Source organism: Hemiscyllium ocellatum, chromosome 1, assembly GCF_020745735.1.
Source record: "Hemiscyllium ocellatum isolate sHemOce1 chromosome 1, sHemOce1.pat.X.cur, whole genome shotgun sequence".
Classification (NCBI taxonomy): Eukaryota; Metazoa; Chordata; class Chondrichthyes; order Orectolobiformes; family Hemiscylliidae; genus Hemiscyllium; species Hemiscyllium ocellatum.
In genome coordinates this window covers 5,473,665-5,610,730 of record NC_083401.1, presented here as the reverse complement: position 1 = coordinate 5,610,730, position 137,066 = coordinate 5,473,665, and positions in this window count along the sequence as shown.

The following is a 137,066-nucleotide window of genomic DNA, read 5'->3' as shown; positions in this document are numbered from 1 at the left end:
CCCGGTGTGGTGTGGAGACAGGGCTCAGTGTGGTGTGGTGACAGGGCTCGGTGTGGTATGAAGTCAGGGCTCGGTGTGGTGTGGAGACAGGGCTCGGTGTAATGTGGAGATAGGGCTCGGTGTGGTGTGGAGACGGGCACAGTGTGATGTGGAGATAGGGATCGGTGTGGTGCGGAGTCAGGGCTCGGTGTGGTGTGGAGCCAGGGCCCGGTGTGGTGTGGAGATAGGGCTCGGTGCAATGTGGAACCAGGGCCTGGTGTGTTGTGGAGACGGGCACGGTGTGGTGTGGAGCCAGGGCTCGGTGTGGTGTGAAGCCAGGGCCCGGTGTGGTCTGGAGATAGGCCTCTGCGTGGTGTGGGATCAGGGCTCGGTGTGGTGTGGTGAGGGGTCAGTGTGGTGTGGAGTCAGGGCTCGGTGTTGTGTGGAGATAGGCCTCTGCGTGGTGTGCTGTCAGAGCCCGGTGTGGTGCAGTGTCAGGACTCATTGTGCTGTGGAGGCAGGATTTGGTGTGGTTTGGAGATAGGCCTCTGCGTGGTGTGGTATCAGGGCTCGATGTGGTGTGAGGTCAGGGTTCGGTGTGGTGTCGAGCAAGGTCCCGGTGTAGTGGGGAGCCAGGGCTCGGTGTGATGTGGAGTCCGGGTTCGGTGTGGTGTGGAGCCAGGTCTCGGTGTGGTGTGGAGTCAGGGTTCGGTGTGGTGTGGATCCAGGGCTTGGTGTGGTGTGGAGCCAGGGCCTGGTGTGGAGTGGAGCCCGGGCCCGGTGTGGTGTGGTGTCAGGTCTCGGTGTGGTGTGGAGATAGGGATCGGTGCGGTGTGGAACCAGGGCTCGGTGTGGTGTGGAGCCAGGGTTCGGTGTGTTGTGGAGCCAGGACGCGATGTGGTGTAGGGCCAGGACTCAGTGTGATGTGAAGTCAGGGCTCGGTGTGGTCTGGAGCCAGGGTTCGGTGTGATGTGGAACCAGGGCCCGGTGTGGTGTGGAGCCAGGGCTAGGCGTGGTGTGAAAATAGGGATCGGGTTGGTTTGGAGCCAGGGCTCGGTGTGGTGTGGAGCCAGGGCTCGGTGTGGTGTGGTGACAGGGCTCGGTGTGGTGTGGAAATGGGGATCGGTGCGGTGTGGAGCCAGGGCTCGGTGTGGTGTGGTGTCAGGGCTCGGTGTGGTGTGGGTACAGGGATCAGTTTGGTGTGGAGAAAGGTCCCGGTATGGTGTGGAGTCAGGGCTCTGTGTGGTGTGGTGTCTGGACGCAATGTGGCATGGAGTCAGGGCTCAGTGTAGTGTGGAGGCAGGGCCAGGTGTGGTGTGGAGCCAGGTCTCGGTGTGGTGTGGAGCCAGGGCTCGGTGTGATGTGGAGATAGGGCTCGGTGAAATGTGGAACAAGGGCCCAGTGGGGTTTAGAGCCAGGGCTCGGTGCAGTATGGAGATAGGGCTCGGTGTGGTGTGGAGCCAGGGCTCGGTGTGGTGTGGAGCCAGGGTTCGGTGTGTTGTGGAGCCAGGACGCGATGTGGTGTAGGGCCAGGACTCAGTGTGATGTGAAGTCAGGGCTCGGTGTGGTCTGGAGCCAGGGTTCGGTGTGATGTGGAACCAGGGCCCGGTGTGGTGTGGAGCCAGGGCTAGGCGTGGTGTGGAAATAGGGATCGGGGTGGTGTGGAGCCAGGGCTCGGTGTGGTGTGGAGCCAGGGCTCGGTGTGGTGTGGTGACAGGGCTCGGTGTGGTGTGGAGCCAGGGCCCGGTGTGGTGTGGAGACAGGGCTCGGTGTAATGTGGAGATAGGGCTCGGTGTGGTGTGGAGACGGGCACAGTGTGGTGTGGAGATAGGGATCAGTGTGGTGTGGAGTCAGGGCTAGGTGTGGTGTGGAGTCAGGGCCCGGTGTGGTGTGGAGCCAGGGCCCGGTGTGGTGTGGAGATAGGGCTCGGTGCAATGTGGAACCAGGGCCTGGTGTGTTGTGGAGACGGGCACGGTGTGGTGTAGAATCAGGGCTCGGTGTGGTGTGAAGCCAGGGCCCGGTGTGGTCTGGAGATAGGCCTCTGCGTGGTGTGGGATCAGGGCTCGGTGTGGTGTGAGGTCAGGGCCCGGTGTGGTGTGGAGACAGGGCTCGGTGTGATGTGGAGATAGGGCTCGGTGTGGTGTGGAGCCAGGGCTCGGTGTGGTCTGGAGCTAAGGTTCGGTGTGGTGTGGAGCTAGGGCTCGGTGTGATGTGGTGCCAGGGCTCGGTGTGATGTGGAGATAGGGCTCGGTGCAATGTGGAACCAGGGCACGGTGTGGTGTGGAGCCAAGGATCGGTATGGTGTGAAGATAGGGATCGGTGCGGTGTGGAGCCAGGGCTCGGTGTGGTGTGGAGCCAGGGCTCGGTGTGGTGAGGAAATAGGGATCGGTGCGGTGTGGAGCCAGGCCTCGGTGTGGTGTGGAGACAGGGCTCGGTGTGGTGTAGAGATAGGGCTCGGTGTGGTGTGGAGCCAGGGCCCGGTGTTGTGTGGAGCCAGGACCCGATGTGGTGTGGTGCCAGGGCTCGGTGTGATGTGGAGATAGGGCTAGGTGCAATGTGGAACCAGGGCCCGGTGTGTTGTGGTGCCGGGCACAGTGTGGTGTGGAGATAGGGATCGGTGCAGTGTGGAGCCAGGGCTCGGTGTGGTGTGGAGCCAGGGCTCGGTGTGATGTGGAGATAGGGCTTGGTGCAATGTGGAACCTGGGCCCGGTGTGTTGTGGAGCCGGGCACGGTGTGGTGTGGAGATAGGGATAGGTGTGGTGTGGAGTCGGCTTGGTGTGGTGTGGAGCCAGGGCTCGGTGTGGTGTGGAGGCAGGGCTCGGTGTGGTATGAAGTCAGGGCCCGGTGTGATGTGGAGATAGGGCTCGGTGTGGTGTGGAGCCAGGGCTCGGTGTGGTGTGGAGCTAGGGCTCGGTGTGATGTGGTGCCAGGGCTAGGCGTGGTGTGGAAATAGGGATCGGGGTGGTGTGGAGCCAGGGCTCGGTGTGGTGTGGAGCCAGGGCTCGGTGTGGTGTGGTGACAGGGCTCGGTGTGGTATGAAGTCAGGGCTCGGTGTGGTGTGGAGACAGGGCTCGGTGTAATGTGGAGATAGGGCTTGGTGTGGTGTGGAGCCGGGGCTCGGTGTGGTGTTGGGTCAGGGATCGGTGTGGTGTGGAGTCAGGGCTCGGTGTGGTGTGGAGCCAGGGTTCGGTGTGTTGTGGAGCCAGGACGCGATGTGGTGTGGGGCCAGGGCTCAGTGTGGTGTGAAGTCAGGGCTCTGTGTGGTGCGGAGCCAGGGCTCGGTGTGGTCTGGAGCCAGGGTTCGGTGTGATGTGGTGCCAGGGTTCGGTGTGATGTGGTGTCAGGGCCCGGTGTGGTGTGGAGACAGGGTTCGGTGTGGTGTGGAGCTAGGGCTCGGTGTGGTGTGGAGATAGGGCTCGGTGTGGTGTGGAGGCAGGGCTCGGTGTGGTCTGGAGCCAAGGTTCGGTGTGGTGTGGAGCTAGGGCTCGGTGTGATGTGGTGCCAGGGCTAGGCATGGTGTGGAAATAGGGATCGGGGTGGTGTGGAGCCAGGGCTCGGTGTGGTGTGGAGCCAGGGCTCGGTGTGGTGTGGTGACAGGGCTCGGTGTGGTATGAAGTCAGGGCTCGGTGTGGTGTGGAGACAGGGCTCGGTATAATGTGGAGATAGGGCTCGGTGTGGTGTGGAGACGGGCACAGTGTGATGTGGAGATAGGGATCGGTGTGGTGCGGAGTCAGGGCTCGGTGTGGTGTGGAGCCAGGGCCCGGTGTGGTGTGGAGATAGGGCTCGGTGCAATGTGGAACCAGGGCCTGGTGTGTTGTGGAGACGGGCACGGTGTGGTGTGGAGCCAGGGCTCGGTGTGGTGTGGAGTCAGGGCTCGGTGTGGTGTAGAATCAGGGCTCGGTGTGGTGTGAAGCCAGGGCCCGGTGTGGTCTGGAGATAGGCCTCTGCGTGGTGTGGGATCAGGGCTCGGTGTGGTGTGGTGAGGGGTCAGTGTGGTGTGTAGTCAGGGCTCGGTGTTGTGTGGAGATAGGCCTCTGCGTGGTGTGCTGTCAGAGCCCGGTGTGGTGCAGTGTCAGGACTCATTGTGCTGTGGAGGCAGGATTTGGTGTGGTTTGGAGATAGGCCTCTGCGTGGTGTGGTATCAGGGCTCGATGTGGTGTGAGGTCAGGGTTCGGTGTGGTGTCGAGCAAGGTCCCGGTGTAGTGGGGAGCCAGGGCTCGGTGTGATGTGGAGTCCGGGTTCGGTGTGGTGTGGAGCCAGGTCTCGGTGTGGTGTGGAGTCAGGGTTCGGTGTGGTGTGGATCCAGGGCTTGGTGTGGTGTGGAGCCAGGGCCTGGTGTGGAGTGGAGCCCGGGCCCGGTGTGGTGTGGTGTCAGGTCTCGGTGTGGTGTGGAGATAGGGATCGGTGCGGTGTGGAACCAGGGCTCGGTGTGGTGTGGAGCCAGGGTTCGGTGTGTTGTGGAGCCAGGACGCGATGTGGTGTAGGGCCAGGACTCAGTGTGATGTGAAGTCAGGGCTCGGTGTGGTCTGGAGCCAGGGTTCGGTGTGATGTGGAACCAGGGCCCGGTGTGGTGTGGAGCCAGGGCTAGGCGTGGTGTGAAAATAGGGATCGGGTTGGTTTGGAGCCAGGGCTCGGTGTGGTGTGGAGCCAGGGCTCGGTGTGGTGTGGTGACAGGGCTCGGTGTGGTGTGGAAATGGGGATCGGTGCGGTGTGGAGCCAGGGCTCGGTGTGGTGTGGTGTCAGGGCTCGGTGTGGTGTGGGTACAGGGATCAGTTTGGTGTGGAGAAAGGTCCCGGTATGGTGTGGAGTCAGTGCTCTGTGTGGTGTGGTGTCTGGACGCAATGTGGCATGGAGTCAGGGCTCAGTGTAGTGTGGAGGCAGGGCCAGGTGTGGTGTGGAGCCAGGTCTCGGTGTGGTGTGGAGCCAGGGCTCGGTGTGATGTGGAGATAGGGCTCGGTGAAATGTGGAACAAGGGCCCAGTGGGGTTTAGAGCCAGGGCTCGGTGCAGTATGGAGATAGGGCTCGGTGTGGTGTGGAGCCAGGGCTCGGTGTGGTGTGGAGCCAGGGTTCGGTGTGTTGTGGAGCCAGGACGCGATGTGGTGTAGGGCCAGGACTCAGTGTGATGTGAAGTCAGGGCTTGGTGTGGTCTGGAGCCAGGGTTCGGTGTGATGTGGAACCAGGGCCCGGTGTGGTGTGGAGCCAGGGCTAGGCGTGGTGTGGAAATAGGGATCGGGGTGGTGTGGAGCCAGGGCTCGGTGTGGTGTGGAGCCAGGGCTCGGTGTGGTGTGGTGACAGGGCTCGGTGTGGTGTGGAGCCAGGGCCCGGTGTGGTGTGGAGACAGGGCTCGGTGTAATGTGGAGATAGGGCTCGGTGTGGTGTGGAGACGGGCACAGTGTGGTGTGGAGATAGGGATCGGTGTGGTGTGGAGTCAGGGCTCGGTGTGGTGTGGAGTCAGGGCCCGGTGTGGTGTGGAGCCAGGGCCCGGTGTGGTGTGGAGATAGGGCTCGGTGCAATGTGGAACCAGGGCCTGGTGTGTTGTGGAGACGGGCACGGTGTGGTGTAGAATCAGGGCTCGGTGTGGTGTGAAGCCAGGGCCCGGTGTGGTCTGGAGATAGGCCTCTGCGTGGTGTGGGATCAGGGCTCGGTGTGGTGTGAGGTCAGGGTTCGGTGTGGTGTCGAGCAAGGTCCCGGTGTAGTGGGGAGCCAGGGCTCGGTGTGATGTGGAGTCCGGGTTCGGTATGGTGTGGAGCCAGGTCTTGGTGTGGTGTGGAGTCAGGGTTCGGTGTGGTGTGGAGATAGGGATCGGTGCGGTGTGGAGCCAGGGCTCAGTATGGTGTGGAACCAGGGCTCAGTGTGCTGTGGAGTCAGGGCTCGGTGTGGTGTGGAGATAGGGATCGGTGCGATGTGGAGCCAGGGCTCATTATGGTGTGGAACCAGGGGTCAGTGTGCTGTGGAGTCAGGGCTCGGTGTGGTGTGGTGACAGGGCTCGGTGTGGTATGAAGTCAGGGTCTGGTGTGGTGTGGTGCCAGGGCTCGGTGTGGTGTGGAGATAGGGCTCGGTGCAATGTGGAACCAGGGCCTGGTGTGTTGTGGAGACGGGCACGGTGTGGTGTGGAGATAGGGATCGGTGTGGTGTGGAGTTAGGGCCCGGTGTGGTGTGGAGCCAGGGCTCGGTGTGGTGTGGAGTCAGGGCACGGTGTGGTGTGAAGCCAGGGCCCGGTGTGGTGTGGTGAGGGGTCAGTGTGGTGTGGAGCCAGGGCTCGGTTTTTGTGTGGAGATAGGCCTCTGCGTGGTGTGCTGTCAGAGCCCGGTGTGGTGCAGTGTCAGGGCTCGTTGTGCTGTGGAGGCAGGATTTGGTGTGGTTTGGAGATAGGCTTCTGCGTGGTGTGGTATCAGGGCTCGATGTGGTGTGAGGTCAGGGTTCGGTGTGGTGTCGAGCAAGGTCCCGGTGTAGTGGGGAGCCAGGGCTCGGTGTGATGTGGAGTCCGGGTTCGGTGTGGTGTGGAGCCAGGGCTTGGTGTGGTGTGGAGCCAGTGCCTGGTGTGGAGTGGAGCCCGGGCCCGGTGTGGTGTGGTGTCAGGTCTCGGTGTGGTGTGGAGATAGGGATCGGTGCGGTGTGGAACCAGGGCTCAGTATGGTGTGGAGTCAGGGCTCGGTATGGTGTGGAACCAGGGCTCGGTGTGGTGTGGAGATAGGGATCGGTGCGGTGTGGAACCAGGGCTCAGTATGGTGTGGAGTCAGGGCTCGGTATGGTGTGGAACCAGGGCTCGGTGTGGTGTGGATATAGGGCTCGCTAGGGTGTGGAGCCAGGGCTCGGTGTGTTGTAGAATCAGGGCTCGGTGCGGTGTGGAGTCAGGGCTCAGTATGATGTGGAACCAGGGCTCAATGTGGTGTAGAATCAGGGCTCAGGATGGTATGGAGCCAGGGCCCAGTGGGTGTGGAGCCAGGAATCACTGTGGTGTGGAGATAGGGCAGTGTGGTGTGGAATCAGGCCTCGGCGTGGTGTGAAGTCAGGGCCCAGTGTGGGGTGGAGATAGGGCTCGGTGTGGTGTGGAGGCAGGGCTCGGTGTGCTGTGGGGTCAGGGCTCAGTGTGCTGTGGAGGCAGGGCTCGGTATGGTGTGGAGTGAGGGCTCTGTGTGGTTTGGAGTCAGGGCTCTGTGTGGTTTGGAGTCAGGGCTCTGTGTGGTGTGGAGTCAGGACTCGGTGTGGTGTGGAGTCAGGGCTCGGTGTGGTGCGGAGGCAGGGCTCGGTGCGGTGTGGAGCCAGGGCTCGGTGTGGTGTGGTGTCAGGGCTCGGTGTGGTGTGGGTACAGGGCTCGGTTTGGTGTGGAGAAAGGTCCCAGTGTGGCATGGAGTCAGGGCTCAGTGTAGTGTGGAGCCAGGGCTCGGCGCGGCATAGAGATAGGGATCGGTGCGGTGTGGAGCCAGGGCTCAGTGTGGTGTGGAGCCAGGGTTCGGTGTGGTGTGGAGCCAGGGTTCGGTGTGTTGTGGAGCCAGGACACGATGTGGTGTAGGGCCAGGACTCAGTGTGATGTGAAGTCAGGGCTCGGTGTGGTCTGGTGCCAGGGCTCGGTGTGATGTGGAGTTAAGGCTCGGTGCAATGTGGAACCAGGGCCCGGTGTGGTGTGGAGCCAGGGCTCGGTGTGGTCTGGAGCCAGGGTTCGGTGTGATGTGGAACCAGGGCTCGGTGTGTTGTGGAGCCAGGGTTCGGTGTGGTGTGGAAATAGGGATTGGTGCGGTGTGGAGATAGGGATCGGTGCGGCGTGGAGCCAGGGCTCGGTGTGGTGTGGAGCCAGTGCCCCGAGTGGTGTGGAGCCAGGGCTAGGCGTGGTGTAGAAATAGGGATCGGTGCGGTGTGGAGCCAGGGCTCGGTGTGGTGTGGAGACAGGGCTCGGTGTGGTGTGGAGACAGGGCCCGGTGTGGTGTGGAGCCAGGGCTCGGTGTGGTGTGGAGCCAGGGTTTGGTTTGTTGTGGAGCCAGGACGGGATGTGGTGTGAAGTCAGGGCTCTGTGTGGTCTGGAGCCAGGGTTCGGTATGGTGTGGAGCTAGGGCCCGGTGTGATGTGGTGCCAGGGCTCAGTGTGGTCTGGAGCCAGAGTTCGGTGTGGTGTGGAGCTAGGGCTCGGTGTGATGTGGTGCCAGGGCTCGGTGTGGTATGAAGTCAGGGCCCGGTGTGGTGTGGAGCTAGGGCTCGGTGTGATGTGGTGCCAGGGCTCGGTGTGGTCTGGAGCCAGAATTCGGTGTGGTGTGGAGCTAGGGCTCGGTGTGATGTGGTGCCAGGGCTCGGTGTGGTATGAAGTCAGGGCCCGGTGTGGTGTGGAGACAGGGCTCGGTGTGATGTGGAGATAGGGCTCGGTGTGGTGTGGAGCCAGGGCTCGGTGTGGTCTGGAGCCAAGGTTCGGTGTGGTGTGGAGCTAGGGCTCGGTGTGATGTGGTGCCAGGGCTCGGTGTGATGTGGAGATAGGGCTCGGTGCAATGTGGAACCAGGGCACGGTGTGGTGTGGAGCCATGGATCGGTATGGTGTGAAGATAGGGATCGGTGCGGTGTGGAGCCAGGGCTCGGTGTGGTGTGGAGCCAGGGCTCGGTGTGGTGAGGAAATAGGGATCGGTGCGGTGTGGAGCCAGGCCTCGGTGTGGTGTGGAGACAGGGCTCGGTGTGGTGTAGAGATAGGGCTCGGTGTGGTGTGGAGCCAGGGCCCGGTGTGGTGTGGAGCCAGGACCCGATGTGGTGTGGTGCCAGGGCTCGGTGTGATGTGGAGATAGGGCTAGGTGCAATGTGGAACCAGGGCCCGGTGTGTTGTGGTGCCGGGCACGGTGTGGTGTGGAGATAGGGATAGGTGTGGTGTGGAGATAGGGATCGGTGCAGTGTGGAGCCAGGGCTCGGTGTGGTGTGGAGCCAGGGCTCGGTGTGATGTGGAGATAGGGCTTGGTGCAATGTGGAACCAGGGCCCGGTGTGTTGTGGAGCCGGGCACGGTGTGGTGTGGAGATAGGGATAGGTGTGGTGTGGAGTCGGCTTGGTGTGGTGTGGAGCCAGGGCTCGGTGTGGTGTGGAGGCAGGGCTCGGTGTGGTATGAAGTCAGGGCCCGGTGTGATGTGGAGATAGGGCTCGGTGCAATGTGGAACCAGGGCCCGGTGTGGTGTGGAGCCAGGGTTCGGTGTGGTGTGGAGGCAGGGCTCGGTGTGGTATGAAGTCAGGGCTCGGTGTGATGTGGAGATAGGGCTCGGTGCAATGTGGAACCAGGGCCCGGTGTGGTGTGGAGCCAGGGCTCGGTGTGGTATGGAGTCATGGCCCGGTGTGGTGTGGAGCCAGGGCTAGGCGTGGTGTGGAAATAGGGATCGGGGTGGTGTGGAGCCAGGGCTCGGTGTGGTGTGGAGCCAGGGCTCGGTGTGGTGTGGTGACAGGGCTCGGTGTGGTATGAAGTCAGGGTCTGGTGTGGTGTGGTGCCAGGGCTCGGTGTGGTGTGGAGATAGGGCTCGGTGCAATGTGGAACCAGGGCCTGGTGTGTTGTGGAGACGGGCACGGTGTGGTGTGGAGATAGGCGTCGGTGTGGTGTGGAGTTAGGGCCCGGTGTGGTGTGGAGCCAGGGCTCGGTGTGGTGTGGAGTCAGGGCACGGTGTGGTGTGAAGCCAGGGCCCGGTGTGGTGTGGTGAGGGGTCAGTGTGGTGTGGAGCCAGGGCTCGGTTTTTGTGTGGAGATAGGCCTCCGCGTGGTGTGCTGTCAGAGCCCGGTGTGGTGCAGTGTCAGGGCTCATTGTGCTGTGGAGGCAGGATTTGGTGTGGTTTGGAGATAGGCCTCTGCGTGGTGTGGTATCAGGGCTCGATGTGGTGTGAGGTCAGGGTTCGGTGTGGTGTCGAGCAAGGTCCCGGTGTAGTGGGGAGCCAGGGCTCGGTGTGATGTGGAGTCCGGGTTCGGTGTGGTGTGGAGCCAGGGCTTGGTGTGGTGTGGAGTCAGTGCCTGGTGTGGAGTGGAGCCCGGGCCCGGTGTGGTGTGGTGTCAGGTCTCGGTGTGGTGTGGAGATAGGGATCGGTGCGGTGTGGAACCAGGGCTCAGTATGGTGTGGAGTCAGGGCTCGGTATGGTGTGGAACCAGGGCTCGGTGTGGTGTGGATATAGGGCTCGCTAGGGTGTGGAGCCAGGGCTCGGTGTGTTGTAGAATCAGGGCTCGGTGCGGTGTGGAGTCAGGGCTCAGTATGATGTGGAACCAGGGCTCAATGTGGTGTAGAATCAGGGCTCAGGATGGTATGGAGCCAGGGCCCAGTGGGTGTGGAGCCAGGAATCACTGTGGTGTGGAGATAGGGCAGTGTGGTGTGGAATCAGGCCTCGGCGTGGTGTGAAGTCAGGGCCCAGTGTGGGGTGGAGATAGGGCTCGGTGTGGTGTGGAGGCAGGGCTCGGTGTGCTGTGGGGTCAGGGCTCAGTGTGCTGTGGAGGCAGGGCTCGGTGTGGTGTGGAGTGAGGGCTCGGTGTGGTTTGGAGTCAGGGCTCTGTGTGGTTTGGAGTCAGGGCTCTGTGTGGTGTGAAGTCAGGACTCGGTGTGGTGTGGAGTCAGGGCTCGGTGTGGTGCGGAGGCAGGGCTCGGTGCGGTGTGGAGCCAGGGCTCGGTGTGGTGTGGTGTCAGGGCTCGGTGTGGTGTGGGTACAGGGATCAGTTTGGTGTGGAGAAAGGTCCCAGTGTGGCATGGAGTCAGGGCTCAGTGTAGTGTGGAGCCAGGGCTCGGCGCGGCATAGAGATAGGGATCGGTGCGGTGTGGAGCCAGGGCTCAGTGTGGTGTGGAGCCAGGGTTCGGTGTGTTGTGGAGCCAGGACACGATGTGGTGTAGGGCCAGGACTCAGTGTGATGTGAAGTCAGGGCTCGGTGTGGTCTGGTGCCAGGGCTCGGTGTGATGTGGAGTTAGGGCTCGGTGCAATGTGGAACCAGGGCCCGGTGTGGTGTGGAGCCAGGGCTCGGTGTGGTCTGGAGCCAGGGTTCGGTGTGATGTGGAACCAGGGCTCGGTGTGTTGTGGAGCCAGGGTTCGGTGTGGTGTGGAAATAGGGATTGGTGCGGTGTGGAGATAGGGATCGGTGCGGCGTGGAGCCAGGGCTCGGTGTGGTGTGGAGCCAGTGCCCCGAGTGGTGTGGAGCCAGGGCTAGGCGTGGTGTAGAAATAGGGATCGGTGCGGTGTGGAGCCAGGGCTCGGTGTGTTGTGGAGACAGGGCTCGGTGTGGTGTGGAGACAGGGCCCGGTGTGGTGTGGAGCCAGGGCTCGGTGTGGTGTGGAGCCAGGGTTTGGTTTGTTGTGGAGCCAGGACGGGATGTGGTGTGAAGTCAGGGCTCTGTGTGGTCTGGAGCCAGGGTTCGGTATGGTGTGGAGCTAGGGCCCGGTGTGATGTGGTGCCAGGGCTCAGTGTGGTCTGGAGCCAGAGTTCGGTGTGGTGTGGAGCTAGGGCTCGGTGTGATGTGGTGCCAGGGCTCGGTGTGGTATGAAGTCAGGGCCCGGTGTGGTGTGGAGCTAGGGCTCGGTGTGATGTGGTGCCAGGGCTCGGTGTGGTCTGGAGCCAGAATTCGGTGTGGTGTGGAGCTAGGGCTCGGTGTGATGTGGTGCCAGGGCTCGGTGTGGTATGAAGTCAGGGCCCGGTGTGGTGTGGAGACAGGGCTCGGTGTGATGTGGAGATAGGGCTCGGTGTGGTGTGGAGCCAGGGCTCGGTGTGGTCTGGAGCCAAGGTTCGGTGTGGTGTGGAGCTAGGGCTCGGTGTGATGTGGAGCCAGGGCTCGGTGTGATGTGGAGATAGGGCTCGGTGCAATGTGGAACCAGGGCACGGTGTGGTGTGGAGCCATGGATCGGTATGGTGTGAAGATAGGGATCGGTGCGGTGTGGAGCCAGGGCTCGGTGTGGTGTGGAGCCAGGGCTCGGTGTGGTGAGGAAATAGGGATCGGTGCGGTGTGGAGCCAGGCCTCGGTGTGGTGTGGAGACAGGGCTCGGTGTGGTGTAGAGATAGGGCTCGGTGTGGTGTGGAGCCAGGGCCCGGTGTGGTGTGGAGCCAGGACCCGATGTGGTGTGGTGCCAGGGCTCGGTGTGATGTGGAGATAGGGCTAGGTGTGGTGTGGAGATAGGGATCGGTGCAATGTGGAACCAGGGCCCGGTGTGTTGTGGAGCCGGGCACGGTGTGGTGTGGAGATAGGGATAGGTGTGGTGTGGAGTCGGCTTGGTGTGGTGTGGAGCCAGGGCTCGGTGTGGTGTGGAGGCAGGGCTCGGTGTGGTATGACGTCAGGGCCCGGTGTGATGTGGAGATAGGGCTCGGTGTGGTGTGGAGCCAGGGCTCGGTGTGGTGTGGAGGCAGGGCTCGGTGTGGTATGAAGTCAGGGCCCGGTGTGATGTGGAGATAGGGCTCGGTGTGGTGTGGAGCCAGGGCTCGGTGTGGTGTGGAGCTAGGGCTCGGTGTGATGTGGTGCCAGGGCTCAGTGTGGTATGAAGTCAGGGCTTGGTGTGGTGTGGAGCCGGGGCTCGGTGTGGTGTTGGGTCAGGGCTCGGTGTGGTGTGGAGCCAGGGTTCGGTGTGTTGTGGAGCCAGGACGCGATGTGGTGTGGGGCCAGGGCTCAGTGTGCTGTGAAGTCAGGGCTCTGTGTGGTGCGGAGCCAGGGCTCGGTGTGGTCTGGAGCCAGGGTTCGGTGTGATGTGGTGCCAGGGTTCGGTGTGATGTGGTGTCAGGGCCCGGTGTGGTGTGGAGACAGGGTTCGGTGTGGTGTGGAGCTAGGGCTCGGTGTGGTGTGGAGATAGGGCTCGGTGTGGTGTGGAGCCAGGGCTCGGTGTGGTCTGGAGCCAAGGTTCGGTGTGGTGTGGAGCTAGGGCTCGGAATGATGTGGTGCCAGGGCTCGGTGTGATATGAAGTCAGGGCCCGGTGTGGTGTGGAGACAGGGCTCGGTGTGATGTGGTGCCAGGGCTCAGTGTGGTATGAAGTCAGGGCCCGGTGTGGTGTGGAGCTAGGGCTCAGTGTGATGTGGTGCCAGGGCTCGGTGTGGTATGAAGTCAGGGCCCGGTGTGGTGTGGAGACAGGGCTCGGTGTGGTCTGGAGCCAAGGTTCGGTGTGGTGTGGAGCTAGGGCTCGGTGTGATGTGGTGCCAGGGCTCGGTGTGGTATGAAGTCAGGGCCCGGTGTGGTGTGGAGACAGGGCTCGGTGTGATGTGGAGATAGGGCTCGGTGTGGTGTGGAGCCAAGGTTCGGTGTGGTGTGGAGCTAGGGCTCGGTGTGATGTGGTGCCAGGGCTTGGTGTGGTATGAAGTCAGGGCCCGGTGTGGTGTGGAGACAGGGCCAGGTGTGGTGTGGAGCTAGGGCTCGGTGTGGTGTGGAGCCAGGGCTCGGTGTGATGTGGAGATAGGGCTCGGTGCAATGTGGAACCAGGGCACGGTGTGATGTGGTGCCAGGGCTCGGTGTGGTATGAAGTCAGGGCCCGGTGTGGTGTGGAGACAGGGCCAGGTGTGGTGTGGAGCTAGGGCTCTGTGTGATGTGGTGCCAGGGCACGGTGTGGTGTGGAGCCAAGGATTGGTGTGGTGTGAAGATAGGGATCGGTGCGGTGTGGAGCCAGGGTTCGGTGTGGTGTGGAGCTAGGGCTCGGTGTGATGTGGTGCCAGTGCTCGGTGTGGTATGAAGTCAGGGCCCGGTGTGGTGTGGAGACAGGGCTCGGTGTGATGTGGAGATAGGGCTTGGTGTGGTATGAAGTCAGGGCTCGGTGTGGTCTGGAGCCAGGGCCCGGTGTGGTGTGGAGCTAGGGCTCGGTGTGATGTGGAACCAGGGCACGGTGTGGTGTGGAGCCAAGGATCGGTATGGTGTGAAGATAGGGATCGGTGTGGTGTGGTGCCAGGGCTCGGTTTGGTCTGGAGCCAGAGTTCGGTGTGGTGTGGAGCTAGGGCTCGGTGTGATGTGGTGCCAGGGCACGGTGTGGTATGAAGTCAGGGCCCGGTGTGGTGTGGAGACAGGGCTCGGTGTGATGTGGAGATAGGGCTCGGTGTGGTGTGGAGCCAGGGCTCGGTGTGGTCTGGAGCCAAGGTTCGGTGTGGTGTGGAGCTAGGGCTCGGTGTGATGTGGTGCCAGGGCTCGGTGTGATGTGGAGATAGGGCTCGGTGCAATGTGGAACCAGGGCACGGTGTGGTGTGGAGCCAAGGATCGGTATGGTGTGAAGATAGGGATCGGTGCGGTGTGGAGCCAGGGCTCGGTGTGGTGTGGAGCCAGGGCTCGGTGTGGTGAGGAAATAGGGATCGGTGCGGTGTGGAGCCAGGCCTCGGTGTGGTGTGGAGACAGGGCTCGGTGTGGTGTAGAGATAGGGCTCGGTGTGGTGTGGAGCCAGGGCCCGGTGTGGTGTGGAGCCAGGACCCGATGTGGTGTGGTGCCAGGGCTCGGTGTGATGTGGAGATAGGGCTAGGTGCAATGTGGAACCAGGGCCCGGTGTGTTGTGGTGCCGGGCACGGTGTGGTGTGGAGATAGGGATCGGTGCAGTGTGGAGCCAGGGCTCGGTGTGGTGTGGAGCCAGGGCTCGGTGTGATGTGGAGATAGGGCTTGGTGCAATGTGGAACCAGGGCCCGGTGTGTTGTGGAGCCGGGCACGGTGTGATGTGGAGATAGGGATAGGTGTGGTGTGGAGTCGGCTTGGTGTGGTGTGGAGCCAGGGCTCGGTGTGGTGTGGAGGCAGGGCTCGGTGTGGTATGAAGTCAGGGCCCGGTGTGATGTGGAGATAGGGCTCGGTGTGGTGTGGAGCCAGGGCTCGGTGTGGTGTGGAGCTAGGGCTCGGTGTGATGTGGTGCCAGGGCTCAGTGTGGTATGAAGTCAGGGCTTGGTGTGGTGTGGAGCCGGGGCTCGGTGTGGTGTTGGGTCAGGGATCGGTGTGGTGTGGAGTCAGGGCTCGGTGTGGTGTGGAGCCAGGGTTCGGTGTGTTGTGGAGCCAGGACGCGATGTGGTGTGGGGCCAGGACTCAGTGTGCTGTGAAGTCAGGGCTCTGTGTGGTGCGGAGCCAGGGCTCGGTGTGGTCTGGAGCCAGGGTTCGGTGTGATGTGGTGCCAGGGTTCGGTGTGATGTGGTGTCAGGGCCCGGTGTGGTGTGGAGACAGGGTTCGGTGTGGTGTGGAGCTAGGGCTTGGTGTGGTGTGGAGATAGGGCTCGGTGTGGTGTGGAGCCAGGGCTCGGTGTGGTCTGGAGCCAAGGTTCGATGTGGTGTGGAGCTAGGGCTCGGTGTGATGTGGTGCCAGGGCTCGGTGTGATATGAAGTCAGGGCCCGGTGTGGTGTGGAGACAGGGCTCGGTGTGATGTGGTGCCAGGGCTCAGTGTGGTATGAAGTCAGGGCCCGGTGTGGTGTGGAGCTAGGGCTCAGTGTGATGTGGTGCCAGGGCTCGGTGTGGTATGAAGTCAGGGCCCGGTGTGGTGTGGAGACAGGGCTCGGTGTGGTCTGGAGCCAAGGTTCGGTGTGGTGTGGAGCTAGGGCTCGGTGTGATGTGGTGCCAGGGCTCGGTGTGGTATGAAGTCAGGGCCCGGTGTGGTGTGGAGACAGGGCTCGGTGTGATGTGGAGATAGGGCTCGGTGTGGTGTGGAGCCAAGGTTCGGTGTGGTGTGGAGCTAGGGCTCGGTGTGATGTGGTGCCAGGGCTTGGCGTGATGTGGAGATAGGGCTCGGTGCAATGTGGAACCAGGGCACGGTGTGATGTGGTGCCAGGGCTCGGTGTGGTATGAAGTCAGGGCCCGGTGTGGTGTGGAGACAGGGCCAGGTGTGGTGTGGAGCTAGGGCTCTGTGTGATGTGGTGCCAGGGCACGGTGTGGTGTGGAGCCAAGGATCGGTATGGTGTGAAGATAGGGATCGGTGCGGTGTGGAGCCAGGGTTCGGTGTGGTGTGGAGCTAGGGCTCGGTGTGGTCTGGTGCCAGGGCTCGGTGTGGTATGAAGTCAGGGCCCGGTGTGGTGTGGAGACAGGGCTCGGTGTGATGTGGAGATAGGGCTCGGTGTGGTGTGGAGCCAGGTCTCGGTGTGGTCTGGAGCCAAGGTTCGGTGTGGTGTGGAGCTAGGGCTCGGTGTGATGTGGTGCCAGGGCTCGGTGTGGTATGAAGTCAGGGCCCGGTGTGGTGTGGAGACAGGGCTCGGTGTGATGTGGAGATAGGGCTTGGTGTGGTATGAAGTCAGGGCTCGGTGTGGTCTGGAGCCAGGGCCCGGTGTGGTGTGGAGCTAGGGCTCGGTGTGATGTGGAATCAGGGCACGGTGTTGTGTGGAGCCAAGGATCGGTATGGTGTGAAGATAGGGATCGGTGCGGTGTGGAGCCAGGGCTCGGTGTGGTGTGGAGCCAAGGCTCGGTGTGGTGTGGAGACAGGGCTCAGCATGGTGAGGAAATAGGGATCAGTGCGGTGTGGAGCCAGGCCTCAGTGTGGTGTGGAGACAGGGCTCGGTGTGGTATGAAGTCAGGGCCAGGTGTGGTGTGGAGCCAGGGCCCGGTGTGGTGTGAAGATAGGGATCGGTGTGGTGTGGTGCCAGGGCTCGGTGTGGTGTGGAGATAGAGCTCGGTGTGATGTGGAACCAGGGCCCGGTGGCGTCTGGAGCCAGGGCTCGGCGTGGTGTGGTGATAGGGATCGGTGCGGTGTGGAGCCAGTGCTCGGTGTGTTGTGGAGCCAGAGCCCGGTGTGGTGCAGTGTCAGGGCTCATTGTGCTGTGGAGGCAGGATTTGTTGTGGTTTGGAGTCAGGGCACGGTGTGGTGTGGGGTCAAGGCTGTGTATGATGTTGTTCCAGGGCCCAGTGGGTGTGGGGCCAGGTATCACTGTGGTGTGGAGATAGGGCGGTGTGGTGTGGAATCAGGGCGCGGTGTGGTATGGAGTCAGGGCTCGGTGTGGTTTGGAGTCAGGGTTCGGTGTGGTGTGGAGTCAGGGCTCGGTGTGGTGTGGAGATGGGGCTCGGTGTGATGTGGAACCAGGGCCCGGTGGGGTCTGGAGCCAGGGCTCGGCGTGGTGTGGAGATAGGGATCGGTGTGGTGTGGAGCTAGGGCTCGGTGTGATGTGGAGCCAGTGCCTGGTGTGGTGTGGAGCCAGGGCCCGGTGTGGTGTGGAGCCAGGGCCCGGTGAGATGTGGAGCAAGGTCCCGGTGTGGTGTAGAGCCAGGGCTTGGTGTGATGAGGAGATAGGGCTCGGTGCGGTGTGGAACCAGGGCCCGGGGTGTTGTGGAGCCAGGGCACAGTGTGGTGTGGAGCCAGGGCACGGCATGGTGTGGAGCCAGGGCTCGGTGTGGTGTGGAACCAGGGCTCGGTGTGATGTGGAGCCAGTGCCTGATGTGGTGCGGAGCCAGGGCCCGGTGAGATGTGGAGCAAGGTCCCGGTGTGGTGTGGAGCCAGGGCTTGGTGTGATGAGGAGATAGGGCTCGGTGCGGTGTGGAACCAGGGCCCGGGGTGTTGTGGAGTCAGGGCTTGGTGTGGTGTGGAGATAGGACTCGATGTGATGTGGAACCAGGGCCCTGTGGGGTCTGGAGCCAGGGCTCGGCGTGGTGTGGAGATACGGATCGGTGCGGTGTGGAGCCAGGGCTCGGTGTGGTGTGGAGATATGGATCGGTGCGGTGTGGAGCCAGGGCTCGGTGTGGTGTGGAGTCAGGGCTCTGTGTGGTGTGGAGTCAGGGCTCTGTGTGGTGTTGAGTCAGGGCTCCGTGTGGTATGGAGTCAGGGCTCGGTGTGGTTTGGAGTCAGGGTTCGGTGTGGTGTGGTGTCAGGGTTCGGTATGGTGTGGTTCCAGGGCCCGGTGGGTGTGGAGCCAGGTATCACTGTGGTGGGGAGATAGGGCAGTGGTGTGGAATCAGGGCTCGGTGTGGTGTGGCGTCAGGGCTCGGTGTGGTGTGGAGTCAGGGCTCGGTGTGGTGTGGAATCAGTACTTGGCATGGTGTGGAGTCAGGACTCAGTGTGATGTGGAGTCAGGACTCGGTGTGGTGTGCAGTCAGGGCTCGGTGTGGTGCGGAGGCAGGGCTCGGTGTGGTGTGGAGGCAGGGCTCAGTGTGGTGTGCAGTCAGGGCTCGGTGTGGTGTGGTGTCAGGGTTCGGTGTGGTGTGGAGTCAGGGCACGGTATGGTGTGGAGTCAGGGCACGGTATGGTGTGGTTCCAGGGCCCGGTGGGTGTGGAGCCAGGTATCACTGTGGTGGGGAGATAGGGCGGTGTGGTGTGGAATCAGGGCGCGGTGTGGTGTGGAGTCAGGGCTCGGTGTGGTATGGAGTCAGGGCCCGGTGGGGTCTGGAGCCAGGGCTCGGCGTGGTGTGGAGCCAGGGCTCTGTGTGGTGTGGAGATAGCGATCGGTAGAGTGCGGAGCCAGTGCTCGGTGTGATGTGGAGCCAGTGCCTGGTGTGGAGTGGAGCCAGGGCCCGGTGAGATGTGGAGCAAGGTCCCGGTGTGGTGTGGAGCCAGGGCTTGGTGTGATGAGGAGATAGGGCTCGGTGCGGTGTGGAAGCAGGGCCCGGGGTGTTGTGGAGCCAGGGCACGGTGTGGTGTGGAGCCAGGGCTCGGCGTGGTGTGGAGCCAGGGCTCAGTGCGGTGTGGAGCAAGGTCCCGGTGTGGTGTGGAGCCAGGGCTCGGTGTGGTGTGGCGTCAGGGCTCCGTGTGGTGTGGAGTCAGGGCTCATTGTGCTGTGGAGGCAGGATGTGGTGTGGTTTGGAGTCAGGGCATCTTGTGGTGTGAAGTCAGGGCTCGGTGCAGTGTGGAGTCAGCGCACGGTCTGGTGTGGGGTCAGGGCCCAGGGTAGTGTGGTGTCAGGGCTCGATATGGTGTGGAGATAGAGCTCGGTGTGATGTGGAACCAGGGCCCGGTGGGGTCTGGAGCCAGGGCTCGGCGTGGTGTGGAGATAGGGATTGGTGCGGTGTGGAGTCAGGGCTCGGTGTGGTGTGGAGCCAGAGCCCGGTGTGGTGCAGTGTCAGGGCTCATTGTGCTGTGGAGGCAGGATTTGGTGTGATTTGGAGTCAGGACTCGGTGTGGTGTGGAGTCAGGGCACGGTGTGGTGTGGTGTCAGGGTTCGGTGTGGTGTGGAGTCAGGGCACGGTGTGGTGTGGTGTCAGGGTTCGGTATGGCGTGGTACCAGGGCCCGGTGGGTGTGGAGCCAGGTATCACTGTGGTGGGGAGATAGGGCAGTGGTGTGGAATCAGGGCTCGGTGTGGTGTGGAGTCAGGGCTCGGTGTGGTGTGGAGTCAGGGCTCGGTGTGGTGTGGAGTCAGGGATCGGTGTGGTGTGGTGTCTGGGCTCGGTGTGATGTGCAGTCAGGGATCAGTGTGGTGTGGAGTCAGGGATCAGTGTAGTGTGGAGTCAGGGCGTGGTGTGGCGTGGAGCCAGAGCCCGGTGTGGTGCAGTGTCAGGGCTCATTGTGCTGTGGAGGCAGGATTTGTTGTGGTTTGGAGTCAGGGCACGGTATGGTGTGGGGTCAGGGCCCAGGATGGTGTGGGGTCAGGGCTCGGTATGATGTTGTTCCAGAGCCCAGTGGGTGTGGGGCCAGGTATCACTGTGGTGTGGAGATAGGGCGGTGTGGTGTGGAATCAGGGCGCGGTGTGGTATGGAGTCAGGGCTCGGTGTGGTGTGGGGTCAGGGCACGGTGTGGTGTGGGGTCAGGGCCCAGGGTGGTGTGGGGTCAGGGCTCGGTATGATGTTGTTCCAGGGCCCAGTGTGTGTGGGGCCAGGTATCACTGTGGTGTGGAGATAGGGCGGTGTGGTGTGGAATCAGGGCGCGGTGTGGTGTGGAGGCAGGGCTCGGTGTGGTTTGGAGTCAGGGTTTGGTGTGGTGTGGAGTCAGGGCTCGGTGTGGTGTGGAACCAGGGCCCGGGGTGTTGTGGAGCCAGGGCACGGTGTGGTGTGGAGCCAGGGCTCGGTGCGGTGTGGAGCAAGGTCCCGGTGTGGTGTGGAGTCAGGGCTCGGTGTGGTATGGAGTCAGGGCTCGGTGTGGTGTGGTGTCTGGGCTCGGTGTGGTGCGGAGGCAGGGCTCGGTGTGGTGTGCAGTCAGGGCTCGGTGTGGTGTGGTGTCTGGGCTCGGTGTGTTGTGCAGTCAGGGATCAGTGTGGTGTGCAGTCAGGGATCAGTGTAGTGTGGAGTCAGGGCTCGGTGTGGTTTGGAACAGAGCACGGTGTGGTGCAGTGTCAGGGCTCATTGTGCTGTGGAGGCAGGATTTGTTGTGGTTTGGAGTCAGGGCACAGTGTGGTGTGGGGTTAGGGCCCAGGGTGGTGTGGGGTCAGGGCTCGGTATGATGTTGTTCCAGGGCCCTGTGGGTGTGGGGCCAGGTATCACTGTGGTGTGGAGATAGGGCGGTGTGGTGTGGAATCAGGGCGCGGTGTGGTATGGAGTCAGGGCTCGGTGTGGTGTGGGGTCAGGGCCCAGGGTGGTGTGGGGTCAGGGCTCGGTATGATGTTGTTCCAGGGCCCAGTGTGTGTGGGGCCAGGTATCACTGTGGTGTGGAGATAGGGCGGTGTGGTGTGGAATCAGGGCGCGGTGTGGTGTGGAGGCAGGGCTCGGTGTGGTTTGGAGTCAGGGTTTGGTGTGGTGTGGAGTCAGGGCTCGGTGTGGTGTGGAGATAGGGCTCGGTGTGATGTGGAACCAGGGCCCGGTGGGGTCTGGAGCCAGGGCTCGGCGTGGTGTGGAGATAGGGATCGGTGCGGTGTGAAACCAGGGCCCGGTGGGGTCTGGAGCCAGGGCTCGGTGTGGTGTGGAGATAGGGATCGGTGCGGTTGGAGCCAGGGCTCGGTGTGGTGTTGTTCCAGGGCCCTGTGGGTGTGGGGCCAGGTATCACTGTGGTGTGGAGATAGGGCGGTGTGGTGTGGAGTCAGGGCGCGGTGTGGTGTGGAGTCAGGGCTCGGTGTGGTGTGGAGATAGGGCTCGGTGCGGTGTGGAGATAGGTCTCGGTGTGATGTGGAACCAGGGCCCGGTGGGGTCTGGAGCCAGGGCTCGGTGTGGTGTGGAGATAGGGATCGGTGCGGTTGGAGCCAGGGCTCGGTGTGGTGTGGAGCCAGGGCTCGGCATGGTGTGTGAAGTTAGCGATCGGTACATTGCGGAGCCAGTGCTCGGTGTGATGTGGAGCCAGTGCCTGGTGTGGTGTGGAGCCAGGGCCTGGTGAGATGTGGAGCAAGGTCCCGGTGTGGTGTGGAGCCAGGGCTTGGTGTGATGAGGAGATAGGGCTCGGTGCGGTGTGGAACCAGGGCCCGGGGTGTTGTGGAGCCAGGGCACAGTGTGGTGTGGAGCCAGGGCTCGGCGTGGTGTGGAGCCAGGGCTCGGTGCGGTGTGGAGCAAGGTCCCGGTGTGGTGTGGAGCCAGGGCTCGGTGTGGTGTGGCGTCAGGGCTCCGTGTGGTGTGGAGTCAGGGCTCATTGTGCTGTGGAGGCAGGATGTGGTGTGGTTTGGAGTCAGGGCATGTTGTGGTGTGAAGTCAGGGCTCGGTGCGGTGTGGAGTCAGCGCACGGTCTGGTGTGGGGTCAGGGCCCAGGGTAGTGTGGTGTCAGGGCTCGATGTGGTGTGGAGATAGAGCTCGGTGTGATGTGGAACCAGGGCCCGGTGGGGTCTGGAGCCAGGGCTCGGCGTGGTGTGGAGATAGGGATCGGTGCGGTGTGGAGTCAGGGCTCGGTGTGGTGTGGAGCCAGAGCCGGGTGTGGTGCAGTGTCAGGGCTCATTGTGCTGTGGAGGCAGGATTTGTTGTTGTTTGGAGTCAGGGCTCGGTGTGGTTTGGAGTCATGGCTCGGTGTGGTGTGAAGTCAGGGCTCGGTGTGGTGTGGAGTCAGGGCTCGGTATGGTGTGGAGTCAGGACTCGGTGTGGTGTGAAGTCAGGGCTCGGTGTGGTGTGGAGTCAGGGATCAGTGTGGTGCGGAGGCAGGGCTCAGTGTGGTGTGCAGTCAGGGCTCGGTGTGGTGTGGTGTCTGGGCTCGGTGTGGTGTGCAGTCAGGGATCAGTGTAGTGTGGAGTCAGGGCGCGGTGTGGTGTGGAGCCAGAGCCCGGTGTGGTGCAGTGTCAGGGCTCATTGTGCTGTGGAGGCAGGATTTGTTGTGGTTTGGAGTCAGGGCACGGTGTGGTGTGGGGTCAGGGCCCAGGGTGGTGTGGGGTCAGGGTTCGGTATGATGTTGTTCCAGGGCCCAGTGGGTGTGGGGCCAGGTATCACTGTGGTGTGGAGATAGGGCGGTGTGGTGTGGAATCAGGGCGCGGTATGGTATGGAGTCAGGGCTCGGTGTGGTTTGGAGTCAGGGCACGGTGTGGTGTGGGGTCAGGGCCCAGGGTGGTGTGGGGTCAGGGCTCGGTATGATGTTGTTCCAGGGCCCAGTGGGTGTGGGGCCAGGTATCACTGTGGTGTGGAGATAGATTAGACTTACAGTGTGGAAACAGGCCCTTCGGCCCAACAAGTCCACACCGACCCGCCGAAGCGAAACCCACCCATACCCCTACATTACCCCTTACCTAACACTATGGGCAATTTAGCATGGCCAATTCACCTGACCCGCACATCTTTGGATTGTGGGAGGAAACCGGAGCACCCGGAGGAAACCCACACAGAAACGGGGAGAACGTGCAAACTCCACACAGTCAGTCGCCTGAGTCGGGAATTGAACCCGGGTCGGTGTGGAATAGGGCGGTGTGGTGTGGAACCAGGGCTCGGTGTGGTGTGGAGTCAGGGCTCGGTGTGGGTTGGAGTCAGGGTTTGGTGTGGTGTGGAGTCAGGGCTCGGTGTGGTGTGGAGATAGGTCTCGGTGTGATGTGGAACCAGGGCCCGGTGGGGTCTGGAGCCAGGGCTCGGTGTGGTATGGAGATAGGGATCGGTGCGGTTGGAGCCAGGGCTCGGTGTGGTGTGGAGATATGGATCGGTGCGGTGTGGAGCCAGGGCTCGGTGTGGTGTGGAGCCAGGGCTCGGCGTGGTGTGGAGCCAGGGCTCGGCGTGGTGTGGAGTTAGCGATCGGTACATTGCGGAGCCAGTGCTCGGTGTGATGTGGAGCCAGTGCCTGGTGTGGTGTGGAGCCAGGGCCCGGTGAGATGTGGAGCAAGGTCCCGGTGTGGTGTGGAGCCAGGGCTTGGTGTGATGAGGAGATAGGGCTCGGTGTGGTGTGGAACCAGGGCCCGGGGTGTTGTGGAGCCAGGGTACGGTGTGGTGTGGAGCCAGGGCTCGGTGCGGTGTGGAGCAAGGTCCCGGTGTGGTGTGGAGTCAGGGCTCGGTGTGGTATGGAGTCAGGACTCAGTGTGATGTGAAGTCAGGGCTCTGTGTAGTGCGGAGGCAGGGCTCGGTGTGGTGTGCAGTCAGGGCTCGGTGTGGTGTGGAGATAGGGATCGGTGCGGTGTGGAGCCAGGGCTCGGTGTGGTGTGGAGATATGGATCGGTGCGGTGTGGAGCCAGGGCTCGGTGTGGTGTGGAGCCAGGGCTCGGCGTGGTGTGGAGCCAGGGCTCGGCGTGGTGTGGAGTTAGCGATCGGTACATTGCGGAGCCAGTGCTCGGTGTGATGTGGAGCCAGTGCCTGGTGTGGTGTGGAGCCAGGGCCCGGTGAGATGTGGAGCAAGGTCCCGGTGTGGTGTGGAGCCAGGGCTTGGTGTGATGAGGAGATAGGGCTCGGTGTGGTGTGGAACCAGGGCCCGGGGTGTTGTGGAGCCAGGGCACGGTGTGGTGTGGAGCCAGGGCTCGGTGTGGTGTGGAGCAAGGCCCCGGTGTGGTGTGGAGTCAGGGCTCGGTGTGATATGGAGTCAGAACTCAGTGTGATGTGAAGTCAGGGCTCTGTGTAGTGCGGAGGCAGGGCTCGGTGTGGTGTGCAGTCAGGGCTCGGTGTGGTGTGGTGTCTGGGCTCGGTGTGTTGTGCAGTCAGGGATCAATGTGGTGTGCAGTCAGGGATCAGTGTAGTGTGGAGTCAGGGCTCGGTGTGGTTTGGAACAGAGCACGGTGTGGTGCAGTGTCAGGGCTCATTGTGCTGTGGAGGCAGGATTTGTTGTGGTTTGGAGTCAGGGCACAGTGTGGTGTGGGGTCAGGGCTCAGGGTGGTGTGGGGTCAGGGCTCGGTATGATGTTGTTCCAGGGCCCTGTGGGTGTGGGGCCAGGTATCACTGTGGTGTGGAGATAGGGCGGTGTGGTGTGGAATCAGGGCGCGGTGTGGTGTGGAGTCAGGGCTCGGTGTGGTGTGAAGTAGGGCTCTGTGTGGTATGGAGTCAGGGTTTGGTGTGGTGTGGAGTCAGGGCTCGGTGTGGTGTGGAGATAGGTCTCGGTGTGGTGTGGAGATATGGATCGGTGTGGTTTGGAGTCAGGGCTCGGTGTGGTGTGGAGGCAGGGCTCGGTGTGGTGTGGAGTCTGGGCACGGTGTGGTGTGGTGTCAGGGTTCGGTATGGCGTGGTTCCAGGTCCCGGTGGGTGTGGAGCCAGGTATCACTGTGGTGGGGAGATTGGGCAGTGGTGTGGAATCAGGGCTCGGTGTGGTGTGAAGTCAGGGCTCGGTGTGGTGTGGAGCCAGGGCTCGGTGTGGTGTGGAGATATGGATCGGTGCGGTGTGGAGCCAGGGCTCGGTGTGGTGTGGAGCCAGGGCACTGCGTGGTGTGGAGCCAGAGCCCAATGTGTTGCAGTGTCAGGGCTCATTGTGCTGTGGAGGCAGGATTTGGTGTTATTTGGAGTCAGTGCTCTGTGTGGTGTGGAGGCAGGGCTCGGTGTGGTGTGGAGTCAGGGCACGATGTGGTGTGGTGTCAGGGTTCGGTATGGCGTGGTTCCAGGTCCCGGTGGGTGTGGAGCCAGGTATCACTGTGGTGGGGAGATTGGGCAGTGGTGTGGAATCAGGGCTCGGTGTGGTGTGAAGTCAGGGCTCGGTGTGGTGTGGAGCCAGGGCTCGGTGTGGTGTGGAGATATGGATCGGTGCGGTGTGGAGCCAGGGCTCGGTGTGGTGTGGAGCCAGGCCTCGGCGTGGTGTGGAGCTAGGGCTCTGTGTAGTGCGGAGCCAAGGCTCGGTGTGATGAGGAGATAGGGCTCGGTGCGGTGTGGAAGCAGGGCCCGGGGTGTTGTGGAGCCAGGGCACAGTGTGGTGTGGAGCCAGGGCTCGGCGTGGTGTGGAGCCAGGGCTCGGTGTGGTGTGGAGCCAGGGCTCTGTGTGGTGTGGAGCCAGGCATCACTGTGGTGGGGAGATAAGGCAGTGGTGTGGAATCAGGGCTCGGTGTGGTGTGAAGTTAGGGCTTGGTGTGGAGTCAGGGCTCGGTGTGGTGTGGAGTCAGGTCTCGGTGTGGTGTGGAGTCAGGGCTGGGTGTGGTGCGGAGGCAGGGCTCGGTGCAGTATGGAGTCAGGGCTCAGTGTGGTGTGGAATCAGGGCTCTGTGTGGTGCGGAGGCAGGGCTCGGTGTGGTGTGGTGTCTGGGCTCGGTGTGGTGTGCAGTCAGGGATCAGTGTGGTGTGGAGTCAGGGATCAGTGTAGTGTGGAGTCAGGGCTCGGTGTGGTGTGGAGCCAGAGCACGGTGTGGTGCAGTGTCAGGGCTCATTGTGCTGTGGAGGCAGGATTTGGTGTGGTTTCGAGTCAGGTTTCGGTGTGGTGTGTAGTCAGGGCTTGATGCGATATGGAATCAGGGCTTGGTGTGGTGTGGCGCCGGGGCTCGGTGTGGTGTGGAGTCAGGACTCAGTGTGATGTGAAGTCAGGGCTCTGTGTGGTGCGGAGGCAGGGCTCGGTGTGGTGTGGAGTCAGGGCTTGGTGTGGTGTGGAGCCGGGGCTCTGTGTGGTGAGGAGGCAGGGCTCTGTGTGGTGAGGAGGCAGGGCTTTGTGTGGTACGGAGGCAGGGCTCTGTGTGGTTTGAAGTCAGGGCTCGGTGTGGTGTGGAGGCAGGGCTCTGTGTGGTGAGGAGGCAGGGCTCTGTGTGGTGCGGAGGCAGGGCTCGGTGTGGTGTGAAGTCAGGGCTCGGTGTGGTGTGGAGTCAGGGCTCGGTGTGGTGTGGAGGCAGGGCTCGGTGCGGTGTGGAGCAAGGTCCCGGTGTGGTGTGGAGTCAGGGCTCGGTGTGGTATGGAGTCAGGACTCAGTGTGATATGAAGTCAGGGCTCTGTGTAGTGCGGAGGCAGGGCTCGGTGTGGTGTGGTGTCTGGGCTCGGTGTGGTGTGCAGTCAGGGCTCGGTGTGGTGTGGTGTCTGGGCTCGGTGTGTTGTGCAGTCAGGGATCAGTGTGGTGTGCAGTCAGGGATCAGTGTAGTGTGGAGTCAGGGCTCGGTGTGGTTTGGAACAGAGCATGGTGTGGTGCAGTGTCAGGGCTCATTGTGCTGTGGAGGCAGGATTTGTTGTGGTGTGGGGTCAGGGCCCAGGGTGGTGTGGGGTCAGGGCTCGGTATGATGTTGTTCCAGGGTCCTGTGGGTGTGGGGCCAGGTATCACTGTGGTGTGGAGATGGGGCGGTGTGGTGTGGAATCAGGGTGCGGTGTGGTGTGGAGTCAGGGCTCGGTGTGGTGTGGAGTCAGGGCACGGTGTGGTGTGGTGTCAGGGTTCGGTATGGCGTGGTTCCAGGTCCCGGTGGGTGTGGAGCCAGGTATCACTGTGGTGGGGAGATTGGGCAGTGGTGTGGAATCAGGGCTCGGTGTGGTGTGAAGTCAGGGCTCGGTGTGGTGTGGAGCCAGGGCTCGGTGTGGTGTGGAACCAGGGCTCGGTGTGGTGTGGAGCCAGGGCACTGCGTGGTGTGGAGCCAGAGCCCAATGTGTTGCAGTGTCAGGGCTCATTGTGCTGTGGAGGCAGGATTTGGTCTTATTTGGAGTCAGTGCTCTGTGTGGTGTGGAGGCAGGGCTCGGTGTGGTGTGGAGTCAGGGCACGGTGTGGTGTGGTGTCAGGGTTCGGTATGGCGTGGTTCCAGGTACCGGTGGGTGTGGAGCCAGGTATCACTGTGGTGGGGAGATTGGGCGGTGTGGTGTGGAATCAGGGCGTGGTGTGGTGTGTAGTCAGGGCTCGGTGTGGTGTGGAGTCAGGGCACGGTGTGGTGTGGTGTCAGGGTTCGGTATGGCGTGGTTCCAGGTCCCGGTGGGTGTGGAGCCAGGTATCACTGTGGTGGGGAGATTGGGCAGTGGTGTGGAATCAGGGCTCGGTGTGGTGTGAAGTCAGGGCTCGGTGTGGTGTGGAGCCAGGGCTCGGTGTGGTGTGGAGATATGGATCGGTGTGGTGTGGAGCCAGGGCTCGGTGTGGTGTGGAGCCAGGGCTCTGTGTGGTGTGGAGCCAGGGCTCGGTGTGATGAGGAGTTAGGGCTCGGTGCGGTGTGGAAGCAGGGCCCGGGGTGTTGTGGAGCCAGGGCACAGTGTGGTGTGGAGCCAGGGCTCGGCGTGGTGTGGAGCCAGGGCTCGGTGTGGTGTGGAGCCAGGGCTCTGTGTGGTGTGGAGCCAGGCATCACTGTGGTGGGGAGATAGGGCAGTGGTGTGGAATCAGGGCTCGGTGTAGTGTGAAGTTAGGGCTCGGTGTGGAGTCAGGCCTCGGTGTGGTGTGGAGTCAGGTCTCGGTGTGGTGTGGAGTCAGGGCTGGGTGTGGTGCGGAGGCAGGGCTCGGTGCAGTATGGAGTCAGGGCTCAGTGTGGTGCGGAGGCAGGGCTCGGTGTGGTGTGCAGTCAGGGCTCGGTGTGGTGTGGTGTCTGGGCTCGGTGTGGTGTGCAGTCAGGGATCAGTGTGGTGTGGAGTCAGGGATCAGTGTAGTGTGGAGTCAGGGCTCGGTGTGGTGTGGAGCCAGAGCACGGTGTGGTGCAGTGTCAGGGCTCATTGTGCTGTGGAGGCAGGATTTGGTGTGGTTTCGAGTCAGGTTTCGGTGTGGTGTGTAGTCAGGGCTTGATGCGATGTGGAATCAGGGCTTGGTGTGGTGTGGCGCCGGGGCTCGGTGTGGTGTGGAGTCAGGACTCAGTGTGATGTGAAGTCAGGGCTCTGTGTGGTGCGGAGGCAGGGCTCGGTGTGGTGTGGAGTCAGGGCTTGGTGTGGTGTGGAGCCGGGGCTCTGTGTGGTGAGGAGGCAGGGCTCTGTGTGGTGAGGAGGCAGGGCTTTGTGTGGTACGGAGGCAGGGCTCTGTGTGGTGTGAAGTCAGGGCTCGGTGTGGTGTGGAGGCAGGGCTCTGTGTGGTGAGGAGGCAGGGCTCTGTGTGGTGCGGAGGCAGGGCTCGGTGTGGTGTGAAGTCAGGGCTCGGTGTGGTGTGGAGTCAGGGCTCGGTGTGGTGTGGAGGCAGGGCTCTGTGTGGTGAGGAGGCAGGGCTCTGTGTGGTGAGGAGGCAGGGCTCTGTGTGGTGTGGAGTCAGGGTTCGGTGTGGTGTGAAGTCAGGGCTCGGTGTGGTGTGGAGTCAGGGCTCTGTGTAGTGCGGAGGCAGGGCTCGGTGTGGTGTGGAGTCAGGGCTCGGTGTGGTGTGGAGTCAGGTCTCGGTGTGGTGTGGAGTCAGGGCTCTGTGTGGTGCGGAGGCAGGGCTCGGTGTGGTGCGGAGGCAGGGCTCGGTGCAGTATGGAGTCAGGGCTCAGTGTGGTATGGAGTCAGGACTCAGTGTGATGTGGAGTCAGGGCTCTGTGTGGTGTGGAGGCAGGGCTCGGTGTGGTGTGGAGTCAGGGTTCGGTGTGGTGTGAAGTCAGGGCTCGGTGTGGTGTGAAGTCAGGGCTCGGTGTGGTGTGGAGTCAGGGCTCGGTGTGGTGTGGAGGCAGGGCTCTGTGTGATGTGGAGTCAGGGCTCTGTGTGGTGTGGAGGCAGGGCTCGGTGTGGTGTGGAGTCAGGGTTCGGAGCAGTATGGAGTCAGGGCTCGGTGTGGTATGGAGTCAGGACTCAGTGTGATGTGGAGTCAGGGCTCTGTGTGGTGTGGAGGCAGGGCTCGGTGTGGTGTGGAGTCAGGGTTCGGTGTGGTGTGGAGTCAGGGCTCGGTGTGGTGTGGAGCCGGGGCTCGGTGTGGTGTGAAGTCAGGGCTCGGTGTGGTGTGGAGTCAGGGCCCGTTGTGGTGTGGAGCCAGGGCCCGGTGTGGTGTGGAGATAGGGCTCGGTGTAATGTGGAACCAGGGCCTGGTGTGTTGTGGAGACGGGCACGGTGTGGTGTAGAATCAGGGTTCGGTGTGGTGTCGAGCAAGGTCCCGGTGTAGTGGGGAGCCAGGGCTCGGTGTGATGTGGAGTCCGGGTTCGGTATGGTGTGGAGCCAGGTCTTGGTGTGGTGTGGAGTCAGGGTTCGGTGTGGTGTGGAGATAGGGATCGGTGCGGTGTGGAGCCAGGGCTCAGTATGGTGTGGAACCAGGGCTCAGTGTGCTGTGGAGTCAGGGCTCGGTGTGGTGTGGAGATAGAGATCGGTGCGATGTGGAGCCAGGGCTCATTATGGTGTAGAACCAGGGGTCAGTGTGCTGTGGAGTCAGGGCTCGGTATGGTGTGGAACCAGGGCTCGGTGTGGTGTGGAGCCAGGGTTCGGTGTGTTGTGGAGCCAGGACGCGATGTGGTGTAGGGCCAGGACTCAGTGTGATGTGAAGTCAGGGCTCGGTGTGGTCTGGAGCCAGGGTTCGGTGTGGTGTGGAGCTAGGGCTCGGTGTGATGTGGTGCCAGGGCTCGGTGTGATGTGGAGATAGGGCTCGGTGCAATGTGGAACCAGGGCCCGGTGTGGTGTGGAGCCAGGGCTCGGTGTGGTATGGAGTCATGGCCCGGTGTGGTGTGGAGCCAGGGCTAGGCGTGGTGTGGAAATAGGGATCGGGGTGGTGTGGAGCCAGGGCTCGGTGTGGTGTGGAGCCAGGGCTCGGTGTGGTGTGGTGACAGGGCTCGGTGTGGTATGAAGTCAGGGCCTGGTGTGGTGTGGTGCCAGGGCTCGGTGTGGTGTGGAGATAGGGCTCGGTGCAATGTGGAACCAGGGCCTGGTGTGTTGTGGAGACGGGCACGGTGTGGTGTGGAGATAGGGATCGGTGTGGTGTGGAGTTAGGGCCCGGTGTGGTGTGGAGCCAGGGCTCGGTGTGGTGTGGAGTCAGGGCTCGGTGTGGTGTGAAGCCAGGGCCCGGTGTGGTGTGGTGAGGGGTCAGTGTGGTGTGGAGTCAGGGCTCGGTTTTTGTGTGGAGATAGGCCTCTGCGTGGTGTGCTGTCAGAGCCCGGTGTGGTGCAGTGTCAGGGCTCATTGTGCTGTGGAGGCAGGATTTGGTGTGGTTTGGAGATAGGCCTCTGCGTGGTGTGGTATCAGGGCTCGATGTGGTGTGAGGTCAGGGTTCGGTGTGGTGTCGAGCAAGGTCCCGGTGTAGTGGGGAGCCAGGGCTCGGTGTGATGTGGAGTCCGGGTTCGGTGTGGTGTGGAGCCAGGGCTTGGTGTGGTGTGGAGCCAGTGCCTGGTGTGGAGTGGAGCCCGGGCCCGGTGTGGTGTGGTGTCAGGTCTCGGTGTGGTGTGGAGATAGGGATCGGTGCGGTGTGGAACCAGGGCTCAGTATGGTGTGGAGTCAGGGCTCGGTATGGTGTGGAACCAGGGCTCGGTGTGGTGTGGATATAGGGCTCGCTAGGGTGTGGAGCCAGGGCTCGGTGTGTTGTAGAATCAGGGCTCGGTGCGGTGTGGAGTCAGGGCTCAGTATGATGTGGAACCAGGGCTCAATGTGGTGTAGAATCAGAGCTCAGGATGGTATGGAGCCAGGGCCCAGTGGGTGTGGAGCCAGGAATCACTGTGGTGTGGAGATAGGGCAGTGTGGTGTGGAATCAGGCCTGGGCGTGGTGTGAAGTCAGGGCCCAGTGTGGGGTGGAGATAGGGCTCGGTGTGGTGTGGAGGCAGGGCTCGGTGTGCTGTGGGGTCAGGGCTCAGTGTGCTGTGGAGGCAGGGCTCGGTGTGGTGTAGAATCAGGGCTCGGTGTGGTGTGAAGTCAGGGCACGGTGTGGTGTGGAATCAGGGCTCGGTATGGTGTGGAGTGAGGGCTCTGTGTGGTTTGGAGTCAGGGCTCTGTGTGGTTTGGAGTCAGGGCTCTGTGTGGTGTGGAGTCAGAACTCGGTGTGGTGTGGAGTCAGGGCTCGGTGTGGTGCGGAGGCAGGGCTCGGTGCGGTGTGGAGCCAGGGCTCGGTGTGGTGTGGTGTCAGGGCTCGGTGTGGTGTGGGTACAGGGATCAGTTTGGTGTGGAGAAAGGTCCCAGTGTGGCATGGAGTCAGGGCTCAGTGTAGTGTGGAGCCAGGGCTCGGCGCGGCATAGAGATAGGGATCGGTGCGGTGTGGAGCCAGGGCTCAGTGTGGTGTGGAGCCAGGGTTCGGTGTGTTGTGGAGCCAGGACACGATGTGGTGTAGGGCCAGGACTCAGTGTGATGTGAAGTCAGGGCTCGGTGTGGTCTGGTGCCAGGGCTCGGTGTGATGTGGAGTTAGGGCTCGGTGCAATGTGGAACCAGGGCCCGGTGTGGTGTGGAGCCAGGGCTCGGTGTGGTCTGGAGCCAGGGTTCGGTGTGATGTGGAACCAGGGCTCGGTGTGTTGTGGAGCCAGGGTTCGGTGTGGTGTGGAAATAGGGATCGGTGCGGTGTGGAGATAGGGATCGGTGCGGCGTGGAGCCAGGGCTCGGTGTGGTGTGGAGCCAGTGCCCCGAGTGGTGTGGAGCCAGGGCTAGGCGTGGTGTAGAAATAGGGATCGGTGCGGTGTGGAGCCAGGGCTCGGTGTGGTGTGGAGACAGGGCTCGGTGTGGTGTGGAGACAGGGCCCGGTGTGGTGTGGAGCCAGGGCTCGGTGTGGTGTGGAGCCAGGGTTCGGTTTGTTGTGGAGCCAGGACGGGATGTGGTGTGAAGTCAGGGCTCTGTGTGGTCTGGAGCCAGGGTTCGGTATGGTGTGGAGCTAGGGCTCGGTGTGATGTGGTGCCAAGGCTCAGTGTGGTCTGGAGCCAGAGTTCGGTGTGGTGTGGAGCTAGGGCTCGGTGTGATGTGGTGCCAGGGCTCGGTGTGGTATGAAGTCAGGGCCCGGTGTGGTGTGGAGCTAGGGCTCGGTGTGATGTGGTGCCAGGGCTCGGTGTGGTCTGGAGACAGAGTTCGGTGTGGTGTGGAGCTAGGGCTCGGTGTGATGTGGTGCCAGGGCTCGGTGTGGTATGAAGTCAGGGCCCGGTGTGGTGTGGAGACAGGGCTCGGTGTGATGTGGAGATAGGGCTCGGTGTGGTGTGGAGCCAGGGCTCGGTGTGGTCTGGAGCCAAGGTTCGGTGTGGTGTGGAGCTAGGGCTCGGTGTGATGTGGTGCCAGGGCTCGGTGTGATGTGGAGCCAAGGATCGGTATGGTGTGAAGATAGGGATCGGTGCGGTGTGGAGCCAGGGCTCGGTGTGGTGTGGAGCCAGGGCTCGGTGTGGTGAGGAAATAGGGATCGGTGCGGTGTGGAGCCAGGCCTCGGTGTGGTGTGGAGACAGGGCTCGGTGTGGTGTAGAGATAGGGCTCGGTGTGGTGTGGAGCCAGGGCCCGGTGTGGTGTGGAGCCAGGACCCGATGTGGTGTGGTGCCAGGGCTCGGTGTGGTGTGGAGTCAGGGCTCGGTGTGGTGTGGAGCCAGGGTTCGGTGTGTTGTGGAGCCAGGACGCAATGTGGTGTGGGGCCAGGGCTCAGTGTGCTGTGAAGTCAGGGCTCTGTGTGGTGCGGAGCCAGGGCTCGGTGTGGTCTGGAGCCAGGGTTCGGTGTGATGTGGTGCCAGGGTTCGGTGTGATGTGGTGTCAGGGCCCGGTGTGGTGTGGAGACAGGGCTCAGTGTGGTGTGGTGACAGGGCTCGGTGTGGTATGAAGTCAGGGCTCGGTGTGGTGTGGAGACAGGGCTCGGTGTAATGTGGAGATAGGGCTCGGTGTGGTGTGGAGACGGGCACAGTGTGATGTGGAGATAGGGATCGGTGTGGTGCGGAGTCAGGGCTCGGTGTGGTGTGGAGCCAGGGCCCGGTGTGGTGTGGAGATAGGGCTCGGTGCAATGTGGAACCAGGGCCTGGTGTGTTGTGGAGACGGGCACGGTGTGGTGTGGAGCCAGGGCTCGGTGTGGTGTGAAGCCAGGGCCCGGTGTGGTCTGGAGATAGGCCTCTGCGTGGTGTGGGATCAGGGCTCGGTGTGGTGTGGTGAGGGGTCAGTGTGGTGTGGAGTCAGGGCTCGGTGTTGTGTGGAGATAGGCCTCTGCGTGGTGTGCTGTCAGAGCCCGGTGTGGTGCAGTGTCAGGACTCATTGTGCTGTGGAGGCAGGATTTGGTGTGGTTTGGAGATAGGCCTCTGCGTGGTGTGGTATCAGGGCTCGATGTGGTGTGAGGTCAGGGTTCGGTGTGGTGTCGAGCAAGGTCCCGGTGTAGTGGGGAGCCAGGGCTCGGTGTGATGTGGAGTCCGGGTTCGGTGTGGTGTGGAGCCAGGTCTCGGTGTGGTGTGGAGTCAGGGTTCGGTGTGGTGTGGATCCAGGGCTTGGTGTGGTGTGGAGCCAGGGCCTGGTGTGGAGTGGAGCCCGGGCCCGGTGTGGTGTGGTGTCAGGTCTCGGTGTGGTGTGGAGATAGGGATCGGTGCGGTGTGGAACCAGGGCTCGGTGTGGTGTGGAGCCAGGGTTCGGTGTGTTGTGGAGCCAGGACGCGATGTGGTGTAGGGCCAGGACTCAGTGTGATGTGAAGTCAGGGCTCGGTGTGGTCTGGAGCCAGGGTTCGGTGTGATGTGGAACCAGGGCCCGGTGTGGTGTGGAGCCAGGGCTAGGCGTGGTGTGAAAATAGGGATCGGGTTGGTTTGGAGCCAGGGCTCGGTGTGGTGTGGAGCCAGGGCTCGGTGTGGTGTGGTGACAGGGCTCGGTGTGGTGTGGAAATGGGGATCGGTGCGGTGTGGAGCCAGGGCTCGGTGTGGTGTGGTGTCAGGGCTCGGTGTGGTGTGGGTACAGGGATCAGTTTGGTGTGGAGAAAGGTCCCGGTATGGTGTGGAGTCAGGGCTCTGTGTGGTGTGGTGTCTGGACGCAATGTGGCATGGAGTCAGGGCTCAGTGTAGTGTGGAGGCAGGGCCAGGTGTGGTGTGGAGCCAGGTCTCGGTGTGGTGTGGAGCCAGGGCTCGGTGTGATGTGGAGATAGGGCTCGGTGAAATGTGGAACAAGGGCCCAGTGGGGTTTAGAGCCAGGGCTCGGTGCAGTATGGAGATAGGGCTCGGTGTGGTGTGGAGCCAGGGCTCGGTGTGGTGTGGAGCCAGGGTTCGGTGTGTTGTGGAGCCAGGACGCGATGTGGTGTAGGGCCAGGACTCAGTGTGATGTGAAGTCAGGGCTCGGTGTGGTCTGGAGCCAGGGTTCGGTGTGATGTGGAACCAGGGCCCGGTGTGGTGTGGAGCCAGGGCTAGGCGTGGTGTGGAAATAGGGATCGGGGTGGTGTGGAGCCAGGGCTCGGTGTGGTGTGGAGCCAGGGCTCGGTGTGGTGTGGTGACAGGGCTCGGTGTGGTGTGGAGCCAGGGCCCGGTGTGGTGTGGAGACAGGGCTCGGTGTAATGTGGAGATAGGGCTCGGTGTGGTGTGGAGACGGGCACAGTGTGGTGTGGAGATAGGGATCAGTGTGGTGTGGAGTCAGGGCTAGGTGTGGTGTGGAGTCAGGGCCCGGTGTGGTGTGGAGCCAGGGCCCGGTGTGGTGTGGAGATAGGGCTCGGTGCAATGTGGAACCAGGGCCTGGTGTGTTGTGGAGACGGGCACGGTGTGGTGTAGAATCAGGGCTCGGTGTGGTGTGAAGCCAGGGCCCGGTGTGGTCTGGAGATAGGCCTCTGCGTGGTGTGGGATCAGGGCTCGGTGTGGTGTGAGGTCAGGGCCCGGTGTGGTGTGGAGACAGGGCTCGGTGTGATGTGGAGATAGGGCTCGGTGTGGTGTGGAGCCAGGGCTCGGTGTGGTCTGGAGCTAAGGTTCGGTGTGGTGTGGAGCTAGGGCTCGGTGTGATGTGGTGCCAGGGCTCGGTGTGATGTGGAGATAGGGCTCGGTGCAATGTGGAACCAGGGCACGGTGTGGTGTGGAGCCAGGGATCGGTATGGTGTGAAGATAGGGATCGGTGAGGTGTGGAGCCAGGGCTCGGTGTGGTGTGGAGCCAGGGCTCGGTGTGGTGAGGAAATAGGGATCGGTGCGGTGTGGAGCCAGGCCTCGGTGTGGTGTGGAGACAGGGCTCGGTGTGGTGTAGAGATAGGGCTCGGTGTGGTGTGGAGCCAGGGCCCGGTGTTGTGTGGAGCCAGGACCCGATGTGGTGTGGTGCCAGGGCTCGGTGTGATGTGGAGATAGGGCTAGGTGCAATGTGGAACCAGGGCCCGGTGTGTTGTGGTGCCGGGCACAGTGTGGTGTGGAGATAGGGATCGGTGCAGTGTGGAGCCAGGGCTCGGTGTGGTGTGGAGCCAGGGCTCGGTGTGATGTGGAGATAGGGCTTGGTGCAATGTGGAACCTGGGCCCGGTGTGTTGTGGAGCCGGGCACGGTGTGGTGTGGAGATAGGGATAGGTGTGGTGTGGAGTCGGCTTGGTGTGGTGTGGAGCCAGGGCTCGGTGTGGTGTGGAGGCAGGGCTCGGTGTGGTATGAAGTCAGGGCCCGGTGTGATGTGGAGATAGGGCTCGGTGTGGTGTGGAGCCAGGGCTCGGTGTGGTGTGGAGCTAGGGCTCGGTGTGATGTGGTGCCAGGGCTAGGCGTGGCGTGGAAATAGGGATCGGGGTGGTGTGGAGCCAGGGCTCGGTGTGGTGTGGAGCCAGGGCTCGGTGTGGTGTGGTGACAGGGCTCGGTGTGGTATGAAGTCAGGGCTCGGTGTGGTGTGGAGACAGGGCTCGGTGTAATGTGGAGATAGGGCTTGGTGTGGTGTGGAGCCGGGGCTCGGTGTGGTGTTGGGTCAGGGATCGGTGTGGTGTGGAGTCAGGGCTCGGTGTGGTGTGGAGCCAGGGTTCGGTGTGTTGTGGAGCCAGGACGCGATGTGGTGTGGGGCCAGGGCTCAGTGTGGTGTGAAGTCAGGGCTCTGTGTGGTGCGGAGCCAGGGCTCGGTGTGGTCTGGAGCCAGGGTTCGGTGTGATGTGGTGCCAGGGTTCGGTGTGATGTGGTGTCAGGGCCCGGTGTGGTGTGGAGACAGGGTTCGGTGTGGTGTGGAGCTAGGGCTCGGTGTGGTGTGGAGATAGGGCTCGGTGTGGTGTGGAGGCAGGGCTCGGTGTGGTCTGGAGCCAAGGTTCGGTGTGGTGTGGAGCTAGGGCTCGGTGTGATGTGGTGCCAGGGCTAGGCATGGTGTGGAAATAGGGATCGGGGTGGTGTGGAGCCAGGGCTCGGTGTGGTGTGGAGCCAGGGCTCGGTGTGGTGTGGTGACAGGGCTCGGTGTGGTATGAAGTCAGGGCTCGGTGTGGTGTGGAGACAGGGCTCGGTATAATGTGGAGATAGGGCTCGGTGTGGTGTGGAGACGGGCACAGTGTGATGTGGAGATAGGGATCGGTGTGGTGCGGAGTCAGGGCTCGGTGTGGTGTGGAGCCAGGGCCCGGTGTGGTGTGGAGATAGGGCTCGGTGCAATGTGGAACCAGGGCCTGGTGTGTTGTGGAGACGGGCACGGTGTGGTGTGGAGCCAGGGCTCGGTGTGGTGTGGAGTCAGGGCTCGGTGTGGTGTAGAATCAGGGCTCGGTGTGGTGTGAAGCCAGGGCCCGGTGTGGTCTGGAGATAGGCCTCTGCGTGGTGTGGGATCAGGGCTCGGTGTGGTGTGGTGAGGGGTCAGTGTGGTGTGTAGTCAGGGCTCGGTGTTGTGTGGAGATAGGCCTCTGCGTGGTGTGCTGTCAGAGCCCGGTGTGGTGCAGTGTCAGGACTCATTGTGCTGTGGAGGCAGGATTTGGTGTGGTTTGGAGATAGGCCTCTGCGTGGTGTGGTATCAGGGCTCGATGTGGTGTGAGGTCAGGGTTCGGTGTGGTGTCGAGCAAGGTCCCGGTGTAGTGGGGAGCCAGGGCTCGGTGTGATGTGGAGTCCGGGTTCGGTGTGGTGTGGAGCCAGGTCTCGGTGTGGTGTGGAGTCAGGGTTCGGTGTGGTGTGGATCCAGGGCTTGGTGTGGTGTGGAGCCAGGGCCTGGTGTGGAGTGGAGCCCGGGCCCGGTGTGGTGTGGTGTCAGGTCTCGGTGTGGTGTGGAGATAGGGATCGGTGCGGTGTGGAACCAGGGCTCGGTGTGGTGTGGAGCCAGGGTTCGGTGTGTTGTGGAGCCAGGACGCGATGTGGTGTAGGGCCAGGACTCAGTGTGATGTGAAGTCAGGGCTCGGTGTGGTCTGGAGCCAGGGTTCGGTGTGATGTGGAACCAGGGCCCGGTGTGGTGTGGAGCCAGGGCTAGGCGTGGTGTGAAAATAGGGATCGGGTTGGTTTGGAGCCAGGGCTCGGTGTGGTGTGGAGCCAGGGCTCGGTGTGGTGTGGTGACAGGGCTCGGTGTGGTGTGGAAATGGGGATCGGTGCGGTGTGGAGCCAGGGCTCGGTGTGGTGTGGTGTCAGGGCTCGGTGTGGTGTGGGTACAGGGATCAGTTTGGTGTGGAGAAAGGTCCCGGTATGGTGTGGAGTCAGTGCTCTGTGTGGTGTGGTGTCTGGACGCAATGTGGCATGGAGTCAGGGCTCAGTGTAGTGTGGAGGCAGGGCCAGGTGTGGTGTGGAGCCAGGTCTCGGTGTGGTGTGGAGCCAGGGCTCGGTGTGATGTGGAGATAGGGCTCGGTGAAATGTGGAACAAGGGCCCAGTGGGGTTTAGAGCCAGGGCTCGGTGCAGTATGGAGATAGGGCTCGGTGTGGTGTGGAGCCAGGGCTCGGTGTGGTGTGGAGCCAGGGTTCGGTGTGTTGTGGAGCCAGGACGCGATGTGGTGTAGGGCCAGGACTCAGTGTGATGTGAAGTCAGGGCTTGGTGTGGTCTGGAGCCAGGGTTCGGTGTGATGTGGAACCAGGGCCCGGTGTGGTGTGGAGCCAGGGCTAGGCGTGGTGTGGAAATAGGGATCGGGGTGGTGTGGAGCCAGGGCTCGGTGTGGTGTGGAGCCAGGGCTCGGTGTGGTGTGGTGACAGGGCTCGGTGTGGTGTGGAGCCAGGGCCCGGTGTGGTGTGGAGACAGGGCTCGGTGTAATGTGGAGATAGGGCTCGGTGTGGTGTGGAGACGGGCACAGTGTGGTGTGGAGATAGGGATCGGTGTGGTGTGGAGTCAGGGCTCGGTGTGGTGTGGAGTCAGGGCCCGGTGTGGTGTGGAGCCAGGGCCCGGTGTGGTGTGGAGATAGGGCTCGGTGCAATGTGGAACCAGGGCCTGGTGTGTTGTGGAGACGGGCACGGTGTGGTGTAGAATCAGGGCTCGGTGTGGTGTGAAGCCAGGGCCCGGTGTGGTCTGGAGATAGGCCTCTGCGTGGTGTGGGATCAGGGCTCGGTGTGGTGTGAGGTCAGGGTTCGGTGTGGTGTCGAGCAAGGTCCCGGTGTAGTGGGGAGCCAGGGCTCGGTGTGATGTGGAGTCCGGGTTCGGTATGGTGTGGAGCCAGGTCTTGGTGTGGTGTGGAGTCAGGGTTCGGTGTGGTGTGGAGATAGGGATCGGTGCGGTGTGGAGCCAGGGCTCAGTATGGTGTGGAACCAGGGCTCAGTGTGCTGTGGAGTCAGGGCTCGGTGTGGTGTGGAGATAGGGATCGGTGCGATGTGGAGCCAGGGCTCATTATGGTGTGGAACCAGGGGTCAGTGTGCTGTGGAGTCAGGGCTCGGTGTGGTGTGGTGACAGGGCTCGGTGTGGTATGAAGTCAGGGTCTGGTGTGGTGTGGTGCCAGGGCTCGGTGTGGTGTGGAGATAGGGCTCGGTGCAATGTGGAACCAGGGCCTGGTGTGTTGTGGAGACGGGCACGGTGTGGTGTGGAGATAGGGATCGGTGTGGTGTGGAGTTAGGGCCCGGTGTGGTGTGGAGCCAGGGCTCGGTGTGGTGTGGAGTCAGGGCACGGTGTGGTGTGAAGCCAGGGCCCGGTGTGGTGTGGTGAGGGGTCAGTGTGGTGTGGAGCCAGGGCTCGGTTTTTGTGTGGAGATAGGCCTCTGCGTGGTGTGCTGTCAGAGCCCGGTGTGGTGCAGTGTCAGGGCTCGTTGTGCTGTGGAGGCAGGATTTGGTGTGGTTTGGAGATAGGCTTCTGCGTGGTGTGGTATCAGGGCTCGATGTGGTGTGAGGTCAGGGTTCGGTGTGGTGTCGAGCAAGGTCCCGGTGTAGTGGGGAGCCAGGGCTCGGTGTGATGTGGAGTCCGGGTTCGGTGTGGTGTGGAGCCAGGGCTTGGTGTGGTGTGGAGCCAGTGCCTGGTGTGGAGTGGAGCCCGGGCCCGGTGTGGTGTGGTGTCAGGTCTCGGTGTGGTGTGGAGATAGGGATCGGTGCGGTGTGGAACCAGGGCTCAGTATGGTGTGGAGTCAGGGCTCGGTATGGTGTGGAACCAGGGCTCGGTGTGGTGTGGAGATAGGGATCGGTGCGGTGTGGAACCAGGGCTCAGTATGGTGTGGAGTCAGGGCTCGGTATGGTGTGGAACCAGGGCTCGGTGTGGTGTGGATATAGGGCTCGCTAGGGTGTGGAGCCAGGGCTCGGTGTGTTGTAGAATCAGGGCTCGGTGCGGTGTGGAGTCAGGGCTCAGTATGATGTGGAACCAGGGCTCAATGTGGTGTAGAATCAGGGCTCAGGATGGTATGGAGCCAGGGCCCAGTGGGTGTGGAGCCAGGAATCACTGTGGTGTGGAGATAGGGCAGTGTGGTGTGGAATCAGGCCTCGGCGTGGTGTGAAGTCAGGGCCCAGTGTGGGGTGGAGATAGGGCTCGGTGTGGTGTGGAGGCAGGGCTCGGTGTGCTGTGGGGTCAGGGCTCAGTGTGCTGTGGAGGCAGGGCTCGGTATGGTGTGGAGTGAGGGCTCTGTGTGGTTTGGAGTCAGGGCTCTGTGTGGTTTGGAGTCAGGGCTCTGTGTGGTGTGGAGTCAGGACTCGGTGTGGTGTGGAGTCAGGGCTCGGTGTGGTGCGGAGGCAGGGCTCGGTGCGGTGTGGAGCCAGGGCTCGGTGTGGTGTGGTGTCAGGGCTCGGTGTGGTGTGGGTACAGGGCTCGGTTTGGTGTGGAGAAAGGTCCCAGTGTGGCATGGAGTCAGGGCTCAGTGTAGTGTGGAGCCAGGGCTCGGCGCGGCATAGAGATAGGGATCGGTGCGGTGTGGAGCCAGGGCTCAGTGTGGTGTGGAGCCAGGGTTCGGTGTGGTGTGGAGCCAGGGTTCGGTGTGTTGTGGAGCCAGGACACGATGTGGTGTAGGGCCAGGACTCAGTGTGATGTGAAGTCAGGGCTCGGTGTGGTCTGGTGCCAGGGCTCGGTGTGATGTGGAGTTAAGGCTCGGTGCAATGTGGAACCAGGGCCCGGTGTGGTGTGGAGCCAGGGCTCGGTGTGGTCTGGAGCCAGGGTTCGGTGTGATGTGGAACCAGGGCTCGGTGTGTTGTGGAGCCAGGGTTCGGTGTGGTGTGGAAATAGGGATTGGTGCGGTGTGGAGATAGGGATCGGTGCGGCGTGGAGCCAGGGCTCGGTGTGGTGTGGAGCCAGTGCCCCGAGTGGTGTGGAGCCAGGGCTAGGCGTGGTGTAGAAATAGGGATCGGTGCGGTGTGGAGCCAGGGCTCGGTGTGGTGTGGAGACAGGGCTCGGTGTGGTGTGGAGACAGGGCCCGGTGTGGTGTGGAGCCAGGGCTCGGTGTGGTGTGGAGCCAGGGTTTGGTTTGTTGTGGAGCCAGGACGGGATGTGGTGTGAAGTCAGGGCTCTGTGTGGTCTGGAGCCAGGGTTCGGTATGGTGTGGAGCTAGGGCCCGGTGTGATGTGGTGCCAGGGCTCAGTGTGGTCTGGAGCCAGAGTTCGGTGTGGTGTGGAGCTAGGGCTCGGTGTGATGTGGTGCCAGGGCTCGGTGTGGTATGAAGTCAGGGCCCGGTGTGGTGTGGAGCTAGGGCTCGGTGTGATGTGGTGCCAGGGCTCGGTGTGGTCTGGAGCCAGAATTCGGTGTGGTGTGGAGCTAGGGCTCGGTGTGATGTGGTGCCAGGGCTCGGTGTGGTATGAAGTCAGGGCCCGGTGTGGTGTGGAGACAGGGCTCGGTGTGCTGTGGAGATAGGGCTCGGTGTGGTGTGGAGCCAGGGCTCGGTGTGGTCTGGAGCCAAGGTTCGGTGTGGTGTGGAGCTAGGGCTCGGTGTGATGTGGTGCCAGGGCTCGGTGTGATGTGGAGATAGGGCTCGGTGTAATGTGGAACCAGGGCACGGTGTGGTGTGGAGCCATGGATCGGTATGGTGTGAAGATAGGGATCGGTGCGGTGTGGAGCCAGGGCTCGGTGTGGTGTGGAGCCAGGGCTCGGTGTGGTGAGGAAATAGGGATCGGTGCGGTGTGGAGCCAGGCCTCGGTGTGGTGTGGAGACAGGGCTCGGTGTGGTGTAGAGATAGGGCTCGGTGTGGTGTGGAGCCAGGGCCCGGTGTGGTGTGGAGCCAGGACCCGATGTGGTGTGGTGCCAGGGCTCGGTGTGATGTGGAGATAGGGCTAGGTGCAATGTGGAACCAGGGCCCGGTGTGTTGTGGTGCCGGGCACGGTGTGGTGTGGAGATAGGGATAGGTGTGGTGTGGAGATAGGGATCGGTGCAGTGTGGAGCCAGGGCTCGGTGTGGTGTGGAGCCAGGGCTCGGTGTGATGTGGAGATAGGGCTTGGTGCAATGTGGAACCAGGGCCCGGTGTGTTGTGGAGCCGGGCACGGTGTGGTGTGGAGATAGGGATAGGTGTGGTGTGGAGTCGGCTTGGTGTGGTGTGGAGCCAGGGCTCGGTGTGGTGTGGAGGCAGGGCTCGGTGTGGTATGAAGTCAGGGCCCGGTGTGATGTGGAGATAGGGCTCGGTGCAATGTGGAACCAGGGCCCGGTGTGGTGTGGAGCCAGGGTTCGGTGTGGTGTGGAGGCAGGGCTCGGTGTGGTATGAAGTCAGGGCTCGGTGTGATGTGGAGATAGGGCTCGGTGCAATGTGGAACCAGGGCCCGGTGTGGTGTGGAGCCAGGGCTCGGTGTGGTATGGAGTCATGGCCCGGTGTGGTGTGGAGCCAGGGCTAGGCGTGGTGTGGAAATAGGGATCGGGGTGGTGTGGAGCCAGGGCTCGGTGTGGTGTGGAGCCAGGGCTCGGTGTGGTGTGGTGACAGGGCTCGGTGTGGTATGAAGTCAGGGTCTGGTGTGGTGTGGTGCCAGGGCTCGGTGTGGTGTGGAGATAGGGCTCGGTGCAATGTGGAACCAGGGCCTGGTGTGTTGTGGAGACGGGCACGGTGTGGTGTGGAGATAGGCGTCGGTGTGGTGTGGAGTTAGGGCCCGGTGTGGTGTGGAGCCAGGGCTCGGTGTGGTGTGGAGTCAGGGCACGGTGTGGTGTGAAGCCAGGGCCCGGTGTGGTGTGGTGAGGGGTCAGTGTGGTGTGGAGCCAGGGCTCGGTTTTTGTGTGGAGATAGGCCTCCGCGTGGTGTGCTGTCAGAGCCCGGTGTGGTGCAGTGTCAGGGCTCATTGTGCTGTGGAGGCAGGATTTGGTGTGGTTTGGAGATAGGCCTCTGCGTGGTGTGGTATCAGGGCTCGATGTGGTGTGAGGTCAGGGTTCGGTGTGGTGTCGAGCAAGGTCCCGGTGTAGTGGGGAGCCAGGGCTCGGTGTGATGTGGAGTCCGGGTTCGGTGTGGTGTGGAGCCAGGGCTTGGTGTGGTGTGGAGTCAGTGCCTGGTGTGGAGTGGAGCCCGGGCCCGGTGTGGTGTGGTGTCAGGTCTCGGTGTGGTGTGGAGATAGGGATCGGTGCGGTGTGGAACCAGGGCTCAGTATGGTGTGGAGTCAGGGCTCGGTATGGTGTGGAACCAGGGCTCGGTGTGGTGTGGATATAGGGCTCGCTAGGGTGTGGAGCCAGGGCTCGGTGTGTTGTAGAATCAGGGCTCGGTGCGGTGTGGAGTCAGGGCTCAGTATGATGTGGAACCAGGGCTCAATGTGGTGTAGAATCAGGGCTCAGGATGGTATGGAGCCAGGGCCCAGTGGGTGTGGAGCCAGGAATCACTGTGGTGTGGAGATAGGGCAGTGTGGTGTGGAATCAGGCCTCGGCGTGGTGTGAAGTCAGGGCCCAGTGTGGGGTGGAGATAGGGCTCGGTGTGGTGTGGAGGCAGGGCTCGGTGTGCTGTGGGGTCAGGGCTCAGTGTGCTGTGGAGGCAGGGCTCGGTATGGTGTGGAGTGAGGGCTCTGTGTGGTTTGGAGTCAGGGCTCTGTGTGGTTTGGAGTCAGGGCTCTGTGTGGTGTGAAGTCAGGACTCGGTGTGGTGTGGAGTCAGGGCTCGGTGTGGTGCGGAGGCAGGGCTCGGTGCGGTGTGGAGCCAGGGCTCGGTGTGGTGTGGTGTCAGGGCTCGGTGTGGTGTGGGTACAGGGATCAGTTTGGTGTGGAGAAAGGTCCCAGTGTGGCATGGAGTCAGGGCTCAGTGTAGTGTGGAGCCAGGGCTCGGCGCGGCATAGAGATAGGGATCGGTGCGGTGTGGAGCCAGGGCTCAGTGTGGTGTGGAGCCAGGGTTCGGTGTGTTGTGGAGCCAGGACACGATGTGGTGTAGGGCCAGGACTCAGTGTGATGTGAAGTCAGGGCTCGGTGTGGTCTGGTGCCAGGGCTCGGTGTGATGTGGAGTTAGGGCTCGGTGCAATGTGGAACCAGGGCCCGGTGTGGTGTGGAGCCAGGGCTCGGTGTGGTCTGGAGCCAGGGTTCGGTGTGATGTGGAACCAGGGCTCGGTGTGTTGTGGAGCCAGGGTTCGGTGTGGTGTGGAAATAGGGATTGGTGCGGTGTGGAGATAGGGATCGGTGCGGCGTGGAGCCAGGGCTCGGTGTGGTGTGGAGCCAGTGCCCCGAGTGGTGTGGAGCCAGGGCTAGGCGTGGTGTAGAAATAGGGATCGGTGCGGTGTGGAGCCAGGGCTCGGTGTGGTGTGGAGACAGGGCTCGGTGTGGTGTGGAGACAGGGCCCGGTGTGGTGTGGAGCCAGGGCTCGGTGTGGTGTGGAGCCAGGGTTTGGTTTGTTGTGGAGCCAGGACGGGATGTGGTGTGAAGTCAGGGCTCTGTGTGGTCTGGAGCCAGGGTTCGGTATGGTGTGGAGCTAGGGCCCGGTGTGATGTGGTGCCAGGGCTCAGTGTGGTCTGGAGCCAGAGTTCGGTGTGGTGTGGAGCTAGGGCTCGGTGTGATGTGGTGCCAGGGCTCGGTGTGGTATGAAGTCAGGGCCCGGTGTGGTGTGGAGCTAGGGCTCGGTGTGATGTGGTGCCAGGGCTCGGTGTGGTCTGGAGCCAGAATTCGGTGTGGTGTGGAGCTAGGGCTCGGTGTGATGTGGTGCCAGGGCTCGGTGTGGTATGAAGTCAGGGCCCGGTGTGGTGTGGAGACAGGGCTCGGTGTGATGTGGAGATAGGGCTCGGTGTGGTGTGGAGCCAGGGCTCGGTGTGGTCTGGAGCCAAGGTTCGGTGTGGTGTGGAGCTAGGGCTCGGTGTGATGTGGTGCCAGGGCTCGGTGTGATGTGGAGATAGGGCTCGGTGCAATGTGGAACCAGGGCACGGTGTGGTGTGGAGCCATGGATCGGTATGGTGTGAAGATAGGGATCGGTGCGGTGTGGAGCCAGGGCTCGGTGTGGTGTGGAGCCAGGGCTCGGTGTGGTGAGGAAATAGGGATCGGTGCGGTGTGGAGCCAGGCCTCGGTGTGGTGTGGAGACAGGGCTCGGTGTGGTGTAGAGATAGGGCTCGGTGTGGTGTGGAGCCAGGGCCCGGTGTGGTGTGGAGCCAGGACCCGATGTGGTGTGGTGCCAGGGCTCGGTGTGATGTGGAGATAGGGCTAGGTGTGGTGTGGAGATAGGGATCGGTGCAATGTGGAACCAGGGCCCGGTGTGTTGTGGAGCCGGGCACGGTGTGGTGTGGAGATAGGGATAGGTGTGGTGTGGAGTCGGCTTGGTGTGGTGTGGAGCCAGGGCTCGGTGTGGTGTGGAGGCAGGGCTCGGTGTGGTATGACGTCAGGGCCCGGTGTGATGTGGAGATAGGGCTCGGTGTGGTGTGGAGCCAGGGCTCGGTGTGGTGTGGAGGCAGGGCTCGGTGTGGTATGAAGTCAGGGCCCGGTGTGATGTGGAGATAGGGCTCGGTGTGGTGTGGAGCCAGGGCTCGGTGTGGTGTGGAGCTAGGGCTCGGTGTGATGTGGTGCCAGGGCTCAGTGTGGTATGAAGTCAGGGCTTGGTGTGGTGTGGAGCCGGGGCTCGGTGTGGTGTTGGGTCAGGGCTCGGTGTGGTGTGGAGCCAGGGTTCGGTGTGTTGTGGAGCCAGGACGCGATGTGGTGTGGGGCCAGGGCTCAGTGTGCTGTGAAGTCAGGGCTCTGTGTGGTGCGGAGCCAGGGCTCGGTGTGGTCTGGAGCCAGGGTTCGGTGTGATGTGGTGCCAGGGTTCGGTGTGATGTGGTGTCAGGGCCCGGTGTGGTGTGGAGACAGGGTTCGGTGTGGTGTGGAGCTAGGGCTCGGTGTGGTGTGGAGATAGGGCTCGGTGTGGTGTGGAGCCAGGGCTCGGTGTGGTCTGGAGCCAAGGTTCGGTGTGGTGTGGAGCTAGGGCTCGGAATGATGTGGTGCCAGGGCTCGGTGTGATATGAAGTCAGGGCCCGGTGTGGTGTGGAGACAGGGCTCGGTGTGATGTGGTGCCAGGGCTCAGTGTGGTATGAAGTCAGGGCCCGGTGTGGTGTGGAGCTAGGGCTCAGTGTGATGTGGTGCCAGGGCTCGGTGTGGTATGAAGTCAGGGCCCGGTGTGGTGTGGAGACAGGGCTCGGTGTGGTCTGGAGCCAAGGTTCGGTGTGGTGTGGAGCTAGGGCTCGGTGTGATGTGGTGCCAGGGCTCGGTGTGGTATGAAGTCAGGGCCCGGTGTGGTGTGGAGACAGGGCTCGGTGTGATGTGGAGATAGGGCTCGGTGTGGTGTGGAGCCAGGGGTCGGTGTGGTGTGGAGCTAGGGCTCGGTGTGATGTGGTGCCAGGGCTTGGTGTGGTATGAAGTCAGGGCCCGGTGTGGTGTGGAGACAGGGCCAGGTGTGGTGTGGAGCTAGGGCTCGGTGTGGTGTGGAGCCAGGGCTCGGTGTGATGTGGAGATAGGGCTCGGTGCAATGTGGAACCAGGGCACGGTGTGATGTGGTGCCAGGGCTCGGTGTGGTATGAAGTCAGGGCCCGGTGTGGTGTGGAGACAGGGCCAGGTGTGGTGTGGAGCTAGGGCTCTGTGTGATGTGGTGCCAGGGCACGGTGTGGTGTGGAGCCAAGGATTGGTGTGGTGTGAAGATAGGGATCGGTGCGGTGTGGAGCCAGGGTTCGGTGTGGTGTGGAGCTAGGGCTCGGTGTGATGTGGTGCCAGTGCTCGGTGTGGTATGAAGTCAGGGCCCGGTGTGGTGTGGAGACAGGGCTCGGTGTGATGTGGAGATAGGGCTTGGTGTGGTATGAAGTCAGGGCTCGGTGTGGTCTGGAGCCAGGGCCCGGTGTGGTGTGGAGCTAGGGCTCGGTGTGATGTGGAACCAGGGCACGGTGTGGTGTGGAGCCAAGGATCGGTATGGTGTGAAGATAGGGATCGGTGTGGTGTGGTGCCAGGGCTCGGTTTGGTCTGGAGCCAGAGTTCGGTGTGGTGTGGAGCTAGGGCTCGGTGTGATGTGGTGCCAGGGCACGGTGTGGTATGAAGTCAGGGCCCGGTGTGGTGTGGAGACAGGGCTCGGTGTGATGTGGAGATAGGGCTCGGTGTGGTGTGGAGCCAGGGCTCGGTGTGGTCTGGAGCCAAGGTTCGGTGTGGTGTGGAGCTAGGGCTCGGTGTGATGTGGTGCCAGGGCTCGGTGTGATGTGGAGATAGGGCTCGGTGCAATGTGGAACCAGGGCACGGTGTGGTGTGGAGCCAAGGATCGGTATGGTGTGAAGATAGGGATCGGTGCGGTGTGGAGCCAGGGCTCGGTGTGGTGTGGAGCCAGGGCTCGGTGTGGTGAGGAAATAGGGATCGGTGCGGTGTGGAGCCAGGCCTCGGTGTGGTGTGGAGACAGGGCTCGGTGTGGTGTAGAGATAGGGCTCGGTGTGGTGTGGAGCCAGGGCCCGGTGTGGTGTGGAGCCAGGACCCGATGTGGTGTGGTGCCAGGGCTCGGTGTGATGTGGAGATAGGGCTAGGTGCAATGTGGAACCAGGGCCCGGTGTGTTGTGGTGCCGGGCACGGTGTGGTGTGGAGATAGGGATCGGTGCAGTGTGGAGCCAGGGCTCGGTGTGGTGTGGAGCCAGGGCTCGGTGTGATGTGGAGATAGGGCTTGGTGCAATGTGGAACCAGGGCCCGGTGTGTTGTGGAGCCGGGCACGGTGTGATGTGGAGATAGGGATAGGTGTGGTGTGGAGTCGGCTTGGTGTGGTGTGGAGCCAGGGCTCGGTGTGGTGTGGAGGCAGGGCTCGGTGTGGTATGAAGTCAGGGCCCGGTGTGATGTGGAGATAGGGCTCGGTGTGGTGTGGAGCCAGGGCTCGGTGTGGTGTGGAGCTAGGGCTCGGTGTGATGTGGTGCCAGGGCTCAGTGTGGTATGAAGTCAGGGCTTGGTGTGGTGTGGAGCCGGGGCTCGGTGTGGTGTTGGGTCAGGGATCGGTGTGGTGTGGAGTCAGGGCTCGGTGTGGTGTGGAGCCAGGGATCGGTGTGTTGTGGAGCCAGGACGCGATGTGGTGTGGGGCCAGGACTCAGTGTGCTGTGAAGTCAGGGCTCTGTGTGGTGCGGAGCCAGGGCTCGGTGTGGTCTGGAGCCAGGGTTCGGTGTGATGTGGTGCCAGGGTTCGGTGTGATGTGGTGTCAGGGCCCGGTGTGGTGTGGAGACAGGGTTCGGTGTGGTGTGGAGCTAGGGCTCGGTGTGGTGTGGAGATAGGGCTCGGTGTGGTGTGGAGCCAGGGCTCGGTGTGGTCTGGAGCCAAGGTTCGATGTGGTGTGGAGCTAGGGCTCGGTGTGATGTGGTGCCAGGGCTCGGTGTGATATGAAGTCAGGGCCCGGTGTGGTGTGGAGACAGGGCTCGGTGTGATGTGGTGCCAGGGCTCAGTGTGGTATGAAGTCAGGGCCCGGTGTGGTGTGGAGCTAGGGCTCAGTGTGATGTGGTGCCAGGGCTCGGTGTGGTATGAAGTCAGGGCCCGGTGTGGTGTGGAGACAGGGCTCGGTGTGGTCTGGAGCCAAGGTTCGGTGTGGTGTGGAGCTAGGGCTCGGTGTGATGTGGTGCCAGGGCTCGGTGTGGTATGAAGTCAGGGCCCGGTGTGGTGTGGAGACAGGGCTCGGTGTGATGTGGAGATAGGGCTCGGTGTGGTGTGGAGCCAAGGTTCGGTGTGGTGTGGAGCTAGGGCTCGGTGTGATGTGGTGCCAGGGCTTGGTGTGATGTGGAGATAGGGCTCGGTGCAATGTGGAACCAGGGCACGGTGTGATGTGGTGCCAGGGCTCGGTGTGGTATGAAGTCAGGGCCCGGTGTGGTGTGGAGACAGGGCCAGGTGTGGTGTGGAGCTAGGGCTCTGTGTGATGTGGTGCCAGGGCACGGTGTGGTGTGGAGCCAAGGATCGGTATGGTGTGAAGATAGGGATCGGTGCGGTGTGGAGCCAGGGTTCGGTGTGGTGTGGAGCTAGGGCTCGGTGTGGTCTGGTGCCAGGGCTCGGTGTGGTATGAAGTCAGGGCCCGGTGTGGTGTGGAGACAGGGCTCGGTGTGATGTGGAGATAGGGCTCGGTGTGGTGTGGAGCCAGGTCTCGGTGTGGTCTGGAGCCAAGGTTCGGTGTGGTGTGGAGCTAGGGCTCGGTGTGATGTGGTGCCAGGGCTCGGTGTGGTATGAAGTCAGGGCCCGGTGTGGTGTGGAGACAGGGCTCGGTGTGATGTGGAGATAGGGCTTGGTGTGGTATGAAGTCAGGGCTCGGTGTGGTCTGGAGCCAGGGCCCGGTGTGGTGTGGAGCTAGGGCTCGGTGTGATGTGGAATCAGGGCACGGTGTTGTGTGGAGCCAAGGATCGGTATGGTGTGAAGATAGGGATCGGTGCGGTGTGGAGCCAGGGCTCGGTGTGGTGTGGAGCCAAGGCTCGGTGTGGTGTGGAGACAGGGCTCAGCATGGTGAGGAAATAGGGATCAGTGCGGTGTGGAGCCAGGCCTCAGTGTGGTGTGGAGACAGGGCTCGGTGTGGTATGAAGTCAGGGCCAGGTGTGGTGTGGAGCCAGGGCCCGGTGTGGTGTGAAGATAGGGATCGGTGTGGTGTGGTGCCAGGGCTCGGTGTGGTGTGGAGATAGAGCTCGGTGTGATGTGGAACCAGGGCCCGGTGGCGTCTGGAGCCAGGGCTCGGCGTGGTGTGGTGATAGGGATCGGTGCGGTGTGGAGCCAGTGCTCGGTGTGTTGTGGAGCCAGAGCCCGGTGTGGTGCAGTGTCAGGGCTCATTGTGCTGTGGAGGCAGGATTTGTTGTGGTTTGGAGTCAGGGCACGGTGTGGTGTGGGGTCAAGGCTGTGTATGATGTTGTTCCAGGGCCCAGTGGGTGTGGGGCCAGGTATCACTGTGGTGTGGAGATAGGGCGGTGTGGTGTGGAATCAGGGCGCGGTGTGGTATGGAGTCAGGGCTCGGTGTGGTTTGGAGTCAGGGTTCGGTGTGGTGTGGAGTCAGGGCTCGGTGTGGTGTGGAGATGGGGCTCGGTGTGATGTGGAACCAGGGCCCGGTGGGGTCTGGAGCCAGGGCTCGGCGTGGTGTGGAGATAGGGATCGGTGTGGTGTGGAGCTAGGGCTCGGTGTGATGTGGAGCCAGTGCCTGGTGTGGTGTGGAGCCAGGGCCCGGTGTGGTGTGGAGCCAGGGCCCGGTGAGATGTGGAGCAAGGTCCCGGTGTGGTGTAGAGCCAGGGCTTGGTGTGATGAGGAGATAGGGCTCGGTGCGGTGTGGAACCAGGGCCCGGGGTGTTGTGGAGCCAGGGCACAGTGTGGTGTGGAGCCAGGGCACGGCATGGTGTGGAGCCAGGGCTCGGTGTGGTGTGGAACCAGGGCTCGGTGTGATGTGGAGCCAGTGCCTGATGTGGTGCGGAGCCAGGGCCCGGTGAGATGTGGAGCAAGGTCCCGGTGTGGTGTGGAGCCAGGGCTTGGTGTGATGAGGAGATAGGGCTCGGTGCGGTGTGGAACCAGGGCCCGGGGTGTTGTGGAGTCAGGGCTTGGTGTGGTGTGGAGATAGGACTCGATGTGATGTGGAACCAGGGCCCTGTGGGGTCTGGAGCCAGGGCTCGGCGTGGTGTGGAGATACGGATCGGTGCGGTGTGGAGCCAGGGCTCGGTGTGGTGTGGAGATATGGATCGGTGCGGTGTGGAGCCAGGGCTCGGTGTGGTGTGGAGTCAGGGCTCTGTGTGGTGTGGAGTCAGGGCTCTGTGTGGTGTTGAGTCAGGGCTCCGTGTGGTATGGAGTCAGGGCTCGGTGTGGTTTGGAGTCAGGGTTCGGTGTGGTGTGGTGTCAGGGTTCGGTATGGTGTGGTTCCAGGGCCCGGTGGGTGTGGAGCCAGGTATCACTGTGGTGGGGAGATAGGGCAGTGGTGTGGAATCAGGGCTCGGTGTGGTGTGGCGTCAGGGCTCGGTGTGGTGTGGAGTCAGGGCTCGGTGTGGTGTGGAATCAGTACTTGGCATGGTGTGGAGTCAGGACTCAGTGTGATGTGGAGTCAGGACTCGGTGTGGTGTGCAGTCAGGGCTCGGTGTGGTGCGGAGGCAGGGCTCGGTGTGGTGTGGAGGCAGGGCTCAGTGTGGTGTGCAGTCAGGGCTCGGTGTGGTGTGGTGTCAGGGTTCGGTGTGGTGTGGAGTCAGGGCACGGTATGGTGTGGAGTCAGGGCACGGTATGGTGTGGTTCCAGGGCCCGGTGGGTGTGGAGCCAGGTATCACTGTGGTGGGGAGATAGGGCGGTGTGGTGTGGAATCAGGGCGCGGTGTGGTGTGGAGTCAGGGCTCGGTGTGGTATGGAGTCAGGGCCCGGTGGGGTCTGGAGCCAGGGCTCGGCGTGGTGTGGAGCCAGGGCTCTGTGTGGTGTGGAGATAGCGATCGGTAGAGTGCGGAGCCAGTGCTCGGTGTGATGTGGAGCCAGTGCCTGGTGTGGAGTGGAGCCAGGGCCCGGTGAGATGTGGAGCAAGGTCCCGGTGTGGTGTGGAGCCAGGGCTTGGTGTGATGAGGAGATAGGGCTCGGTGCGGTGTGGAAGCAGGGCCCGGGGTGTTGTGGAGCCAGGGCACGGTGTGGTGTGGAGCCAGGGCTCGGCGTGGTGTGGAGCCAGGGCTCAGTGCGGTGTGGAGCAAGGTCCCGGTGTGGTGTGGAGCCAGGGCTCGGTGTGGTGTGGCGTCAGGGCTCCGTGTGGTGTGGAGTCAGGGCTCATTGTGCTGTGGAGGCAGGATGTGGTGTGGTTTGGAGTCAGGGCATCTTGTGGTGTGAAGTCAGGGCTCGGTGCAGTGTGGAGTCAGCGCACGGTCTGGTGTGGGGTCAGGGCCCAGGGTAGTGTGGTGTCAGGGCTCGATATGGTGTGGAGATAGAGCTCGGTGTGATGTGGAACCAGGGCCCGGTGGGGTCTGGAGCCAGGGCTCGGCGTGGTGTGGAGATAGGGATTGGTGCGGTGTGGAGTCAGGGCTCGGTGTGGTGTGGAGCCAGAGCCCGGTGTGGTGCAGTGTCAGGGCTCATTGTGCTGTGGAGGCAGGATTTGGTGTGATTTGGAGTCAGGACTCGGTGTGGTGTGGAGTCAGGGCACGGTGTGGTGTGGTGTCAGGGTTCGGTGTGGTGTGGAGTCAGGGCACGGTGTGGTGTGGTGTCAGGGTTCGGTATGGCGTGGTACCAGGGCCCGGTGGGTGTGGAGCCAGGTATCACTGTGGTGGGGAGATAGGGCAGTGGTGTGGAATCAGGGCTCGGTGTGGTGTGGAGTCAGGGCTCGGTGTGGTGTGGAGTCAGGGCTCGGTATGGTGTGGAGTCAGGGATCGGTGTGGTGTGGTGTCTGGGCTCGGTGTGATGTGCAGTCAGGGATCAGTGTGGTGTGGAGTCAGGGATCAGTGTAGTGTGGAGTCAGGGCGTGGTGTGGCGTGGAGCCAGAGCCCGGTGTGGTGCAGTGTCAGGGCTCATTGTGCTGTGGAGGCAGGATTTGTTGTGGTTTGGAGTCAGGGCACGGTATGGTGTGGGGTCAGGGCCCAGGATGGTGTGGGGTCAGGGCTCGGTATGATGTTGTTCCAGAGCCCAGTGGGTGTGGGGCCAGGTATCACTGTGGTGTGGAGATAGGGCGGTGTGGTGTGGAATCAGGGCGCGGTGTGGTATGGAGTCAGGGCTCGGTGTGGTGTGGGGTCAGGGCACGGTGTGGTGTGGGGTCAGGGCCCAGGGTGGTGTGGGGTCAGGGCTCGGTATGATGTTGTTCCAGGGCCCAGTGTGTGTGGGGCCAGGTATCACTGTGGTGTGGAGATAGGGCGGTGTGGTGTGGAATCAGGGCGCGGTGTGGTGTGGAGGCAGGGCTCGGTGTGGTTTGGAGTCAGGGTTTGGTGTGGTGTGGAGTCAGGGCTCGGTGTGGTGTGGAACCAGGGCCCGGGGTGTTGTGGAGCCAGGGCACGGTGTGGTGTGGAGCCAGGGCTCGGTGCGGTGTGGAGCAAGGTCCCGGTGTGGTGTGGAGTCAGGGCTCGGTGTGGTATGGAGTCAGGGCTCGGTGTGGTGTGGTGTCTGGGCTCGGTGTGGTGCGGAGGCAGGGCTCGGTGTGGTGTGCAGTCAGGGCTCGGTGTGGTGTGGTGTCTGGGCTCGGTGTGTTGTGCAGTCAGGGATCAGTGTGGTGTGCAGTCAGGGATCAGTGTAGTGTGGAGTCAGGGCTCGGTGTGGTTTGGAACAGAGCACGGTGTGGTGCAGTGTCAGGGCTCATTGTGCTGTGGAGGCAGGATTTGTTGTGGTTTGGAGTCAGGGCACAGTGTGGTGTGGGGTTAGGGCCCAGGGTGGTGTGGGGTCAGGGCTCGGTATGATGTTGTTCCAGGGCCCTGTGGGTGTGGGGCCAGGTATCACTGTGGTGTGGAGATAGGGCGGTGTGGTGTGGAATCAGGGCGCGGTGTGGTATGGAGTCAGGGCTCGGTGTGGTGTGGGGTCAGGGCCCAGGGTGGTGTGGGGTCAGGGCTCGGTATGATGTTGTTCCAGGGCCCAGTGTGTGTGGGGCCAGGTATCACTGTGGTGTGGAGATAGGGCGGTGTGGTGTGGAATCAAGGCGCGGTGTGGTGTGGAGGCAGGGCTCGGTGTGGTTTGGAGTCAGGGTTTGGTGTGGTGTGGAGTCAGGGCTCGGTGTGGTGTGGAGATAGGGCTCGGTGTGATGTGGAACCAGGGCCCGGTGGGGTCTGGAGCCAGGGCTCGGCGTGGTGTGGAGATAGGGATCGGTGCGGTGTGAAACCAGGGCCCGGTGGGGTCTGGAGCCAGGGCTCGGTGTGGTGTGGAGATAGGGATCGGTGCGGTTGGAGCCAGGGCTCGGTGTGGTGTTGTTCCAGGGCCCTGTGGGTGTGGGGCCAGGTATCACTGTGGTGTGGAGATAGGGCGGTGTGGTGTGGAGTCAGGGCGCGGTGTGGTGTGGAGTCAGGGCTCGGTGTGGTGTGGAGATAGGGCTCGGTGCGGTGTGGAGATAGGTCTCGGTGTGATGTGGAACCAGGGCCCGGTGGGGTCTGGAGCCAGGGCTCGGTGTGGTGTGGAGATAGGGATCGGTGCGGTTGGAGCCAGGGCTCGGTGTGGTGTGGAGCCAGGGCTCGGCATGGTGTGTGAAGTTAGCGATCGGTACATTGCGGAGCCAGTGCTCGGTGTGATGTGGAGCCAGTGCCTGGTGTGGTGTGGAGCCAGGGCCTGGTGAGATGTGGAGCAAGGTCCCGGTGTGGTGTGGAGCCAGGGCTTGGTGTGATGAGGAGATAGGGCTCGGTGCGGTGTGGAACCAGGGCCCGGGGTGTTGTGGAGCCAGGGCACAGTGTGGTGTGGAGCCAGGGCTCGGCGTGGTGTGGAGCCAGGGCTCGGTGCGGTGTGGAGCAAGGTCCCGGTGTGGTGTGGAGCCAGGGCTCGGTGTGGTGTGGCGTCAGGGCTCCGTGTGGTGTGGAGTCAGGGCTCATTGTGCTGTGGAGGCAGGATGTGGTGTGGTTTGGAGTCAGGGCATGTTGTGGTGTGAAGTCAGGGCTCGGTGCGGTGTGGAGTCAGCGCACGGTCTGGTGTGGGGTCAGGGCCCAGGGTAGTGTGGTGTCAGGGCTCGATGTGGTGTGGAGATAGAGCTCGGTGTGATGTGGAACCAGGGCCCGGTGGGGTCTGGAGCCAGGGCTCGGCGTGGTGTGGAGATAGGGATCGGTGCGGTGTGGAGTCAGGGCTCGGTGTGGTGTGGAGCCAGAGCCGGGTGTGGTGCAGTGTCAGGGCTCATTGTGCTGTGGAGGCAGGATTTGTTGTTGTTTGGAGTCAGGGCTCGGTGTGGTTTGGAGTCATGGCTCGGTGTGGTGTGAAGTCAGGGCTCGGTGTGGTGTGGAGTCAGGGCTCGGTATGGTGTGGAGTCAGGACTCGGTGTGGTGTGAAGTCAGGGCTCGGTGTGGTGTGGAGTCAGGGATCAGTGTGGTGCGGAGGCAGGGCTCAGTGTGGTGTGCAGTCAGGGCTCGGTGTGGTGTGGTGTCTGGGCTCGGTGTGGTGTGCAGTCAGGGATCAGTGTAGTGTGGAGTCAGGGCGCGGTGTGGTGTGGAGCCAGAGCCCGGTGTGGTGCAGTGTCAGGGCTCATTGTGCTGTGGAGGCAGGATTTGTTGTGGTTTGGAGTCAGGGCACGGTGTGGTGTGGGGTCAGGGCCCAGGGTGGTGTGGGGTCAGGGTTCGGTATGATGTTGTTCCAGGGCCCAGTGGGTGTGGGGCCAGGTATCACTGTGGTGTGGAGATAGGGCGGTGTGGTGTGGAATCAGGGCGCGGTATGGTATGGAGTCAGGGCTCGGTGTGGTTTGGAGTCAGGGCACGGTGTGGTGTGGGGTCAGGGCCCAGGGTGGTGTGGGGTCAGGGCTCGGTATGATGTTGTTCCAGGGCCCAGTGGGTGTGGGGCCAGGTATCACTGTGGTGTGGAGATAGATTAGACTTACAGTGTGGAAACAGGCCCTTCGGCCCAACAAGTCCACACCGACCCGCCGAAGCGAAACCCACCCATACCCCTACATTACCCCTTACCTAACACTATGGGCAATTTAGCATGGCCAATTCACCTGACCCGCACATCTTTGGATTGTGGGAGGAAACCGGAGCACCCGGAGGAAACCCACACAGAAACGGGGAGAACGTGCAAACTCCACACAGTCAGTCGCCTGAGTCGGGAATTGAACCCGGGTCGGTGTGGAATAGGGCGGTGTGGTGTGGAACCAGGGCTCGGTGTGGTGTGGAGTCAGGGCTCGGTGTGGGTTGGAGTCAGGGTTTGGTGTGGTGTGGAGTCAGGGCTCGGTGTGGTGTGGAGATAGGTCTCGGTGTGATGTGGAACCAGGGCCCGGTGGGGTCTGGAGCCAGGGCTCGGTGTGGTATGGAGATAGGGATCGGTGCGGTTGGAGCCAGGGCTCGGTGTGGTGTGGAGATATGGATCGGTGCGGTGTGGAGCCAGGGCTCGGTGTGGTGTGGAGCCAGGGCTCGGCGTGGTGTGGAGCCAGGGCTCGGCGTGGTGTGGAGTTAGCGATCGGTACATTGCGGAGCCAGTGCTCGGTGTGATGTGGAGCCAGTGCCTGGTGTGGTGTGGAGCCAGGGCCCGGTGAGATGTGGAGCAAGGTCCCGGTGTGGTGTGGAGCCAGGGCTTGGTGTGATGAGGAGATAGGGCTCGGTGTGGTGTGGAACCAGGGCCCGGGGTGTTGTGGAGCCAGGGTACGGTGTGGTGTGGAGCCAGGGCTCGGTGCGGTGTGGAGCAAGGTCCCGGTGTGGTGTGGAGTCAGGGCTCGGTGTGGTATGGAGTCAGGACTCAGTGTGATGTGAAGTCAGGGCTCTGTGTAGTGCGGAGGCAGGGCTCGGTGTGGTGTGCAGTCAGGGCTCGGTGTGGTGTGGAGATAGGGATCGGTGCGGTGTGGAGCCAGGGCTCGGTGTGGTGTGGAGATATGGATCGGTGCGGTGTGGAGCCAGGGCTCGGTGTGGTGTGGAGCCAGGGCTCGGCGTGGTGTGGAGCCAGGGCTCGGCGTGGTGTGGAGTTAGCGATCGGTACATTGCGGAGCCAGTGCTCGGTGTGATGTGGAGCCAGTGCCTGGTGTGGTGTGGAGCCAGGGCCCGGTGAGATGTGGAGCAAGGTCCCGGTGTGGTGTGGAGCCAGGGCTTGGTGTGATGAGGAGATAGGGCTCGGTGTGGTGTGGAACCAGGGCCCGGGGTGTTGTGGAGCCAGGGCACGGTGTGGTGTGGAGCCAGGGCTCGGTGTGGTGTGGAGCAAGGCCCCGGTGTGGTGTGGAGTCAGGGCTCGGTGTGATATGGAGTCAGAACTCAGTGTGATGTGAAGTCAGGGCTCTGTGTAGTGCGGAGGCAGGGCTCGGTGTGGTGTGCAGTCAGGGCTCGGTGTGGTGTGGTGTCTGGGCTCGGTGTGTTGTGCAGTCAGGGATCAATGTGGTGTGCAGTCAGGGATCAGTGTAGTGTGGAGTCAGGGCTCGGTGTGGTTTGGAACAGAGCACGGTGTGGTGCAGTGTCAGGGCTCATTGTGCTGTGGAGGCAGGATTTGTTGTGGTTTGGAGTCAGGGCACAGTGTGGTGTGGGGTCAGGGCTCAGGGTGGTGTGGGGTCAGGGCTCGGTATGATGTTGTTCCAGGGCCCTGTGGGTGTGGGGCCAGGTATCACTGTGGTGTGGAGATAGGGCGGTGTGGTGTGGAATCAGGGCGCGGTGTGGTGTGGAGTCAGGGCTCGGTGTGGTGTGAAGTAGGGCTCTGTGTGGTATGGAGTCAGGGTTTGGTGTGGTGTGGAGTCAGGGCTCGGTGTGGTGTGGAGATAGGTCTCGGTGTGGTGTGGAGATATGGATCGGTGTGGTTTGGAGTCAGGGCTCGGTGTGGTGTGGAGGCAGGGCTCGGTGTGGTGTGGAGTCTGGGCACGGTGTGGTGTGGTGTCAGGGTTCGGTATGGCGTGGTTCCAGGTCCCGGTGGGTGTGGAGCCAGGTATCACTGTGGTGGGGAGATTGGGCAGTGGTGTGGAATCAGGGCTCGGTGTGGTGTGAAGTCAGGGCTCGGTGTGGTGTGGAGCCAGGGCTCGGTGTGGTGTGGAGATATGGATCGGTGCGGTGTGGAGCCAGGGCTCGGTGTGGTGTGGAGCCAGGGCACTGCGTGGTGTGGAGCCAGAGCCCAATGTGTTGCAGTGTCAGGGCTCATTGTGCTGTGGAGGCAGGATTTGGTGTTATTTGGAGTCAGTGCTCTGTGTGGTGTGGAGGCAGGGCTCGGTGTGGTGTGGAGTCAGGGCACGATGTGGTGTGGTGTCAGGGTTCGGTATGGCGTGGTTCCAGGTCCCGGTGGGTGTGGAGCCAGGTATCACTGTGGTGGGGAGATTGGGCAGTGGTGTGGAATCAGGGCTCGGTGTGGTGTGAAGTCAGGGCTCGGTGTGGTGTGGAGCCAGGGCTCGGTGTGGTGTGGAGATATGGATCGGTGGGGTGTGGAGCCAGGGCTCGGTGTGGTGTGGAGCCAGGCCTCGGCGTGGTGTGGAGCTAGGGCTCTGTGTAGTGCGGAGCCAAGGCTCGGTGTGATGAGGAGATAGGGCTCGGTGCGGTGTGGAAGCAGGGCCCGGGGTGTTGTGGAGCCAGGGCACAGTGTGGTGTGGAGCCAGGGCTCGGCGTGGTGTGGAGCCAGGGCTCGGTGTGGTGTGGAGCCAGGGCTCTGTGTGGTGTGGAGCCAGGCATCACTGTGGTGGGGAGATAAGGCAGTGGTGTGGAATCAGGGCTCGGTGTGGTGTGAAGTTAGGGCTTGGTGTGGAGTCAGGGCTCGGTGTGGTGTGGAGTCAGGTCTCGGTGTGGTGTGGAGTCAGGGCTGGGTGTGGTGCGGAGGCAGGGCTCGGTGCAGTATGGAGTCAGGGCTCAGTGTGGTGTGGAATCAGGGCTCTGTGTGGTGCGGAGGCAGGGCTCGGTGTGGTGTGGTGTCTGGGCTCGGTGTGGTGTGCAGTCAGGGATCAGTGTGGTGTGGAGTCAGGGATCAGTGTAGTGTGGAGTCAGGGCTCGGTGTGGTGTGGAGCCAGAGCACGGTGTGGTGCAGTGTCAGGGCTCATTGTGCTGTGGAGGCAGGATTTGGTGTGGTTTCGAGTCAGGTTTCGGTGTGGTGTGTAGTCAGGGCTTGATGCGATATGGAATCAGGGCTTGGTGTGGTGTGGCGCCGGGGCTCGGTGTGGTGTGGAGTCAGGACTCAGTGTGATGTGAAGTCAGGGCTCTGTGTGGTGCGGAGGCAGGGCTCGGTGTGGTGTGGAGTCAGGGCTTGGTGTGGTGTGGAGCCGGGGCTCTGTGTGGTGAGGAGGCAGGGCTCTGTGTGGTGAGGAGGCAGGGCTTTGTGTGGTACGGAGGCAGGGCTCTGTGTGGTTTGAAGTCAGGGCTCGGTGTGGTGTGGAGGCAGGGCTCGGTGTGGTGAGGAGGCAGGGCTCTGTGTGGTGCGGAGGCAGGGCTCGGTGTGGTGTGAAGTCAGGGCTCGGTGTGGTGTGGAGTCAGGGCTCGGTGTGGTGTGGAGGCAGGGCTCGGTGCGGTGTGGAGCAAGGTCCCGGTGTGGTGTGGAGTCAGGGCTCGGTGTGGTATGGAGTCAGGACTCAGTGTGATATGAAGTCAGGGCTCTGTGTAGTGCGGAGGCAGGGCTCGGTGTGGTGTGGTGTCTGGGCTCGGTGTGGTGTGCAGTCAGGGCTCGGTGTGGTGTGGTGTCTGGGCTCGGTGTGTTGTGCAGTCAGGGATCAGTGTGGTGTGCAGTCAGGGATCAGTGTAGTGTGGAGTCAGGGCTCGGTGTGGTTTGGAACAGAGCATGGTGTGGTGCAGTGTCAGGGCTCATTGTGCTGTGGAGGCAGGATTTGTTGTGGTGTGGGGTCAGGGCCCAGGGTGGTGTGGGGTCAGGGCTCGGTATGATGTTGTTCCAGGGCCCTGTGGGTGTGGGGCCAGGTATCACTGTGGTGTGGAGATGGGGCGGTGTGGTGTGGAATCAGGGTGCGGTGTGGTGTGGAGTCAGGGCTCGGTGTGGTGTGGAGTCAGGGCACGGTGTGGTGTGGTGTCAGGGTTCGGTATGGCGTGGTTCCAGGTCCCGGTGGGTGTGGAGCCAGGTATCACTGTGGTGGGGAGATTGGGCAGTGGTGTGGACTCAGGGCTCGGTGTGGTGTGAAGTCAGGGCTCGGTGTGGTGTGGAGCCAGGGCTCGGTGTGGTGTGGAACCAGGGCTCGGTGTGGTGTGGAGCCAGGGCACTGCGTGGTGTGGAGCCAGAGCCCAATGTGTTGCAGTGTCAGGGCTCATTGTGCTGTGGAGGCAGGATTTGGTCTTATTTGGAGTCAGTGCTCTGTGTGGTGTGGAGGCAGGGCTCGGTGTGGTGTGGAGTCAGGGCACGGTGTGGTGTGGTGTCAGGGTTCGGTATGGCGTGGTTCCAGGTACCGGTGGGTGTGGAGCCAGGTATCACTGTGGTGGGGAGATTGGGCGGTGTGGTGTGGAATCAGGGCGTGGTGTGGTGTGTAGTCAGGGCTCGGTGTGGTGTGGAGTCAGGGCACGGTGTGGTGTGGTGTCAGGGTTCGGTATGGCGTGGTTCCAGGTCCCGGTGGGTGTGGAGCCAGGTATCACTGTGGTGGGGAGATTGGGCAGTGGTGTGGAATCAGGGCTCGGTGTGGTGTGAAGTCAGGGCTCGGTGTGGTGTGGAGCCAGGGCTCGGTGTGGTGTGGAGAGAGGGCTCGGTGTGGTGTGGAGCCAGGGCTCGGTGTGGTGTGGAGCCAGGGCTCTGTGTGGTGTGGAGCCAGGGCTCGGTGTGATGAGGAGTTAGGGCTCGGTGCGGTGTGGAAGCAGGGCCCGGGGTGTTGTGGAGCCAGGGCACAGTGTGGTGTGGAGCCAGGGCTCGGCGTGGTGTGGAGCCAGGGCTCGGTGTGGTGTGGAGCCAGGGCTCTGTGTGGTGTGGAGCCAGGCATCACTGTGGTGGGGAGATAGGGCAGTGGTGTGGAATCAGGGCTCGGTGTAGTGTGAAGTTAGGGCTCGGTGTGGAGTCAGGCCTCGGTGTGGTGTGGAGTCAGGTCTCGGTGTGGTGTGGAGTCAGGGCTGGGTGTGGTGCGGAGGCAGGGCTCGGTGCAGTATGGAGTCAGGGCTCAGTGTGGTGTGGAGTCAGGGCTCTGTGTGGTGCGGAGGCAGGGCTCGGTGTGGTGTGCAGTCAGGGCTCGGTGTGGTGTGGTGTCTGGGCTCGGTGTGGTGTGCAGTCAGGGATCAGTGTGGTGTGGAGTCAGGGATCAGTGTAGTGTGGAGTCAGGGCTCGGTGTGGTGTGGAGCCAGAGCACGGTGTGGTGCAGTGTCAGGGCTCATTGTGCTGTGGAGGCAGGATTTGGTGTGGTTTCGAGTCAGGTTTCGGTGTGGTGTGTAGTCAGGGCTTGATGCGATGTGGAATCAGGGCTTGGTGTGGTGTGGCGCCGGGGCTCGGTGTGGTGTGGAGTCAGGACTCAGTGTGATGTGAAGTCAGGGCTCTGTGTGGTGCGGAGTCAGGGCTCGGTGTGGTGTGGAGTCAGGGCTTGGTGTGGTGTGGAGCCGGGGCTCTGTGTGGTGAGGAGGCAGGGCTCTGTGTGGTGAGGAGGCAGGGCTTTGTGTGGTACGGAGGCAGGGCTCTGTGTGGTGTGAAGTCAGGGCTCGGTGTGGTGTGGAGGCAGGGCTCTGTGTGGTGAGGAGGCAGGGCTCTGTGTGGTGCGGAGGCAGGGCTCGGTGTGGTGTGAAGTCAGGGCTCGGTGTGGTGTGGAGTCAGGGCTCGGTGTGGTGTGGAGGCAGGGCTCTGTGTGGTGAGGAGGCAGGGCTCTGTGTGGTGAGGAGTCAGGGCTCTGTGTGGTGTGGAGTCAGGGTTCGGTGTGGTGTGAAGTCAGGGCTCGGTGTGGTGTGGAGTCAGGGCTCTGTGTAGTGCGGAGGCAGGGCTCGGTGTGGTGTGGAGTCAGGGCTCGGTGTGGTGTGGAGTCAGGTCTCGGTGTGGTGTGGAGTCAGGGCTCTGTGTGGTGCGGAGGCAGGGCTCGGTGTGGTGCGGAGGCAGGGCTCGGTGCAGTATGGAGTCAGGGCTCAGTGTGGTATGGAGTCAGGACTCAGTGTGATGTGGAGTCAGGGCTCTGTGTGGTGTGGAGGCAGGGCTCGGTGTGGTGTGGAGTCAGGGTTCGGTGTGGTGTGAAGTCAGGGCTCGGTGTGGTGTGAAGTCAGGGCTCGGTGTGGTGTGGAGTCAGGGCTCGGTGTGGTGTGGAGGCAGGGCTCTGTGTGATGTGGAGTCAGGGCTCTGTGTGGTGTGGAGGCAGGGCTCGGTGTGGTGTGGAGTCAGGGTTCGGAGCAGTATGGAGTCAGGGCTCGGTGTGGTATGGAGTCAGGACTCAGTGTGATGTGGAGTCAGGGCTCTGTGTGGTGTGGAGGCAGGGCTCGGTGTGGTGTGGAGTCAGGGTTCGGTGTGGTGTGGAGTCAGGGCTCGGTGTGGTGTGGAGCCGGGGCTCGGTGTGGTGTGAAGTCAGGGCTCGGTGTGGTGTGAAGTCAGGGCTCGGTGTGGTGTGGAGGCAGGGCTCTGTGTGGTGAGGAGGCAGGGCTCTGTGTGGTGTGGAGTCAGGGTTCGGTGTGGTGTGAAGTCAGGGCTCGGTGTGGTGTGGAGTCAGGGCTCTGTGTGGTGCGGAGGCAGGGCTCGGTGTGGTGTGGAGGCAGGGCTCGGTGCAGTATGGAGTCAGGGCTCGGTGTGGTGTGGAGTCAGGGCTCGGTGTGATGTGAAGTCAGGACTCGGTATGGTGGTGAGTCAGGGCTCTGTGTGGTGTGGAGGCAGGGCTCTGTGTGGTGAGGAGGCAGGGCTCTGTGTGGTGCGGAACCAGGGCTCGGTGTGGTGTGGAGATATGGATCGGTGCGGTGTGGAGCCAGGGCTCGGTGTGGTGTGGAGCCAGGCCTCGGCGTGGTGTGGAGCTAGGGCTCTGTGTAGTGCGGAGCCAAGGCTCGGTGTGATGAGGAGATAGGGCTCGGTGCGGTGTGGAAGCAGGGCCCGGGGTGTTGTGGAGCCAGGGCACAGTGTGGTGTGGAGCCAGGGCTCGGCGTGGTGTGGAGCCAGGGCTCGGTGTGGTGTGGAGCCAGGGCTCTGTGTGGTGTGGAGCCAGGCATCACTGTGGTGGGGAGATAAGGCAGTGGTGTGGAATCAGGGCTCGGTGTGGTGTGAAGTTAGGGCTCGGTGTGGAGTCAGGGCTCGGTGTGGTGTGGAGTCAGGGCTTTGTGTGGTACGGAGGCAGGGCTCTGTGTGGTTTGAAGTCAGGGCTCGGTGTGGTGTGGAGGCAGGGCTCTGTGTGGTGAGGAGGCAGGGCTCTGTGTGGTGCGGAGGCAGGGCTCGGTGTGGTGTGAAGTCAGGGCTCGGTGTGGTGTGGAGTCAGGGCTCGGTGTGGTGTGGAGGCAGGGCTCTGTGTGGTGAGGAGGCAGGGCTCTGTGTGGTGTGGAGCCAGGGCTCGGTGCGGTGTGGAGCAAGGTCCCGGTGTGGTGTGGAGTCAGGGCTCGGTGTGGTATGGAGTCAGGACTCAGTGTGATGTGAAGTCAGGGCTCTGTGTAGTGCGGAGGCAGGGCTCGGTGTGGTGTGGTGTCTGGGCTCGGTGTGGTGTGCAGTCAGGGCTCGGTGTGGTGTGGTGTCTGGGCTCGGTGTGTTGTGCAGTCAGGGATCAGTGTGGTGTGCAGTCAGGGATCAGTGTAGTGTGGAGTCAGGGCTCGGTGTGGTTTGGAACAGAGCACGGTGTGGTGCAGTGTCAGGGCTCATTGTGCTGTGGAGGCAGGATTTGTTGTGGTTTGGAGTCAGGGCACAGTGTGGTGTGGGGTCAGGGCCCAGGGTGGTGTGGGGTCAGGGCTCGGTATGATGTTGTTCCAGGGCCCTGTGGGTGTGGGGCCAGGTATCACTGTGGTGTGGAGATGGGGCGGTGTGGTGTGGAATCAGGGCGCGGTGTGGTGTGGAGTCAGGGCTCGGTGTGGTGTGAAGTAGGGCTCTGTGTGGTATGGAGTCAGGGTTTGGTGTGGTGTGGAGTCAGGGCACGGTGTGGTGTGGTGTCAGGGTTCGGTATGGCGTGGTTCCAGGTCCCGGTGGGTGTGGAGCCAGGTATCACTGTGGTGGGGAGATTGGGCAGTGGTGTGGAATCAGGGCTCGGTGTGGTGTGAAGTCAGGGCTCGGTGTGGTGTGGAGCCAGGGCTCGGTGTGGTGTGGAGATATGGATCGGTGCGGTGTGGAACCAGGGCTCGGTGTGGTGTGGAGCCAGGGCACTGCGTGGTGTGGAGCCAGAGCCCAATGTGTTGCAGTGTCAGGGCTCATTGTGCTGTGGAGGCAGGATTTGGTGTTATTTGGAGTCAGTGCTCTGTGTGGTGTGGAGGCAGGGCTCGGTGTGGTGTGGAGTCAGGGCACGGTGTGGTGTGGTGTCAGGGTTCGGTATGGCGTGGTTCCAGGTCCCGGTGGGTGTGGAGCCAGGTATCACTGTGGTGGGGAGATTGGGCAGTGGTGTGGAATCAGGGCTCGGTGTGGTGTGAAGTCAGTGCTCGGTGTGGTGTGGAGCCAGGGCTCGGTGTGGTGTGGAGATATGGATCGGTGCGGTGTGGAGCCAGGGCTCGGTGTGGTGTGGAGCCAGGGCTCTGTGTGGTGTGGAGCCAGGGCTCGGTGTGATGAGGAGATAGGGCTCGGTGCGGTGTGGAAGCAGGGCCCGGGGTGTTGTGGAGCCAGGGCACAGTGTGGTGTGGAGCCAGGGCTCGGCGTGGTGTGGAGCCAGGGCTCGGTGTGGTGTGGAGCCAGGGCTCTGTGTGGTGTGGAGCCAGGCATCACTGTGGTGGGGAGATAGGGCAGTGGTGTGGAATCAGGGCTCTGTGTGGTGTGAAGTTAGGGCTCGGTGTGGAGTCAGGGCTCGGTGTGGTGTGGAGTCAGGTCTCGGTGTGGTGTGGAGTCAGGGCTGGGTGTGGTGCGGAGGCAGGGCTCGGTGCAGTATGGAGTCAGGGCTCAGTGTGGTGTGGAGTCAGGGCTCTGTGTGGTGCGGAGGCAGGGCTCGGTGTGGTGTGCAGTCAGGGCTCGGTGTGGTGTGGTGTCTGGGCTCGGTGTGGTGTGCAGTCAGGGATCAGTGTGGTGTGGAGTCAGGGATCAGTGTAGTGTGGAGTCAGGGCTCGGTGTGGTGTGGAGCCAGAGCACGGTGTGGTGCAGTGTCAGGGCTCATTGTGCTGTGGAGGCAGGATTTGGTGTGGTTTCGAGTCAGGTTTCGGTGTGGTGTGTAGTCAGGGCTTGATGCGATGTGGAATCAGGGCTTGGTGTGGTGTGGCGCCGGGGCTCGGTGTGGTGTGGAGTCAGGACTCAGTGTGATGTGAAGTCAGGGCTCTGTGTGGTGCGGAGGCAGGGCTCGGTGTGGTGTGGAGTCAGGGCTTGGTGTGGTGTGGAGCCGGGGCTCTGTGTGGTGAGGAGGCAGGGCTCTGTGTGGTGAGGAGGCAGGGCTTTGTGTGGTACGGAGGCAGGGCTCTGTGTGGTGTGAAGTCAGGGCTCGGTGTGGTGTGGAGGCAGGACTCTGTGTGGTGAGGAGGCAGGGCTCTGTGTGGTGCGGAGGCAGGGCACGGTGTGGTGTGGTGTCAGGGCTCGGTATGGCGTGGTTCCAGGTCCCGGTGGGTGTGGAGCCAGGTATCACTGTGGTGGGGAGATTGGGCAGTGGTGTGGAATCAGGGCTCGGTGTGGTGTGTAGTCAGGGCTCGGTGTGGTGTGGAGCCAGGGCTCGGTGTGGTGTGGAGATATGGATCGGTGCGGTGTGGAGCCAGGGCTCGGTGTGGTGTGGAGCCAGGGCACTGCGTGGTGTGGAGCCAGAGCCCAATGTGTTGCAGTGTCAGGGCTCATTGTGCTGTGGAGGCAGGATTTGGTGTTATTTGGAGTCAGTGCTCTGTGTGGTGTGGAGGCAGGGCTCGGTGTGGTGTGGAGTCAGGGCACGATGTGGTGTGGTGTCAGGGTTCGGTATGGCGTGGTTCCAGGTCCCGGTGGGTGTGGAGCCAGGTATCACTGTGGTGGGGAGATTGGGCAGTGGTGTGGAATCAGGGCTCGGTGTGGTGTGAAGTCAGGGCTCGGTGTGGTGTGGAGCCAGGGCTCGGTGTGGTGTGGAGATATGGATCGGTGCGGTGTGGAGCCAGGGCTCGGTGTGGTGTGGAGCCAGGCCTCGGCGTGGTGTGGAGCTAGGGCTCTGTGTAGTGCGGAGCCAAGGCTCGGTGTGATGAGGAGATAGGGCTCGGTGCGGTGTGGAAGCAGGGCCCGGGGTGTTGTGGAGCCAGGGCACAGTGTGGTGTGGAGCCAGGGCTCGGCGTGGTGTGGAGCCAGGGCTCTGTGTGGTGTGGAGCCAGGGCTCTGTGTGGTGTGGAGCCAGGCATCACTGTGGTGGGGAGATAAGGCAGTGGTGTGGAATCAGGGCTCGGTGTGGTGTGAAGTTAGGGCTCGGTGTGGAGTCAGGGCTCGGTGTGGTGTGGAGTCAGGTCTCGGTGTGGTGTGGAGTCAGGGCTGGGTGTGGTGCGGAGGCAGGGCTCGGTGCAGTATGGAGTCAGGGCTCAGTGTGGTGTGGAATCAGGGCTCTGTGTGGTGCGGAGGCAGGGCTCGGTGTGGTGTGGTGTCTGGGCTCGGTGTGGTGTGCAGTCAGGGATCAGTGTGGTGTGGAGTCAGGGATCAGTGTAGTGTGGAGTCAGGGCTCGGTGTGATGTGGAGCCAGAGCACGGTGTGGTACAGTGTCAGGACTCATTGTGCTGTGGAGGCAGGATTTGGTGTGGTTTCGAGTCAGGTTTCGGTGTGGTGTGTAGTCAGGGCTTGATGCGATATGGAATCAGGGCTTGGTGTGGTGTGGCGCCGGGGCTCGGTGTGGTGTGGAGTCAGGACTCAGTGTGATGTGAAGTCAGGGCTCTGTGTGGTGCGGAGGCAGGGCTCGGTGTGGTGTGGAGTCAGGGCTTGCTGTGGTGTGGAGCCGGGGCTCTGTGTGGTGAGGAGGCAGGGCTCTGTGTGGGGAGGAGGCAGGGCTTTGTGTGGTACGGAGGCAGGGCTCTGTGTGGTTTGAAGTCAGGGCTCGGTGTGGTGTGGAGGCAGGGCTCTGTGTGGTGAGGAGGCAGGGCTCTGTGTGGTGCGGAGGCAGGGCTCGGTGTGGTGTGAAGTCAGGGCTCGGTGTGGTGTGGAGTCAGGGCTCGGTGTGGTGTGGAGGCAGGGCTCTGTGTGGTGAGGAGGCAGGGCTCTGTGTGGTGTGGAGCCAGGGCTCGGTGCGGTGTGGAGCAAGGTCCCGGTGTGGTGTGGAGTCAGGGCTCGGTGTGGTATGGAGTCAGGACTCAGTGTGATGTGAAGTCAGGGCTCTGTGTAGTGCGGAGGCAGGGCTCGGTGTGGTGTGGTGTCTGGGCTCGGTGTGGTGTGCAGTCAGGGCTCGGTGTGGTGTGGTGTCTGGGCTCGGTGTGTTGTGCAGTCAGGGATCAGTGTGGTGTGCAGTCAGGGATCAGTGTTGTGTGGAGTCAGGGCTCGGTGTGGTTTGGAACAGAGCACGGTGTGGTGCAGTGTCAGGGCTCATTGTGCTGTGGAGGCAGGATTTGTTGTGGTTTGGAGTCAGGGCACAGTGTGGTGTGGGGTCAGGGCCCAGGGTGGTGTGGGGTCAGGGCTCGGTATGATGTTGTTCCAGGGCCCTGTGGGTGTGGGGCCAGGTATCACTGTGGTGTGGAGATGGGGCGGTGTGGTGTGGAATCAGGGCGCGGTGTGGTGTGGAGTCAGGGCTCGGTGTGGTGTGAAGTAGGGCTCTGTGTGGTATGGAGTCAGGGTTTGGTGTGGTGTGGAGTCAGGGCACGGTGTGGTGTGGTGTCAGGGTTCGGTATGGCGTGGTTCCAGGTCCTGGTGGGTGTGGAGCCAGGTATCACTGTGGTGGGGAGATTGGGCAGTGGTGTGGAATCAGGGCTCGGTGTGGTGTGAAGTCAGGGCTCGGTGTGGTGTGGAGCCAGGGCTCGGTGTGGTGTGGAGATATGGATCGGTGCGGTGTGGAACCAGGGCTCGGTGTGGTGTGGAGCCAGGGCACTGCGTGGTGTGGAGCCAGAGCCCAATGTGTTGCAGTGTCAGGGCTCATTGTGCTGTGGAGGCAGGATTTGGTGTTATTTGGAGTCAGTGCTCTGTGTGGTGTGGAGGCAGGGCTCGGTGTGGTGTGGAGTCAGGGCACGGTGTGGTGTGGTGTCAGGGTTCGGTATGGCGTGGTTCCAGGTCCCGGTGGGTGTGGAGCCAGGTATCACTGTGGTGGGGAGATTGGGCAGTGGTGTGGAATCAGGGCTCGGTGTGGTGAAGTCAGGGCTCGGTGTGGTGTGGAGCCAGAGCACGGTGTGGTGCAGTGTCAGGGCTCATTGTGCTGTGGAGGCAGGATTTGGTGTGGTTTCGAGTCAGGTTTCGGTGTGGTGTGTAGTCAGGGCTTGATGCGATGTGGAATCAGGGCTTGGTGTGGTGTGGCGCCGGGGCTCGGTGTGGTGTGGAGTCAGGACTCAGTGTGATGTGAAGTCAGGGCTCTGTGTGGTGTGGAGGCAGGGCTCGGTGTGGTGTGGAGTCAGGGCTTGGTGTGGTGTGGAGCCGGGGCTCTGTGTGGTGAGGAGGCAGGGCTCTGTGTGGTGAGGAGGCAGGGCTTTGTGTGGTACGGAGGCAGGGCTCTGTGTGGTGTGAAGTCAGGGCTCGGTGTGGTGTGGAGGCAGGACTCTGTGTGGTGAGGAGGCAGGGCTCTGTGTGGTGCGGAGGCAGGGCACGGTGTGGTGTGGTGTCAGGGCTCGGTATGGCGTGGTTCCAGGTCCCGGTGGGTGTGGAGCCAGGTATCACTGTGGTGGGGAGATTGGGCAGTGGTGTGGAATCAGGGCTCGGTGTGGTGTGAAGTCAGGGCTCGGTGTGGTGTGGAGCCAGGGCTCGGTGTGGTGTGGAGATATGGATCGGTGCGGTGTGGAGCCAGGGCTCGGTGTGGTGTGGAGCCAGGGCACTGCGTGGTGTGGAGCCAGAGCCCAATGTGTTGCAGTGTCAGGGCTCATTGTGCTGTGGAGGCAGGATTTGGTGTTATTTGGAGTCAGTGCTCTGTGTGGTGTGGAGGCAGGGCTCGGTGTGGTGTGGAGTCAGGGCACGATGTGGTGTGGTGTCAGGGTTCGGTATGGCGTGGTTCCAGGTCCCGGTGGGTGTGGAGCCAGGTATCACTGTGGTGGGGAGATTGGGCAGTGGTGTGGAATCAGGGCTCGGTGTGGTGTGAAGTCAGGGCTCGGTGTGGTGTGGAGCCAGGGCTCGGTGTGGTGTGGAGATATGGATCGGTGCGGTGTGGAGCCAGGGCTCGGTGTGGTGTGGAGCCAGGCCTCGGCGTGGTGTGGAGCTAGGGCTCTGTGTAGTGCGGAGCCAAGGCTCGGTGTGATGAGGAGATAGGGCTCGGTGCGGTGTGGAAGCAGGGCCCGGGGTGTTGTGGAGCCAGGGCACAGTGTGGTGTGGAGCCAGGGCTCGGTGTGGTGTGGAGCCAGGACTCTGTGTGGTGTGGAGCCAGGCATCACTGTGGTGGGGAGATAAGGCAGTGGTGTGGAATCAGGGCTCGGTGTGGTGTGAAGTTAGGGCTCGGTGTGGAGTCAGGGCTCGGTGTGGTGTGGAGTCAGGTCTCGGTGTGGTGTGGAGTCAGGGCTGGGTGTGGTGCGGAGGCAGGGCTTGGTGCAGTATGGAGTCCGGGCTCAGTGTGGTGTGGAATCAGGGCTCTGTGTGGTGCGGAAGCAGGGCTCGGTGTGGTGTGGTGTCTGGGCTCGGTGTGGTGTGCAGTCAGGGATCAGTGTGGTGTGGAGTCAGGGATCAGTGTAGTGTGGAGTCAGGGCTCGGTGTGGTGTGGAGCCAGAGCACGGTGTGGTACAGTGTCAGGACTCATTGTGCTGTGGAGGCAGGATTTGGTGTGGTTTCGAGTCAGGTTTCGGTGTGGTGTGTAGTCAGGGCTTGATGCGATATGGAATCAGGGCTTGGTGTGGTGTGGCGCCGGGGCTCGGTGTGGTGTGGAGTCAGGACTCAGTGTGATGTGAAGTCAGGGCTCTGTGTGGTGCGGAGGCAGGGCTCGGTGTGGTGTGGAGTCAGGGCTTGCTGTGGTGTGGAGCCGGGGCTCTGTGTGGTGAGGAGGCAGGGCTCTGTGTGGTGAGGAGGCAGGGCTTTGTGTGGTACGGAGGCAGGGCTCGGTGTGGTGTGGAGTCAGGGCTCGGTGTGGTGTGGAGGCAGGGCTCTGTGTGGTGAGGAGGCAGGGCTCTGTGTGGTGTGGAGCCAGGGCTCGGTGTGGTGTGGAGGCAGGGCTCTGTGTGGTGAGGAGGCAGGGCTTTGTGTGGTACGGAGGCAGGGCTCTGTGTGGTTTGAAGTCAGGGCTCGGTGTGGTGTGGAGGCAGGGCTCTGTGTGGTGAGGAGGCAGGGCTCTGTGTGGTGCGGAGGCAGGGCTCGGTGTGGTGTGAAGTCAGGGCTCGGTGTGGTGTGGAGTCAGGGCTCGGTGTGGTGTGGAGGCAGGGCTCTGTGTGGTGAGGAGGCAGGGCTCTGTGTGGTGTGGAGCCAGGGCTCGGTGCGGTGTGGAGCAAGGTCCCGGTGTGGTGTGGAGTCAGGGCTCGGTGTGGTATGGAGTCAGGACTCAGTGTGATGTGAAGTCAGGGCTCTGTGTAGTGCGGAGGCAGGGCTCGGTGTGGTGTGGTGTCTGGGCTCGGTGTGGTGTGCAGTCAGGGCTCGGTGTGGTGTGGTGTCTGGGCTCGGTGTGTTGTGCAGTCAGGGATCAGTGTGGTGTGCAGTCAGGGATCAGTGTAGTGTGGAGTCAGGGCTCGGTGTGGTTTGGAACAGAGCACGGTGTGGTGCAGTGTCAGGGCTCATTGTGCTGTGGAGGCAGGATTTGTTGTGGTTTGGAGTCAGGGCACAGTGTGGTGTGGGGTCAGGGCCCAGGGTGGTGTGGGGTCAGGGCTCGGTATGATGTTGTTCCAGGGCCCTGTGGGTGTGGGGCCAGGTATCACTGTGGTGTGGAGATGGGGCGGTGTGGTGTGGAATCAGGGCGCGGTGTGGTGTGGAGTCAGGGCTCGGTGTGGTGTGAAGTAGGGCTCTGTGTGGTATGGAGTCAGGGTTTGGTGTGGTGTGGAGTCAGGGCACGGTGTGGTGTGGTGTCAGGGTTCGGTATGGCGTGGTTCCAGGTCCTGGTGGGTGTGGAGCCAGGTATCACTGTGGTGGGGAGATTGGGCAGTGGTGTGGAATCAGGGCTCGGTGTGGTGTGAAGTCAGGGCTCGGTGTGGTGTGGAGCCAGGGCTCGGTGTGGTGTGGAGATATGGATCGGTGCGGTGTGGAACCAGGGCTCGGTGTGGTGTGGAGCCAGGGCACTGCGTGGTGTGGAGCCAGAGCCCAATGTGTTGCAGTGTCAGGGCTCATTGTGCTGTGGAGGCAGGATTTGGTGTTATTTGGAGTCAGTGCTCTGTGTGGTGTGGAGGCAGGGCTCGGTGTGGTGTGGAGTCAGGGCACGGTGTGGTGTGGTGTCAGGGTTCGGTATGGCGTGGTTCCAGGTCCCGGTGGGTGTGGAGCCAGGTATCACTGTGGTGGGGAGATTGGGCAGTGGTGTGGAATCAGGGCTCGGTGTGGTGTGAAGTCAGGGCTCGGTGTGGTGTGGAGCCAGGGCTCGGTGTGGTGTGGAGATATGGATCGGTGCGGTGTGGAGCCAGGGCTCGGTGTGGTGTGGAGCCAGGGCTCTGTGTGGTGTGGAGCCAGGGCTCGGTGTGATGAGGAGATAGGGCTCGGTGCGGTGTGGAAGCAGGGCCCGGGGTGTTGTGGAGCCAGGGCACAGTGTGGTGTGGAGCCAGGGCTCGGCGTGGTGTGGAGCCAGGGCTCGGTGTGGTGTGGAGCCAGGGCTCTGTGTGGTGTGGAGCCAGGCATCACTGTGGTGGGGAGATAGGGCAGTGGTGTGGAATCAGGGCTCGGTGTGGTGTGAAGTTAGGGCTCGGTGTGGAGTCAGGGCTCGGTGTGGTGTGGAGTCAGGTCTCGGTGTGGTGTGGAGTCAGGGCTGGGTGTGGTGCGGAGGCAGGGCTCGGTGCAGTATGGAGTCAGGGCTCAGTGTGGTGTGGAGTCAGGGCTCTGTGTGGTGCGGAGGCAGGGCTCGGTGTGGTGTGCAGTCAGGGCTCGGTGTGGTGTGGTGTCTGGGCTCGGTGTGGTGTGCAGTCAGGGATCAGTGTGGTGTGGAGTCAGGGATCAGTGTAGTGTGGAGTCAGGGCTCGGTGTGGTGTGGAGCCAGAGCACGGTGTGGTGCAGTGTCAGGGCTCATTGTGCTGTGGAGGCAGGATTTGGTGTGGTTTCGAGTCAGGTTTCGGTGTGGTGTGTAGTCAGGGCTTGATGCGATGTGGAATCAGGGCTTGGTGTGGTGTGGCGCCGGGGCTCGGTGTGGTGTGGAGTCAGGACTCAGTGTGATGTGAAGTCAGGGCTCTGTGTGGTGCGGAGGCAGGGCTCGGTGTGGTGTGGAGTCAGGGCTTGCTGTGGTGTGGAGCCGGGGCTCTGTGTGGTGAGGAGGCAGGGCTCTGTGTGGTGAGGAGGCAGGGCTTTGTGTGGTACGGAGGCAGGGCTCTGTGTGGTTTGAAGTCAGGGCTCGGTGTGGTGTGGAGGCAGGGCTCTGTGTGGTGAGGAGGCAGGGCTCTGTGTGGTGCGGAGGCAGGGCTCGGTGTGGTGTGAAGTCAGGGCTCGGTGTGGTGTGGAGTCAGGGCTCGGTGTGGTGTGGAGGCAGGGCTCTGTGTGGTGAGGAGGCAGGGCTCTGTGTGGTGTGGAGCCAGGGCTCGGTGCGGTGTGGAGCAAGGTCCCGGTGTGGTGTGGAGTCAGGGCTCGGTGTGGTATGGAGTCAGGACTCAGTGTGATGTGAAGTCAGGGCTCTGTGTAGTGCGGAGGCAGGGCTCGGTGTGGTGTGGTGTCTGGGCTCGGTGTGGTGTGCAGTCAGGGCTCGGTGTGGTGTGGTGTCTGGGCTCGGTGTGTTGTGCAGTCAGGGATCAGTGTGGTGTGCAGTCAGGGATCAGTGTAGTGTGGAGTCAGGGCTCGGTGTGGTTTGGAACAGAGCACGGTGTGGTGCAGTGTCAGGGCTCATTGTGCTGTGGAGGCAGGATTTGTTGTGGTTTGGAGTCAGGGCACAGTGTGGTGTGGGGTCAGGGCCCAGGGTGGTGTGGGGTCAGGGCTCGGTATGATGTTGTTCCAGGGCCCTGTGGGTGTGGGGCCAGGTATCACTGTGGTGTGGAGATGGGGCGGTGTGGTGTGGAATCAGGGCGCGGTGTGGTGTGGAGTCAGGGCTCGGTGTGGTGTGAAGTAGGGCTCTGTGTGGTATGGAGTCAGGGTTTGGTGTGGTGTGGAGTCAGGGCACGGTGTGGTGTGGTGTCAGGGTTCGGTATGGCGTGGTTCCAGGTCCTGGTGGGTGTGGAGCCAGGTATCACTGTGGTGGGGAGATTGGGCAGTGGTGTGGAATCAGGGCTCGGTGTGGTGTGAAGTCAGGGCTCGGTGTGGTGTGGAGCCAGGGCTCGGTGTGGTGTGGAGATATGGATCGGTGCGGTGTGGAACCAGGGCTCGGTGTGGTGTGGAGCCAGGGCACTGCGTGGTGTGGAGCCAGAGCCCAATGTGTTGCAGTGTCAGGGCTCATTGTGCTGTGGAGGCAGGATTTGGTGTTATTTGGAGTCAGTGCTCTGTGTGGTGTGGAGGCAGGGCTCGGTGTGGTGTGGAGTCAGGGCACGGTGTGGTGTGGTGTCAGGGTTCGGTATGGCGTGGTTCCAGGTCCCGGTGGGTGTGGAGCCAGGTATCACTGTGGTGGGGAGATTGGGCAGTGGTGTGGAATCAGGGCTCGGTGTGGTGTGAAGTCAGGGCTCGGTGTGGTGTGGAGCCAGGGCTCGGTGTGGTGTGGAGATATGGATCGGTGCGGTGTGGAGCCAGGGCTCGGTGTGGTGTGGAGCCAGGGCTCTGTGTGGTGTGGAGCCAGGGCTCGGTGTGATGAGGAGATAGGGCTCGGTGCGGTGTGGAAGCAGGGCCCGGGGTGTTGTGGAGCCAGGGCACAGTGTGGTGTGGAGCCAGGGCTCGGCGTGGTGTGGAGCCAGGGCTCGGTGTGGTGTGGAGCCAGGGCTCTGTGTGGTGTGGAGCCAGGCATCACTGTGGTGGGGAGATAGGGCAGTGGTGTGGAATCAGGGCTCGGTGTGGTGTGAAGTTAGGGCTCGGTGTGGAGTCAGGGCTCGGTGTGGTGTGGAGTCAGGTCTCGGTGTGGTGTGGAGTCAGGGCTGGGTGTGGTGCGGAGGCAGGGCTCGGTGCAGTATGGAGTCAGGGCTCAGTGTGGTGTGGAGTCAGGGCTCTGTGTGGTGCGGAGGCAGGGCTCGGTGTGGTGTGCAGTCAGGGCTCGGTGTGGTGTGGTGTCTGGGCTCGGTGTGGTGTGCAGTCAGGGATCAGTGTGGTGTGGAGTCAGGGATCAGTGTAGTGTGGAGTCAGGGCTCGGTGTGGTGTGGAGCCAGAGCACGGTGTGGTGCAGTGTCAGGGCTCATTGTGCTGTGGAGGCAGGATTTGGTGTGGTTTCGAGTCAGGTTTCGGTGTGGTGTGTAGTCAGGGCTTGATGCGATGTGGAATCAGGGCTTGGTGTGGTGTGGCGCCGGGGCTCGGTGTGGTGTGGAGTCAGGACTCGGTGTGGTGTGGAGTCAGGGCTCTGTGTGGTGCGGAGGCAGGGCTCGGTGTGGTGTGGAGTCAGGGCTTGGTGTGGTGTGGAGCCGGGGCTCTGTGTGGTGAGGAGGCAGGGCTCTGTGTGGTGAGGAGGCAGGGCTTTGTGTGGTACGGAGGCAGGGCTCTGTGTGGTGTGAAGTCAGGGCTCGGTGTGGTGTGGAGGCAGGGCTCTGTGTGGTGAGGAGGCAGGGCTCTGTGTGGTGCGGAGGCAGGGCTCGGTGTGGTGTGGAGTCAGGGCTCGGTGTGGTGTGGAGGCAGGGCTCTGTGTGGTGAGGAGGCAGGGCTCTGTGTGGTGTGGAGGCAGGGCTCTGTGTGGTGAGGAGGCAGGGCTCTGTGTGGTGAGGAGGCAGGGCTCTGTGTGGTGTGAAGTCAGGGCTCGGTGTGGTGTGGAGTCAGGGCTCGGTGTGGTGTGGAGGCAGGGCTCTGTGTGGTGAGGAGGCAGGGCTCTGTGTGGTGAGGAGGCAGGGCTCTGTGTGGTGTGGAGTCAGGGTTCGGTGTGGTGTGAAGTCAGGGCTCGGTGTGGTGTGGAGTCAGGGCTCTGTGTGGTGCGGAGTCAGGGCTCGGTGTGGTGTGGAGTCAGGGCTCGGTGTGGTGTGGAGTCAGGTCTCGGTGTGGTGTGGAGTCAGGGCTCTGTGTGGTGAGGAGGCAGGGCTCGGTGTGGTGCGGAGGCAGGGCTCGGTGCAGTATGGAGTCAGGGCTCAGTGTGGTATGGAGTCAGGACTCAGTGTGATGTGGAGTCAGGGCTCTGTGTGGTGTGGAGGCAGGGCTCGGTGTGGTGTGGAGTCAGGGTTCGGTGTGGTGTGAAGTCAGGGCTCGGTGTGGTGTGAAGTCAGGGCTCGGTGTGGTGTGGAGTCAGGGCTCGGTGTGGTGTGGAGGCAGGGCTCTGTGTGATGTGGAGTCAGGGCTCTGTGTGGTGTGGAGGCAGGGCTCGGTGTGGTGTGGAGTCAGGGTTCGGAGCAGTATGGAGTCAGGGCTCGGTGTGGTATGGAGTCAGGACTCAGTGTGATGTGGAGTCAGGGCTCTGTGTGGTGTGGAGGCAGGGCTCGGTGTGGTGTGGAGTCAGGGTTCGGTGTGGTGTGGAGTCAGGGCTCGGTGTGGTGTGGAGCCGGGGCTCGGTGTGGTGTGAAGTCAGGGCTCGGTGTGGTGTGAAGTCAGGGTTCGGTGTGGTGTGAAGTCAGGGCTCGGTGTGGTGTGGAGTCAGGGCTCTGTGTGGTGCGGAGGCAGGGCTCGGTGTGGTGTGGAGGCAGGGCTCGGTGTGATGTGAAGTCAGGACTCGGTATGGTGGTGAGTCAGGGCTCTGTGTGGTGTGGAGGCAGGGCTCTGTGTGGTGAGCAGGCAGGGCTCTGTGTGGTGAGGAGGCAGGGCTCTGTGTGGTGCGGAGGCAGGGCTCGGTGTGATGTGGAGTCAGGGCTCGGTGTGGTGTGGAGTCAGGTCTCGGTGTGGTGTGGAGTCAGGGCTGGGTGTGGTGCGGAGGCAGGGCTCGGTGCAGTATGGAGTCAGGGCTCAGTGTGGTGTGGAGTCAGGGCTCTGTGTGGTGCGGAGGCAGGGCTCGGTGTGGTGTGCAGTCAGGGCTCGGTGTGGTGTGGTGTCTGGGCTCGGTGTGGTGTGCAGTCAGGGATCAGTGTGGTGTGGAGTCAGGGATCAGTGTAGTGTGGAGTCAGGGCTCGGTGTGGTGTGGAGCCAGAGCACGGTGTGGTGCAGTGTCAGGGCTCATTGTGCTGTGGAGGCAGGATTTGGTGTGGTTTCGAGTCAGGTTTCGGTGTGGTGTGTAGTCAGGGCTTGATGCGATGTGGAATCAGGGCTTGGTGTGGTGTGGCGCCGGGGCTCGGTGTGGTGTGGAGTCAGGACTCGGTGTGGTGTGGAGTCAGGGCTCTGTGTGGTGCGGAGGCAGGGCTCGGTGTGGTGTGGAGTCAGGGCTTGGTGTGTTGTGGAGCCGGGGCTCTGTGTGGTGAGGAGGCAGGGCTCTGTGTGGTGAGGAGGCAGGGCTTTGTGTGGTACAGAGGCAGGGCTCTGTGTAGTGTGAAGTCAGGGCTCGGTGTGGTGTGGAGGCAGGGCTCTGTGTGGTGAGGAGGCAGGGCTCTGTGTGGTGCGAAGGCAGGGCTCGGTGTGGTGTGGAGTCAGGGCTCGGTGTGGTGTGGAGTCAGGGCTCTGTGTGGTGAGGAGGCAGGGCTCTGTGTGGTGTGGAGGCAGGGCTCTGTGTGGTGAGGAGGCAGGGCTCTGTGTGGTGTGAAGTCAGGGCTCGGTGTGGTGTGGAGTCAGGGCTCGGTGTGGTGTGGAGTCAGGGCTCTGTGTGGTGAGGAGGCAGGGCTCTGTGTGGTGAGGAGGCAGGGCTCTGTGTGGTGTGGAGTCAGGGTTCGGTGTGGTGTGAAGTCAGGGCTCGGTGTGGTGTGGAGTCAGGGCTCTGTGTAGTGCGGAGGCAGGGCTCAGTGTGGTGTGGAGTCAGGGCTCGGTGTGGTGTGGAGTCAGGTCTCGGTGTGGTGTGGAGTCAGGGCTCTGTGTGGTGCGGAGGCAGGGCTCGGTGTGGTGCGGAGGCAGGGCTCGGTGCAGTATGGAGTCAGGGCTCAGTGTGGTATGGAGTCAGGACTCAGTGTGATGTGGAGTCAGGGCTCTGTGTGGTGTGGAGGCAGGGCTCGGTGTGGTGTGGAGTCAGGGTTCGGTGTGGTGTGAAGTCAGGGCTCGGTGTGGTGTGAAGTCAGGGCTGGGTGTGGTGTGGAGTCAGGGCTCGGTGTGGTGTGGAGGCAGGGCTCTGTGTGATGTGGAGTCAGGGCTCTGTGTGGTGTGGAGGCAGGGCTCGGTGTGGTGTGGAGTCAGGGTTCGGAGCAGTATGGAGTCAGGGCTCGGTGTGGTATGGAGTCAGGACTCAGTGTGATGTGGAGTCAGGGCTCTGTGTGGTGTGGAGGCAGGGCTCGGTGTGGTGTGGAGTCAGGGTTCGGTGTGGTGTGGAGTCAGGGCTCGGTGTGGTGTGGAGCCGGGGCTCGGTGTGGTGTGAAGTCAGGGCTCGGTGTGGTGTGAAGTCAGGGTTCGGTGTGGTGTGAAGTCAGGGCTCGGTGTGGTGTGGAGTCAGGGCTCTGTGTGGTGCGGAGGCAGGGCTCGGTGTGGTGTGGAGGCAGGGCTCGGTGCAGTATGGAGTCAGGGCTCGGTGTGGTGTGGAGTCAGGGCTCGGTGTGATGTGAAGTCAGGACTCGGTATGGTGGTGAGTCAGGGCTCTGTGTGGTGTGGAGGCAGGGCTCTGTGTGGTGAGGAGGCAGGGCTCTGTGTGGTGAGGAGGCAGGGCTCTGTGTGGTGCGGAGGCAGGGCTCGGTGTGATGTGGAGTCAGGGTTCGGTGTGGTGTGCAGTCAGGGCTCGGTGTGGTGTGCAGTCAGGGCTCGGTGTGGTGTGGAGTCAGGGCTCTGTGAGGTGTGGAGCCAGAGCCCGGTGTGGTGCAGTGTCTGGGCTCATTGTGCTGTGGAGGCTGGATTTGTTGTGCTTTGGAGTCTGGGTACGGTGTGGTGTGGGGTCAGGGCCCAGGGTGGTGTGGGGTCAAGGATCATTATGATGTTGTTCCAGGGCCCAGTGTGTGTGGGGCCAGATATCACTGTGGTGTGGAGATAGGGCGGTGTGGTGTGGAATCAGGGCGCGGTATGGTATGGAGTCAGGGCTCGGTGTGGTATGGAGTCAGGGCTCGGTGTGGTTTGGAGTCAGGGCTCGGTGTGGTGTGGAGTCAGGGCACGGTGTGGTGTGGTGTCAGGGCTCGGTATGGCGTGGTTCCAGGTCCCGGTGGGTGTGGAGCCAGGTATCACTGTGGTGGGGAGATTGGGCAGTGGTGTGGAATCAGGGCTCGGTGTGGTGTGAAGTCAGGGCTCGGTGTGGTGTGGAGCCAGGGCTCGGTGTGGTGTGGAGATATGGATCGGTGCGGTGTGGAGCCAGGGCTCGGTGTGGTGTGGAGCCAGGCATCACTGTGGTGGGGAGATAGGGCAGTGGTGTGGAATCAGGGCTCGGTGTGGTGTGAAGTTAGGGCTCGGTGTGGAGTCAGGGCTCGGTGTGGTGTGGAGTCAGGTCTCGGTGTGGTGTGGAGTCAGGGCTGGGTGTGGTGCGGAGGCAGGGCTCGGTGCAGTATGGAGTCAGGGCTCAGTGTGGTGTGGAGTCAGGGCTCTGTGTGGTGCGGAGGCAGGGCTCGGTGTGGTGTGCAGTCAGGGCTCGGTGTGGTGTGGTGTCTGGGCTCGGTGTGGTGTGCAGTCAGGGATCAGTGTGGTGTGGAGTCAGGGATCAGTGTAGTGTGGAGTCAGGGCTCGGTGTGGTGTGGAGCCAGAGCACGGTGTGGTGCAGTGTCAGGGCTCATTGTGCTGTGGAGGCAGGATTTGGTGTGGTTTCGAGTCAGGTTTCGGTGTGGTGTGTAGTCAGGGCTTGATGCGATGTGGAATCAGGGCTTGGTGTGGTGTGGCGCCGGGGCTCGGTGTGGTGTGGAGGCAGGGCTCTGTGTGGTGAGGAGGCAGGGCTTTGTGTGGTACGGAGGCAGGGCTCTGTGTGGTGTGAAGTCAGGGCTCGGTGTGGTGTGGAGGCAGGGCTCTGTGTGGTGAGGAGGCAGGGCTCTGTGTGGTGCGGAGGCAGGGCTCGGTGTGGTGTGGAGTCAGGGCTCGGTGTGGTGTGGAGGCAGGGCTCTGTGTGGTGAGGAGGCAGGGCTCTGTGTGGTGTGGAGGCAGGGCTCTGTGTGGTGAGGAGGCAGGGCTCTGTGTGGTGAGGAGGCAGGGCTCTGTGTGGTGTGAAGTCAGGGCTCGGTGTGGTGTGGAGTCAGGGCTCGGTGTGGTGTGGAGGCAGGGCTCTGTGTGGTGAGGAGGCAGGGCTCTGTGTGGTGAGGAGGCAGGGCTCTGTGTGGTGTGGAGTCAGGGTTCGGTGTGGTGTGAAGTCAGGGCTCGGTGTGGTGTGGAGTCAGGGCTCTGTGTAGTGAGGAGGCAGGGCTCGGTGTGGTGTGGAGTCAGGGCTCGGTGTGGTGTGGAGTCAGGTCTCGGTGTGGTGTGGAGTCAGGGCTCTGTGTGGTGCGGAGGCAGGGCTCGGTGTGGTGCGGAGGCAGGGCTCGGTGCAGTATGGAGTCAGGGCTCAGTGTGGTATGGAGTCAGGACTCAGTGTGATGTGGAGTCAGGGCTCTGTGTGGTGTGGAGGCAGGGCTCGGTGTGGTGTGGAGTCAGGGTTCGGTGTGGTGTGAAGTCAGGGCTCGGTGTGGTGTGAAGTCAGGGCTCGGTGTGGTGTGGAGTCAGGGCTCGGTGTGGTGTGGAGGCAGGGCTCTGTGTGATGTGGAGTCAGGGCTCTGTGTGTTGTGGAGGCAGGGCTCGGTGTGGTGTGGAGTCAGGGTTCGGAGCAGTATGGAGTCAGGGCTCGGTGTGGTATGGAGTCAGGACTCAGTGTGATGTGGAGTCAGGGCTCTGTGTGGTGTGGAGGCAGGGCTCGGTGTGGTGTGGAGTCAGGGTTCGGTGTGGTGTGGAGTCAGGGCTCGGTGTGGTGTGGAGCCGGGGCTCGGTGTGGTGTGAAGTCAGGGCTCGGTGTGGTGTGAAGTCAGGGTTCGGTGTGGTGTGAAGTCAGGGCTCGGTGTGGTGTGGAGTCAGGGCTCTGTGTGGTGCGGAGGCAGGGCTCGGTGTGGTGTGGAGGCAGGGCTCGGTGCAGTATGGAGTCAGGGCTCGGTGTGGTGTGGAGTCAGGGCTCGGTGTGATGTGAAGTCAGGACTCGGTATGGTGGTGAGTCAGGGCTCTGTGTGGTGTGGAGGCAGGGCTCTGTGTGGTGAGGAGGCAGGGCTCTGTGTGGTGAGGAGGCAGGGCTCTGTGTGGTGCGGAGGCAGGGCTCGGTGTGATGTGGAGTCAGGGCTCGGTGTGGTGTGGAGTCAGGTCTCGGTGTGGTGTGGAGTCAGGGCTGGGTGTGGTGCGGAGGCAGGGCTCGGTGCAGTATGGAGTCAGGGCTCAGTGTGGTGTGGAGTCAGGGCTCTGTGTGGTGCGGAGGCAGGGCTCGGTGTGGTGTGCAGTCAGGGCTCGGTGTGGTGTGGTGTCTGGGCTCGGTGTGGTGTGCAGTCAGGGATCAGTGTGGTGTGGAGTCAGGGATCAGTGTAGTGTGGAGTCAGGGCTCGGTGTGGTGTGGAGCCAGAGCACGGTGTGGTGCAGTGTCAGGGCTCATTGTGCTGTGGAGGCAGGATTTGGTGTGGTTTCGAGTCAGGTTTCGGTGTGGTGTGTAGTCAGGGCTTGATGCGATGTGGAATCAGGGCTTGGTGTGGTGTGGCGCCGGGGCTCGGTGTGGTGTGGAGTCAGGACTCGGTGTGGTGTGGAGTCAGGGCTCTGTGTGGTGCGGAGGCAGGGCTCGGTGTGGTGTGGAGTCAGGGCTTGGTGTGGTGTGGAGCCGGGGCTCTGTGTGGTGAGGAGGCAGGGCTCTGTGTGGTGAGGAGGCAGGGCTTTGTGTGGTACAGAGGCAGGGCTCTGTGTAGTGTGAAGTCAGGGCTCGGTGTGGTGTGGAGGCAGGGCTCTGTGTGGTGAGGAGGCAGGGCTCTGTGTGGTGCGAAGGCAGGGCTCGGTGTGGTGTGGAGTCAGGGCTCGGTGTGGTGTGGAGGCAGGGCTCTGTGTGGTGAGGAGGCAGGGCTCTGTGTGGTGTGGAGGCAGGGCTCTGTGTGGTGAGGAGGCAGGGCTCTGTGTGGTGTGGAGTCAGGGCTCGGTGTGGTGTGGAGTCAGGGCTCGGTGTGGTGTGGAGGCAGGGCTCTGTGTGGTGAGGAGGCAGGGCTCTGTGTGGTGAGGAGGCAGGGCTCTGTGTGGTGTGGAGTCAGGGTTCGGTGTGGTGTGAAGTCAGGGCTCGGTGTGGTGTGGAGTCAGGGCTCTGTGTAGTGCGGAGGCAGGGCTCAGTGTGGTGTGGAGTCAGGGCTCGGTGTGGTGTGGAGTCAGGTCTCGGTGTGGTGTGGAGTCAGGGCTCTGTGTGGTGCGGAGGCAGGGCTCGGTGTGGTGCGGAGGCAGGGCTCGGTGCAGTATGGAGTCAGGGCTCAGTGTGGTATGGAGTCAGGACTCAGTGTGATGTGGAGTCAGGGCTCTGTGTGGTGTGGAGGCAGGGCTCGGTGTGGTGTGGAGTCAGGGTTCGGTGTGGTGTGAAGTCAGGGCTCGGTGTGGTGTGAAGTCAGGGCTCGGTGTGGTGTGGAGTCAGGGCTCGGTGTGGTGTGGAGGCAGGGCTCTGTGTGATGTGGAGTCAGGGCTCTGTGTGGTGTGGAGGCAGGGCTCGGTGTGGTGTGGAGTCAGGGTTCGGAGCAGTATGGAGTCAGGGCTCGGTGTGGTATGGAGTCAGGACTCAGTGTGATGTGGAGTCAGGGCTCTGTGTGGTGTGGAGGCAGGGCTCGGTGTGGTGTGGAGTCAGGGGTCGGTGTGGTGTGGAGTCAGGGCTCGGTGTGGTGTGGAGCCGGGGCTCGGTGTGGTGTGAAGTCAGGGCTCGGTGTGGTGTGAAGTCAGGGTTCGGTGTGGTGTGAAGTCAGGGCTCGGTGTGGTGTGGAGTCAGGGCTCTGTGTGGTGCGGAGGCAGGGCTCGGTGTGGTGTGGAGGCAGGGCTCGGTGCAGTATGGAGTCAGGGCTCGGTGTGGTGTGGAGTCAGGGCTCGGTGTGATGTGAAGTCAGGACTCGGTATGGTGGTGAGTCAGGGCTCTGTGTGGTGTGGAGGCAGGGCTCTGTGTGGTGAGGAGGCAGGGCTCTGTGTGGTGAGGAGGCAGGGCTCTGTGTGGTGCGGAGGCAGGGCTCGGTGTGATGTGGAGTCAGGGTTCGGTGTGGTGTGCAGTCAGGGCTCTGTGTGGTGTGCAGTCAGGGCTCGGTGTGGTGTGGAGTCAGGGCTCTGTGAGGTGTGGAGCCAGAGCCCGGTGTGGTGCAGTGTCTGGGCTCATTGTGCTGTGGAGGCTGGATTTGTTGTGCTTTGGAGTCTGGGTACGGTGTGGTGTGGGGTCAGGGCCCAGGGTGGTGTGGGGTCAAGGATCATTATGATGTTGTTCCAGGGCCCAGTGTGTGTGGGGCCAGGTATCACTGTGGTGTGGAGATAGGGCGGTGTGGTGTGGAATCAGGGCGCGGTGTGGTATGGAGTCAGGGCTCGGTGTGGTATGGAGTCAGGGCTCGGTGTGGTTTGGAGTCAGGGCTCGGTGTGGTGTGGAGTCAGGGCACGGTGTGGTGTGGTGTCAGGGCTCGGTATGGCGTGGTTCCAGGTCCCGGTGGGTGTGGAGCCAGGTATCACTGTGGTGGGGAGATTGGGCAGTGGTGTGGAATCAGGGCTCGGTGTGGTGTGAAGTCAGGGCTCGGTGTGGTGTGGAGCCAGGGCTCGGTGTGGTGTGGAGATATGGATCGGTGCGGTGTGGAGCCAGGGCTCGGTGTGGTGTGGAGCCAGGGCACTGCGTGGTGTGGAGCCAGAGCCCAATGTGTTGCAGTGTCAGGGCTCATTGTGCTGTGGAGGCAGGATTTGGTGTTATTTGGAGTCAGTGCTCTGTGTGGTGTGGAGGCAGGGCTCGGTGTGGTGTGGAGTCAGGGCACGATGTGGTGTGGTGTCAGGGTTCGGTATGGCGTGGTTCCAGGTCCCGGTGGGTGTGGAGCCAGGTATCACTGTGGTGGGGAGATTGGGCAGTGGTGTGGAATCAGGGCTCGGTGTGGTGTGAAGTCAGGGCTCGGTGTGGTGTGGAGCCAGGGCTCGGTGTGGTGTGGAGATATGGATCGGTGCGGTGTGGAGCCAGGGCTCGGTGTGGTGTGGAGCCAGGCCTCGGCGTGGTGTGGAGCTAGGGCTCTGTGTAGTGCGGAGCCAAGGCTCGTTGTGATGAGGAGATAGGGCTCGGTGCGGTGTGGAAGCAGGGCCCGGGGTGTTGTGGAGCCAGGGCACAGTGTGGTGTGGAGCCAGGGCTCGGCGTGGTGTGGAGCCAGGGCTCGGTGTGGTGTGGAGCCAGGGCTCTGTGTGGTGTGGAGCCAGGCATCACTGTGGTGGGGAGATAAGGCAGTGGTGTGGAATCAGGGCTCGGTGTGGTGTGAAGTTAGGGCTCGGTGTGGAGTCAGGGCCCGGTGTGGTGTGGAGTCAGGTCTCGGTGTGGTGTGGAGTCAGGGCTGGGTGTGGTGCGGAGGCAGGGCTCGGTGCAGTATGGAGTCAGGGCTCAGTGTGGTGTGGAATCAGGGCTCTGTGTGGTGCGGAGGCAGGGCTCGGTGTGGTGTGGTGTCTGGGCTCGGTGTGGTGTGCAGTCAGGGATCAGTGTGGTGTGGAGTCAGGGATCAGTGTAGTGTGGAGTCAGGGCTCGGTGTGGTGTGGAGCCAGAGCACGGTGTGGTACAGTGTCAGGACTCATTGTGCTGTGGAGGCAGGATTTGGTGTGGTTTCGAGTCAGGTTTCGGTGTGGTGTGTAGTCAGGGCTTGATGCGATATGGAATCAGGGCTTGGTGTGGTGTGGCGCCGGGGCTCGGTGTGGTGTGGAGTCAGGACTCAGTGTGATGTGAAGTCAGGGCTCTGTGTGGTGCGGAGGCAGGGCTCGGTGTGGTGTGGAGTCAGGGCTTGCTGTGGTGTGGAGCCGGGGCTCTGTGTGGTGAGGAGGCAGGGCTCTGTGTGGTGAGGAGGCAGGGCTTTGTGTGGTACAGAGGCAGGGCTCTGTGTGGTTTGAAGTCAGGGCTCGGTGTGGTGTGGAGGCAGGGCTCTGTGTGGTGAGGAGGCAGGGCTCTGTGTGGTGCGGAGGCAGGGCTCGGTGTGGTGTGAAGTCAGGGCTCGGTGTGGTGTGGAGTCAGGGCTCGGTGTGGTGTGGAGGCAGGGCTCTGTGTGGTGAGGAGGCAGGGCTCTGTGTGGTGTGGAGCCAGGGCTCGGTGCGGTGTGGAGCAAGGTCCCGGTGTGGTGTGGAGTCAGGGCTCGGTGTGGTATGGAGTCAGGACTCAGTGTGATGTGAAGTCAGGGCTCTGTGTAGTGCGGAGGCAGGGCTCGGTGTGGTGTGGTGTCTGGGCTCGGTGTGGTGTGCAGTCAGGGCTCGGTGTGGTGTGGTGTCTGGGCTCGGTGTGTTGTGCAGTCAGGGATCAGTGTGGTGTGCAGTCAGGGATCAGTGTAGTGTGGAGTCAGGGCTCGGTGTGGTTTGGAACAGAGCACGGTGTGGTGCAGTGTCAGGGCTCATTGTGCTGTGGAGGCAGGATTTGTTGTGGTTTGGAGTCAGGGCACAGTGTGGTGTGGGGTCAGGGCCCAGGGTGGTGTGGGGTCAGGGCTCGGTATGATGTTGTTCCAGGGCCCTGTGGGTGTGGGGCCAGGTATCACTGTGGTGTGGAGATGGGGCGGTGTGGTGTGGAATCAGGGCGCGGTGTGGTGTGGAGTCAGGGCTCGGTGTGGTGTGAAGTAGGGCTCTGTGTGGTATGGAGTCAGGGTTTGGTGTGGTGTGGAGTCAGGGCACGGTGTGGTGTGGTGTCAGGGTTCGGTATGGCGTGGTTCCAGGTCCCGGTGGGTGTGGAGCCAGGTATCACTGTGGTGGGGAGATTGGGCAGTGGTGTGGAATCAGGGCTCGGTGTGGTGTGAAGTCAGGGCTCGGTGTGGTGTGGAGCCAGGGCTCGGTGTGGTGTGGAGATATGGATCGGTGCGGTGTGGAACCAGGGCTCGGTGTGGTGTGGAGCCAGGGCACTGCGTGGTGTGGAGCCAGAGCCCAATGTGTTGCAGTGTCAGGGCTCATTGTGCTGTGGAGGCAGGATTTGGTGTTATTTGGAGTCAGTGCTCTGTGTGGTGTGGAGGCAGGGCTCGGTGTGGTGTGGAGTCAGGGCACGGTGTGGTGTGGTGTCAGGGTTCGGTATGGCGTGGTTCCAGGTCCCGGTGGGTGTGGAGCCAGGTATCACTGTGGTGGGGAGATTGGGCAGTGGTGTGGAATCAGGGTTCGGTGTGGTGTTAAGTCAGGGCTCGGTGTGGTGTGGAGCCAGGGCTCGGTGTGGTGTGGAGATATGGATCGGTGCGGTGTGGAGCCAGGGCTCGGTGTGGTGTGGAGCCAGGGCTCTGTGTGGTGTGGAGCCAGGGCTCGGTGTGATGAGGAGATAGGGCTCGGTGCGGTGTGGAAGCAGGGCCCGGGGTGTTGTGGAGCCAGGGCACAGTGTGGTGTGGAGCCAGGGCTCGGCGTGGTGTGGAGCCAGGGCTCGGTGTGGTGTGGAGCCAGGGCTCTGTGTGGTGTGGAGCCAGGCATCACTGTGGTGGGGAGATAGGGCAGTGGTGTGGAATCAGGGCTCGGTGTGGTGTGAAGTTAGGGCTCGGTGTGGAGTCAGGGCTCGGTGTGGTGTGGAGTCAGGTCTCGGTGTGGTGTGGAGTCAGGGCTGGGTGTGGTGCGGAGGCAGGGCTCGGTGCAGTATGGAGTCAGGGCTCAGTGTGGTGTGGAGTCAGGGCTCTGTGTGGTGCGGAGGCAGGGCTCGGTGTGGTGTGCAGTCAGGGCTCGGTGTGGTGTGGAGTCAGGGATCAGTGTAGTGTGGAGTCAGGGCTCGGTGTGGTGTGGAGCCAGAGCACGGTGTGGTGCAGTGTCAGGGCTCATTGTGCTGTGGAGGCAGGATTTGGTGTGGTTTCGAGTCAGGTTTCAGTGTGGTGTGTAGTCAGGGCTTGATGCGATGTGGAATCAGGGCTTGGTGTGGTGTGGCGCCGGGGCTCGGTGTGGTGTGGAGTCAGGACTCAGTGTGATGTGAAGTCAGGGCTCTGTGTGGTGCGGAGGCAGGGCTCGGTGTGGTGTGGAGTCAGGGCTTGGTGTGGTGTGGAGCCGGGGCTCTGTGTGGTGAGGAGGCAGGGCTCTGTGTGGTGAGGAGGCAGGGCTTTGTGTGGTACGGAGGCAGGGCTCTGTGTGGTGTGAAGTCAGGGCTCGGTGTGGTGTGGAGGCAGGACTCTGTGTGGTGAGGAGGCAGGGCTCTGTGTGGTGCGGAGGCAGGGCACGGTGTGGTGTCAGGGCTCGGTGTGGTGTGGAGTCAGGGCTCGGTGTGGTGTGGAGGCAGGGCTCTGTGTGGTGAGGAGGCAGGGCTCTGTGTGGTGAGGAGGCAGGGCTCTGTGTGGTGTGGAGTCAGGGTTCGGTGTGGTGTGAAGTCAGGGCTCGGTGTGGTGTGGAGTCAGGGCTCGGTGTGGTGTGGAGTCAGGGCTCAGTGTGATGTGGAGTCAGGGCTCTGTGTGGTGTGGAGGCAGGGCTCTATGTGGTGAGGAGGCAGGGCTCTGTGTGGTGCGGAGGCAGGGCTTGGTGTGGTGTGGAGTCAGGGCACGGTGTGGTGTGGAGTCAGGGCTCTGTGTGGTGTGGAGGTAGGGCTCTGTGTGGTGCGGAGGCAGGGCTCTGTGTGGTGTGGAGTCAGGGCTCGGTGTGATGTGCAGTCAGGGCTCGGTGTGGTGTGGAGTCAGGGCTCTGTGTGGTGTGGAGGTAGGGCTCTGTGTGGTGCGGAGGCAGGGCTCGGTGTGGTGTGGAGTCAGGGTTCGGTGTGGTGTGCAGTTAGGGCTCGGTGTGGTGTGGAGTCAGGACTCAGTGTGATGTGAAGTCAGGGCTCTGTGTGGTGCGGAGGCAGGGCTCGGTGTGGTGTGCAGTCAGGGCTCTGTGTGGTGTGGAGCCGGGGCTCTGTGTGGTGTGGAGCCGGGGCTCGGTGTGGTGTGGAGCCGGGGCTCTGTGTGGTGTGGAGTCAGGGCTCGGTGTGGTGTGGTGTCTGGGCTCGGTGTGGTGCAGTCAGGGATCAGTGTGGTGTGCCTGGGCTCGGTGTGGTGTGCAGTCAGGGATCAGTGTGGTGTGGTGTCTGTGCTCGGTGTGGTGTGCAGTCAGGGATCAGTGTGGTGTGGAGTCAGGGATCAGTGTAGTGTGGAGTCAGGGCTCGGTGTGGTGTGGAGCCAGAGCCCGGTGTGGTGCAGTGTCAGGGCTCATTGTGCTGTGGAGGCAGGATTTGTTGTGGTTTGGAGCCAGGGCTCGGTGCAGTGTGGGGCAAGGTCCCGGTGTGGTATGGAGCCAGGGCTCGGTGTGGTGTGGAGCCAGGGCTCTGTGTGGTGTGGAGCCAGAGCCCAATGTGGTGCAGTGTCAGGGCTCATTGTGCTGTGGAGGCAGGATTTGGTGTGTATCAAGTCAGGGCTCAGAGTGGTATGGCGACAGGACACGGTGTGGTGTGGAGTCAGGGCATGGTGTGGTGTGGTGTCAGGGTTCGGTATGGCGTGGTTCCAGGGCCCGGTGGGTGTGGAGCCAGGTATCACTGTGGTGGAGAGATAGGGCGGTGGTGTGGAATCAGGGCTCGGTGTGGTGTGGGGTCAGGGCTTGGTGCGGTGTGGAATCAGTACTTGGTATGGTGTGGAGTCAGGACTCAGTGTGGTGTGAAGTCAGGGCTCTGTGTGGTGCGTAGGCAGGGCTCGGTGTGGTGTGGAGGCAGGATTTGGTGTGGTTTTGAGTCAGGGCTCGGTGTGGTGTGGAGCCAGAGCCCGGTGTGGTGCAGTGTCAGGGCTCATTGTGCTGTGGAGGCAGGATTTGGTGTGATTTGGAGTCACGGCACGGTGTGGTGTGGAGCAAGGTCCCGGTGTGGTGTGGGGTCAGGGCTCGGTGTGGTATGGAGTCAGGACTCAGTGTGATGTGAAGTCAGGGCTCTGTGTAGTGCCGAGGCAGGGCTCGGTGTGGTGTGCAGTCAGGGCTCGGTGTGGTGTGGGGTCTGGGCTCGGTGTGGTGTGCAGTCAGGGATCAGTGTGGTGTGGAGTCAGGGATCAGTGTAGTGTGGAGTCAGGGCTCGGTGTGGTGTGGTGTCTGGGCTCGGTGTGGTGTGGAGTCAGGGATCAGTGTAGTGTGGAGTCAGGGCTCGGTGTGGTGTGGAGTCAGGGCTCGGTGTGGTGTGGAGCCAGAGCCCGGTGTGGTGCAGTGTCAGGGCTCATTGTGCTGTGGAGGCAGGATTTGGTGTGATTTGGAGTCAGGTTTCGGTGTGGTGTGGGGTCAGGGCCCAGGGTGGTGTGGGGTCAGGACTCGGTATGGCGTGGTACCAGGGCCCTGTGGGTGTGGAGATAGGGCGGTGTGGTGTGGAATCAGGGTGCGGTGTGGTGTGGAGGCAGGGCTCGGTGTGGGTTGGAGTCAGGGTTTGGTGTGGTGTGGAGTCAGGGCTTGGTGTGGTGTGGAGATAGGTCTCGGTGTGATGTGGAACCAGGGCCCGGTGGGCTCTGGAGCCAGGGCTCGGCGTGGTGTGGAGGTAGGGATCGATGCGGTGTGTAGCCAGGGCTCGGTGTGGTATGGAGATATGGATCGGTGCGATGTGGAGCCAGGGCTTGGTGTGGTGTGGAGTTAGCGATCGGTACATTGCGGAGCCAGTGCTCGGTGTGATGTGGAGCCAGTGCCTGGTGTGGTGTGGAGCCAGGGCTCGGTGTGATGTTGAGCCAGGGCTCTGCGTGGTGTGGAGCCAGAGCCCATTGTGGTGCAGTGTCAGGGCTCATTGTGCTGTGGAGGCAGGATTTGGTGTGATTTGGAGTCAGGGCTCAGTGTGGTGTGGAGTCAGGGCACGGTGTGGTGTGGTGTCAGGGTTCGGTATGGCGTGGTTCCAGGGCCCGGTGGGTGTGGAGCCAGGTATCACTGTGGTGGGGAGATAGGGCGGTGGTGTAGAATCAGGGCTCGGTGTGGTGTGGGGTCAGGACTCAGTGTGATGTGGAGTCAGGGCTCTGTGTGGTGCGGAGGCAGGGCTCGGTGTGGTGTGCAGTCAGGGCTCGGTGTGGTATGGAGTCAGGACTCGGTGTGGTGTGGAGCCGGGGCTCGGTGTGGTGTGAAGTCAGGGCTCTGTGTGGTGCGGTGGCAGGGCTCGGTGTGGTGTGCAGTCAGGGCTCGGTGTGGTGTGGTGTCTGGGCTCGGTGTGGTGTGCAGTCAGGGATCAGTGTGGTGTGGTGTCTGGGCTCGGTGTGGTGTGCAGTCAGGGATCAGTGTGGTGTGCAGTCAGGGATCAGTGTAGTGTGGAGTCAGGGCTCTGTGTGGTGAGGAGCCAGAGCCCGGTGTGGTGCAGTGTCAGGGCTCATTGTGCTGTGGAGGCAGGATTTGTTGTGGTTTGGAGTCAGGGCACGGTGTGGTGTGGAGTCAGGGCTCGGTGTGGATTGGAGTCAGGGTTTGGTGTGGTGTGGAGTCAGGACTCGGTGTGGTGTGGAGTCAGGGCTCGGTGTGGATTGGAGTCAGGGTTTGGTGTGGTGTGGAGTCAGGGCTAGGTGTGGTGTGGAGATAGGTCTCGATGTGATGTGGAACCAGGGCCCGGTATGGTGTGGAGCCAGGGGTCGGCGTGGTGTGGAGGTAGGGGTCGGTGCGGTGTGGAGCCAGGGCTCGGTGTAGTGTGGAGATATGGATCGGTGCGGTATGGAGCCAGGGCTCGGTGTGGTGTGGAGCCAGGGCTCTGCGTGGTGTGGAGATAGCGATCGGTACATTGCGGAGCCAGTGCTCGGTGTGATGTGGAGCCAGTGCCTGGTGTGGTGTGGAGCCAGGGCCCGGTGAGATGTGGAGCAAGGTCCCGGTGTGGTGTGGAGCCAGGGCTTGGTGTGATGAGGGGATAGGGCTCGGTGCAGTGTGGAACCAGGGCTCTGTGTGGTGTGGAGCCAGGGCTTGGTGTGGTGTGGAGCCAGGGCTCGGCACGGTGCGGAGCCAGTGCTCGGTGTGATGTGGCGCCAGTGCCTGGTGTGGTGTGGAGCCAGGGCCCGGTGAGATGTGGAGCATAGTCCCGGTGTGGTGTGGAGCCAGGGCTTGGTGTGATGAGGGGATAGGGATCGGTGTGGTGTGGAACCAGGGCCCGGGGTATTGCGGAGCCAGGGCACGGTGTGGTGTGGAGCCAGGGCTCGGCGTGGTGTGGAGCCAGGGCTCGGTGTGGTGTTGAGCCAGGGCTCTGTGTGGTGTAGAGCCAGAGCCCAATGTGTTGCAGTGTCAGGGCTCATTGTGCTGTGGAGGCAGGATTTGGTGTGATTTGGAGTCAGGGCTCGGTGTGGTGTGGAGTCCGAGCATGGTGTGGTGTGGAGCCAGGTATCACTGTGGTGGGGAGATAGGGCAGTGGTGTGGAATCAGGGCTCGGTGTGGTGTGCAGTCAGGGCTCGGTGTGGTATGGAGTCAGGACTCAGTGTGATGTGAAGTCAGGGCTCTGTGTGGTACGGAGGCAGGGCTCGGTGTGGTGTGAAGTCAGGGCTCTGTGTGGTGTGCAGTCAGGGCTCTGTGTGGTGCGGAGGCAGGGCTCTGTGTGGTGCGTATGCAGGGCTTGGTGTGGTATGGAGTCAGGGCTCTGTGTGGTGCGGAGGCAGGGCTTGGTGTGGTGCGGAGGCAGGGCTCGGTGTGGTGTGCAGTCAGGGATCAGTGTGGCGTGGTGTCTGGGCTCGGTGTGGTGTGGAGTCAGGACTCAGTGTGATGTGAAGTCAGGGCTCTGTGTAGTGCGGAGGCAGGGCTCGGTGTGGTGTGCAGTCAGGGCTCGGTGTGGTGTGGGGTCTGGGCTCGGTGTGGTGAGGGGTCTGGGCTCGGTGTGGTGTGGAGTCAGGACTCAGTGTGATGTGAAGTCAGGGCTCTGTGTAGTGCGGAGGCAGGGCTCGGTGTGGTGTGCAGTCAGGGCTCGGTGTGGTGTGGGGTCTGGGCTCGGTGTGGTGTGCAGTCAGGGATCAGTGTGGTGTGGAGTCAGGGATCAGTGTAGTGTGGAGTCAAGGCTCTGTGTGGTGTGGAGCCAGAGCCAGGTGTGGTGCAGTGTCAGGGCTCGGTGTGCTGTGGAGGCAGGATTTATTGTGGTTTGGAGTCAGGGCACGGTGTGGTGTGGGGTCAGGGCCCAGGGTGGTGTGGGGTCAGGGCTCGGTATGATGTTGTTCCAGGGCCCTGTGGGTGTGGGGCCAGGTATCACTGTGGTGTGGAGATAGGGCGGTGTGGTGTGGAATCAGGGCGCGGTGTGGTGTGGAGTCACGGCTCGGTGTGGTATGGAGGCAGGGCTCGGTGTGGGTTGGAGTCAGGGTTTGGTGTGGTGTGGAGTCAGGGCTCGGTGTGGTGTGGAACCAGGGCCCGGTGGGGTCTGGAGCAAGGGCTCGGCGTGGTGTGGAGGTAGGGATCGGTGCGGTGTGGAGCCAGGGCTCGGTGTGGTGTGGAGATATGGATCGGTGTGGTGTGGAGCCAGGGCTCGGTGTGGTGTGGAGCCAGGGCTTGGCGTGGTGTGGAGTTAACGATCGGTACATTGCGGAGCCAGTGCTCGGTGTGATGTGGAGCCAGTGCCTGGTGTGGTGTGGAGCCAGGGCTCGGTGCGGTGTGGGCAAGGTCCCGGTGTGGTGTGGAGCCAGGGCTCGGTGTGGTGTGGAGCCAGGGCTCTGCGTGGTGTGGAGCCAGAACCCAATGTGGTGCAGTGTCAGGGCTCATTGTGCTGTGGAGGCAGGATTTGGTGTGATTTGGAGTCAGGGCACGGTGTGGTGTGGAGTCAGGGCACGGTATGGCATGGTGTCAGGGTTCGGTATGGCGTGGTTCCAGGGCTCGGTGGGTCTGGAACCAGGTATCACTGTGGTGGGGAGATAGGGCAGTGGTGTGGAGTCATGACTCAGTGTGATGTGCAGTCAGGGCTCGGTGTGATGTGGAGTCAGGGCTCTGTGTGGTGCGGAGGCAGGGCTCGGTGTGGTATGGAGTCAGGGCTCGGTGTGGTATGGAGTCAGGACTCAGTGTGATGTGGAGTCAGGGCTCTGTGTGGTGCGGAGGCAGGGCTCGGTGTGGTGTGGTGTCAGGGCTCGGTGTGGTGTGGAGTCAGGACTCAGTGTGGTGTGAAGTCAGGGCTCTGTGTGGTGTGGTGTCTGGGCTCGGTGTGGTGTGCAGTCAGGGATCAGTGTGGTGTGGGGTCTGGGCTCGGTGAGGTGTGGAGCCAGAGCCCGGTGTGGTGCAGTATCAGGGCTCATTGTGCTGTGGAGGCAGGATTTGTTGTGGTTTGGAGTCAGGGCACGGTGTGGTGTGGGGTCAGGGCCCAGGGTGGTGTGGGGTCAGGGCTCGGTGTGGTGTGGAGCCAGAGCCCGGTGTGGTGCAGTGTCAGGGCTCATTGTGCTGTGGAGGCAGGATTTGTTGTGGTTTGGAGTCAGGGCACGGTATGGTGTGGGGTCAGGGCCCAGGATGGTGTGGGGTCAGGGCTCAGTATGATGTTGTTCCTGGGCCCTGTGGGTGTGGGGCCAGGTATCACTGTGGTGTGGAGATAGGGCGGTGTGGTGTGGAATCAGGGCGCGGTGTGGTGTGGAGTCAGGGCTCGGTGTGGTGTGGAGTCAGGGCTCGGTGTGGGTTGGAGTCAGGGTTTGGTGTGGTGTGGAGTCAGGGCTTGGTGTGGTATGGAGGCAGGGCTCGGTGTGTGTTGGAGTCAGGGTTTGGTGTGGTGTGGAGTCAGGGCTCGGTGTGGTGTGGAGATAGGTCTCAGTGTGATGTGGAACCAGGGCCCGGTGTGGTCTGGAGCCAGGGCTCGGCGTGGTGTGGAGGTAGGGATCGGTGTGGTGTGGAGATATGGATCGGTGCGGTGTGGAGCCAGGGCTCGGTGTGGTGTGGAGCCAGGGCTTGGTGTGGTGTGGAGCCAGGGCTCTGTGTGGTGTGGAGCCAGAGCCCAATGTGTTGCAGTGTCAGGGCTCATTGTGCTGTGGAGGCAGGATTTGGTGTGATTTGGAGTCAGGGCTCGGTGTGGTGTGGTGTCAGGGCACGGTGTGGTGTGGAGTCAGGGCACGGTATGGCGTGGTTCCAGGTCCCGGTGGGTGTGGAGCCAGGTATCACTGTGGTGGGGAGATAGGGCAGTGGTGTGGAATCAGGGCTCGGTGTCGTGTGGAGTCAGGGCTCTGTGTGGTATGGAGTCAGGACTCAGTGTGATGTGAGGTCAGGGCTCTGTGTGGTGCGGAGGCAGGCCTCGGTGTCGTGTGCAGTCAGGGCTCGGTGTGGTATGGAGTCAGGACTCAGTGTGATGTGAAGTCAGGGCTCTGTGTGGTGTGCAGTCAGGACTCAGTGTGATGTGAAGTCAGGGCTCTGTGTGGTGCGGAGGCAGGGCTCGGTGTGGTGTGCAGTCAGGGCTCGGTGTGGTGTGACGTCAGGGCTCTGTGTGGTGTGCAGTCAGGGCTCTGTGTGGTGCGGAGGCAGGGCTTGGTGTGGTGTGGAGTCAGGGCTCTGTGTGGTGCGGAGGCAGGGCTCGGTGTGGTGCGGAGGCAGGGATCGGTGTGGTGTGCAGTCAGGGCTCGGTGTGGTGTGAAGTCAGGGCTCTGTGTGGTGTGGAGGCAGGGCTCGGTGCAGTATGGAGTCAGGGCTCGGTGTGGTATGGAGTCAGGACTCAGTGTGGTTGTGGATCGAGAGTTCGGTGTGTATGAAGTCAGGGCTCAGAGTGGTATGGAGACAGGACACGGTGTGGTGTGGAATCAGGGCTCGGTGTGGTGTGCAGTCAGGGCTCGGTGTGGTGTGGAGTCAGGGCTCTGTGTGGTGTGGAGTCAGGGCTCGGTGTGGTGTGGAGTCAGGGCTCGGCGTGGTGTGGAGCCGGGGCTCGGTGTGGTGTGGAGTCAGGGCTCGGTGTGGTGTGGAGCCGGGGCTCGGCGTGGTGTGGAGCCGGGGCTCGGTGTGGTGTGGAGTCAGGGTTCGGTGTGGTGTGGAGTCAGGGCTCGGTGTGGTGTGGAGCCGGGGCTCGGTGTGGTGTGGAGTCAGGGTTCGGTGTGGTGTGGAGTCAGGGCTCGGTGTGGTGTGGAGTCAGGGCTCGGTGTGGTGTGGAGCCAGAGCCCGGTGTGGTGCAGTGTCAGGGCTCATTGTGTTGTGGAGGCAGGATTTGGTGTGGTTTCGAGTCAGGTTTCGGTGTGGTGTGTAGTCAGGGCTTGGTGCGATGTGGAATCAGGGCTTGGTGTGGTGTGGCGCCGGGGCTCGGTGTGGTGTGAAGTCAGGGCTCTGTGTGGTGTGGAGGCAGGGCTCGGTGCAGTATGGAGTCAGGGCTCGGTGTGGTATGGAGTCAGGACTCAGTGTGATGTGAAGTCAGGGCTCTGTGTGGTGCGGAGGCAGGGCTCGGTGTGGTGTGGAGTCAGGGTTCGGTGTGGTGTGAAGTCAGGGCTCTGTGTGGTGTGGAGGCAGGGCTCGGTGCAGTATGGAGTCAGGGCTCGGTGTGGTATGGAGTCAGGACTCAGTGTGGTTGTGGATCGAGAGTTCGGTGTGTATGAAGTCAGGGCTCAGAGTGGTATGGAGACAGGACACGGTGTGGTGTGGAATCAGGGCTCGGTGTGGTGTGCAGTCAGGGCTCGGTGTGGTGTGGAGCCGGGGCTCGGTGTGGTGTGGAGTCAGGGCTCGGTGTGGTGTGGAGCCGGGGCTCAGTGTGGTGTGGAGCCGGGGCTCGGTGTGGTGTGGAGTCAGGGTTCGGTGTGGTGTGAGGTCAGGGCTCGGTGTGGTGTGGAGCCGGGGCTCGGTGTGGTGTGGAGTCAGGGCTCGGTGTGGTGTGGAGCCAGAGCCCGGTGTGGTGCAGTGTCAGGGCTCATTGTGCTGTGGAGGCAGGATTTGTTGTGGTTTGGAGTCAGGGCACGGTGTGGTGTGGGGTCAGGGCCCAGGGTGCTGTGGGGTCAGGGATCGGTATGATGTTGTTCCAGGGCCCAGTGGGTGTGGGGCCAGGTATCACTGTGGTGTGGAGATAGGGCGGTGTGGTGTGGAATCAGGGCGCGGTGTGATGTGGAGTCAGGGCGCGGTGTGGTATGGAGTCAGGGCTAGGTGTGGTTTGGAGTCAGGGCTCGGTGTGGTGTGGAGATAGGGCTCGGTGTGATGTGGAGTCAGGGCTCGGTGTGGTGTGGAGATAGGGCTCGGTGTGATGTGAAACCAGGGCCTGGTGGGGTCTGGAGCCAGGGCTCGGCGTGCTGTGGAGATAGGGATCGGAGCGGTGTGGAGCCAGGGCTCGGTGTGGTGTGGAGTTAGCAATCGGTACAGTGCAGAGCCAGTGCTCGGTGTGATGTGGAGTCAGTGCCTGGTGTGGTGTGGAGCCAGGGCCCGGTGAGATGTGGAGCAAGGTCCCGGTGTGGTGTGGAGCCTGGGCTTGGTGTGATGAGGAGATAGGGCTCGGTGCGGTGTGGAACCAGGGCCCGGGGTGTTCTGGAGCCAGGGCACGATGTGGTGTGGAGCCAGGACTCAGCGTGGTGTGGAGCCAGGGCTCGGTGCGGTGTGGGGCAAGGTCCCGGTGTGGTGTGGAGCCAGGGCTCTGTGTGGTGTGGAGCCAGAGCCCAATGTGGTGCAGTGTCAGGGCTCATTGTGCTGTGGAGGCAGGATTTGGTGTGATTTGGAGTCAGGGCTCGGTGTGGTGTGGAGTCAGGGCACGGTGTGGTGTGGTGTCAGGGTTCAGTATGGCGTGGTTCCAGGGCCCGGTGGGTGTGGAGCCAGGTATCACTGTGGTGGGGAGATAGTGCGGTGGTGTGGAATCAGGGCTCGGTGTGGTGTGGAGTCAGGGCTCGGTGTGGTGTGGAGTCAGGGCTCGGTGCGGTGTGGAATCAGTACTTGGTATGGTGTGGAGTCAGGGCTCTGTGTGGTGTGAAGTCAGGACTCAGTGTGGTGCGGAGGCAGGGCTCGGTGTGGTGTGGTGTCTGGGCTCGGTGTGGTGTGCAGTCAGGGATCAGTGTGGTGTGGGGTCCGGGATCAGTGTAGTGTGGAGTCAGGGCTCGGTGTGGTGTGGAGCCAGAGCCCGGTGTGGTGCAGTGTCAGGGCTCATTGTGCTGTGGAGGCAGGATTTGTTGTGGTTTGGAGTCAGGGCACGGTGTGGTGTGGGGTCAGGGCCCAGGGTGGTGTGGGGTCAGGGCTCGGCATGATGTTGTTCCAGGGCCCAGTGGGTGTGGGGTCAGGTATCACTGTGGTGTGGAGATAGGGCGGTGTGGTGTGGAGTCAGGGCGCGGAGTGGAGTGGAGTCAGGGCTCGGTGTGGTATGGAGTCAGGGCTCGGTGTGGTATGGAGCCAGGGCTCGGTGTGGTTTGGAGTCAGGGTTCGGTGTGGTGTGGAGATAGGGCTCGGTGTGATGTGAAACCAGGGCCCGGTCGGGTCTGGAGCCAGGGCTCGGCGTGCTGTGGAGGTAGGGATCGGTGCGGTGTGGAGCCATGGCTCGGTGTGGTGTGGAGATATGGATCGGTGTGGTGTGGAGCCAGGGCTCGGCGTGGTGTGGAGCCAGGGCCCGGTGAGATGTGGAGCAAGGTCCCATTGTTGTGTGGAGCCAGGGCTTGGTGTGATGAGGAGATAGGGCTCGGTGCGGGGTGGAACCAGAGCCCGGGGTGTTGTGGAGCCAGGGCACGGTGTGGTGTGGAACTAGGACTCAGTGTGGTGTGGAGCCAGGGCACGGTGTGGTGTGACGCCAGGGCTCGGTGTGGTGTGGAGTCAGGGCTTGGTGTGCTATGCAGCCAGCGCTCGGTGTGGTTGTGGATCGAGAGTTCGGTGTGTATGAAGTCAGGGCTCAGAGCAGTATGGCGTCAGGACACGGTGTGGTGTGTAATCAGGGCTCGGTACGGTGTTGAGTCAGGGCTCAGTGTGGTGTGGAGTCAGCGCTCTGTGTGGTGTGGAGTCAGGGCTCTGTGTGGTGTGGAGTCAGGGCTCCGTGTGGTATGGAGTCAGGGCTCGGTGGGGTTTGGAGTCAGGGTTCGGTGTGGTGTGGAGTCAGGGCTCGGTGTGGTGTGGAGATAGGACTCGATGTGATGTGGAACCAGGGCCCGGTGGGGTCTGGAGCCAGGGCTCGGCGTGGTGTGGAGATAGGGATCAGTGCGGTGTGGAGCCAGGGCTCGGTGTGGTGTGGAGTCAGGGCTCTGTGTGGTGTGGAGTCAGGGCTCCGTGTGGTATGGAGTCAGGGCTCGGTGTGGTTTGGAGTCAGGGTTCGGTGTGGTGTGGAGTCAGGGCTCGGTGTGGTGTGGAGTCAGGGCTCGGTGTGGTTTGGAGTCAGGGTTCGGTGTGGTGTGGAGCAAGGTCCCGGTGTGGTGTGGAGCCAGGGCTTGGTGTGATGAGGAGATTGGGCTCGGTGCAGTGTGGAACCAGGGCTCTGTGTGGTGTGGAGTCAGGACTCAGTGTGATGTGGAGTCAGGACTCGGTGTGGTGTGAAGTCAGGGCTCTGTGTGGTGCGGAGGCAGGGCTCGGTGTGGTGTGCAGCCAGGGCTCGGTGTGGTGTGGTGTCTGGGCTCGGTGTGGTGTGCAGTCAGGGATCAGTGTGGTGTGGAGTCAGGGATCAGTGTTGTGTGGAGTCAGGGCTCGGTGTGGTGTGGAGCCAGAGCCCGGTGTGGTGCAGTGTCAGGGCTCATTGTGCTGTGGAGGCAGGATTTGGTGTGGTTTCGAGTCAGGGTTCGGTGTGGTGTGTAGTCAGGGCTTGATGCGATGTGGAATCAGGACTTGGTGTGGTGTGGCGCCGGGGCTCGGTGTGTTGTGGAGTCACGGTTCGGTGTGGTGTGGAGTCAGGGCTTGGTGTGCTATGGAGCCAGGGCTCGGTGTGGTTGTGGATCGAGAGTTCGGTGTGTATGAAGTCAGGGCTCAGAGTGGTATGGCGTCAGGACACGGTGTGGTGTGGAATCAGGGCTCAGTACGGTGTTGAGTCAGGGCTCTGTGTGGTGTGGAGTCAGGGCTCGGTGTGGTGTGGAGTCAGGGCTCGGTGTGGAGTGGAGATAAGGCTCGGTGTGATGTGGAACCAGGTCCCGCTGGGGTCTGGAGCCAGGGCTCGGTGTGGTGTGGAGATAGGGATCGGTGCGGTGTGGAGCCAGGGCTCGGCGTGGTGTGGAGTTAGCGATCGGTACATTGCGGAACCAGTGGTCGGTGTGATGTGGAGCCAGTGCCTGGTGTGGTGTGGAGCCAGAGCCCGGTGAGATGTGGAGCAAGGTCCCAGTGTGGTGTGGAGCCAGGGCTTGGTTTGATGAGGAGATAGGGCTCGGTGCGGTGTGGAGTCAGGGCCCGGGTTGGTGTGGAGTCAGTGTTCGGTACGGTGTCGAGTCAGGGCTCGGTGCGATGTGGAGTCAGTGCTAAGTGTGGTGTGGAGTCAGGGCTCGTGTGGTGTGGAGTCAGGGCTTGGTGCAGTGTGTAGTTTGGGCTCAGTTGTCTGGAGCCAGTGCCCATACTTCTTCCATAAAGCAGTCCATCGTCCGAAAAATACTCATATTTGTACCCCTCCGCTCCCATCTCACCCAATCCCCGCCAGAACATGCAGCTCCTCTTTCGCCACCTCCTCCTCCGTGCTTTCTTCTTCGACAAGAACTCCCAACCTCGCTCTGAGGACCCTTTCTCCCACCTCTAACCTTCCTCCTCCACCTGCTCACCCCTTTCCCCCCCCACCCCACCAAGCTGCCTACTGACATGACATTGGCCACCTCAATTTCTTCATGCCTCTCACCCATTCTAGCCTCACCCCCTCTCAACGTGCAGCACTCCGCTCTCTCCACACCAACCCCTAATTCACCATCAAACCCACTGACAAGGGCAGGGTGTGATAGTCTGGAGAGTGTACCTCTATTTCACAGAGGCCGAATGCCAACTTTCTGACAGCACATCCAACCTCCCTCTTGCCCAGGGTGGCCCCCTGCCACCCTTCAGAAAATCGCTTGTACTATCCGTGCCCTCATTGCCTCTGGTGACCTCCCCTCCACTGCTTCCAATCTCACAGTCCCGGGGCCTTGCACTGCCCAGTTCTACCTGCTCACCAAGACCCACAAGCCCAACTACCCCAGCTGAACCATTATCTCTGCATGCTCCTGTCCCACCCAACTCATCTCGACCTGACTCAACTCGACAGCCAAGAAACGACACGACCAGCTATCCTTTGTAGCCACACACGCAGATGACAAGCAACATGAATTCGACTGGAACAACACTACTATTATAGGACAAGGTAAACAGAGAACAGCCAGGGAATTCCTAGAGGCATGGCACTCATCCACAGATTCAATCAATAAGCACATCGACCTGGACCCAATATACCGGCCACTGCAACAGACAGCTGGAACTGACAACCGGAAGTGGCATATTCAAACCACTACAAATGCCAGAGGAAAATCACAGAAGCGCTTTACAGGAGGCTCCCAAGCACTGAGGATGTCACCTAGACAGGGGATGAAATGTCTGCAACACAAATTCCCAGCTCGGCGAACAGAACCACAACAACTCTCTCCTCTCCCCCTTAGTTCAGGCACTTCCCACCTTCACCTGCGACACTAGTCACAACCTCCATCTTTTCAGTAATTTCCAGTTCCCCGGCCCCCAGCGCTTTATCTTCATTATGGACATACAGTCCATACACATGTCCATACCCTACTGGGTTCTTCCTCTCCAACAGACCCATTCAGTACCGCTCCACCAATACCCTTCTCCGCCTCCCTGATCTGGTCCTCATCCTCAATAACTTTTCCTTTAATTCTCCCATTTCCTCCAAATTCAGGTGGTGTCCACAGAGACCTAGATGAGCCCCTGCTTTGACTGCCTCTTTGTTGGCTATATTGAACAGTCTCTCTTCAATACCTACACGTGCACTGTGCCCCAACTCTTCAGCTGTTACATTGGCACAGCATCCTGCACCCAGGCTGAACTGGAGCAGTTCATTAACTTCACCCACAACTTGCAGCCCACCCTCAAATCCATTTGATCCATCTTGGACACCTCCCTCCTCTTTTTTGACCTCTGCACTTCCACTTCCACTTCCAGTGACAGTTTCCAGACAGATGTTTACTATAAACCCACAAACTCTCACAACTACACCTCTTTCCACCCAGTACCCTGCAAGAACTCCATCCTGTTCTCCCAATTCCACCACCTCTACCATATCTGCTCTAACGAGGAGACATTAGATTAGGTTCCCTTCAGTATAGAAACAGGCCCTTCGGCCCAACAAGTCCACACCGACCCTCCGAAGAGTAACCCACCCAGACCTATTTCCCCTCTGACTAATGCACTGAGCACTATGGGCAATTTAGCACAGCCAATTCACCTGACCTGCACATCTTTGGACTGTGGGAGGAAACGTCCATCCAGTGCCCCAAACAGTCCTTCCAGAGATTCACCTGTGTCCTCCAACCTAGTTTACTGCATCAGGTGCTCCCAATGTGGTCTTCTCAACATTAGAGAGACTGAACGTAAACATGGGGAATGGTTCACCGAGTATCTCAGCCGGGCCCGCAGGGGCTGACCAGACCTCCCAGTCACCGCCCATTTTCATTCCCCTTCCTGCTCCCTTTCCGACATGACCATCCTTCATTACCACAGTGAATCAGACCACAACTTGGAGGAATAACACCTCACCTTCCACCTGGGCAGCCTGCAGCCCAGAGGACTCAACATTGAGTTCTCCAATTTCAAATAACCTCCCTCCCCATTCCCCCACTCCTTTCCCAGCCACTCCCCCTCCCTTCCACTCCTCCCAGCCACCTACTGGATTCATTCCTCCCATCGACCAACTGGGCGGTACCCTCTAGCTGTCTTCACCTATTACCACTTCACCACCTGCTACCGCCTTTATCTGCAGCTCCCCCCACACCCACCCCCAGTCCTGATGAAGGGTTACACTTGAAACGTTGACTTCTCCACCGCCTGATGCTCCCAGGCGTAGTGTTCTTCCAGCCTCCTGCCTGTCTACTTTCTTTCAGACTATTGGCTAGCTTACCCACATGTATCATCTTCTATCCCCAATTAATTTTGTCAGTTTTCCTCTGCTGGTCTTCCAAGGCTTCCCACTAATCTTCACCACATTGCATGGTTTCTCTTTTGCTTTTATGCTGACCCTAATTTTTGTTGTCAGCCTTGTTACCTCATCCTCCCGAGTGTGTTTCTTCTTAGATTCATAGAGTCACAGAGATGTACAGCATGGAAACAGATCCTTCAGTCCAACCCGTCCATGCCGACCAGATATCTCTACCTAATCTCATCCCACCTGCACCCAGCCCATATCCCTCCAAACCCTTCCTATTCATATACCCATCCAGATGCCTTTTAAATGGTGCAATTGTACCAGCCCTCTGTGTGAAAAATTTTAACCTTAGATGTCTTTTATATCTTTCCCCTCTCACCCTAAACCTGTGCCCTCTTGTTCTGGACTCCCCACTCTAGAGAAAAGACTTGTCTATTTATCATATCCATGATCACCTGATGTAGGAGCGATGCTCCGAAAACTAATGTGCTTCCAATTTAACCTGTTGGTCTATAATCTGGTGTTGTGTGATTTTTAACTTTATCCTATCCATGCCCTTCATAATTTTATAAACCTCTTTAAGTCGCCCTTCAGCCTCTGACGCTCCACGGAAAACAGCCCTATCTACCTGTGACTCCACTTTCAAGGAGCTATGAACCTGCACTCCAAGGTCTCTTTGTTCAGCAACACTCCCTAGGACTTTACCATTAAGTGTATAAGTCCTGCTAAGATTTGCTTTCCCAAAATGCAGCACTTTGCAATTATCTAGATTAAACACCATCTGCCACTTCTCAGCCCATTGGCCCAACTGGTCCAGATCCTGTTGTAATCTGAGGTAACCTTCTTCGCTGTCCACTACACCTCCAATTTTGGTGTCATCTGCAAACTTACTAACTATACCTCTTATTTTTGTAATCATTTCTGTAAATGATGAAAAGTAGTGGACCCAGCACCGATCCTTGTGACACTCCACTGGTCACAGACCTCCAGTCTGAAAAACAACCCTCCACCACCACCCTCTGTCTTCTACCTTTGAGCCAGTTCTGTATCCAAATGGCTAGTTCTCCCTGTATTCCATGAGATCTAACCTTGCTAACCAGTCTCCCGTGGGGAAGCTTATCAAATACCTTAGTGAAATACATGTAGATCATGTCTATCACTCTGCTCTTATCAATCCTCTTTGTTACTTCTTCAAAAAAACTCAATCAAGTTTGTGAGACATGATTTCCCACACACAAAGCCATGTTGACTGTCCTTAATCAGTCTTTGCCTTTCCAAATACATGTACATCCTGTCCCTCAGTATTCACTCCAACAACTTGCCCACCACTGAGGTCAGGCTCACTGGTCTATAGTTCCCTGGCTGGTCGTTACCACCCTTCTTAAACAGTGGCATCACATTTGCCAACCTTCAGTCTTCCGGCACATCACCTGTGACTATCGATGTTACAAACATCTCAGTAAGAGGCCCAGCAATCACTTCCCCAGCTTTCCACAGAGTTCTTGGGTACACCTGATCAGGTCCTGGGGATTTATCCACTTTTATACGTTTCAAGACATCCAACACTTCCTCCTCTGTTATAGACACATTTTTCAAGATGTCACCATCTACTTCCCTACATTCTATATCTGCAATGTCCTTTTCCACAGTAAATACTGATGCAAAATACTCGTTTAGTATTTCCCCCATCTCCTGCAGCTCCACACAAAGGCCGCCTTGCTGATCTTTGAGGAGCCTATTCTCTCCCTAGTTATCCTTTTGTTCTGAATGAATTTGTAAAAACCTCTTGGATTCTCCTTAATTCTATTTGCCAAAGCTATCTCATGTCCCTGTTTTGCCCTCCTGATTTCCCTCTTAAGTATACTTCCACTGCCTTTATACTCTTCTAAGGATTAACGCAATCTATTCTGTCTATACCTGACACATGCCCCCTTCTTTTTCTTAACCAAACCCTCAATTTCTTTTGTCATCAAACATTCCTTATACCTGCCAGCCTTTCCTTTCACCCTGACAGGAATATACTTTCTCTGGATTCTTGTTATCTCATTTCTGAAGGATTCCCATTTTCCAGCCATCCCTTTACCTGTGAACATCTGCGCCCAATCAGTTTTTGAAAGTTCTTGTCTAATACCGTCAAAATTGGCCTTTTTCCGATTTAGAACTTCAACTATTAGATCTGATCTATCCTTTCCCATTCCTATTTTAAAACAAATAGAATTATAGTCTTCTTTGGGATGAATTTCTGCTGTGGTTCCTGAATTACCTCCACCAGAAATTCTTGCTATGACTGATCCTCTGTCTTCCCTGCTGGACTCCACTTCCAATCAATTCTGGCCAGCCCCTCCCTCATGTCTTTGTTCAAATGTGATTAGATCTACTTCAGTCTTCTCTCTCTCAAACTGCAGGGTGAATTCTATCATCTCAGTTCAATGGTCACTGCCCCTTGGATTCCCTTCATCTTCAGTCTCACTTATCAAGTCTGCCTGATCGCACATCACCTCATCCGGAATTGTCTGTTCCTGAGTGAGCCATACCACAAGTTGCTCGAAAAGAAACATCTCCTATACATTCCTGGAATTCTTTTTCTTGAGACCACCACCCACCTGATTTTCCCAGTCCACCTTCATATTGAAGTCCCCTGTGATCATTATCATCAGGCCTTTCTTCCATACCTTTTTTATCTTTTGATTTATTTTCTTCCCCACATCCTGACCACTGCTCAGAGGTCTGTACGTAACTTCCATCAGGGTCCTTTCTCATTTGTGGTTCCTCAACTGTACCTCTACAGATTTTACACATTCCAACCCCACATCACATCTTCATATCGATTTAATTTCACTTCTTATTAGCAAGGCAACCCACTCCCTCTGCCCATCGACTTGCCCTCTCGGTAGAATGTGTAATCTTGGATCTTTAGTTCCCAGCCCTGAGCCCTTTGTAGCCCTGATCTCCATTGCTGTGCTTCGCACAACATTGTACCTGCCAATTTCAATCAGATTTACAGGCTCATTTCCCATGGTTCAAATCCTTAGTACGTTGAAGTATCTGCTGAGTTTGAAGTTCAAATCCTTACCCTTTCTTTATCTGATTACTTGTTCTGGAAACTTTAATAACCTCTGCTTTTAACATTTTCCCAAAATTTCCATGTAACTAAACCCCCTCTATTTAGTTTAAAGCCCTACCCACTGCGCTAATTATGCGATTCACTAGGACTCTGGTCCCAGCAGGACTTAAGCAGAGTCCATCCCATTGGAATGGCTCCCTCCTTCCCCAGTTTTGGGGCCAATGTACCATGAATTCACACGCTTACTGCCAATCTTCCAGCCACACGTTTATCTCTTTAATCTTGTTGATCCAGTTGCTAATTTGCCCATGGCTCAGGTAGTACTACGGGGATGATTAACTTTTTGGTTCTGCTTTTTAATTTAGCCCTAGGAGTTCATGTTCTCTCAGCAGAATCCCTTCCCTCTTTCTACTGATCTATTTGGTTCCTGCATGGGCTATTACACCTGGATCTTTCCCCTCCCACTCCAGGTTCTTCTACAGCCCAGATGAGAGATCCTGAACCCAGGCAGGCAGGACAGCCTTTGGGACTTTCAATCCTAGCCACAGAGAACAGCATCTATTCCCTGACTATACTATCCCCGAATACAACTACATTTCTCTTTCCTCCCTGGTCTTGAACAGCTCCCAGTACCATGATGCTTTGCTCAGCCTCAAGGGCTGAAGCTTGTTCTCCCTCCTGGATCCCTCTCCTTGCCTCACTATTAGTCACACCCTCTTGTCTTTGATCACTTACTGAATTTGAGATAGTTAATCTAAAGAGTTTGACTGCCTCTTGAAACAAAGCATCCTGGTAACACTCTCTCTCCCGGATGTGTAGCAGAATTTGAAGCTGCAAATGTGTTGCTGGTCAAAGCACAGCAGGTTAGGCAGCATCTCAGGAATAGAGAATTCGACGTTTCGAGCATAAGCCCTTCATCAGGAGAATGGCTTATGCTCGAAACGTCGAATTCTCTATTCCTGAGATGCTGCCTAACCTGCTGTGCTTTGACCAGCAACACATTTGCAGCTGTGATCTCCAGCATCTGCAGACCTCATTTTTTACTAGCAGAATTTGAAGCTCAGACTCCAGCTCATTGACTTTGAGCTGGATTCTTCAAACAACCAATACTTGGTACAGACGGAGTCATGGTGAATTGCAATGGGGTCCACAGGCTCCCACATGAACTGGGTACAACACATCACCTGGCCTGGTGTCTCTTTGTTATGTACTTTGTTGTTAATTTCATTTTAAACAATATTGTGCTGGTATTTTAGTTTGTCGCTTAGAACGATTGTCCCATTCACATTCAATCTGGAAGTAAACTGCAACAGATAGTTAACACTAACAGGGCAGAGACAGGAGCCACTAAAACAGTGGGCAAAGACTGTGGTGCTGGAAAAGCACAGTCGGTCATGCAGCATCTGAGGAGCAGGGGAGTCGATGTTTCGAGTAGAAGCCCTGGTGACAGAGTAGCAGCACTGTCTTCTAGTTGCTCAGCCAATCCGCTTCCATCTGCTTTTCTTTCTTTTCTATCTTATGTTTTGATTTTATTTTTCATTTTTTTGTCCCTTATGTTTAAACAATTTTGCTTTGGGGACACTGCCCAAGTTGGTTCCAGTGATCAGAGTGTGTGAGAGGGAGGGGTGGAATCTGTAAGGGATGGGGGTGGTGTATGGGGGAGGGTTTGTGTGTGGGGGAGGAGCTGGTATGTGAGGGAGTATGGGTGTGGTGTGTGTGAGGTGGTTGGGGTGTGGGGGAAGTAGTGGCGTATATGGGAGGGTGTGATGTGTAGGGGGAAGGGGTGGTGTGTGAGGGAGAGCTGGTGTGGGAGTAGGGGGTGTTTTTTGAGGGAGGGGATGGTGTGTGAGGGAGGGCTGGTGTGTGAGGGAGCGTGGGGTGTTGGTGTGAGGGGGAGGGGATGGTGTGTGAGGGAGTATGGGTGTGGTGTGTGTGAGGTGGTTGGGGTGTGGGGGAAGTAGTGGTGTATATGGGAGGGTGTGATGTGTGGGGGGAAGGGATGATATGTGAGGGAGAGCTGGTGTGGGGGTAGGGGGTATTTTGTGAGGGAGGGGGTGGTGTGTGAGGGAGGGCTGGTGTGTGAGGGAACGTGGGGGTGTTGGTGTGACGGGGAGGGGATGGTGTGTGAGGGAAGAGGTAGTGTGTGTGGGAGGGGTGGTGTGAGGGGGAGGGGGTGGTATGTGAGGGAGGGCTGAAGTGTGAGGGAGCGTGGAGGTGTTGCTGTGGGGGAGGGGATGGTCTGTGTGAAGGAAGGGGTTGTGTCGGGGGGAGGGGGTGGTGTTGGGGGAGGGGTGTGTGTGTGAGGGAAGGGGTGGTGTGTGAGGGAAGGGGTGGTGTGTGAGGGAGGGGGTAGTGTGTGAGGGAGGGAATGGTGTGGGGAGGAGGGGGTGGTGTTAGGGGGAGGGGGTGGTGTGTGAGGGAGGGGGTGGTGTGTGAGGGAGGGGGTGGTGTGGGGGGAAGGGGTGGTGTGTGAGGGAGGGGGTGGTGTGAGGGGGAATGGGTGGTGTGTGAGGGAGGGGGTGGTGTGAGGGGGAATGGGTGGTGTGTGAGGGAGGGGGTGGTGTGGGGGCAAGGGGTGGTGTGTGAGGGAGGGGGTGGTGTGGGGGCAAGGGGTGGTGTGTGAGGGAGTGGGTGGTGTGTGAGGGAGGGGTGGTGTGGGGGGAATGGGTGGTGTGTGAGGGAGTGGGTGGTGTGTGAGGGAGGGGTGGTATGTGAGGGTGGGGGTGGTGTTGGGGGGAGAGGATGGTGTGTGAGGAAGCCAGGGTAGGGGGAGTGTGGGGGAATTTCCTGACACTGCAGCCCAGTGTTCCATGCGGTTCTGTGTTGTCCTTGTTGCTGTTTGAGAATGTGATTGTGTGTGCTCTCTGACCTTACTCCTGCTCCATTTCCAGGCTGCCAGCAATGAGTTTTTGCATGTTGTTGCAACCGTGGGCCATTCGATTGGACACAACATTGGAATGATGCACGATGATGATCGAGTTTGTAACTGTCCTCAAGCCTCCTGTATCATGATTGAAACAAAGAGGTAATGTATATCTCTGAATCATGGGTCCTGTTTTCTGGTTCTCATTCAGGACAGCGAATGTGTTCCTTCAGTCATGTTATCCTGAACAAGAGATTTCTTTCATTAACTGAAAAAAACAATGGTTTTGTAGGAACAAATGTATTCCTGAAACCCACTCAGCTCCAATGTCTTAATCCCAGGGCAATACCCGGACAGTTTCTCGACAAACCAGGCAATGCAGCTGTGCAGAGGTTTTATCAGCTGAAAACAAAACAGAGGGAATAATAATTCTGGTGATCAGAATTCACTGTGTAACATTCGCCAAGGTTCTGGTGAGGCCACCTTGGCCCATTCAATAGGACACATTCTCAGGATGCTGGGAGAGAGGATAGTGAGGAAGGTATTTGGAAAGCTTTCCCTTTATTGGGCAGCGCATTGAGGATAGGAGTTGGGAGGCCATGTTGTGGTTGTATCGGACATTGGTTCAGCTATTTTTGGAATACTGCATGCAGCTCTGGTCTCCCTACTACAGAAAAGATGTTGTGAAACGTGAAAAGGTTCAGAAAAGATTTACAAGAATGTTACGTGGGTTGGAGGGTTTGAGCTATAGGGAGAGATTGACCAGGCTGGGCTAGTTTCCCTGGAGCATTCGAGGCTGAAGGGTGACCTTATAAGAGTTTATAAAATCACGAGGGAGATGGACAGGGAAATGACTAGCCAAGGCTTTTTTCCAAGGTCGGGTAGTCCAGAGCTACAGGGCATAGGTTTAGGGTGAGAGGGGAAAGATTTAAAAGGGACCTAAGGGGCAAGGATGGTACATGTCTGGAATGAGCTGCCAGAGGAAGTGGTGGAGGCTATACAAATACAACATTTAGAAGGCATCTGGATGGATATATGAATAGGAAGGGTTTAGAGGGATATGGGCCAACTACTGGCAATTGGGACTGGATTGGTTGAAGGTATCTGGTCAGCATGGACAAGTTGGACCGAAGGGTCTGTTTCTCCACTGTATAACTCTATGACTGTGTCTCATTGAAAACATGTAGGATTCAGAAAGGAGCTTGACAGGGTAAATGCTGAGAGGATGCTTCCCCCACCATGTCAAAGGTGAGGTCTAAAGTGTGTAATCGCACAATAAAGGGACAGCAACTGAAGACTGATGTAAAGAGGGACGACTTCTCTCAGAGGCTTGTGAGTCTTTCAAACTCCTTGCCTCAGAGAGCTGTGGGGGCAGAGTCCTTGTGTATATTTAAGGCTGAGATCGATAGGTTCCTGATCCTTCAGAGAATCGTGGGTTACAGGGAAAGGCCAGGAAAGTGGACATGAGGAATGGTGGATCAGCCAAAATTCTGAGGTTGACACACCAAATCCTCAGTGGAATAAAAGGGATGCAATGCTATCATGGTAATATCTTCATTGGTGGCTCCTCAGGGGAACAGCCCCTGAGGAACCGAGGGGGAGGAGGGGGGAGATCCTCAAGTGGCTGCAGGCTCCCAGGTTCCAATGTTGAGGATACATTCTGGGCAGCATGTGGGTTTCACAAGGCTCCAAGGAATATGGAGGCAACCATGGAGACCCTTCACCCAATCATGTCTACAATTCAGGTCTTTCATGGGTCTCAGTAAGCTGTAAGATTCACAAGGTCAGGAAAGAGAGACCTCTTGGGTTTATCTGGTTAAGGGGAAGTTGGAAAGAAAGGCACAGGGTTGTTATATATTGTGTTTGGTGTATGTTACATTGGGACAGTGTTCACACGGACTGGTTGAAGCTGCTTTGAGCTGTTGTAGAGAACAAAGCTTTGGGATAAAAAATCGCTTCTTGGAGCCTTGCAGCAAATGAGGAGTTTGAAATATGAGCTCAGCCATTGAAGGCAGAGGTGAGGATCAATGTCTTCAGATTGTGTATGTTTTGGATTCTCCATCTGATAGTTAGTCCTGTGAATATTTATTTCCTTATGAGTATCTTCAGGGTAGACAGCTCTAGATTGTTGGATGCTAAAGGAATGAGAGACCGTGGGACACTCGAGAAGATAGAGTTATGCCGAAAGATCAGTCATGGTCTAACTGCCTGTTGGAGCACGCTAAAGCAGAGAATTGGCTGACTCCAAATTCCCTTTCCTTATGTTTCTGTTTTCCAGTGCACCGTGGCCAATAAGCTACAGTAGCTGCAGCAAAACCGATTTTGAGACCATCCTGCTCAACAGGCAAGGAATATGTATGCTGAGTCTGCCCAACTTTCACAAACTGGCTGGGGACGCTACGTGTGGAAACATGTTCGCAGAGGAAAATGAGCAGTGTGACTGTGGCAAACCTGAGGTAAGAAAGGGGATGAGAGGAATGTATCAGACACTGTGGTGCTGGAAAAACACAGCCAGTCAGGCAACATTCAAGGAGCAGGAGAGTCAACGTTTTGAACATAAACTCTTCATCAGGAATGTCAGGATGAAGAGCTTATACTTGAAACGGCGATTTTCCTGCTCCTCGGATGCTGCCTGACCGGCTGTGCTTTTCCAGCACCACAGTGTCTGACTCTGACCTCCAGCATCTGCTGGAGTGAGGAACAGAAACAGACCCTTCGGTCCAACTTGTCCATGCTGACCAAATACCTCACTCTCTCCTGGATGATAGGAATGAGTTCCTTGTGCTGGCTGCTGGTGGGGATCATTCAAGTTGATGGACATTTATGGGAGAAATTATGGGAGAAGAGTATCCCATCCATACCCATTGCCTTGCTATATTCCTGTAACCCTGCATTTTCCATGACTAACCCCCCTAGCATGCACATCCTTGGACACTATGGGCAATTTAGCATGGCCAATCCATCTAACCTGCGCATCTTTGGACTGTGGGAGGAAATTGGAGCACATGGAGGAAACCCACGCAGACACTGGAGGATGTACAAACTGCACACAGTTGGCTGAGGCTGGAATCGAACCTGGGTCCCTGCTAGCCACTGTGCCACCCTGCTGCCCTCCTTTTCTTTCACCTTGGTACTTTCTGGTGACCTAATGCAACTGCCCTTTTTTGATGTCAAAACTCTCAAGACAATTGATTTTAATCTCTTGGATTCAGTTACATCCCATTAAACGGAATCTCTGATCAACCAGCACAATGCCAGACAGATGAGCTGATTGTTGTCAGTAGCTCACTGCAGCTCAGTTTTGTCCCTCTTCTCTCAATGACCTGGCCTGTCCATCTCATCGGCCTGGTCCCAGAGCTCTTCACCATTAGCAGGTGAAGCATTTTCTTATAGATACAGTGGGTTTGCTCTCCCACAGTAGTGGTGGAGACCGCAATATCCATTTCCATCTGTACCACCAACTCCACTGTGAACAGGACCAGGAAGCCATTTGCTTCCTTTCCCCTTACTGACAGTCAGAACTGTCTGCTCCAGCACACCGCCATCTTCCATATGATACTCTGGTGGGGCACTGCTCGATTCACTAAAGGTGACACTAAACCATACACATAGCCCCCACACTTCTTGTGCACATTCCCCACTCCGTCCCTCATTGGACTAGCAGGTCACATGACTCCTCCCTCAGCATTAATCTTTTAAAAGTACCAACTCTTACACCCTCTCACTTTCGGTACTCCACTAGGGCCTCTGTTGATTTGTTCTCGATGTACTGGTTAAAAGCCTCTCTTCCTTTTATCTAGAATTGAATATTCCAAGTCATCCAGAGTTCTCTGGGCTTGTGGCTCCTCTATTTCCCCCAGAAGGGAACATGTTGGCCTGTGCTCTCCCAGTACCTTTTGGAAGATGCCTCAGAGCCACCTGGCTTGTTGGTACAATTCTTTTTCACTTCTTGGTGAGAGACACTAGGTGGCAGGTTTTTTTTATTCAAAATCACAGATTGCAATAACTGTTGCTGGAAAGATGACCTTTTTTTTAAAAGCTGACGGTGAGTTTTGACTGCAGAGAACAGAGAAACTGACCTTGAGCTGGGGAAGAACTGAATATTTCTCTCTGTCTGTTACCTGTCCCCAGCTCCTGGTTGTTCATTTACCTGAGAACCAATCACACAGTTGTTGCCAGGCAAAACGGTCTTTGTCTTTGCTAACTGGTCACTAGTCCATGACAGCAACCGACTTTCACAGCCAAATGTTACATATTTTAAATTTTCCAGTACACCCTGAGATTGCCATCCAGATCAATCTCGTCTCTGCGTCTCTCTCTCTCTCTCTCTCTCACTCTCTCTCACACACACACACACACACACACACACACACACACATACAGATAAGAAAATGGAGGTGATGATTTGGGGCATTATCATTAGACTATTAATTCAGAAACTCAGCTAATGATCTGGGCATCCAGGTTCAAGTTCAAATCTTTCCATGGTAGATGGTGGAATTTGAATTCAATTTTAAAAATCTGGAATTAAGAATCAGCTAATGATCATGAAATCATCACCGATTGTCAGAAAAGCCCATCTGGTTTACAGATGTCCTTCACGGAATGAAATCTGCCATCCTCACCTGGTCTGACTTAAATGTAACTCGAGACCCACAGCAATGTAGTTGACTCTCACATTGTACCAATGACTACAAAGTCTCAAGGAAATAAAGTTGGACATAATACCTGGTATCGACCCAGACACCGAAAATGACAAAGACAGAAAGAGTCCTGTTGACCCTTCCCAGTCCCCCTCACTAATATCTGGGAACTCGTGCCAAAACTGGGAAAGCTGTCTCACAGACTGGTGAACAACAGCCTGACATGGGCTTACTTATGGAATCATATCTTTCAGACAATGTCCCAGACCCCACCATCACATTTCCTGGATATGTCCTGTCCCACTAGTAGGGCAGATCCAGCAGAGAGGTGACAGTGGGATACAGTCAGGAGAGAGTTGCTCTGGAAGTCCTCAACATTGACTCTGGACCCCATTAAGTCTCATGGCTTCAGGTTAAACATGGATAAGGAAACCTCTTGTTGATTATCATGTGCCAACATGGTGGTGAACTCTTTTGTTAATTAGATCAAACACCCAGGAAAGATCCCCTCACCTCATAATCTGTTAAAGTATGAGTGACAGAGAACTCCCAAATTCCACTATTTGAAGAAAATATCATCAATTTGTTCTTTAAATCTAAAAGTGAAATTAAACAATTATTCACAACTCTAACCCCCCCTTTCTCTTAACTGCTTATTAGCTGCCTCAAACTGTATAACAATACACTGTTCCAATAAAACACTTATTAAAATTACATCAACTTAATTTCAAAACCAGACAGTGGCTGGCATCTTCGGTGCCTGTCTTCTTCCGGCTTAAGATCTCCCTGAGATGTCTTCCTTTTACTGCAAATATGTTTCATATGAAAAGGTACCTTTGATAGAGAGTGTTTCCTAATTTCTTGGGTCTATCTTGATGACAGTTGCTCTCTGACCAATTTTCAAACTATCCACATTTTAATATCCCCAATATCTGTTCGTCTCATTGGTTTGATGATGGTAAAACAATAAATTCAAACTCGATTGGGTTTAAGTATCCTGGGGCATAATCTAAACTAATTGTTTAAATTCAATTTGTTGTCAACACAGCAGCCGACTTTCACAGCCAAATGTTACATATTTTAAATTTTCCAGTACACCCTGAGATTGCCATCCAGTCATATACACAGGTGATTATAATCTCCCAATTCAGGAGAAAGTGAGGATGGCAAATGTTGGGGTGTCTAACCAGCTGTGCTTTTCCAGTACCACAACTCTCAGTTCAGAACAGCATTCACTCTCTTCTAAAACGTACAGTACACATCTTCAACTTCATAACAGCTTCCTCCCTCAGCTGCTGAATCATTACCCCTCCATGTTGAACAACACTTGGAGGAAGCATTGAGATTGCCAAGGGCACTGAATGTACTCTGGGTGGAGGATTTCAATGTCCCACCACCAAGAGTGGCTCGGCAGCTGCTTTACTGACCAGCTCCTAAAGGACAGAGCTGTTAGACTGGGTCTGCGGCAGGTGGTGAGGGAACCAACAAGTGGGAAAAATATACTGACCTCATCCTTACCAATCTGCCAGCTGCAAAATATCTGTCCATGACAGGATTGGTAAGAGTGACCACCACACTGTCCTTATGGAGACAAAGTCCTCCCTTCACATTGAGAATACACACCATCGTGTTATGAGGCACTATCACTGTGTTAAAAGCAACAGGCCTCAAACTGATCTAGCAACTCAAGACTGGGCATCCATGAGGTGCTGTGGACCATCACAGCAGCAGAACTGTACTCCAGCACAATCTGGAGCGTAACCTTATGGTCTGGCATATCCCCCACTCACCCATTACCATCAAGTCAGGGCATCAACCCGGGTTCATTGGAGAATACAGGAGACCATGCCAGGAGCAGCGCCCGGTATACCGGATGATGATGTGCCAACTTGGTGAAGCCACCAAACAGGACTACATTCATGGAAAACCACATCAGCAGCAAGTGATAGTGTGTTGTAGGGAATTTGCAGTCAGTAAAATAATGCACAAATTTGAATTTAGTAGTGAATAAAACTTCATTTTATTCCAGCAAAAAACATTTGGGAGGAGCAAGACTTGGAATTCTCTCTCACTACAGGCATGTGCTGAGGGTTATACATTTTGTATTCCACCCCCTTCCCAAGAGTTATGGATGTGTCTGTCCTTCAGAAAACTGGCAGTGTGTTCTAGGTCATTGTTGTCTCTAAATATTTCCAAGATGTTTCTGTTGGCTGTTGCAGACTGCAATAATACTTTACTCAATAACAGGAGCATTCACAATGACAAGGAGAACCTCTCTGCAGTTTCTTGTGGAACCCATTTTTTTGCACGCGAGCAAAAACACCTTTTTTGCAGTTGTTTGCAAAATCTGGAAGTCACTCTACAGTTAGCACAGCTTTGTCCATTTAACCCTTAAATTTCACGCTTTCAATCTCCCCTTGTGGTATGAGTCAGGCGTGAGATCCAATAGTCATCAGTTGGACCACCAAGGGAGTGGCCCCCAGGTGACTCAACATGGAGGTTAGCACTGGCATAATATACGCAGTTAGAATTTGACAATAGGTGTTAAAACAGCCAATACAGTGCATCAGGCAATGAAAACCAGAATACAGACAAAGGGTGTACAAGGTATGAGGCCCATGAACCACCTGGGAACCATTCGAGCCAACCACCCCCTTTTTTGGAGCCTTGCCTGAAGTCATCAAGCTGCCTCCTTATATCATTAATGGCTTGGTGATCGTATAGGATTCATCCACAACATCGGTTATACACTTGTCCCCTACTATTGTACACAGTCTGCCCTGCTGGGCCAACTGGGAATCAATAGCATCGTGAGTTTGCTGCGCATAAACTCTTAACTCAGCAAGCTCTTGATTTAAAGCATCCAACCCTGTTGCAGTGCTATTTCCCAGGATGGTCAGGCCACAGACAAAATAGTTCCTGTTCTTGGCACTAATCGCTGCCATCGCTCTGCCCAGGGACAGGGCATCGAGGAACCCATAGCCCAGTGAGGATCCTAGTCTTACCGGGTCCTTCCAGTCTGCACAGAATTCTTCACTAATGGCTCTGGTCACTCCTCCTAAATGGGGGCATGGGACGGGAAACAGCCTGATCATTCCTATTGCAAAGAGGATCGGTCGGCTCAGTGTGGCTGTTTGGAAAGGGTCATCGAGGAGGAACACAAAGCCTGCTTTGGCTCGATAGCATTTGACCTTCTGGTTATTCTTTTGATGAACTGTTTGTAGCACCAGTTCCTCAGCTGGCTGGAGTTGCTGCCTGACCCCACCAGCTGGGAGGTATCAAAGGGAGATGTCCAGGGAACTGAACTAAGCTGGGTCCTTTTGTACTGTTCCCAAACAAACTGTTGATCTGCAGTTACATTTAAACATCTTTGCTCATCATAGGTGCACCTAAACAGGCCATTGTTCACATGGCAATGCTGTCTGGAGCCCTGTGTCTGCACACAGGAGGCATTCTTGGGCACTAGAACACCCCTCTCCCTGTCCTCAGAAGCAAGGATGGTAACTGACTGGGTTTGAACATGTGCGGTTTTTCCCTGAATTCCCCAAATCACAGTTGGGGGACTGTGAGTCTATCAGCTCGACACATCTCCCTTGTATACCACATTGGTATGTACCAGAGTGGCCCACACAGATGTGTGTCTAAAGTATCCGCTGTGCAGATATAAAGGGGTTCCACCCATCGTTGGCTAACAACAACACCTCAACCGACTGGGCAAGTGGTTAGCACATGATCTGATTACCGTGTCGATGCATGTGGGTCTTATAAAACAAGTTATCCTCTAATCCTGACACCCCTGCAACAGTCACAGTACAGAACGTTGTGACCACATATTTAAACTCGTGGCGAAAACTCTATCTTATCATTCAATGTTAACAATGTTCCAAAGGCTATACCATCTATGCACAATGTTCCAGATCTGCGCACAACAACCCACACGTACATAAATGTCGTCGGCAGGCTCCAAGAGGAATCAGTCTGAAACGAAAGCTGAGGCTGAAGATCCTCAGAAAATTAGGCAGGAATTTAAAAAGGAGGTCCTCAATGGTAGTAATATCTGGATTGCTCCCAGTGCTACGAGCTAGTGAGGGCAGGAATAGGAGGATAGAGCAGACGAATGCATGGCTGAGGAGCTGGTGTATGGGAGAAGGATTCACATTTTTGGATCATTGGAATCTCTTTTGGGGTAGAAGTGATCTGTACAAGAAGGACGGATTGCACCTAAATTGGAAGGGGACTAATATACTGGCAGGGAGATTTGCTGGAACTGCTTGGGAGGATTTAAACTAGTAAGCTGGGGGGTGGGACACAGGGAGATAGTGAGGAAAGAGATCGATCTGAGATGGGTACAGCTGAGAACAGAAGTGAGTCAAACAGTCAGGGCAGGCAGGGTCAAGGTAGGACTAATAAATGAAACTGCATTTATTTAAATGCAAGGGGCCTAACAGGGAAGGCAGATGAACTCAGGGCATGGTTAGGAACATGGGACTGGGATATCATATCAATTACAGAAACATGGACAGGACTGGCAGCTTAATGTTCCTGGATACAAATGCTACAGGAAGCATAGAAAGGGAGGCAAGAGAGGAGGGGGAGTGGCATTTTTGATAAGGGATAGCATCGCAGCTGTGCTAGGAGAGGATATTCCCAGAAATAACTCAAAGGATATTTGAGTGGAACTGAGAAATAAGAAAGGGTTGATCACCTTATTGGGATTGTATTATAAACCCCCCAATAGTCAGAGGGAAATTGAGAAACAAACTTGGAAGGAGCTCTCAGCTATCTGCAAGAATAATAGGGTAGTTATGGCAGGGGATTTTAACTTTCCAAACATCGACTGGGACTGCAATAGTGTTAAAGGTTTAGATGGAGAGGAATTTCTTTAGTGTGCAAGACAATTTTCTGATTCAGTATGTGGATGTACCTACGAGAGAAGGTGCAAAACTTGACCTAATCTTGGGAAATAAGGCAGGGCAGGTGATTGAAGTGTCAGCGGGGGAGCACTTTGGGGCCAGCGACCATAATTCTATTTGTTTTAAAATAGTGATGGAAAAGGATAGACCAGATCTAAAAGTTGAAGTTCTAAATTGGAGAAAGGCCAATTTTGACGGTATGAGGCAAGAACTTTCAAAAGCTGATTGGAGGCAGATGTTCGCAGGTCAAGGGACGGCTGGAAAATGGGAAGCCTTCAGAAATGAGATAACAAGAATCCAGAGAAAGTGTATTCCTGTTAGGGTGAAAGGGAAAGCTGGTAGGTATAGGGAATGCTGGATGACTAAAGAAATTGAGGGTTTGATTAAGAAAAAGAAGGAAGCATATGTCAGGTATAGACAGGACAGATCGAGTGAATCCTTAGAAGAGTATAAATGAAGTCGGAGTACACTTAAGAGGTAAATCAGGAGGGCAAAACGGGGACATGAGATAGCTTTGGCAACTAGAATTAAGGAGAATCCAAAGGGGTTTTACAAATATATTAAGGACAAAAGGGTAACTAGGGAGAGAATAGGGCCCCTCAAAGATCAGCAAGGTGGCATTTGTGTGGAGCCAGAGAAAATGGGGGAGATACTAAATGAATATTTTGCATCAGTATTGACTGTGGAAAAGGAGATGGAAGATATAGACTGTAGGGAAATAGATGGTGACATCTTGCAAAATGTCCAGATTACAGAGGAGGAAATGCTGGATGTCTTGAAACGGTTAAAAGGTGGATAAATCCCCATGACCTGATCAGCTGTACCTGAGAACTCTGTGGGAAGCTAGAGAAGTGATTGCTGGGCCTCTTGCTGAGATATTTGTATCATTGATAGTCACAGGTGAGGTGCCGGAAGACTGAAGGTTGGCAAATGTGGTGCCACTGTTTAAGAAGGGCAGTAAAGATAAGCCAGGGAACTAAAGACCAGTGAGCCTGACCTCAGTGGTGGGCAAGTAGTTGGAGGGAATCCTGAGGGGTCGGATGGACATGTATTTGGAAAGGCAAGGACTGATTCTGGATAGTCAACATAGCTTTGTGCGTGGGAAATAATGTCTCACAAACTTGATTGAGGTTTTTGAAGAAGTAACAAAGAAGATTGATGAGGGCAGAGCAGTAGATGTGATGTATATGGACTTCAGTAAGGCGTTCGACAAGGTTCCCCATGGGAGACTGATTAGCAAGGTTAGATCTGATGGAATACAGGGAGAACTAGCCATTTGGATACAGAACTGGCTCAAAGGTAGAAGGTGGTGGAGGGTTGTTTTTCAGACTGGAGGCCTGTGACCAGTGGAGTGCCACAAGCATCGGTGCTGGGTCCTCTACTTTTTGTCATTTACATAAATGATTTGGATGTGAGCATAAGAGGTACAGTTAGTAAGTTTGCAGATGACACCAAAATTGGAGGTGCAGTGGACAGTGAAGAGGGTAACCTCAGATTACAACAGGATCTGGACCAGACGGGCCAATGGACTGAGAAGTGGCAGATGGAGTTTAATTCTGATAAATGCGAGGTGCTGCATTTTGGGAAAGCAAATCAAAGCAGGACTTTTACACTTAATGGTAAGGTCCTAGGGAGTGTTGCTGAACAAAGAGTCCTTGGAGTGCAGGTTCATAGCTCCTTGAAAGTGGAATCGGAGGTAGATAGGATAGTGAAGAAGGCATTTGGTATACTTTTCTTTATTGGTCAGAGTACTGAGTACAGACGTTGGGAGGTCATGCTGTGGCTGGACAGGACATTAGTTCGGCCACTGTTGGAATATTGCATGCAGTTCTGGTCTCCTTCCTATCAGAAAGATGTTGTGAAACTTGAAAGGGTTCAGAAAAGATTTACAAGGATGTTGCCAGGTTTGGAGGATTTGAGCAATAGGGAGAGACTGAACAGGCTTGGGCTGTTTTCCCTGGGACATCGGAGGCTGAGGGGTGACCTTATAGAGGTTTACAAAATCTGATAGCCAAGGATAGAATAAATAGAGAAAGTTTTTTCCCTGGGGTGGAGGAGTCCAGAACTAGAAGGTATAGGTTTAGGATTAGAATGGGAAGATATAAAAGATACCTAAGGGGCAACCTTTTCATGTAGAGGGTGGTACATGTATGGAATGGGCTGCCAGAGGAAGAGATGGAGGCAGGTAGATAGGATAGTGAAGAAGGCGTTTGGTATGCTTTCCTTTATTGGTCAGTGTATTGAGTACAGGAGTTGGGAGGTCATGTTGTGGCTGTACAGGACATTGGTTAGGCCGCTGTTGGAATATTGCATGCAATTCTGGTCTCCTTCCTATTGGAAAGATGTTGTGAAACTTGAAAGGGTTCAGAAAAGATTTCCAAGGATGTTGCCAGGGTTGAAGGATCTGAGCTCCAGGGAGAGGCTGAACAGGCTGGGCCTGTTTTCCCTGGAGCGTCGGAGGCTGAGGGGGTGACCTTATAGAGGTTTACAAAATTATGAGGGGCATGGATAGGATAAATCGACAAAGTCTTTTCCCTGGGTTCGGGGAGTCCAGAACTAGAGGACATAGGTTTAGGGTGAGAGGGGAAAGATATAAAAGAGACCTAAGGGGCAACTTTTTCACGCAGAGGGTGGTACGTGTATGGAATGAGCTGCCAGAGGAAGTGGTGGAGGCTGGTACAATTGCAACATTTAAGAGGCTTTTGGATGGGTATATGAATAGAAAGGATTTGGAGGGATATGGGCTGGGCGCTGGCAGGTGGGACTAGATTGGATTGGGATATCTAGTCGGCATGGACAGGTTGGACCGAAGGGTATGTTTCTGTGCTGTAAATCTCTATGACTCTATGACACGGTGCGCTGAATTCTTCTGAACAGAGAGCAGACTTAATAGAAATTTCTGACCCCAGAGGAAAAGCATTGAATCGATTAACCAAATAATCAATTATCTGAATGAAATAGTGCCTGCCCATCTCGTTTGGATAATTGAGGTTCTTCTGTATAGGGTATTAGCAGCCTGGTTTCTGTTCCGAATCCTCGACAACTATGGGGTCGATTTTAATTAAGGCTGTATTGTTGTTGTCTGCTTTGTTCCACAAATCTGGACAACACAAGTCTTCTGTTCAACAGCAGTAGCTTTATTATCAGCGAGAGATTCAAAGTGTCGCAAAAGTAGCCGAGTGCCTACTTGTAGTGGCTCTTCATCCCGAATGTCTGCTTTACACCCAGAGACAGTATATTTTATAGGAATTGAACAAAGACTTATCGGTCACATGTACTATGCTGAAGGGTGTCAATTTGGGATCTACCCTTTCTCAAGGCCCTATCTCCCAAAGTCACCAAAATCACAAGTATGGGAAACATTGTCCTTAGTGGTTGTAAGCTTCCATGCTGACTCTTTTGCAGTCGGTTCTGTGTATCCACTGGAGATGGCCCTGTACTTTCAAAGTCATAGGAGTGATTCGTAGCACCTGGAACGGTCCTTTCCATCTCAGTCCCAGCTTTTCTCGTTCTCAGTCCTTTGTCAGGACAAAGTCCCCTGGTTCAGCAGCAGATTGTCACTTTCTCTGTAAGCCTGGTGTACCTATGAATGCAAGCTTTTGAGAGTTTTGATTAGCCCCAAAAGGTACACCCCCACCTCCTCTTCCAGGGTGTTCATATCCAATTTTTTGGGAGTGGGGGTTCGAACTTCCTTTCTTCCTAATCTGCAATCTTCTTCCCGACTCTCTCTGCTCCCACCCCCACTCCCCCCTTACTTCCCTCCAAGGCCCCAAGGGATAGAACATAGAACATAGAACATAGAAGGATACAGCGCAGTACAGGCCCTTCGGCCCTCGATGTTGCGCCGAACGAATCCTACCTAACCTATACTAGCCCAATAACTTCCAAATGCCTATCCAATGCCCGCTTAAATGACCATAAAGAAGGAGAGTTCACCACTGATACGGGCAGGGCATTCCATGAACTCACAACCCGCTGTGTGAAGAATCTACCCCTAACATCTGTCCTATACCTACCACCCCTTAATTTAAAGCTATGTCCCCTAGTAACACCTGACTCCATTAGCGGTAAAAGGTTCTTAGTATCTACCCTATCTAAACCCCTAATCATCTTATACACTTCTATCAGGTCTCCCCTAAACCTTCTCTTCTCCAATGAGAACAGCCCCAAGTGCCTCAGCCTTTCCTCATAAGATTTTCCTACCATTCCAGGCAACATCCTGGTAAACCTCCTCTGCACTCGTTCTAAAGCTTCCACATCCTTCCTATAGTATGGCGACCAAAACTGCACACAATACTCCAGATGAGGCCTCACCAGAGTCTTATACAACTGCAACATGACCTCAGGACTCCGGAACTCAATTCCTCTGCCAATAAAGCCCAGTACACCATATGCCTTCCTCACAGCACTATTTACCTGGGTGGCAACTTTCAGAGATCTGTGTACATAGACACCAAGATCCCTCTGCTCATCCACACTACCAAGTAGCCTACCATTAGCCCAGTAATCCATCATCTTGTTATTCCTACCAAAGTGAACGACTTCGCACTTAGCTACATTGAATTCCATTTGCCACATTTCCGCCCAGCTCTGCAACTTATCTATATCCCGCTGTAACCTACCACTTCCTTCCTCACTATCCACAACTCCACCGACTTTTGTGTCATCCGCAAACTTGCTTACCCAGCTTTCAAGTCCTTCCTCTAGATCATTTATAAAGATAACAAAAAGCAATGGTCCCAAAACAGATCCTTGTGGTACACCGCTAGTAACTGCGCTCCAAGATGAACATAATCCATCAACTACTACCCTCTGTCTCCTTCCAGCCAGCCAATTCCTAATCCAAACCTCTAATGTATCCTCAATGCCATACCTCCGAAGTTTTAGCATTAGCCTACCATGGGGAACCTTATCGAACGCCTTACTAAAATCCATATACACAACATCTACTACTTTACCCTCATCCACTTCCTTAGTCACCTTCTCAAAGAACTCAATAAGGTTTGTGAGGCACGACCTGCCCTTCACAAAACCATGCTGGCTATCCCTGATCACGTTATTCCTACCCAGATGTTCATAAATCTTATCCCTTACCATTCTCTCTAAGACTTTGCCCACCACTGAAGTCAGACTCACTGGCCTATAGTTACTAGGGTTATCCCTACTCCCTTTCTTGAACAATGGGACCACATTCGCTATCCTCCAGTCCTCTGGTACTATTCCCGTTGACAATGACGACATAAAAATCCAGGCCAATGGCTCTGCTATCTCCTCCCTAGCTTCCCATAGGATCCTGGGGTAAATGCCATCAGGCCCAGGAGACTTATCTATATTCATCCTTTCCAATATTCCCAAAACCTCTTCCCTGCATATTTCCAGGGCATCCATTCTAATTATTTGTGATTCCATATTCACATCAGCAACAGTGTCCTGTTCCTGAGTGAATACTGATGAAAAGTACTGATTTAATGTCTCTCCAATCTCCTCCGCCTCCACACACAACTTCCCACTACTATCCTTGACTGGACCGATACCTACCCTAGTCATCCTTTTATTCTTGACATACCTATAGAAAGCCTTTGGGTTTTCCCTAATCCTACCAGCTAAAGACTTTTCATGTCCCCTTCTCGCTTCTCTTAGCTCCCTCTTTAGCTCCTTCCTGGCTACCTTATAACTCTCAATCGCCCCAACTGAACCTTCACGCCTCATCTTTACATATGCCGCCTTCTTCCCTTTCACAAGGGACTCCAATTCCTTACTAAACCACGGCTGCCTCACAAGGCCCTTTACACCATGCCTGACTGGTACATACCTATCGAGGACGCGCAGTAGCTGCTCCTTGAACAATCCCCACATCTCATTAGTGTTCTTCTCTTGAAGCCTGTTTTTCCAATCCACACATCCTAAGTCATGCCTCACTGCATCATAATTTCCCTGCCCCCAGCTATAGCTCTTGCCCTGCGGCGCACGATTATCCCTCTCCATCACTAAAGTAAAAGTCACCGAGTTGTGGTCACTGTCCCCGAAGTGCTCACCTACCTCCAAGTCTAACACCTGGCCTGGTTCATTACCTAGAACCAAATCCAATATAGCCTCCCCTCTTGTTGGCCTGTCGACATATTGTGTCAGGAAACCCTCCTGCACACATTGTACAAACACCGACCCATCTAATGAACTCGAGCTATAGCTCTCCCAGTCAATATCTGGGAAGTTAAAGTCCCCCATAACAACCACCCTGCTACCTTCACTCTTTTCCTGAATCATCCTCGCAATATTATCCTCTACTTCTCTAGGACTATTAGGAGGCCTGTAGAAAACACCCAACAGGGTGACCTCACCTTTCCTATTTCTAACCTCAGCCCAAACTACCTCAGATGGCAAGTCCTCTTCCATCGTCCATTCCACTGCTGTGATACTGTCTTTGACAAGTAATGCCACGCCTCCCCCTTTTTTACCCCCATGTCTGATCCTACTAAAACATTTGAACCCTGGAACGTGCAACAGCCATTCTTGTCCCTGTTCTACCCACGTCTCTGTAATGGCCACAACATCGAAGTCCCAGGTACCAACCCACGCTGCAAGTTCACCTACCTTATTCCTTATACTTCTGGCATTGAAGTATACACACTTCAATCCACCTTTCTGGTTACAGGCACCCTCCTTAGAGATCGCTGCATTATTCCTAACCTCCCTACACTCAAGGTCCTGTACCCTAAAGCTACAGTCCTGGTTCCCATGCCCCCGCGGAGTTAGTTTAAACCCTCCCAAAGAGCACTAGCAAACCTCCCCCCAAGGATACTGGTGCCCCTCAGGTTCAGGTGTAGCCCATCCTTTTTATAGAGGTCCCACCTTCCCCAGAAAGGACCCCAGTTGTCCAGAAACCGGAATCCCTCCCTCCTGCACCATCCCTGTAGCCACGCATTTAACTCTTCTCTCTCCCTATTCCTCGACTCTCTATCACGTGGCACGGGTAACAAACCAGAGACTACAACTCTGTTTGTTCTAACTCGGAGCTTCCAACCTAGCTCCCTGAAAGCCTGTCTGACATCCTCACCCCTCTTCCTACCTATATCGTTGGTGCCAACGTGGACCACGATCTGGGGCCGCTCCCCCTCCCCCTTAAGGACCCGGAAAACACGATCAGCGACATCACGTACCCTTGCACCTGGGAGGCAACATACCAAACGTGAGTCCCTGTCGCCCCCACAAAACCGTCTGTCTGTACCCCTCACTATCGAGTCCCCAAGAACAATTGCTCTACCTTTCTCCACCCTACCCTTCTGAGCAACGGGGCCAGGCTCCGTGCCAGAGGCCTGAACCTCGTTGCTTGCCCCTGGTAAGTCATCCCCCCCACAAGTATCCAAAACGGTATACTTGTTCTTGAGGGGAATGACCGCAGGGGGTCCCTGCACTGGCTTCCTCCTCCCACTCCCCCTCACTGTCACCCATCTATCTTGAACTTTCGGAGTAACTACTTGCCTAAAGCTCCGATCTATGACCTCCTCTGCCTCCCGAATGATCCGCAGTTCATCCAACTCCAGCTCCAGTTCCCTAACACGGGTTTGGAGGAGCTGGAGATGGGTGCACTTCTTGCAAGTGTACTCAGCAGGGACGCTAATGGCTTCCCTCACCTCATACATGTTGCAAGAGGAACATTGCCCTCTCTGCACTGCCATCCCTCTAAAAGTAAGCTTTCCTTAAAAAAAAACAACAAAAACCAACTAAATCTAAAGAAACAAACAAGGAAAATGCAGCACTTAACCGCTAGTCACAATTGGTCTTATTATTAGGTTAGAGGAGGTGGAAGGGTGGGAGGCACTACTCGTGTAGTGCCTCGGGTGACTCGCCTGCGCGTTTAAATAAGGGGAGAGAAAACAAAACCTTACCCAGGTAACCTAGCGCGCCTTCCGGGTCTGCTACCGCTTTTTTAAAGGAAAACTTTAAACTTTTAACTATTAAATAAACGACCAAACTTACCCACCAGCCGTCGCGAAGTCTTCCGAGAGACTCAGGACTCTGTAGTCATGTGACGGATCCTTCCATATCCGTCACAAATTCACCTGCACCTCCACAGACATCATTTACTGCATCCGCTGCACCCAATGTGGCCTCCTCTATATTGGAGAGACAGGCCGCCTACTTGCGGAATGTTTCAGAGAACACTTTTGGGACACCCGGTCAACCAACCCAAGCACTCCGTGGCTCAACACTTCAACTCCCTCTCCCACTCCACCAAAGACATGCAGGTCCTTGGACTCCTCCATTGCCAGACCATAGCAACACGATGGCTGGAGGAAGAGCGCCTCATCTTCCACCTAGGACCTCTCCAACCACAAGGGATGAACTCAGATTTCTCCAGTTTCCTCATTTCCCCTCCCCCCCCTTGTCTCAGTCAAATCCCTCGAACTCAGCACCACCTTCCTAACCTGCAATCTTCTTCCCGACCTCTCCGCCTCCACCCCTACTCTGGCCTATCACCCTCACCTTAACCTCCTTCCACCTATCGTATTTCCAATGCCCCTCCCCCAAGTCCCTCCTCCCTACCTTTTATCTTAGCCTGCTTGACACATTTTCCTCATTCCTGAAGAAGGGCTCATGCCCGAAATGTAGATGCTCCTGCTCCTTGGATGCTGCCTGACCTGCTGAGCATTGCACTAGACTGGAAGGTAACTGTCAGGCCTGTAAAAGATAGCATGCAAAATCAGCGTTATTAATGGGTTGCTCTGAAGAGATTAAAAATCCCCTATATTCCCACAGGACTCTGTAGTCATGTGCGACACCAAAAGCATAGCGAGAGTCTGTGCAAATATTGATCCATCTACCCTTAGCCAGGATACAAGCCCACGTGGGGGCGAACAATTCAGCTTTTTGGGCTGATAGTGGAGTTTCAAAGCATTCAGTCACCTCATCATCAGTAGCAATGGCATATTCAGAGCATCACTGCCATCCATGTCGAAGGTGCCATCCATGTCGAAGGTGAAGTCTGCATGTGTAAGGGGTAAGTCAACTAAATCACCATGAGCAGAGGTGAAAAGATGATTCTGTAGCAGGCAGTCATGTTTGGGAGATGAGAGGTGCTGTGGGGCTTCCATCAGGAAGGTGGCTGGATTCAGGCTGGTGCAATGGGAGAAGGTCAGTAGCGGGTTGTTGAATAGGGCTACTTCGGATTTGTTCTGGCCTGTTGAGTCTGCCGGGAGGTGAGAAGGTTGACAACAGAGTGTGTGGTTAGAGTACCCACCATTAGCTGTAGGGTGATGCCTGAGGCAGCTGATAGAAGGGTAAAAAGTGAGATCTGCAGATGCTGGAGATCAGAGCTGAAAATGTGTTGCTGGTTAAAGCACAGCAGTTCAGGCAGCATCCAAGGAACAAGAAATTCGACGTTTCGGGCATAAGCCCTTCATCAGGAAGGATAATAGAAGGACATGTTTAGCAGGAAGTCCCTTTGAGCAGGATAGGAAGCCAGCTGCTACTGAGTCCTTTTTGATTGAAAAGTATGTCACCAACTATTTCCTGTCTCCGTGAGTTTGGGTGAGGACAGTTATGGCACATCCATCCTTCATGGTAACACAGTTGGAATGGCCGATGGTAAAGGGGTTGGTCTAGGGCTGCAGCTAGTAGAAGGCTGTTCTTTAATTTGGTAAATACCGTCAGCTGCTCAGTTGTAAGGGTGAAGTTTGGTGAGATTGTTTGATGCTTGTGGAGTCAGTGGGCGAGTGTCTAGGGCGACATTTGGAATCCATTGCCTACAGAAATTTAAAAGTCTGAGGAAGGCCTGCATTGGTTTAGGGGTCGTAGATAACAGGGTTTCTGCAATGGGACAAATGTGTTCTTCCGTCAATTTCCATTATTCTGCGAAGCGGAGAATTCCCAAAAATTTCACCTCCTTTTAGGACATGGAACATAGAACAATACAGCACAGAACAGGCCCTTCGGCCCTCAATGTTGCGCCAACCTGTGAACTATTCTCAGCTCGTCCCCCTACACTATTCCAAAATCATCCACGTGCTTATCTCAGTATTGTTTAAATCTCCCTAATGCAGCTGAGTTAACTACATTAGCAGGTAGGGCATTCCACGCCCTTACCACTCTCTGCATAAAGAACCTGCCTCTGACATCAGTCTTAAATCTATCACCCCTCAATTTGTAGTTATGCCCTGTCGTACAAGCTGACATCATCATCCTAGGAAAATGACTTTCACTGTCTACCCTATCTAATCCTCTGATCATCTTGTATGTCTCTACCAAATCTCCCCTTAGCCTTCTTCTGTGCAGTGAGAACAGGCCCAAGTCTCTCAGCCTTTCCCCATAAGACCTTCCCTCCAGACCAGGCAACGTCCTGGTAAATCTCCTCTGCACCTTTTCCAATGCTTCCACATCCTTCCTGTAATGGGGTGACCAGAACTGTACACAATATTCCAAGTGCGGCCACACCAGCGTTTTGTATAGTTGCAGCATGACATTACGACTCCAAAACTCAATCCCTCTAACAATGAAACCTAACACACCAATATGCCTTCTTAACAGCACTATCCACCTGGGTGGCAATTTTCAGGGATCTATGTACATGGAGTCCAAGATCCCTCTGTACATCCACACTACCAAGAATCTTTCCATTGACCCAGTATTCTGCCTTCCTGTTATTCTTCCCAAAGTGCATCACCTCACATTTAGCTGCATTGAACTCCATTTGCCATCTTTCAGCCCAATTCTGCAGTTTATCCAAGTCCCCCTGCAACCTGTAACATTCTTCCAAACTGTCCACTACCCCACTGTCTTTAGTGTTGGCTGCAAATTTACTAACCCATCCACCTATGCCTGCGTCTAGGTCACTTATAAAAATGACAAACAAGTGTCCCAAAACAGATCCTTGTGGCACACCACTCATAACCGGATTCCAGACTGAATATTTTCCATCAACCATCACTCGCTGCCTTCTTTCACAAAGCCAGTTTCTAATCCAAACTGTTCAATCACCCTCAATCCCGTGCCTCTGCATTTTCTCCAACAGCCTACCATGTGGAACCTTATCAAAGGCTTTACCGAAGTCCATGTATACCAAGTCAACTGCCATACTCTCATCTCCATGCTTGGTCACCTTCTCAAAAAACTCAATGAGGTTTGTGAGACATGACCTGCCTTTGATGAAACCATGTTGACTATCTGAAATATTGCTTGCTCGCAATCTGAAATCAAATTATTGCTGGCTAGCACTTTTGACAGCACTTGACCTTATGGGGCAGAACCACATACCCAAGAGAGTGTAAAACATTCAGTAATACTGTGGTATCGGTCTGCAGTTTGACAGATTGTCTACATATTGGACAACTTGTGGGATCCTTATGGGAGTTTCAGGGTCTGTAAATGAGTATGGAGGGTTTGGGGGCGCTGTAAACTGGGGGAATTGTACCTGGCCATGTAGTCCCACTGAAATGCCTTCATCTGTACAAGTGATCTCAACTCCTAGGGGACAAAGCAGATCCCCTGCCTGCCAGGTTCCATCCTTACATGGCTGTCACTGTGAAGGGAATAGAACAAACTCATCCACAGAATTGCCAGCAGAACAGTTTTAGGGTATATGCTGCTGTCCCTTCAAACCTGGCCAGTGCCATGGTGTCGCCAGATAGCTGGAATCCTGATCGAGGGTGGAGTTGGTTACCCCTGTATCTATCATAAATGGGATTGGCATTCCAGCTATATGCAAGGTGATGTGGCGTTCCTGCTGAGGGGAAGTGCTGACAGTTACTGCTTGAAAATCAGGCGAATGGATTGTTCGAGGTGAAACGAGTCCAGGGTGCCAGGTCCGGTTTTGGGTGAAGGAAGCATTCAGCCTTCCAGTGACCAGGCCTCCCACAGTTGAAACACTGGCCTGGCTGCCTCACTGTGAGTTGGCCCCATCTCCCTTTTATCCAGGATGCTTCAGTAGGCACACCCAGTGGGGAGAGGTGGTTTGGTGGATTTCATTGGACCTGCATCTGGGAAAAAGTCTGTGCCTAGAGGGTATCCCCGACCCCGCAGGAATTCATTAGTGCGCGGTACTTGGGGAACAGCTGAACGAACTCTGTTTTTAGGTGAGATTTGGAGCTTGGTTTGGGGTCATTCTGATCTTCCCAGTAACAATTGAGGGCTCTTCTCATCTGGGACCTGATGTTTTCAGACCAGTCCAAGTTGTTGTGCATATCATGTCACCAAGAGTTAAACAATGGTGAGTCCTTCCCAGAATTAAAAACTTGATCCCTGGCAAAGGTCCCATAGCAGGCAACAAATCTCTCCCAGAAGTTTTTCCTGGACTCTCCCACCTTAACTCTGCAATCTCGGACTTTGCTAATGTTAACAGGCTGTGCAGGTGCATTCTAACCCCTAGACAATTAGGAGTAACAAGAAGATGGATTACTGGGCTAATGGTAGGCTACTTGGTAGTGTGGATGAGCAGAGGGATCTTGGTGTCCATGTACACAGATCTCTGAAAGTTGCCACCCAAGTAAATAGTGCTGTGAGGAAGGCATATGGTGTACTGGGCTTTATTGGTAGAGGAATTGAGTTCTGGAGTCCTGAGGTCATGTTGCAACTGTATAAGACTCTGGTGCGGCCTCATCTGGAGTATTGTGTGCAGTTTTGGTCGCCATACTATAGGAAGGATGTGGAGGCATTGGAACGAGTGCAGAGGAGGTTTACCAGGATGTTGCCTGGAATGGTAGGAAAATCTTATGAGGAAAGGCTGAGGCACTTGGGGCTGTTCTCATTGGAGAAGAGAAGGTTTAGGGGAGATTTGATAGAGGTGTATAAGATGATTAGGGGTTTAGATAGGGTCGACACTGAGAACCTTTTACCGCCAATGGAGTCAGGTGTTACTAGGGGACACAGCTTTAAATTAAGGGGTGGTAGGTATAGGACAGATGTTAGGGGTAGATTCTTTACGCAGCGGGTTGTGAGTTCATGGAATGCCCTGCCAGTAGCAGTGGTGAACTCTCCTTCTTTATGGTCATTTAAGCAGGCATTGGATAGGCATTTGGAAGTTATTGGGCTAGTGTAGATTAGGTAGGATTCGGTCGGCGCAACATCGAGGGCCGAAGGGCCTGTACTGCGCTGTATCTTTCTATGTTCTATGTTCTATATTCACTCGAGTGTCACCTTTGAATTGGTCACTTAAATCCTGGTAGGGGAGGACGGGCCCCTTTCCATCACTTTCACCCAATTATTCCTGCCATTTAGTCACCTCTTCTGGTGATATAGTCATGCAGCAAAGGGCAAAAAGATCCCGGGCTGTGGCATTGTATATTTGGACATACAAATTAGGCAGGCTTATCTTCAGTGTGGCACCTGATTCACCATCAATCATTTCTTGGGGCTTCCACAGGACATAAACTCTGGTAGTGGATGGCTCATCTTTCTCATCTGCTTTGGGGTTCGTCAACTGCCTGCTGGGGAACATAGTTCTGAGGGTGACACAGAGATGGTGAACTCCCATGCAGTGATCGCAGGGTGCCACAGATTTCCTAGCATGTGTTTAAATCCAGTCAGCTATACAAGTCCTTTCAGGACTTGGGTATGGTGGCAGAGAGGGAGTTGGGTGTGGTTCAACTGGTGGTCTCAGTGCACTGGGATAGCATCCTCCTCTATCTCCGTGTCATTCCGTCCCTCCTCAAACAGGGTCGCTATGTTGGACCTGAGCTCAGGATCCCAAGAAGTGCTTTTGTTCTCCTTGCAGCGCTGCAGCTTTAACCCCTCTCATTTATCTTCCCCAGCTTTAGCCTCTCTGCACTGTTTGTCCTGTTCTCTTTTTCACTGACCATCCACCAATTCACATTTTGCCTTTAGCGTTTCCCAGCCCTTCAGAGTCCCATCTGCTGTTAATCTTCCTCTCCCGCAGGCATTACTTCTCCAGCTGACTAGCAAGGAGTCTTGCCATTTGCTATTGGCCCTCTCCTTCCACTCCTTAATAATGGATTTCCACCTTTGTTCACAGTTTCTCTTCTAGATCAGGTTCACTGCTTGGTCACAGGCACCCACGTCCCAAGCTCCCCCCAGAGGCCAAATCTTGTGCCCTAGTCGTTTGTTTAAAGCTGCACTTAATTTTCGGATGTCTTTTTCCTGCAGGTGGGTATTCGGACATGCTTTGAAGGGGGGAGAGGCGGGGGGGGGGGGGGGGGGGGGGGGGGGGGGGGGCGAGGGGGCGGCCTTCCCGGCCACATCAAGTGATTGTCCTATTTTACTTTCCTGCTCTATTATGAACAATTTCCATCAGCCATATTCATACTGCGTGATAAGACATTTACCAAGTCTGCTCTCCTTTTCCCATAAATCAATTTCCACCGGCCATATTCAAAGGGCAGATCCCAGACCAGAACTCGCACAATATAGATTAGCCAAAGTCATCCGGCAGTGATTTTTAAAGCAGCTGGACAACCTTCCTACCTTACACGCTGAGGTTACACGGTGGTTTGTGTGACCTCGTCAAGGTACTGGTTGCACAGGACAATGGACAGATCTTCTGGCTGAACACAAGGAGCAGACTGGGGTAAAACACCCCAAGGTGCCCTTACCACTCAGTTTTGCCCAATTCACATTTTCCTGCCACTTAGAGTCATAGAGATGTTCAGCATGGAAACAGACCCTTCGGTCCAAACCGATATCCCAACCCAATCTAGTCCCACCTGCCAGCACGGTGGTTAGCACTGCTGCCTCACAGCGCCAGGGACCTGGGTTCAATTCCCGCCTCAGGCGACTGACTGTGTGGAGTTTGCACGTTCTCCCTGTGTCTGCGTGGGTTTCCTCCGGGTGCTCCGGTTTCCTCCCACAGTCCAAAGATGTGCGGGTCAGGTGAATTGGCCATGCTAAATTGCCCATAGTGTTAGGTAAGGGGTATATGTAGGGGTATGGGTGGGTTGCGCTTCGGCGGGTCGGTGTGGACCTGTTGGGCTGAAGGGCCTGTTTCCACACTGTAAGTAATCTAATCACCTGGCCCATATCCCTCCAAAACATTCCTGTTCATATATCCATCCAAATACCTCTTAAATGTTGCAATTGTACCAGCCTCCACCACTTCCTCTGGCAGCTCATTCCATACACGTACCACCCTTTGTGTGAAAAGGTTTCCCCGTAGGTCTCTTTTATATCATTCCCCTCTCACCTAAATCTATACCCTCTAGTTCTGGACTCCCTGACCCCAGGGAAAAGACTTTGTCTATTTACCCTATCCATGCCCCTCATAATTTTGTAAACCTCTATAAGGTCACCCCTCAGCCTCCGACGCTCCAGGGAAAACAGGCCCAGCCTGTTCAGCCTCTCCCTGTAGCTCAGATCCTCCAACCCTGGCAACGTCCTTGTAAATCTTTTCTAAACCCTTTCAAGTTTCACAACATCTTTCCGATAGGAAGGCGACCAGAATTGCACACAATATTCCAACAGTGGCCTAACCAGTGTGCTGTTCAGCCGCAACATGACCTCCCAACTCCTGTACTCAATACTCTGACCAATAAAGGAAAGCACACCAAACACCTTCTTCACTATCCTATCTACCTGCGAGTCTACTTTCAAGGAGCTATGAACCTGCACTCCAAGGTCTCTTTATTCAGCAACACTCCCTAGGACCTTACCATTAAGTGTATATGTCCTGCTAAGATTTGCTTTCCCAAAATGCAGCACCTCACATTTATCTGAATTAAACTCCATCTGCCACTTCTCAGCCCATTGGCACTTACTCAGTCCCATGAAACGTTCCCTATGTTAGCTCCAAGTCAGGCAACAAATGTTGTTGTCTGCTTTGTTCCATAAATCCAGACGATACAAGTTTCTGTTCAACAGTAGCTTTATTATCGGCAAGAGATTCAAAGTGTCACAAAAGTAGCCGAGTGCCTACTTGTAGTGGCTCTTCATCCTGAATGTCTGCTTTACACCCAGAGACAGTATATTTTATAGGAATTGAACAAAGACTTATCAGCCTTATTGCATTTAGAATACTGTGTACAGTTCTGGTCGCCACATTACCAAAAGGATGTGGACACTTTGGAGAGGGTGCAGAGAAGGTTTCTGAGGATGTTGCCTGGGATGGAAGGTGCAAGCTATAAAGAGAGGTTGAGTAGGTTAGGATTGTTATCATTAGCAAAAAGTAGATGGGGGAGGGACTTGATTGAGATCTACAAAATCATGAAGGGTTCAGACAAGGTGGATAGAGACAAGCTTTTTCCCAGAATGAGGGATTCAATAACGAGAGGTATTGTTCTCAAGGTGAGAGGTGGAAAGTTTAAGGGGGATATATGCGGCAAGTACTTCCCACAGAGGGTGATGGGCGTTTGGAATGCGGTGCCAGCAGAGGTGTTAGAGGCAGGCATGGTAGATTCATTTAAGATGCATCTGGACAGATTCACGAGGAGGTGGGGAGCAAAGGAATACAGATACTTAGGTTTTGACCGACAGGTATAGACAATACATTTGGATCGGCTCAGGGTTGGAGGGCTGAAGGGCTTGTTCCTGGGCTGTAAATTTCCTTCGTTCTTCTATGATGACATGGATGAGTGACATCACAGAACTTAAAGCAGGCAATTATAATTTTACAAATTATGATGAAAGTCAATGTCCTGCAATAATGTGTGAATGGACTGTAGAACCGGATTACCGTAACTTCCATGATTATGTGTTAATGGAAAGGACTGAAGGTAGACAGGGTTTGCTGCAACAAATGACAAGTGGGGAACTCGTAGGTTCATATGGAGAGGAAGTGAATGGTGAGGTCAAAGGGAGGGGAATTCACACACCTATGTTCATATGAAGGTGAGGTGACAGTGTGGGGAATTCACACACCCAGGTTAATATGGAGGTGAGATCACAGAGAGGGGAATTCACACACCTATGTTCATATGAAGGTGAGGTGACAGTGTGGGGAATTCACACACCTAGGTTAATATGGAGGTGAGATCACAGAGAGGGGAATTCACACACCTATGTTCATATGAAGGTGAGGTGACAGTGTGGGGAATTCACACACCTAGGTTAATATGGAGGTGAGATCACAGAGAGGGGAATTCACACACCTATGTTCATATGAAGGTGAGGTGACAGTGTGGGGAATTCACACACCTAGGTTAATATGGAGGTGAGATCACAGGGAGGGGAATTCACACACCTATGTTAATGTGGAGGTGAGATTACAGGGAGGGGAATTCACACACCTATGTTAATATGGGGGTCAGGTCACAGGGAGGGGAATTCACACACCTATGTTAATATGGAGGTGAGGTCACTGGGAGGGGGATACTCACACCTATATAAATGTGGAGATGGGGTGACAGCGAGGGGAATTCACACGCCTCAGTTAATATGGAGGTGAGGTGACAGGGAGGGGAATTGACACACCTGTGTTGATATGGAGGTGAGATCACAGGGAGAGGAATTCAAATGCCTCAATTAATATGAAGGTGAAATCACAGGGAGGGGAATTAACACACCAATGTTATTCTGTAGGTGAGGTCATATCGAGGGGAATTCACACACCTATGTTAATATGGAGGTGAGGTGAAAGGGAGGGGAATTCACACACCTACGTTAATATGAATGTGTGGTGACGGAGGCAAATTCACAAACCTATGCTAATATGGAGGTGAGGTCACAGCGAGGGGAATTCACACATCCATGTTAATATGGAGGGAAGGTGACAGGGAGAGGAATTCACACACCTATGTTAATGTGAAGGTGTGATGACAGGGAGGTGAATTCACAAAACTATGTTAATATGGAGGTGAGGTCACAGTGAGAGGAATTCACACACCTATGTTAATATGTAGGGGAGGTCACAGGGAGTATAAGTCACACACCTATGTTAATATAGAGGTGTGATCACAGGGAGGGGAATTCATATGCCTCCGTTTATATGGAGGTGAAACCACAGGGAAGGGTATTCACACACCTATGTTAATATGGAAGTGAGGTGAGAGGGGGGAATTCACACGCCTATGTTAATATGGAGGTGTGATCACTGGGAGGGGGAATCATACACCTATGTTAATATGAATGTGACGTCACATGAAGGGGAATTCACACACCTATATTAATATGGACGTGAGGTCACAGGCAGGGGAATTCACACACCTATGTTAATATGGAGGTGCGGTCACAGGTATGGGGTTCACAAGCCTATGTTAATATGGGGGTCAGGTCACAGGGAGGGGAATTCATACACCTATGTTAATGTGGAGGTGAGATTACAGGGAGGGGAATTCACACACCTATGTTAATATGGAGGTGAAGCCACAGGGAGGGATATTCACACACCGATGTTAATATGGAGGTGAGGTCACTGGGAGGGTAATTCACACACCTACGTAAGTATGGAGGTGAGGTGACAGGGAGGGTAAATCACACACCTACGTTAATGTGGAGGTGAGATCACAGGGAGGGTAATTCACACACCGATGTTAATATGGAGGTGAGGTCACTGGGAGGGATATTCACACACCTATGTTAATGTGGAGGTGAGGTGACAGGGAGGATAATTTACACACCTATGTTAATGTGGAGGTTTGGTCACAGGGAGGGGGATACTCACACCTATGTTAATATGGAGGTGAGGTGACAGCGAGGGGAATTCACACACCTATATAAATGTGGAGATGGGGTGACAGCGAGGGGAATTCACGCGCCTCAGTTAATATGGAGGTGAGGTGACAGGGAGGGGAATTGACACACCTGTGTTGATATGGAGGTGAGATCACAGGGAGAGGAATTAACACACCAATGTTATTCTGTAGGTGAGGTCACATCGAGGGTAATTCACACACCTATGTTAATATGGAGGTGAGGTGACACGGAGGGGAATTCACACACCTATGTTAATATGGAGGTGAGGTCACAGTGAGAGGAATTCACACACCTATGTTAATATGTAGGGGAGGTCACAGGGAGTATAAGTCACACACCTATGTTAATATAGAGGTGTGATCACAGGGAGGGGAATTCATATGCCTCCGTTTATATGGAGGTGAAACCACAGGGAAGGGTATTCACACACCTATGTTAATATGGAAGTGAGGTGAGAGGGGGGAATTCACACGCCTATGTTAATATGGAGGTGTGATCACTGGGAGGGGGAATCCTACACCTATGTTAATATGAATGTGACGTCACATGAAGGGGAATTCACACACCTATATTAATATGGATGTGAGGTCACAGGTAGGGTAATTCACACACTTATGTTAATGTGGAGGTGAGATCACAGGGAGGGGAATTCACACACCGATGTCACTATGTAGGTGAGGTCACAGGGAGGGGAACTCACACGCCTTTGTTAATATGGAGGTGTGGTCACAGGGAGGGTAATTCACACACCTAATTTAATATGGATGTGAGGTCACTGGGAGGGGAATTCACACACCTACGTTAATATGGAGGTGAGGTCACTGGGAGGGGAATTCACACACCTACGTTAATATGGATGTGTGGTCACAGGGAGGGGGATTCACACACCTATGTTAATATGGAGGTGAGGTCACAGGGAGGGGAATTCTCACACCCATGTCAATATGAGGGTGAGGTGACAGAGTGGGGAATTCACACGCCCATGTAAATATGGAGGTGAGATCACGGGGGGGATTCAAACACCTATGTTAATATGAGGGTGTGGTGACAGGGAGGCGAATTCACAAACCCATGTTAATATTGAGGTGAGGTCACGGGGGGAATTTACACACCTATGTTAATATGGAGGTCAGGTCACAGTGAGAGGAATTCACACACCTATGTTAATATGGAGGGGAGATCACAGGGGGGAATTCACACACCTATGTTAATCTGGAGGTTAGGTCACAGGGGGGAATTCACACACCTATGTTAATATTGGAGGTGAGGTCACAGGGAGGGGAATTCACACACCTATTTTAATATGGAGGAGATGTCACAGGGAGGTGAATTCACGCACCTATGTTAATATTGGAGGTGAGGTCACAGGGAGGGGAACTCACACGCCTTTGTTAATATGGAGGTGTGGTCACAGGGAGGGTAATTCACACACCTAATTAAATATGGATGTGAGGTCACTGGGAGGGGAATTCACACACCTATGTTAATATAGAGGTGAGGTGGCAGGGAGGGGAATTCACACACCTACGTTAATATGAGGGTGTGGTGACAGAGTGGCGAATTCACAAACCCATGTTAATATTGAGGTGAGGTCACAGGGGGGGAATTCACACACCTATGTTAATATGGAGGTGAGGTGACAGGCAGGGGAATTGTCATAGCGATGTTAATATAGAGGTGTGATCTCATGGCGGGGTGTTATGAAGGTGAGGTGACAGGGTGGGGAATTCTCACACCTATGTTAATATGGAGGAGATATCACAGGGAGGGGAATTCACACACCTATGCTAATATGGAGGTGAGATCACATCGAGGGGAATTCACACATCTATGTTAATATGGAGGTGAGGTGACAGGGAGAGGAATTCACACACCTATATTAATATGGAGGTGAGGTCACGGGAGGAATTCACACACCTATGTTAATATGGAGGCGAGATCGTAAGGAGGGGGATTCACACACCTATGTTAATATGGCGGTGAGGTCATAGAGATGGGAATTCACACATCTATATTAACATGGAGGTGAGAAGACAGGGAGGCGAATTCACAAACCTATGTTAATATGGAGGTGAGGTCACAGTGAGAGGAATTCACACACCTATGTTAATATGTAGGGGAGGTCACATCGAGGGTAATTCACACACCTTTGTTAATATGGAGGTGAGGTGACAGTGTGGGGGATTCACTCACCTATGTTAATATGGAGGTGAGATCACAGGGAGGGGAATTCACACACCTATGTTAAGATGGAGGTGAGGTCACAGGGAGGGGAATTTGTTCAGTTATGTTAATTTGGAGGTGAGATCACAGGTAAAGGGATTCTCACACCTACGTTAATATGGAGGTGATGTGACAGGGAGGAGAATTCATACACCTATTTTAATGTGGAGGGGAGATCACTGGGAGGGGAATTCACACACCGATGTTAATATTGTAGTGAAACCACAAGGAGAGTAATTCACACACCAATGTTAATATGGAGGTGAGGTCCCAGGAAGGGGAATTGAAACACCTATGTTAATATGGAGGTCAGGTCACTGGGAGGTGGATACTCATTCCTATGTTCATGTGGAGGTGAGGTCACAGGGAGGGGAATTCACACAACTATGTTAATATAGAGGTGTGATCACAGGGAGGGGAATTCACACACCTATGTTAATATGGAGGTGAGGTCACAGGGAGGAGAAATCGCACACCTATGTTAATATGGAGGTGAGGTCACAGGGAGGGGAATTCGTACGCCTATGTTAATATGAAGGTGTGGTCACAGAGAGGGGAATTCACACACCTAAGTTAATATGGAGGTGAGATCACAGGGAGGGGAATTCCCACACATATGTTAACATGGAAGTGAGGTGAAAGGGAGGGAAATCCACACTTATGTTAATATGAAAGTGCGATCACAGGGAGGGGAATTCACACACCTATGTTAATATGGAGGTGAGGTCACAGGGAGGGGAATTCTCACACCCATGTCAATATGAGGGTGAGGTGACAGAGTGGGGAATTCACACGCCCATGTAAATATGGAGGTGAGATCACGGGGGGGATTCAAACACCTATGTTAATATGAGGGTGTGGTGACAGGGAGGCG